Below are 126,106 nucleotides of genomic sequence, written 5' to 3' on the forward strand. Positions count from 1 at the left end.
ATAAGAGTTGTTGTTTGGACTCTGTGTCATCACATAGACTGCAGCACGCCAGGCTTCCCTGTCCTTCACTATCTCTCGGAGTTTGCTCAGACTCATGTCCATTGAGTCGGTGATGCCATCCAACCATCTCATCCTCTGCTGCCCCCTTCTCCTCTTGCCCTCAATCTTTCCCAGCATCAGGGTCTTTTCTAATGAGTTGGTTCTTCACATCAGGTGGCCAAAGTATTGGAGCTTCAGTTTTAGCATCAGTCCTTCCAATGTATATTCAGGGTTGATTTTAGGATTGACTGATTTGATCTCTTTGCAGTCCAAGGGACTCTCAAGAGTCTCCTCCAGTACCACAGTTCAAGAGCATCAGTTCTTTGGCGCTCAGCCTTCATGGTCCAACTCTCACATCTGTACATGACTACTGGAAAAACCATAGCTTTGACTAGACAGACCTTTGTTGGTAAAATGATGTCTCTGCTTTTTAATATGCTGTCCCGTTTTGTCATAGCTTTCCTTCCCAGGAAGAAGCGTCTTTTCATTTCAAGGCTGCAGTCACTGTCCACAGTGATTTTGGAGCCCAAGAAAATAAAGTCTGTCACTGTTTCTATTTTTTCCATCTATTTGCCATGAAGTGATGGGACTGGATGTGGTGATCTTAATTTTTTGAATGTTGAGTATTAAGCCAGCTTTTTCATTCTCCTCTTTTACCTTCATCACGAGGCTCTTTAGTTCCTCTTCACTTTCTGCCGTTAAGGTGATGTCATCTGCATATCTGAGGTTATTGATATTTCTCCCAGCGTTTTGATTCCAGCTTGTGCTTCATTCAGCCTGGCATTTTGCATGATGTACTCTGCATGTAAGTTAAATAAGCAGGGTGACAATATACAGCCTTGACATATTCCTTTCCCAATTTTGAACAAGTCCATTGTTTCATGTCTGGTTCTAACTGTTGCTTTTTGACCTGCATACAGGTTTCTCAGGAGGTAGATAAGGTGATCTGGTATTACCATCTCTTGAAGAATTTTCCACAGTTTGTTGTAATCCACACAGTCAAGGGTGTTGGCGTAGTCAATGAAGTAGAAGTAGATGTTTTTCTGGAACTCTCTTGCTTTTTCTATGATCCAATGGATGTTGGCAATTTGATCTCTGGTTCCTCTGCCTTTTCTAAATCCAGCTTGAACATCTGGAAGTTCTCAGTTCACATACTGTTGAAGTCTAGCTTGAAGGATTTTGAGCATTACCTTGATAGCATGTGAAATGAGCACAATTGTGCAGTAGTTTGAACCTTCTTTGGCATTGCCCTTCTTTGTGATTGGAATGAAAACTGAAATTTTCCAGTCCTGTGGCCACTGCTGAGTTTTCCAAATTTGCTGGCATATTGAGTGCAGCACTTTAGCAGCATTATCTTTTAGGATTTGAAATAGCTCAACTGGAATTCCATCACCTCCACTAGCTTTGTTCACAGTGATGCTTCCTAAGGCCCACTTGACTTCACACTCCAAAATGTCTGACTCTAGGTGAGTGACCACACCCTCATGGTAGTCTACCTGCTTATCTTTGTGCATCTTTTGAAATACATGTGAATATATTACTATTCCAAAAATTCAATGAATAATCAGAAGAATCTTATAATAGACATCATATATAGGCATATAACCAAAAAAGAATTACCATCTAGAATTTATGAAGAACTTCAACAAATCAGTATGAAGAAAGACAGTCAACCAAAGAGAAAAATGAAGACAGGATGAAAGACGATTTCTCAAAGAAGAAAGAGAAAATGCAATTTAAAGTAACAGTGAGGGGAAGAACCCAAATGTACATGGGTAGTCCTCTTGGCAGTTGGGGCTCTGAGGTTTGGATATTCAAGCTGTGCTGGCAAGCTGGGGCCCACGGCAAAGGTTTGGGCTGGCTTCTCTAAAGGGGAGCTGAGCGACTACAGCAGACTAAAGGTGGGTTCCGTGAAAATGCAAAATAAAATGGAAGCTGCATTACTGACTTTCAGAGGGATATTAATAATTCAGCTATCAAGTGTATCTGAAAGATTCATTTGAATCACAGCGGTGTCTCCCTGTGAAAAAAGTCAATGATAACTTCAGCAAGAAAAAGCCCTTCAAGAGCAAAACCTTGGACTTTAAGATGAACCAACTTCATTGCCTCCAGAGCCTCTGCTTTCTCCACCAAAGCAAAGATTTAACATTCAAAGACCATGTTCATCTCCCTGATACTTTTCCCCCCACACTGTGCTTTGAAGAAATATAGTTTTAACATTTTGTTTGTGTTATATGTCTAACCTAGAAATATAATGAATAAACTATTGAAAAACAAAATAACAAGAAAGAATTCCCTGGCAGTCCAGTGATTAGACTACGCACCCTCACTGCAGGGAGCAGGGGTTCGATCCCTGGTCTGGGAAATAAGATCCCATAAGTCACATAGCACTGCCAAAATATACTCTCTCCCACCCCCCGCAACAATAACAACAACAACAGTGGGTAACATTTCCCATCCATCATATTGGCAAAGATTAGTCTGGTAATATCAAGTCTTTCTGAGGTTATGGGACAATAGGGACCCTCTTACGTTGTATGAGAGTGTAACCTGGAAAAACCACTGTGGAAATCATTTGGCAATATCTAGTAGAGTTGACAGTATAATTCCACTTTTAAACTTATATCCAAATTCTCCCATATTTGCATAAGAAGGCATAGAAAAGCATGCTCATTGCAGCATTTTCTTATATAGAAATAAGTTGTGGTCCACTCTCCCTCGAGCTGGCCTGCTCTTCTAACAGCGTCTCCAAATCTAATAAACTTTATTTCCCTCTCATTCTGTCTCATGTCTGGAAATTCTTTCCAACCCGAACACGGACTATGACATAATTGTCCCCAAATAACTGGTCAGATATCTCAGTGTAAAGTATAAAAAAAAAAAAAAGAAGAAGTTAGAAATAACATCCATAAATGAAAGAAGGGAAAAATGATTCACAGTCTATTTATGTAATTGCAGGTTATAGAGCTGTGCTGTTCAATATGGTGGTCACGAGCCACGTGTGTCTTTTTTAACATAATTTTTATTTATTCAGTCCCTTTGGGTTGTGCTGGGTCTCCGCAGCTGTGCAGGAGCTTTCTCTAGTTGCCGCGAGCAGGGGCTCCTCTCCGTTTCGGTGTGTGGATTTCTCATTTCAGTGAATTCCCTTGTTGCGGAGCACAGGCTCTAGGGCGCTCCTGCTTCAGTAGTTGCAGCGCTCAGGCTGAGCGCGTGGGCTCAGGAGCTGTGGTGAGGGCCTTAGTTGCTCCACAGCCTGTGGGAGCTTCCCAGACCAGGGATCGAACCCATGAGCCCCACACTGCAGGAGGGGTTCAGCCACTGGACCACCAGTGAAGCCCCAAATGTGCCTATTTAAATTTACATTTATTAAAATTAATTCTAGGGGAAAAATTAATTCTAGAGGAAAATTTTTAAAAGAAATAAAATTTATTTTAGGGGAATTCCCTAGCCATCCAGTGGTTAGAACTCCATGCTTCCAGTGCAGGGGACATAGTTTAGTTCATGGTCAGGGAACTAAGATCCCACATGCTGCAAGGCGCTGCCTCCCGCCCCCCAAAACTAATTAATTCTATGTTTTAAATTTAAAATTTTAAATTAAGTTCCTCTATCAAGTTTAGCCACATTTCAAATGTTAGGTACCCACTTGTGGCTGTTGGGTACTATATTATTGGGCAGTGTGATAGAGAACATTTCATAACTGCAGAAAGTTCTACTGGACGGCACTGCTATAGAGCAGATAAAAGGAGCTATCTCATTTTCAAAGTGTTTCAAAATATACAAGTCTCAAAAAAATCTAAGTTTGATTGAAGAAACCAAGCTAGTTGCCGAAGAACACCTAGAGTATCGTCCCATTTAAATAGTTTGGAAGAAATTGATTGTACTGCCTTTAGAGACAGGAAGTGTGTGGTGAGGGATGAAGTGGCTGAAAGACTTCACAGATGCCCTTTTGCATCTTTTCAGTTTTGAAACAGGCTATTGTGTCACCAGTTCAAATAACATAAAGTTAATTCTCCTGGCCTCAATCAATTCAAGTAAAAGGCCCAAAGCAGGTAAACTTTGTTTGGACTTTGCAAAATCATACTTCTTGGTTTTTTACTGAAACCTGCCTACCAGATTATCTTTTTAAAAAAGGAACATTGTGTTTCCTCTCTGTATTATTTTACAGTTTCCACAGAAAGCAAAATTTGACTGTTTGTACCGAAACTTCTACAGCAAGATCTGGCTCACGTCTCTGATTTGTTTCATGTGGGAATGAAAGTCTTTTGAGCGAACTGAACTCTTGTAAGCTGTGTACCATGGCAGAAAAAGAAAAAGCCTTTAAGTGTGTGCAAAAAGTTCTGAGATAACTTATAAAGGAAAAGGGCAACAGACAAACACAGTGTGAACTTGAAGCTAAATTGCAATGCGTTGTCTAATAAGTCTGGCTTGAACCTATTAAAAATGCCCATGTTTTCACAGATATGTAGAAATAGTACGAAACATTCATGGGCATGATAATCATTGCATTCAAGCTAGAGGTTCCCTCTGAGGAAGGAGGAAGGGGATCAGGAAGGCATATGCAGGGGATTCCTCTGAGTCTTCAATGTTGTACTCATTAAAAAATAGAGCAAATTAATAGGGTTGGAGAAGGTGGTGGTAATTCTGTGAGGTTCGTTATGGCTATGCTCTGCAGTTCTGTATTTATTTCATCATTTTGTAAAAGAAGGAAAGAGAAGGGAGAACACTGTTGAAAGCTTTAAATATGAAGACTGAGATGTGAGAGAGAATGTGACATTTGGTTGAGGAATTAAAAAAACCTTCTGAGAATTCCAGGTGGTCCAGTGGGTAGGACTCAGTGCTCCCATTGCAAAGGGCCCAGGTTCAATCCATGGCTGGGGAGCTAAGATCCCGCATGGCTGGAGTGGCCAAAAAACTATGTAGTGGGATTCTACAGTGAGGGTGGATTTGCCCTGGAGAAGTCTGCCCAGGTGGGTGTGATGAGCTGGTACACTGGACCAGTTAAGCCATGTTGAAAGCAAAAAATATGCAGGGTCTTTTTAAAGAAAATGTAAGATCAGATATGTGAATTTTTCTTTGAAGAATGGAAGTCATTTTTAAACAGTAAGGGGTTCACTAACTAGATTTGGAAAACTTTGGAAAGCTAAGTACAGTTCTCAAAGTGAATGCATCTTGACTTTGCACATAAACTGCTCTCAAGATTCTGGCATCCAAAGGGAAGAAAATAGGAATTCTCTTAGGGCCAATAAATTTGTAAAGGCATTTTATTATGTAATTAGTTATTCCAAATGCTTACAACACATTCTTTAGATAAATTGCAATTATCACTGTGAAATTTAATGATGGTTCAAAATTTGTATCAGTTGAGATAAATAGGGCATCTGTGAGCTTACAAAGTTTTTCCCAAAGGGGCAGTTTATTCAACAATAAAAATACCAATTTGTGATTATGGTGTTAAAAGACTTATCCCATAACATTATGTTAAATCAAGTGGATTCTTAAAGTTCCTTCCCCATACTCAAACACAGAACAATGCTGTTGCTCTGACTTTCTTTTTCAAAAATTTATATTTATTTATTTTTGACTGTGCTGGGTGTTTGTTGCTGCGTGTGGGCTTTCTCTATTTGTGGCAGGCAGGCTTCTCATTGGGTAGCTTCTCTTGTTGCAGAGCAAGGACCTAGTTGCCTCCCAGCAAGCGGAATCTTCCTCAGCCAGGAATAGAACCCATGTCTCCTGCACTGGCAGGCAAATTCTTATCCACTGGACCACCAGAGAAATCCTGACTTTTTCATGTCATATTGAGCAGTTTGAACTTCATTTTATTTTTAAATTAATTTTTATTGTTGTTTTTGTTTTGTTCTGCCATACTGTGCAGCATATGGGATCTTAGTTCCCTGATCAGGGATGGAACCCTTGTCCCCCGCTTTGGGAGTTTGGAGTCTTAACCACTGGGCCACCAGGGAAGTCTTGGTATTTGCACTTTTGAAAGATCACACTGGCTGCCAAATGGAGAGTCAGAGGGAAATAGGAGAGGATGGGAGAGGCAGAGGATGGATGCAGTTGTAGTAGTCCGGGTGAGAGGTGAGAGGTCGAAGGTGAGGAAGGATGAGCAGTAGGTAGAATCTGCAGGACCGGGAGGTGGAAGAGGCGGGAGCCCGGCAGTGGTGGTGGGAAGAAGGTGGTCGGAGGGAGAGTGTTAGGTTTCTGGTGAGGCTGATGGAGTGGGAGACAGGGGCAAAATGAGTAGCAAGTCCTGGGGAGAAGGTCAAGCTGCGGTTGGACATGTCAAGGCAGGGTCATGCCTAAGGTGTGTAGGCAAAATCTATAAACAAATTGACATCTAAAATTGCTACAAAATACATGGCTTCTCAGGTGGCTCAGTGCTAAAGAATCCGCACCCCCCCCCTCCCGCCGCGCCCCTGCAAATGCAGGAGATGCAAGAGACTGTTTCAATCCCTGGGTGGGGAAAATCCCCTGGAGGAGGAAATGGCAACCCATTCCAGTATTCTTGCCTGGGAAATCCCATGCACAGAGGAGCCTGGCGGGCTACAGTCCATGGGGTCACAAAGAGACTGAGCATACACCCACAGAGTACCTAAGCCCAAGTGAAGTATAGTGACATACTGATGAAAATTTATATTAACGGGTAAAAAAATGTACTTATGTATTTTTTCATACCGTCCAACCTATACATGTGAAGATTTCTTTTGTGGTTTCCAGGCATCATCTCTTCCCATTCCTTCCAGAAATAATTGTTTCTTGGTCTGTATTGTCCAATGTGCTGTTCCTAGATAAGTTTTTTGCCCACTCTACACAGCATGTGGGATCTTAGTTCCCGGACCAAGGATCAAACCCCCCTGCATCCCTGCCATGGAAGTGCTGAGCCTTAACCACTGGATCACAAGGGAAACCCAGGCTCCTGGATAATTTTATACTTGCCACCACTGAAAGGAAATACACTATCATGGCTCTTTGGAATGTGTTTGATTTGGAACAACACAGATCTCTTTTCTTTCAGATCCCCCATACTTAATTCTGGTACATCGTTACCCAAGGTACAGTGTCATGTTTGAATCCTGGCTTCTAATGACTCTCTGAAGAGTGACTATAGGGCTTCACAGATGACAACCACGAATGAAGCCTTACTCAGAATACACAGGAAAAGTAAAGGGTCATTTGTTTTCTGGTCATGTTACGTTGATCATTTGAAATCTGATAATGTGCACATACATCAACCCATGTTTCAGCCATATATTCTCTTGGGCTGTCTAGGACATAATCACTGCCTTCTTGAAATGTGATTTTTTTTTTTTTACCTCTGCCTTTCACACACAGCCACCAGCAGGAGACAGCGAGAATATGAAGTCTGTCCATCCTTTGAGGAACTTCCCTGTAGCTTATATTGTAAAGAATCTGCTTGCAATGCAGGAGACCTGGGTTTGATCCCTGGGTTGGGAAGATCCTCCGGAGAAGGGAATGGCAACCTACTGCAATATTCTTGCCTGGAGAATCCTATGAACAGAGGAGCCTGGTGGGCTACAGTCCATGCACTCACAAAGAGGCGGACACGACTGAATGACTAAGCACAAGCCCATCCTTTGAGCTGCCTGTGTGACCAGAGACTAACCTGAAAGGTGGCCGCATCAGTTGGAGAGAAGGGCCGGCTGGCTTGCAGAGTTGAGGTTTTAAAAGTCTCAGGAGGAGGCAGGCAGAACCACCCCCAAGGGACAAGCTGGCATGAGGTGCAGACTGTAAGGCAGGTGGGTGACTTTCCTGGGTGCCAGCAGGGCCCGTGGAGCAATGCCAGCAGCCAGGGACATGCAGGGTGAAGGCCACCTGCCACCCTTTCCAGCCCCATCTCCCCAGATCGTTCTCTGCTCCAGCCCTGTTCAGTCCCGGGCACCTGGAGAGCCCGGCTGCGGCCTGCCTGGAGGGATGCAGTAACCCATGCCGATGTACATGCGGTGCTAGGGAGGTCACAGTCATGACCTTTTAGATTTGTCCTTGCCTGTCTGCTCATCTCTCTGGACAGTAAGTCCCTGACATACGAACCTTCAAGTTGTGAACTTTCTTTTTTTTTTTTTTTTTCCCATTTATTTTTATTAGTTGGAGGCTAATTACAATATTGTAGTGGTTTTTGCCATACATTGACATGAATCAGCCCTGGATTTACATGCGTTCCGCATCCCGATCCCCCCTCCCGCCTCCCTCTCCACCCCATCCCTAAGTTGTGAACTTTCAAAGACACCAAGGTGTCCCCGTATCCAGCTGTTGTACTGCACTACCCCCTGCTTTTTAAGGTACTGTACTGTAAGATTAAAACCGTTTTACTTTTTATGCTTATTTATTTTTATGTATTATTTGTGTGAAAAGTATCATAAATCTATTACAGCAGCGTACTACGTAGCTGAATGTCTTAGTTGGGTACCTAGGCTAACTTTGTTGGACTTAAACAAATTGGACTTAACAATGTGCCCTTGGAACAGAGTTCGTTTGTATGTAGGGGACTTACTGTGCTCCCCACTGGGAAAGAACTTCCGAAAAGGCAGGGACCTTGTCTGTCCTGTTCACTGCTGTGGACAGGACACCCAGCACAGCGTGGGAGGCTGGAGGAGCCCTGGGCTCCATGCTACAGCTGTCCATGATAAGCCTTTTTTACACTGAATCTGCATCTTACCAAAAAAAATGAAGCAATGAACTGATTTTTCTTTTGTATTATAACTCAGTTTTTCTAGGAGCATTAGACCCAACAAAGGAAGATGGCTCCCTACACATCCTTTAAAGGGCATGTCTTCCCTAGACTTTCAACACTGCTTTGGGGCATGTCCTGGGAGGCCTGTCCACACAGATGGACGGTGTGGTGGTTGTGAGTGAGGCCTCCTTGGCAACTGGGTCTGGAGACCAGAGGCGGTGGTCCTCCTCTCCAGAATCTATCACAAGGCCCACTGCTCTCCATAACTGTCTGTGGGGGGAGACGGCCTCCCTCCCTGTCATAGGACGAGTATCTACCTATGCCTTGGTTGTGTTATCTGGGATAGAGAAAAATCTAGGGGCAGGGGGACGCGGGATCAACCACCTCTGGCTAAGTGCTTTCAGACTCAAAGAGCTTCCTCTCGGACTCACAGAGCTAGACCCTCCTTGGGGACCTCAGCCCCTGCTCTGTACCCACATCTCCACTCCTGCAAAATCGAAGCTGCCTTTCCCCTTGACTCTTACTTATCTTGCTGCTCCCACCTGAGATGAGGACTTCCCCTGGAAATCTTTCTTCACCTCCTCACTTCTGAGCAAGGTGATCTGATTCCAGCACCTGTCTTTCTTCTACCATATGGTAGGTAACATTTTATTGTCTGTGTCTGCTTCACTCCAAAACTGGAAGCTCTGGGAGGAAAGAAATGATATTTATTTCCTTCATCAGTGTTGCCCAAGAGCCTAGCACAGCACATAACAGAGTGGGCACTTAAGAAATAATCAGCTGGGGACTTACTGGTGGTCCAGTGCCTAAGATTCCGTGTTCCCAATGCAGGGGACCAGGGCTTAATCCCTGGTCAGGAAACTAGATACCATATGCTGCCACTAAAGATCCCACCAGTGACCAGTGAAAGTCACTCAGTTGTGTCCGACTCTTTGTGACCCCATGGGCTATACAGTCCATGGAATTCTCCAGGCCAGAATACTGGAGTGGGTAGCCATTCCCTTCTCCAGGGAATCTTCCTGACCCAGGGATTGAACCCAGGTCTCCTGCGATATAATTGCAGGCGGATTCTTAACCAGCTGAGCCACAAGAGAAGCCCATGCTGCAGCAAAGACTGAAGATCCCAAGTGCTGCAATGAAGATCTAGTGCAGCCAAACAAGCATAGAAATAAATAGAAATATTTTAAAAATGATGAACTGTACTCGAAAACTGAGTGACCTTTTATAACAATTTTGAGAAATAAAATTCATCCTTTTAAAATGTATAATTCATTGGTTTTTAGGATTAATATATTCACAGAGTTGGTCAACCATCACCATTATATAATTTCGAAACAATTTTCATCATCACAAAAAGAAACCCATTAGCCAGTCACCATTCCTCCCTCCCTTGGTCCCTGGAACCACTAACCTACTTTCTGTCTCTATGGATTTTCCTCTTCTGGACATTTCATACAAATGGAATCATTCAATTTGCGACCTTTTGTTTCTGCTTCTTTCATTCAGCATGTTTTCACGGTTCATTCATGTTGTAGCATGTATGAGTACTTGATTTCTTTTTATGGCTGAAGAAAAGTCCATTTTATAGATATACCACATTTTATCTGAAGAGTGTTTAGCATTTTCGTTTGCTTGCTTCTCTATTTTGTTCGTATCTTTGGGATTTCAACTAGGCAACAACACATACAGAAAAAAGGTTGCAAGGCCGTACACAGTGGCTTCCATGGCTAGAAAAATGATTTGTTTTCCTCTAAATTTTCTTTTCTTTCTTTTCTTAAGTATAGTTGATTTAGAATGTTTTGTTAGTTACTGTTGTCGAGCAAAGTGATTCATTTATTACATATGTATTCTTTTTTTGTATATTATTTTCCATTACGGTTTCTCATAGGCTATTGAATATGGTTCCCTACACAGTAGGACCTTGTTGCTTATCTACTTTGTGTATAGTAGAGTGGATATGTTGCTTATCTACTTTGTGTATAGTAGAGTGGATATGTTGCTCCCAAATTCATAGCTTATTCTCCCCACCTTTTGCCTTTGGTAACCATAAGGTAACTTCACTGCACACCCTGCCATCTGCGAAGAGGTGTGCAAAGGGCTGGGCAGGTGGAAAAAAATCCCCTGGAGAAGCAAGCGAAAGAAGCAGGGGGAGGAGGGAATGTGCAGTTCAGGAATGTGATTTCAAAAACAAGAAATCCTCCCCAGCTTGCAGGAAGGATCTCTGAGGAGGGGGAAAGGACCTCTATGGGACTGTCCCACTCAACCTGCTCCTGCGGTACTCAGACGGGAGATACTCTAGGCTTTATCATCACACTCTAGGCTTTATCACAGGCTTTATCATCCCCCTTAGCCCCACATCAAGGCCTTGGAGAGAACTGACATCTTTATGATATCAAGTCTTTCTCTGTAAGTACATTGTGTATCTTTTTATTAATTTAGAACATCTTCCAGTAGGTTTTATCATTTTCTCCACAAAGGGTTTGCACTCCTATTGTTAAATTTATTCCTAAGTACTTTGTATTTTTGTTACTATTGCAAATGGTATATTTTTAATTAAAATTTTTATTGCAACATAACATGAAGTGCAAAGTCAAGTGCAGAGCTTGACTTTTATATATGTATATAGTCATGTAACCAGACAGTATATTTTAAAAGTTACACTTTCTGATGGTTACTGATGAGAAATGCAAAAATTTTATATATATATTTTTTCTGTATTTATTTTGAACTAGAAATCTTGCTAAACTCACTTGCCAATTCTACATGAATTTTCTTTTGGGGTTGCTACACACACATTTCATCTGCAAATACTGACAGTCTACTTTCTTTCCAATCCCTAAATATTTGCTGTCACTATTTACTAGACTAGCTAAAACTTTCATTATTGTATTGACTAGGAGTGTTGAGAGCAGGTTTCTTTGCCTTTTTTCTCATCTTAAAAGGAAGGCTTTCAACACTTTATTATTATCGTGATGTGTGCTGTTGGATTTTTGAAGATGTCCTTTATCAGGTTATGGCTTTTTCTTCTTCTTTTTCAATATCAATGGATGTTGAATATTTTGAGCAGTCTTTCTGCATCAATTAAGATAAGTAAACTTTTTCTTCCTTAATGTCCATATTTCTCCTACTCTAACATTTTGTTTTTTAACTTTGAGAAATATCTTTTGATATACATATCTTCTCAGCTTTCCTTCTCAGTCCTCTTTACCCATCCAGCAAGCGTTGGTCTTCTCTGGTTTCCTTCATCACTGCTCACTCTTCAAGCTCCTTCTCCTTGTAGGTTTCCAAGGATTTCAAAAGTTGGGGGATGATGACAGGGTTTTTAGACACTGCGTTTCCCCATAGTCTGCTCCCCTCCACAAGCACAAGTTTGAATTCAAGTTAAAGCACTGAATTACAAGATAGGTGGCTTGAATTCCAGACAATTCCAATTATCTCCAATTGCCTTTTCATACTATCCATGGGGTTCTCAAGGCACGAACAGTTAGAATTGGACATGGAACAACGGACTGGTTCCAAACTGGGAAAAGAGTACGTCACGGCTGTATATCGTCACCTTGCTTATTTAACTTATATGCAGAGTACATCATGTGAAATGCTGGACTGGAGGAAGCACAAGCTGGAATCAAGATTGCTGGGAGAAATATTATTTACCTCAGATATGCAGATGACAGCACCCTTAGGGCAGAAAGTGAAGAAGAACTAAAGAGCCTCTGGATGAAAGTGAAAGAGGAGAGTGAAAAAGCTGGCTTAAAACTCAACATTCAGAAAACTAAGATCATGGCATCTGGTCCCACCACTTGATAGAAAATAGATGGGGAAAAAATGAAAACAGTGAGAGACTTTATTTTTTGGGCTCCAAAATCACTGCAGATGGTGACTGCAGCCATGAAATTAAAAGTCGCTTGCTCCTTGGAAGAAAAGTTATGACCAACCTAGATACCATATTAAAAAGCAGAGACATTACTTTGCCAACAAAGGTCTGTCTTGTCAAAGCTATGGTTTTTCCAGTAGTCATGTATGGATGTGAGAGTTGGACCATAAAGAAAGCTGAGCACTGAAGAACTGATGCTTTTGAACTGTGGGGCTGGAGAAGATTCTTGAGGAGAGTCCTTTGGACTGCAAGGAGATCCAACCAGCCCATCCTAAAGGAAATCAGTCCTGAATATTCATTGGAAGGACTGATGCTGAAGCTGAAACTCCAATACTTTGGCCACCTGATGCGAAGAACTGACTCACTACATAGACCCTGATGCTGGGAAAGATTGAAGGCAAGAGGAGAAGGGGACAACAGAGGATGAGATGGTTGGATGGCATCACCCACTCAATGGACATGAGTTTGAGTAAACTCCCGGAGTTGGTGATGGACAGGGAAGCCGGGCGTGCTGCAGTCCATGGTGTTGCAGAGTCAGACACAACTGGGCGACTGAACCGAACTGTGTCTTCAATTATGCACCAAGACAAATCCCTTAGGAATCCGCTTTCAGTCTGGTAAATAAAATCCCTGCCCTGCCTACCCCCAGGATTGGTTGGTAACTAGGGGGCAGTAGAAACACTCTGCAGATTATTCACAGGTCAGGGGTTGTTGCTGTTACTAATACTAGTATTGTGAGATAACCGATATACCTTGCATTTTGAAGCTGGTGGAATTTAGATCCAATCACACTTCCGATCAGCAGTGTGGTTCGTTACTTGCGCACTTGTTAACTTCACCTTTCTGAACCTGTCTCCTTTTTCTGGCTTGCAGATAAGAAATGGAAAGCACTTGACACATATTAAGAGCCCAGTAAATGGAGCGATTTATCTGAAAAGCATTAAAAATATTCCATAAACGGAAGTAGTAAACCCTCTGTGCGTTCTAGCCTCGGAAACACTCAAGTCAGTTGTCCAGCACCAGTAACAGCGCCCAGGTACACACAGGAGGTAAGGCGAGGAGGTGACCGCTGCACCTCCTCCGCTGTACCTCGAATCTCCACCGTCGGGCTTCCATGGAGAGGCCAGCTGTACTCAAGGTCCTTAAATGTGGTGAGAAACGCCGAAGTGACCGGGGAAATGAGCCGAATCATTCACTCCGACAACAGCAAGCGGGATCCAGCTTCGGGGATCAGTCCTCAGCGGCTCGGGTGCGTCGCGCAACAGCCGCAACCCCACCGGTCCAGTTTGGGGCTCGCGAACGCGTTGCCTACTACCGCCGCCGCTAGGAGGCGCTCGCCCGGCTCCGCGGCCCGCACAGGTCCTTCTGCGCAGGCGCGCCTCCTCTGCGCTGGCGTCCCCGCCCCCACACGAGTTACGCTCGGGCGGCGCGTTCCCGGCCATTTCTGACGCTGCGAGCGACGGCCGGGAGCCGAGCGGAAGCGCCGCGCGCCTCCCGCTGAAGGAGGGGTGGGGTGAGGAAAAAAGTGGTGCCGGAAGTGGGGCTCAGTCGCCTGCAAGGCGGGCGGGGGGAGCAGGAAGGAGGCGGGGGCGGCTGGGCGGGGTGTGGCCTCGGGAGGCGGCGGGCGCTGCGATTGGCCCTGGATTGTGGCGACGGCGACGATTGGCCCCTGTGGGCCGAGCAAGGTGAGCCCGGGTGGCGGCCGTTGAAATTCAAAAGTGGCGGGTGTGGCGGCGCCGGGGCCCGGAGCGCGCGTACCCTGTGTCGCGAGCGCGCGAGAGAACGCGGGTCCCCGGACCCCCGGCTCGGTGTCGTCTTCAGTGCGCTTGCCCGGCGTGAGTGACCCCGAGCCGGACATGGAGCCGCAGGTGAGTGGCGGGCGGCGCGGGGACGACAGCCGGCTGCCGCACCTTTCAGCGCTGACCGGCCGGAGGCCTCGGTCCGGACGGCGGGGCCCAGATCCGCGTGCCCCGCTCCGTGGGACGGATCCGGAGTGGAGAGCGAAGGCAGGGAGCGGTCCCGGAGGGCGGGGGCACGTCGGCCTGCTTTCTCGCAGCTTCAGGGAGCCCCCGCACCCTTCCTCTCTTTCATGTATCCAGGATTTCCCGTTTCGAATCTTAAGACTTGTCTGAACAGGTTCCCTCCCGTCCATTCAGTGTGAGTTCCGAGATGGCCTGTAGCCCTGGGGAAAAGATGACTGAAGCCGAATCCCCCAATGCCTTTTCGTGTCCTCTCTCTCCTCTTTGCAGCCGCTTGCGGGCATCGGAAGGGAAGAGGGTGGAGTACTCTGAACTGAAGGACTTTGCATTATCTCTCCTTCCCTGGTTTTGCAGAGATCTCTGCTCAGTGGGACTGGTTAACTTAATGTCTCCTCTCATCAGTGCCCTGCGGCACCCCACGACCTCCTGCACCCTCCTGCGTCCAGCGGAGAGAAGTGTGTTTGTGACAGTGAGAGTGGACTGACTTCTGGTGCCAGAAAAGGGCTCCTGCCAGAATCCTCTGTTTACTTCTGTTTGGCATTCAAATTTACCCGAAGTCAACTTGCTACAAAGAGATAGTTTTGTATCCTGCCAGCCAGAGAGTGGAGCAGTGTGTTGTGACAATGAAAAAGAATAGAAGCCTTCTCATTTATTTATTCATTACATATTTACCAGGCATCTACGATGTGCTTGGGATGCAACAGAGATCCCTGTCGTCATGGAGCTGCCATTCTTTGGGGAGACAGGCAATATGTGATAAGTAAATTGTCTAATGCTGTTAATGTTTTTTTTTTTAATTATTATTATTTATTTTTTATTTATTCATTTGTTTGGCTGCACCAGGTCTCAGTTGCAGCATGTGGGATCTAGTTCCCTGACCAGGTATCGAACCTGGGCCCCCTGCATTGGGAGCTCAGAGTCTTAACCACAGGGCCATCAGGGAAGTCCCTGTTAATGTTTTAAGGGCTGTTGAGAAAAGGAAAAGTTTGAGCAGATTAAGAGGGGAAGAGAGGAGGCCAGCTGGCAAGATAGACAATTAAATTGGGTGGTCTTAGTAAGCTCCCAGTGCAGAAGGTGAGAGGTGAATAAAGACTTGGAGGAAGTGAGGGAAACAGTAAGGGGTTATTAAGATCATTCCAGGCAGAGGGAATCCCATAGCGCAAAATCTCTAGAGTTGTATAGCAAGGCCGGATTGGAATGAGCAAGACGGAACGTTGTGGTAAGGGAAGTCAGATAATGGACCTCTTGCACAGGCCACTGTGAAGACTTTGGTTTTTTCCTCTGAGTGAAATGGGGAATCACTGGATGGTTTTAAGCAAAGAGAGACAAGATCTGTCTTACATTTTAAGAGGACCATTCTAGCAGTGTTGAGATTAGCTCGTAAAGGAGCAAGGATAGAAACAAGGAGAGCTGTTAGGAACGTGGCGGGTTTTCTCAGCTTTCAACATTATTGACATTTCATTGGGGGTGGAGGGCTGTCCTGTACATTGGCTGATGTTTAGCAGCATTCCTGGCTTCTATCCATTAGGTGACAGTAGCAACCCCCACCTGACCATGCCAGTCAGTGTCTCCAGACACTCACACATCTCCTGGGGGTAAAGTCATCCCTAGCTGAGAACCAGTGGTGTGTGATAATCCAGGTAAGAGATGATGGCGATTTGAGTCATGGGAGCAGCAGGGGAAGTGGTAACAAGTGGTCTGATTCTGGATCTATTTGGAAGACAGAGTTGGCTCCATTTGCTGACATTAGACTTTGTGGTATGTAAGAGAATGAGAGGACTTTAGATGTATTTGCTTGAGCAGATGAAAGAGGGAGTTATATCAACTGAGATGGAGGAAGCTGCAGGGTTGAAAGGATTACACGTCAGGCGGTCAGAGTTTTGCATGTTTACTAGGATTCCAAGTGGTGACATTGAGAAGGCAGTTCCGGATGACTTCAGAGTCAAAGTCTGAGCTGGAGACGTAAGCTTGGGAGTTGGCAGCATATGAGTGGTGTGTAAAGCCATAGGAGTGGCCCAGAACATAGAGATTAGAAAGACCACTGTTAAAATTTGGGAAGATGAAGAGGATCTGCCAGAGAGGTAGGAAAACCAGGAGAAGATGGTCTCCCGGGAGCTAAGTGAAAAGAGTGTATTTAGAAAGAGGGAGTGATCAACACAGGGTGACTTATGGCCTTGAGAGCAGTTTTGGTGGAATGGTGGGAGTGAAAGCCTGATTGAGTTTAGGAGAGAAAGACTCTTTTTGGTTGGAAGCAATAACAGTGTGTGTTGTGTACTGGCTGGAAGGATCCAGGAGAAAGGGGAAGTGATGGTGCAGAGAAGGAAGAATTGCCTGGGTGCTGTTCTTGAGTGGGTGAGGAGTGGGAGCAGACGTGCACATGGATGACTTAGCAGCAGGGCGTCCATCTCTGAACCTGGGAAGTGGTATAGGAGGGGTTCAATGAAAATCTGCTTTTATATTATGGAAGGTGATATTATGGAAGGAGTGGAAAGTTGGGAGTTGTCCTGTCCAGCTTTATAGATGGGAGAAAATTAAATACTGTGCTCTTTGGAGTTGTCCTGAGTAAACAAACCTTTGAACACATTTTCTGAACACACACAAATTCCAAGGAGGTAAGTCTTTAGGTAATCCACTATCTTAGCATAGGGAGAACAATAGGCATTTCTGATTAAGAAATTCAATGTTTGACCTTGAAATACTGAAAAGAAAAATTTACTTTTCATACTACATTTAATTAAAAATTAAAATCAGTATTCTTTGTGCAAAATTCTGCAAGTGGCAGGAAAAAGAGAATACAGCCTCTTTTTTTTTTCCTTTTTATTTGTATATGAGCCAATAGTTTGAACGTATCACAGTTAAGTATATCCCTGCTGGTGGATGGGCTTCCCTCATAGCTCAGTTGGTAAGAATCAATAAACTAAAAATTAAAAAAAAAAAACAACAAAACAAACAAACAAGGATATCAGATTGTTTCAGAGTTTTCTCTGTGAGCATCCCTGAATCTCTTTGTATCACAAGTAGTTCAACCTTACTTTCCTGAAGTTAAACTTAGCATCTCTTAAAAATTAGCTTTCAGGTACTCTCAGATCTCTCCAAGTTACTTCTCACAACTGCATGTGAATCAACAATATTTAAAAACAAGAAGTTTAACTGAAAAACAAACACAGCTTTTCCTTCTGTGATCTTGAGAAGCTGGGCAGGCTTCTTGGAGTCAGCCAGACTCGGTCTCCTTCGTTGCCTGCCCTCTGCTCTCCCACCCCATGCTGCCTCTGCTTAGCCCTGAGACTCTTAGAATATCCCCTCTCAACTGAGTTCCTGGGGAATTAAGCTCTAATGCCCTAAGGCATCCTTTGCATCTAATGTATTAACTTCTCTCTTGAGCAGTTAGAATGGTGAGAGCTGTTTACATTCTTGGGAAAATTGAGAAGACAGTTCATTTTCTGTAGAGCTTTCTCTTGTACCCGTTTGAAAAGGCTGCCCTGGAAAGTATGCTCTGGGCAGGCAGGGACTTTACATTCGTTACTCTTGCCCCAGGGCCTAGAACAGCATCTGGTCCAGAGCATCATTCAACAAACCTAGTGGGACAGACCCATGATGAATGGATGGATGAGGGAATGATGCCATCCCTCTGCTGTGATAACCCTCACCTTCTATTTCCATTCATTCTTTGCATGGAAATGGTTCACTTAAAAAAACATGCATGGACATGGTTCACTTAAAAAAACTTTAAAAATATGCCTTAGTTCATCTTTTTTTGGTATAATTTTGTTTATTTATTTATTTTTGGCTATGCTGAGTCTTTGTTGCTGCTCGGGTTTTTCTCTAGTGTGTGGGGGCCACCCTCTAGTTGCTGTGTGGGCTTTTATTGTGGTGGCTTCCCTTGTGGAGCACAGGCTCAATAGCCGTGGCTTACGGGCTCCGTTGCTCCGCAGCATATGAGAGCCTACCAGACCAGGGATTGAGCCTGTGTCCCCCACACTGGCAGGTGGGCTCTTTACCACTGAGCCACCAGGGACGCCCCTAAACCTTTTTAATTTTTTTATTCTTTGGCTGCACTGTGCAGTATGCAGCATCATAGTTCCCTGACCAGGGATTGAACCTGAGCCCCCTCCAGTGGAAGCACGAGTCTTAACCACTGGACCACCAGGGAAGTCCACAGTTCACTTGTTCAGTACAAATTGAGTCATACTGTTCTCCTGACTTAACAACGTCAGAGGCCTCGCTTTCAGTAGACCCAGACTCCATGCTGGCGTCCCGGCTGCTGCGGTCTTTCCCTCTGCCTCTGCCCTCCTCCCCACTCTGCACATCCCTCCCCTTGCTTTCTGCCTGGAATGCTCCTCCTCGGCCCAAGCCCATCAAGCCAGCTGTTTCTCATCCTCAAGGCTCAGCCTGAAAATACTTTGTAGGATTGTGTCTACTGCTCTCCCCATCTAAACTGGATGCCCACTCCCTCCTTGGGGATCCTTTCCTGATCACACTCAGTAAGATTTAATCATCTCTTTACGTTTTACTTGCCTGCTGTCCTGTGGCCATTCTGAGGACAGGGACCATGCCTATTACTCCAAAATCCAGATCATTTCCTGGCATGTAATAGGCACTTGGTAAATACCGAATGAAGTAAACTGAAGGGCAGAGAGAAACCGGCCTTGGAATTAGTAGTTACCCATAGTGATCAGAAATTGATCTATCCATGGTACTTTCCCGAGGAGGACAGGAGAAGGGTGACCACGTGTCCTGGCTTGCATAGGAGTGACCTGGTTTTAGCATTGAGAGTCTTGTGTCCCAAGAAACCCCTCAGTCCTTGGCACACCAGGATGGTTGGTCCCCCGAGGCAGGAGTAAGCAGAGGTTGGGCGTGATCCCCAGACCCTGAGCTGGGCTGCTCGGAGGAGAGACTCTTCCTTTCCCTTACCCCCACCGCTCACCTGTCCTTGGTGCTCTCCACTGATCATGCTGCTACTCTTATCTTCCCCTTGCCAGTCCGCCTACTCCCACCTCATCATTATTATTTATATAGCCTCTTTCGTATATTGTTTCACATGCCTGGTCAGAAACTGTATCTGGCTCTCCATGCATGCAGGGCCCAAACCTAAACTCCTTAGTGCAGCATCAATGCCCTATAAGACAGTGTGGTCCAGTGGTTAAAAACACAGCCTCCAGAACCAGACTGTCTAGCTTCTAACCCCAGCTCTTTTATTCATCAACGACCTTAGCCCAGCTCTGTTACTTCCTAGCCACCAGCCACCTTCCTTCCCTCATCTGCAAAGTGGGCTGCTGTGAGGTTTAAGTCAGCTGATTCAGATAAAATGTTTGAAACTGTTCCTAGTAAATGTTACCTACTCTTTCCAGCCAGCCTTCAGCCTGGTCTCTTTTCTAAGTCACTCCCTTGTTTATGATTCTCAGCTCTCACTAAAAGAGTTCATCGGTTTCTCAGCCATGCCATGTGCAGGCCAAGCTTTTGCCTTCCAAAAGGAGGGCTCCTTCTCTGCTGATTTAGGTCCTCCCCTTAACGTTAGCTGAAGTCCAGCATGTGTCTTTCAGTCTTATCCCTTAGGGACTGTGTCATGTCCCAGCTCCCTCCATGGTTTTTGGCTGGCACCTCATCTGAGAGCCCCAGGGTGTGGCCCCAGGGCTACTGAGTTGATGCTTGTTGGAGATGGTGTTGAGAATCAGGCCTGGGGGCCATAAAGGGGAGCTCCTGGGACATTTGGACTTCAGGGTGTGTTCTGAAAGGCCTCTCTCTTTCCAGCAGAGGTCACCATTGTTGGAAGTGAAGGGCAACATAGAGCTGAAGAGACCCCTGGCCAAGGCCGCTTCCCGGCTGCCTCTCTCGGGACGCAGGCTGAAGAGGGGGCCTGACCAGATGGAGGAGGCGTTGGAGCCGGAGAAGGTGAGCTGGGTGTGGAGATCCATGGACGTGTGTCTGAAACCATCAGGGACGGAGCTGTGGAGCCCACCCCACCCTTGTCTTTCCCCAGAAAAGAACACGAGGCCTGGGCACCAGAGTGACCACCACCCACCCCAGAACAGCAGCCCTCAGCTCCGTGCCACAGACACAAGGCCAGACCGCAGGTGGGCGCCAGGGCTGGAGAGAGACCCGGTCCACAGTTCAGCTCACTTCTGTCTTTGTCTTTTCTTTTGATTGTAGCTGATTGTGAATAGGTAACATGTTTCACTGGTTTCAAAGTTCTGAAGGCACAGAAGTTTTTGTGCAGTGAGAAGTCTCCCTCCTGCTTCTGTTTCCCAGTCCCCCAGCCCCCTGCCTAGGGGCAGCTCTGAGTCCTTCCAGGGGTGTTCTGTGGGTTTACAAGCAGATATGGGCGTGCCCCCTGGTGTGTTTCACACGCACTAGCATACTTCACACACTGCCTGCCGCCCCCCCAGCTCTTTTCACTTGTCTTTGTCCAACTTGTTTCTTGGCATGTTGGTCCTAGGGAGGATATCTTTAGGAGCTGGTCAGATTTAGAGGAAGAGGAAGGTTATCTTATTTCTAATCTTCTGAAAAAGCAACTCCTCTGTCTTTGGACGCACTCCCAGCCCGAGTGCGTGCTACCCTGCGAGTCATGACTCTGCTCTTCCTCTCCTCTGTCTCCCAGCAGTGCCCAGAGCTCCCAGGAAGTCAGCACCCCGATGTTCCATGGCTGTTGCCCCAGGTAATAATAGTGTCTGAGAGCCAGGGCTGAGAAGGGGTTGGGGGTGAAGGAGGTGGGTAGAGGTGGAGGGACCCTGGTGTTATTGCCCCTGATGCCACCTTTCTGGTTCTCTAGTGCTGAAGACTCAGAAGCCAGGTCCTGTTGTTCCCGCCCAGAAGCCTGGAAGTAGGTGACAAATAAGATCTTGGGTGAGAGGCTGGGATGGGGAGAGGAGGTGGTGAGTGCCCAGAAAAATCCTTTTGGTCCTTTCCCTGCCTGAAAGAGAAGGAGACGGAGCCTCTGGTGTGGAGGCCCTAAGGCTAGGAGGGAAGAGGGAGACAGAGCTAGGGCTGCCCTGACCTTGGTCTTCTCTGTGCCCATCTTAGCAACAGCTGCGCCTCCCATGGTGGGAGGGAAGAAACCCAAACGTCCGGCCTGGGACTTAAAGGGGCAGTTATGTGACCTCAATGCAGAGCTGAAATGCTACCGTGAGAGAAAGCAGGTGCTGGACCAGGAGAACCAACAGCTGCAGGACCAGCTCCGGGAGGCCCAGCAACAGGCCTCAGCCCTGGGGGCAGAGCGCAGGACCCTGGAAGAGGAGTTGACCAGGGTGCGGGCCCAGGCTGAGCAGGGCCAGCGGGAGCTGGGGAACCTGAGTGCCCGGGTCCTGGAGCTGGAAGAGCGACTGGGCACACAGGAGGGCTTAGTGCAAGAGCTCCAGCAAGAACAGCTGAGATTACAGGAGGAGCGCAGGGGACTGGCTGCCCAGCTGGGCGAGCAGGAGGTAAGGGCTGGCTTCTCTCTAGGTGCCCCAGAAGTTGCTTTGGGCTTTGAAGTCCTGAGCGCCTTGGTCCGGCAGCACCGTCCCCCACCCTGCTCCGTGCTCGCCCCCACTCTGCACACTTCTGCTCTGTCTTGCTTCCTGCCCCACTTCACCCCATTCTGACTGTTTCCATAACCCTCCCCTCTGCCATCTGCGTCTCCTCTACTTCTCCACTTCCTTTCTTTCTGTCCATCTTCACTGATGGTCACGGATGGACCTTCACTGATAAAAGTCCCCATGCATTCTCTCCCGTCTGTCATCCATTTGGCTCCTTGGTGAGCACCAACTAGAATGAGTTACTTGTAGTCTCTCAAATGACTCGATTCTCAATTCAAGGCATTTGGCACATCCCTCTTTGTGGAATATTCTCTCTGCACCACATCCTTCCCTTGGTTCACTCCCGTGCTTTCGGGTGTCAGCCTAGATATCCTTCCTTGTGCCCTTTTTGGTGCTCCCGTGTACTCCTTATTCTAATACAATGATTAACATTCACTTATCTCTTCTTTACCAGACTCTGAAGTCCTTGGAGTCAGGGGCCAGCCCATCTCCCACCCCTAGTCCCATCACGAAACTTCTTACTCTTGGTTGTGTCTCATCATCCATGTCTGTTCTGTTCTGGACAGAGGAGGCTGCAGACCTCAGAAGCTTCTTTGTCGGACAGCCAGGCAGAGGTGGCATCTCTGCGCCAGGAGGCTGCAGCCCGGGAGGCCGTACTGGCTGAGCGGGAAGACCGTCTCCACGGGCTCGAGATGGAGCGCCGGCGGTTACACAACCAGCTGCAGGAACTCAAAGGCAACATCCGTGTGTTCTGCCGGGTCCGCCCCGTGCTTGCAGGGGAGTCCACCCCATCCCCTGGCTTCCTTCAGTTTCCCTCTGGCCCCTGTGGACCCTCTGACCCTCCAACCCGCCTCAGCCTCTCCCGGTCTGATGAGCGGCGTGGGACCCTGAGTGGGGCACCAGCTGCCCCTACCCGCCATGACTTTTCCTTTGACCGGGTGTTCCCACCAGGGAGTGGACAGGATGAAGTGTTTGAGGAGATTTCCATGCTTGTCCAGTCAGCGCTGGATGGCTATCCAGTGTGCATCTTTGCTTATGGCCAGACAGGCAGTGGCAAGACCTTCACCATGGAGGGCGGGCCTGGGGGAGACCCCCGGCTGGAGGGACTGATCCCTCGGGCCCTGCGGCACCTCTTCTCTGTGGCCCAGGAGCTCCGTGGCCAGGGCTGGACCTACAGCTTTGTGGCAAGTTACGTAGAGATCTACAACGAGACTGTCCGAGACCTGCTGGCCACTGGGGCCCGGAAGGGCCAGGGGGGTGAGTGTGAGATTCGCCGGGCAGGGCCAGGCAGCGAGGAGCTTACGGTCACCAACGCGCGCTACGTTCCGGTCTCTTGTGAGAGGGAGGTAAGCGCTGAGGGCCACTAGGCCTGGACGTGGGCTCGGAGGGCTGGGGAGCAGGCAGAGTGACGCAGGACAGAGGTGGGGGGAGCGGGCAGGGTGAGGAAGGGCGAGTGGCGACGACAGATCGGATGTTTGGCTTTGGCTGCTGGGCTGTGAGGTGGAACCAAGGCGTGGAGAGAAGTGACGCATCTCCTGAGATGTGTGCCCCTGGGTCCCACATGGCAGTCTCTGTCTCATCTCTGCCCCCTCTGCTTGTTCAGCTCACGGCATCCCTGCTGGCCTCCAGGCTTTTCCTCAGCCTGCTCATCACACCCTTGGATCAGGGCCATTGCACCTCCTCTGTCCATTGCCTGACATGGTCTTACGTTCCTTTCCTAGCAGGGCTGGATTGCCCCCAACCATCTTAAAGTTTTTAAGGTGTTGAGGCCATCCCTGACCATCTTTTTTTTTTTTTTTTTTTAACTTTTGGCTGCACTGCATGACTTATGGGATCTTAGTTCCCCAACCAGGGATTGAACCTGTGCCCTGGCAGTGAAAGCATCGAGTCCTAACCACTGGACTGTCAGGAAATTACTGCTGGTTATCCCTTCTAAAATCAGAACCCTCACCATCACACACTGCTTTTCTATTTTTATTCCTTGATAAATAAATAAAATACACAGTGTGTCTGAGATTATCAAGTCTTTTGCTGGCTAGAAAAAAGTACCAAGAAGGCAGGTGCTGGGTCTTGCTTATTGCCGTATCTGACCTGTGGGTTCTCAGGTGGCTCGGTGGGTAAAGAATCTCCCTGCAGTGCAGAAGACATAGACGAGGGTTTGATCCTTGGGTTGGGAAGATCCCCTGGAGGAGGGCACGGCAACCCACTCCAGTGTTCTTGCCTGGAGAATCCCATGGACAGAGGAGCCTGGTGGGCTACAGTCCACAGGTTGCAAAGAGTTGGACTTGACTGAAACGACTGAGCACGCAGGCATGTATGCACGCCTGACCTGGCTACGGGCTGACCACTGCCTGACTTCACCTCTTGCTGCGCCCTATCCCCAGGTGGAGGCCCTGCTCCATCTAGCCCGCCAGAACCGTGCTGTGGCCCGCACAGCCCAGAATGAGCGCTCATCGCGTAGTCACAGTGTGTTCCAGCTGCAGATCTCTGGGGAGCATGCTGGCCGAGGCCTGCAGTGTGCGGCCCCCCTCAGCCTGGTGGACTTGGCTGGTAGCGAGCGGCTCGACCCTGGTTTAGCGCTCGGCCCTGGGGAGCGGGAACGCCTTCGGGAAACGCAGGCCATTAACAGCAGCCTGTCCACGCTGGGGCTGGTCATCATGGCCTTGAGCAACAAGGTAGGAATGGGGGTGGGGGCAGGTGGGCCCTGGGAAGTGGCTGGTGCTGGCTGTCCCCAGCCCTGTCCTAATCGCCTCTCCCTCTCCACCCTGTAGGAATCCCACGTGCCTTACCGGAACAGCAAGCTCACCTACCTGCTGCAGAACTCTCTGGGCGGCAGTGCCAAGATGTGAGCAGAAGGGGTGGGCTGGGAGCCACCGTGTCAGGGTCAGGGTGGGGGCAGTGATGTAATGGAGACCTGGACACTGATTCTGGGGTTTGCCCCCTCTCCTCTGTCCACAGGCTCATGTTTGTGAACATTTCTCCCCTAGAAGAGAACGTCTCTGAGTCCCTCAACTCCCTGCGCTTCGCCTCCAAGGTGCGGTCACTAGCAGCCCCATCCCCGTCAGGCTTCCTGCTGACTGTAGGCGTCTGCACCCTGGTCCTTCAGGCCAGCGGCACGTGCATCCCAAAAGGATGTACATTTGCCAGGCAGTTAACTATTGACTTCTGGGGGTGTTTGAATTAAGTTTTTAAAACTAGGTGGTTGAAAGGTCAAAAATATGTAGAAAGCCGTAACAAGTGAGATTTAACCTCCGCCCCGCCCACCGCATTCTCTCTCCGGTCCTAGTAGTCGTTGTCATATTTTATCCTTTTACTTCTCTCAGTGTTTCTTTTTGCAAATACAAGCAATATGCATGGGATTTCCCTCTTTCTTAGAGAAGACATCTCTTCCCCTCTCTCTCATGTATTATATGTTGTCCTGCCTTTTTTTTGTTGTTATTAACAAGACAGCCTTAAGGACAGGGCGGTGGCCAGGGAAAGTGGGGGAAAAAGAAAAAAAATCAAACAGCCCCAGGATGATTCCCCACCAGCGCACAGAGATCATCCCAGTATTTTTACATTTGCCTAGGACTCCACTGTATGGATGTGCCAAAGTTTATCCACCAGTTCCCTCTACTGGACACTTGGATTCTTTCCACCCTTTTGCTATTACAAACAAGGCTATGTTGACTAACCTTGTACATATCATTTTATATTTGCTTGGTTACATCTAACTGTCCAGAGAGAGATTCTTTGAAATGGGTTTCCTGGATCAAAGATATACAGGTTTTTCAGGCTATTCCAAATAGACAGCGTGAATTCAGACTCCAGTCCCCACAAGGGTCAGCTGTGTCCAGGCTATGAATTCTCTAAGAAACTTAAGCTCCCTCTACAAGAGTTAAGTCAGGAAGTTTCTTTACATAGTGCCTTGGAGGGTAATGTATTCCTCTGATAACTCATTTTCCTGAAGATACAGCCTTGAGATGCTTTCTTGCTTTATTCAGGGTCTCAGATTACGGGTGTTCTTCTGCACTCTTGCTGCTGTGGAAGTAATCGGCCACCTTAGCGCCCTGCTGTGGTCTTCTGCTTTAATCAGGATTTCCCTTGCTACCTTACAAGTTCAATTAAAGTTCCTCATGGACTGTAGCCTACTAGGCTCCTCTGTCTATGGGATTTTCCAGGCAAGAATACTGGCGTGGGTTGCCATTTCCTTCTCCAGGAGATCTTCCCAACCCAGGGATTGAACCCGGGTCTCCCTCATTGTAGGCAGATGCTTTACCGTCTGAGCCACCAGGGAAATCAATTAAAGTTCTACCAACATCATTAATACCCAACAACGTGAACTCTTTGACATCCTCTAATACCCAGTTTATGTTAAATTTCCCCTGATTGTCTCAAATGCCTTTTATACATTAGGGTTTGTTCCATTCAGGATCAAAGCAAGGACCACCCTTTTAATTTAGTTGAAATGGTCTTTTGAGTTTCTTTTAATCTGTAATAATCTCACCCCCAGATTTATTTGTTGAAGAAGTGGAGTGATTTGTCCTATAGAACATATATTCTAGATTTTGGCGGGTTGCTTCCTCTTTCCTCCATAATTTTTGTTTTCTTGTAATTAGGTTTGGAGGCTTGATTTGAATCAGATTCAAATTTCTTGGCAAGAAAATTTAAATAGTATGATACATTTTATTGCATCATATCAGGAGGCACCTAGTATCGAGTTGTTCCATTTTTCCCCCTCCCCCTAGTTGTATCACCTTTAATGATATAAAAATTGATCACTGGACTTGGGTAATATCAGCCCGATCTATCCATTTAAAAACTCCCTTCAACTTTCTCCCCTAATGATTTTGTCAGCGATGCTATCTAGATCTATTGTTTGTTGTTGTTTAGTCACTATGTCCAACTCTGTAGTCCACCTGGCTGCTCTGTCCATGGGATTTTCCAGACAAGAATATTGAAGTGGGTTGCCATGTCCTTCTCCAGTGGTTGAACCCACCTCTCCTGCATTGGCAGGCAGTTCTTTGCCACTAAGCCACCATGGAAGCCCCAGATCTATTATTAGGGAGTTTTAAAATGGTGATTTTCTAATTTTCTCAGCTGTTCTACATTTATTAATCATAATTCTTGAGAACTCTCCTTGTCATCTGTTCTGAAATTCTGAAATTGGTTATTCTATTCTGGTTATTCTGAAATGCAGTCCATATAGGTAAGATGGGATAAATGCTAGATTCTTCATCAATTTTCACTATTGTAAGTTGGTATCTTGGCAACTTCCAAAGATGACCAGTGAGTTTTTATGCAAGAGATAACATCTTATACTTTTGGTATATATCCTTTGAAGTCATTTTTCTTTCTGATATTCAAATTGCCCGCCTTTGGCCAGTGGAAGCTCCAACTTGGCTCCTGTGCCCTTTAGACAAGTTCCCAGTAGTCCTTTCTCCGGATTCATCTTGTACATTTCCGGCCCTAGACTGAGGATCATTAATTTTCTAAGGAGCTTTGGTTCTTTTATGTTTTATGTTTATGTTGCCGTGTTATCTAGCTTATTGAGCATTAGTGGTGGGAGGGCTGTGGGATTGTCTAGAAAGAGAAGTGCCTCTCTCTGCTCCTGTGAGGAGCTTCTGTCCTTTCTCTGGCCTTTCCCCCTCTTTCACATCTAGTGTGCCCAGTGGGCGTGGGAGAACTGAGACCAGCCTGAACCTGCTTTCAGAGCCTTTATTTCAGGATTCTGAGGGCAGCCCTAATACTGAGGGTTCAGAGGTGATTTGGGGAAAACTTCGTTTGGTTGCTCTGAAAACTTTTTTTGTACTGTTTGTCTAAATCCCCTGCCCGCAGGTGAACCAGTGTGTCATTGGCACTGCCCAGGCCAACAAGAAATGAAGATGGATCTAGATTGTGTGTGTGTGTATGTGTGAGGCACACGGTGGGGGTGGGGTGGGGTGGTGGTGCTTTATTGGGAGGGGGCGCTGATACCTGGGCCTATCAAATAAAGAAGAGAATTTTTGTTGTTTTTAAATAAAGGTTTTATTAGCGGTTGCCCAATAAGGGGGATATTTGTCATATCCATGAAGATGGGAGCTGTGGCTCTTCCATTCTGCCAAACGTCAGTGTTTCACGGGGACAGGGCTTTGGCTTTTCTAACGGGTCACCCCAGAGTCAGGGTAGCCCCTCTCCCCGCTCCCGTCCCTGTCCACGTCCTGAGGTGTGCGCACCAGGTGTCCGTCACTAGTTCCTCTTCCTCCGCCACAAGCCACCCTCGCCCGGGGCAGGAACTCGGTGAGTGCGGGAAGGTGGGAGTCCGGGGCGGGACCGGCGCGCCCGCCCACAAGCTGCGGGGTCTCTCCTCCCGCTTTTTCTCTGCCTTCCCTTTCGAACCGCCGGGGCTAGCTCCGCCCGCCGCCATTGGCTGGCTCTCGGCGGCGTCACCGCCTCGGTACTAGCTCTAGTCGGTGCACCCGCCTTGCCCGCGCGGGGCGGGGCGCACGGGCTAACTCCCTCGCGCCAACCGCCGAGGGCCGCCGCCCCGTCAGAGGAGGGCTGGGTCTTCCCAGGTGCCGCGCGCGCGGGAGGGGTCGCGCGTGCGCAGAGGCGCGGCGACGGTGGGCGGGGGTGGGGGCAACTAGCTCCGGGGAGGGCGGGGCCGGGGCAAAGGCGGGAGGGGGCGGGGCCCGCGGGGCGGGGGCCATGGGACGGGTGAATGGAGGGCGGGGTCGTGAACTAGAGCGCGGGGCGGGGCCCGGAGTGACCCTGCGGGGCGGGGGGCAGTTAACGGATGTGGCGCGGGGCGGGGGCCCGGCCGGCGGCCTAGCGGGGGATTCCCTCCTGCCCCGAGGGCAGGCCTCCCTCCGGAGGAAGGGGCTGCGGGGATTCCCTCTCCCGCCGGGTCCGAGAGCCCGTCCTCCCCATCCGCGGAGACGCTCCGGCTCCCTCCACGCCCTCCAGGCCCGCTGGAGGTGAGGGAGGTGGGGTGAGGAGGTGCCCGCCCCCCCCCCGACTCCTCCTTCCCCCCGGCCCTCCCCTCCCTCCACCCTCCCCCCGAGCCGGTTTGTCCCTCCCCTCCCCTCCCCTCCTTCCCCCCGCCGCCTCCTCCTGCCGCTGCCGCTGCTTTGGCTGCTGCGTCATACGCCCCAGAGCCGCCCGGACGGAGGGGCTGGGCCTGGGGACCCCCCGGTCTCTGCCTGCACGCCCCCCCGACGCCCAGCCGTGCCCTCCCCGCGCGGGGGTTTCACCTCAGTCTCCCACGTCTGCCTCTGCCCGGCGCCCGGCGGCCCCAGCTGTCACTGGTAAGGAGGCGGCGGGAGGCGCCCGTGGGGGGGCAGGGAGCCGGGGGTCGGCGCGCAGGGCGCGGGCGGGAGAGCCGCGCCGCCCGGGCGGCGGGTCGGGCTGGGCCGACTCAAGTCCCCTCTCGGACTCGCCGTCGTGGGGAGAAGAGACCCGGACTGGGACACGCCCCCCTCCCGGGGCACTCAGGGAAGTTATCTAACCCGGGGGCAGGGAGCCCCGAATTTGAGGGTGACCTGACATAACCTAGCACCAAGATGATTGTTCTGAATGAGACACAGGGGCCCAGGAGGCAACCTTTTCCACTCTGGAAAACATCTCCAGAAAAAGCTCCCGAAACACATCTCTGGAACACAGCACCCCAATTATAATACCACTATAAACAGTGGTAGAAGGTGATACTGGAAACTGAGTGGTAACCTTTGCCTCTGCAACCGTCGTTTCTGCTAAAATCTCAAGGCCAGGATACAACATCCCAGGGGAGCTCTGGAAGCTGGGAAACTAGAGAACTAGGTTGGTGGTGTGGCGGGGACGGCTGGGAGAAGAGAGCCTGTGGTGCTCTTTTGGGAGAGCCGGAGTCAGGAAGACCGGAAGAGGTGCCCAGTGGGTTTCCTACCCAGGTGTCTCAGGGAAATGGAGGCTGGGCACACCTGCTCAAGTCTTTTGACAGAAAAACAGGCAAAGAAAATGGGGGCTAGTTCCTCAATATTCGTAACTTTCTCCTATCGTCTCATTTCTAACTAGGCCCCCCCAGGATGCAATGGCACAGCCCCCCCGGCTGAGCCGCTCTGGTGCCCCCCCACTTTGGGACCCAGCTTCCCCTGCTCCCACCTCAGGCCCTCGGCCTCGACTTTGGGAGGGTCAAGATGTGCTGGCCAGATGGACAGATGGGCTGCTATACTTGGGGACCATCAAAAAGGTGAGCCTTCTGACCTGTCACCTTTTCTCATTCCCCTTATCTAGTCTGATTCCTGTTCCATCTTCTGTGCTCGCCCATTCCAGGTGGACAGTGCTCGGGAGGTATGTCTGGTTCAGTTTGAGGATGATTCCCAGTTTCTGGTTCTATGGAAAGACATTAGCCCTGGTGAGAAGCCTGAGAGTATGGATCCCATGGAAAACAAGCCTGGCATGGGGGACAGAAAGGGGCTGGAGGACAAAGCCCTCTGACACTCTGTTCTCTCACAGCGGCCCTCCCTGGGGAGGAGCTCCTCTGCTGTGTATGTCGCTCTGAAACTGTGGTCCCTGGGAACCGGCTGGTCAGCTGTGAGAAGTGTCGCCATGGTGGGTGAGAGGGCAGGACACCTGAATGGTCCAGCTTGCCCTGGGTCTGCCAGGGTGCCTCTGACCCTTCCTTCCAGCACTGGTCCTTATACTACCTGTCCTGGTCTGAGTGCCCAAGCCACTGCTCTGGTCAGTCTCCACAAGCCTGTAACCTCACTCCCTTCCAGCACAGGAGAGGCGGCCTTGGGTTGGGATGTATGAACTCTGCAGGCAGAGGGTGTGAGTGAGCAAAAGTCTCTCAGTTGTGTCTGACTTTGCGACAACATGAGCCGTACAGTCCATGGAGTTCTCCAGGCCAGGATACTGGAGTGGGTAGTCTTTCCCTTTTCCAGGGGGTCTTCCCCAGTCAGGGATCAAACCCAGGTTTCCCACATTGCAGGCGGAATCTTTACTAGCTGAGTCACAAGGGAAGCCCAAGAATACTGGAGTGCATAGCCTCTCCCTTCTCCAGGGGATCTTCCTGACTCGGGAATCGTACCGGGGTCTCCTGCACTGCAGGTGTTCTTTACCAACTGAGCTATCAGGGAAACCCCGAATGCAGGCAGAGGGTAGTTCCAGTATGGCCTTTTCTAACCATTTGACCTTAGGCAAGTCCCTAAACCTTTAAGAATCACAGCTGCCTCACCTTTTAAAATAAAGGTAATACGCCCACCCCAGTAGGACCATGGTCAAAAACAAAATGAGATGGGGGTAAGACTCTTGTCCCAATGCCTAGTGCACACAGGTATGCAATGCAATAAGTGGTCTACTATCAATATTCTCATTATTCAGCTTATCACCAGGACTGCCACGTTCCAAGGGCCCCAGCCCCCGGAGAGGGAGAGGGCACATCCTGGGTCTGCCGCCAGTGCGTCTTTGCCATCGCCACCAAGGTAAGGGCCCCTCCCTGTGGGCCCTCCCACCCCCAGCCTCTCCTGAGCCCTTCCTTCCCCCACCCCTGAGGCCACCTGTCTGTTCCACCCACAGAGGGGGGGTGCGCTGAAGAAGGGCCCCTACGCCCGGGCCATGCTGGGCATGAAGCTCTCCCTGCCGTATGGACTGAAGGGGTTGGACTGGGACGCTGGGCATCTGAGCAACCGGCAGCAGAGCTACTGTTACTGTGGTGGCCCTGGGGAGTGAGTAGTGAGGGGCAGGGGTTAGGGAACAAGTGACGGGGGTGGGAACAAAGGAGAATGGCAGGGTGGCGGGGTGCTGAAGGGACAGGAGAGTGGTGAGCAGGGTTTGGGGCAGTTAAGGAGGATGTGTCTGGGGGTCACTGGTCCCGTTTCCCTTCAGGTGGAACCTGAAGATGCTGCAGTGCCGGAGCTGCCTGCAGTGGTTCCACGAGGCCTGCACCCAGTGTCTGAGCAAGCCCCTCCTTTACGGGGACAGGTGAGCCTGGGCAGACCCTCCAGGAACTCTGCCCCCCCCATCCCAGACCAGGTGTCTTCCTGACCCCTGAAACCTTGCTTACTGGTTAGCGCCATCCTTGCTCGGAACACCCCCCCTCCCCCATGGGCAGGTGTAGTTTCCTGTAAAAGGTGTATTCTGTTCCTCTTGCCTATGTCCAGGTTCTATGAGTTTGAGTGCTGTGTGTGTCGAGGGGGCCCTGAGAAGGTCCGGAGGCTACAGCTTCGCTGGTGAGCTGGATATGGGGCACGACCTCAGCATCACTCCTCTCTCCGCACCCCCAGTTTTTCACTTTGCAGGCCCCTGCCCCCTACTTGGGGGATACCCCTGCCTGCCCCCCGGCTTTTGTAATGCTTCCACTGCCTTGACAAGTCAGTGTTTCTCCAGGGTGGATGTGGCGCATCTTGTCCTCTACCACCTCAGTGTTTGCTGTAAGAAAAAATACTTTGATTTTGACCGTGAGATCCTCCCCTTCACCTCTGAGAATTGGGACAGTTTGCTCCTTGGAGAGGTAAGGGGTGGTGAACCTCTGGGGGTCAGGGTGGACCAGGGAGATGTGGAAAAATGGGGGAAGGGATCACTGCTCTCCTGACCCCATTTCCTGTCCCCTCCCCCAGCTCTCAGAAACCCCCAAGGGAGAACGGTCTTCCAAGCTCCTCTCTGCTCTTAACAGCCACAAGGACCGGTGAGTCCGAGGGAGGCTCAGGAGATGGAGACGTGGCTACGCAGCCTGAGAGGGAGGGGCTGCAGCCCATCTGGAAGATCCCCTCTGAAAAGGACTGACAGCATAGGAGGGTCCCTTTTCTCCAGCACTGACCCTGTATCATTTCTCTCCTCATCCCAGTTTCATTTCAGGGAGGGAGATTAAGAAGAGGAAATGCTTGTTTGGTCTCCATGCTCGGATCCCTCCCCCTGTGGAGCCCCCTCCTGGAGACGGAGCCCCCACCAGGTCACTGGTCCAGGGGGGATGGGGAAGTTCTCAGGGTGTATGTATGGAAACAGGGAGGTCTTTGGGGTGTCCGGGAGGGGGCTGGGGGGATAAGGAGGCCTCTTACAGCTTCCCTTCAGGGCAGGGCCCTGGGGGAGGGGTCTCACGTCCCCTGGGGAAGCGCCGGAGGCCGGAGCCAGAGCCCCTGAGGAGGAGGCAGAAGGGGAAAATGGAGGAGCTGGGGCCACCCTCAGCAGTGCGCAACCAGCCCGAGCCCCAGGAGCAGAGGGAGCGGGCTCGTCTGCAGAGGGCACTGCAGGTACAGGGGCAGGGGCAGCCGTGGGCACATGGTGGTGTGGGAAGGAGTCAAGGATGCGCTCTCAGTCCTCTGCTCCTTCTAGGCCTCAGCGTCTCCACCACCCTCCAGCCCTAACCAGAGCTACCAGGGCAGCAGCGGCTACAACTTCCGGCCCACAGACGCCCGCTGCCTGCCCAGGTCAGTGCGCCGCCTCCCTCCAACCAGACACACTCCCTCGGAACCTCTCTTCCAATTGCTTGCAATCTTCTGGATTTCCTCAGCCAAAATTCTTTTCTCTCTCCCCTTTGGCTGCCCACTTCTCTCCCTAGAGACTTCGAGAACCAGTGTCTGCTCCCCAGTATATAGGGATGGGTTCCTTGAGGATAGTGTTTGCACTCTGCCCTTCCCAAGGGGAGAGGGTCCTATTCCCCTGCTTTGGGTCCTGACTTTCTTCCTTTCCAACCCCAGCAGTCCCATCCGGATGTTCGCTTCCTTCCACCCCTCTGCCAGCACTGCAGGGACCTCTGGGGATGGTGAACCCCCAGACAGGTGAGATTCTATTCCTTTACCTGTGATACCTCTGTACTCTTAATTTCCTTGGTCTTGTAAACCTTTTTGTTGTTGTTGTTCCTCTGATCCCCACACGGCCTCCATTTCTGGTCAGTCTTTTTCTCCATCTGGACTGACAGTTGCTTTCTCTCCCTAGGTCACCCCTGGAACTTCACATTGGTTTCCCCACAGACCTCCCTAAAAGTGCCCCCCACTCGATGACTGCCTCATCTTCCTCAGTCCCAGCCCCCTCCCCAGGTGTTCCCAGACGCTCAGCACCCCCTTCTCCCCTGTGCCGTAGTTTGTCTCCTGGGGCCGGGGGTGGAGTCCGAGGTGGGGTCGGCTACCTGTCCCGAGGGGACCCCGTCCGGGTCCTTGCTCGCAGAGTGCGGCCTGATGGCTCTGTGCAGTACCTGGTTGAGTGGGGAGGTGGGGGCATCTTCTGAACAGCCTGCCTCTGCCCAACTGCCCACTGACACACACCGGCACTTTCATACCCTGACCTCTGACCTCACCTACAGCTGGGATGTACCTGGGGCACTAGGGGGGTACTTCCCGCCACTCTCCAGGCTGGAATCCAGGTTGGGGGTTGGGGAAGAGGCTTGCTCTCCTCTACTCCCTTCACGGTTCCTGACCCTTCCCCCCAACCATTCCCTCATTTCCTTTGATGTTATTTTGTTACAGCTTTTTAAATATTTTTTAAAATTATTTAACCCCTGGGGATGGAGACTGAGGAGGGGAGGAGAACAGATCCTGGGCTCTGTATCATTGAAATAAAGATAAATAAACAAACTTAGCAGCCCCGAGTCATTCTAAAAAATGAGAAGAAAGGGACTAGAAGCACTTCTGATCTTCCCAACCAAATTCACTTTTTGACAAGGAAAATGGAAGAACTAAAAATGGGATTTATTAAGAGTCCAGTCATCACAAGGTAGCATTGAAATTTATGAGGGAAACCCTGGCAGAAACGAAGGTTCATCCCAGTGGCGCTGCGCTGGAGTCAGGAACTGACTCTGTAACCTGGCGCACCCACTGCAGGTATGGGGAGTTCCCCTGCTCCACAGGCAATGCAATCACCTCGGCCACTTCATAAGGGTGCACAGACCTGTGGGAACAATGGGGGATCAGACTTACCCAAAGGAGTTCATCCCCTCAGACTGCCCAGGAAGGCTCACCCCACAGGATACACCCTCACCTCTACCCATGTCAAAGTTCTCACCGAACAAAATCTGTCAGAGCTGGAACCAAGGAACTTTGGGTTTTGATCATCTGAGGGGTGAAGACAAACATGGCTGAATCGAGGGGGTGAAGTTGATTTCAGGATCTCGGATGAGGGATAGGGGTCAAAGTAAATGGTCAGGGAATTAAGTTTTTGTCGGGTAGGAAACATTTCTCACCATCAGCACTTCACTGTCCTCTTCAATCTTTCCTTTCCACTCATAGCTGAAAAGGTCAGGGAGAGAGTGTTGTGTGAACAAAGATTTCCCTCAAGGTAAAAGACTGCCAGTCAGCCCTTTGAGTTAGGTTAACCCCCCAAACCCTAATTAACTCACATGGATGTAATCTGAGGGACGAGGTTGACGCAGGCTGCTAGGCGCTTCTCCACCACAGCCCTGAAGATGAAAAGAGCACCATTTAAAGGCCCCATGACCCGGATTTTTGCACTGGCAGCCCAGAGACAGTCGGAAGCAGCGGGAGATGCTACCCCAACTCTCCCTTCATAAGCACTTTTCCTCGCTTCACACTTAAGTCCCCACCTGGCGATCTCCTTGGCGACCTTCTCGTTGGGGCAGGTGACAAAGGCCGCAGAGACCGAGCCGGGGACATAGGCGGAGCCCGAGGCCGACGAGGGCTGGGTCGGGGGACTTCCTGAAGCCATGGACAGCAGGGCTCGGGGTAGCAACAGAAGGCGGGAGGCTACAGGCAGCAGTGTCGGCATCCAAAGAAGCGACAGGAGCAGAGCGGCCTGAGAGCAGGAGGTGAATTCGGTGTCTCATAAATACCCCAAGAAATTGCACCCCGGGAACACTTCGCTTGGATAGACACTCAGGCCCTCCCTCTTCTGCATCCCGAAGGAAAACATTCCTGAAACCAAGAGAAGCTTGGAAAATTTAAGGCAAAGACTCGGTTTTCACTCTCTCCTCGGAGGCCAACCTCTGGGTTTTGGGGTACGGGTCATGGGCGAAGCTTCGAGGACCGGAAGGGGCGGGGCCGGTCACTCACCCCTCCGCCGAGCAGGAATGCGGGAGCCCGACCCCGCCTCATGCAGCCTATGCTGGTAGAGGAGGGTTGAATATCAGAGACCACACGTTACGCGGAGAAAGAACCCCAAAGCCAGGAAGAGCGGCCTCTTACCTGGGCAGCAGCCACGTGATAAGAAAACAGCGCAGACCACGTGACAGTAGAAGCCGGACTACCCTAACCTCCAGAGCCGGCCAATCCTTGCCCCCACGTGGCCCGATTTGTCCCGCCTCCGGGGGCGGGAGGGGCGAAGAAGGATCCAACCAATCAACACCCGGCTCTGCAGACGTGCACGGAAGTGGAGCGCCCGTTTCCGTGTAAACCGGAAACGGCCAATTGCTGGCTGAGGAGAGCCGCAGCGGCGTTCCACTGTCACGTGAGGGGGCGGGTCTCCTCAGGCCGTGGTACCTCAATGAACTACGCGAAGAGACCAATCGTGGGGCAGCCCCGCAGGCCACATGATGAGAGCCCAGGCGCTGGGAAAGGGGGGCTGGAGACCCCGCAGAGTCGATGCGTCAGGTTGTGGAGTGGGGGCTCATCCTTAAACCCCGGAATGTGCCTAGTAGCAGCCCCTATACTGTTCCTGAGGTCTTAAGGAGTGACAGGGTCTTAGGAGATTGAACCTCGGGGAGTGAGGGGGAGGTGAAGAGAGCGCCCCCTGCCATTTTGATTAGGACTGACAGATTCTTGAGTTGGGGAATGCTCAAGTATAATCTGAGAAACCAACTGTCTCTGGTTATAGGGGGAAGTGATTAGGCAGGCAGGGTATGGCAAGACCACGGCTAGGTGGAAAGATGTATTTTAAAAGAACGGAGTAAGACCCTGTAAGTGGGATAAACTGATTAAAATGGGGGCGCCTCAGCCTTAACCGAAGCCCCAAAACTGCATACAGACTTGTGAATCGATAGAGGTCGTGGGGGAGAGGAGGACCGCAGGTTGGGGGTATGAAGAAGACACCAGGAAGTAGTGATGGATCTTTTGTCCCTTACCCCCTTCCTATTTCACTCTCTGGGTCAGGTCTACCTCTCAGCCTTGGGTCTCCTTCCCTTAACCCATCCCCCTAGGAGCCAGGACCTGCCCTACATAACTTCCCTGGGGCCCAAGCACATCCTGTGACCCAAAAATGGAGGGGCCAATGAGAGGAGAAATAGGTGGGAGGAGGCAGGGAGAAAAAGGCTCTGCCACTTTCCCTACCCAGTATTCCCCCTCCATCCTGGGTCTGGGGTCTCTGGTCTGCTGGGTAGGTATAACTGGGCCTTTCCCAGGCTGAGTTCTCTCATACCTACCACTCTGGGGTTGGAGGTCTCCCTGAGATCTCTGTCTTTGGAGTTTGTCTCTGAGGGATCTCTATGGGGTCTTTTGGTATTTGTGTCTTTTTTAGGACTGAGTGTCCTTGTTTTTTGTTTGGGGGGGGGAGGTTTCTGGGTCTGCAGTCACCCTCTCTGAGGTATTAAAAATTCTTTTTTTATGTATTTGGGATCCCTGAGTTCATCTCTGGGCTAGCAGGGTGTCTCTTCTGCCCCTCACCCCCCCCCCCCCCCCCCAACCAAGGTCTGGAGTTCCTTTGTCTTTGAGTTATCAGCCTCTGAATCTGCAGTTTCTTTTCTCTGAGATCTAAGTCTGGGGTCTCTGATATCTCTCAGTGGGTCTGAGTTCTCAAAGACCTAATTTCAGGTCTGGATTCTTTATGAATCTGGTCTCATCTTTTCCTTTGAGTCTAGGTCTTAGATCTCAGTCCCTGAAATTACTGTTTAAGTCTGGTGTCTTAAGATTTCTGTGGCTATGAAGAACCTTTTTGAGACTGAATGCTCAGATTTTGACCTTTGACCCATCTTGGGAGGGTGGTCTGGGGTCTGTTTTCTGAGATTGGGGCCTCTTTTCCTCTAGACTTAGGGTTTGCGCCTCAGATTATCCCCTGCGCCACCCCCCCCCCCCCCCCCCGCCCACCTCCGGGTGGCAAGGTATCTTTGTGGGTCTGGAGACTCCCGAAATCAGGGTCTGGGGGCTGCATCTTTAGAACCGCTCTCTTTCTTGAGTCTCTTTCTCTCTGTTTTGAGTCGGGGTCTCTGCCTCCCTGGTTCTCACTGAGTAGGGGTGGGGGCTGCAGGGACTCTCTCTCCTCCTCCTCCTGCTCTCCTCTCGCTCGCTCCCCCGCCCCCCTCTCTCTCTCTCTCTCTCCCGGCTGCCGCTGCTGTCGTTGGCTCCTCTTCTCCTCCTCCTCCTCTCTCTCCTCCTCTCTGCCTCTCTCCGCTCCTCTCTCCTCCTCTCTCCTCCTCCTCCTCCACCTCCTCCTCCTTCTCCCCCTCTCTCTCCCCCTCTTTCTCTCTTCTCTTTCTCCCCCGGCCCCCCCCCGCCCCCTCCCCCCCAGGCCTGATGAGCAGGTCTCGCGCCTCCATCCATCGGGGGAGCATCCCCGCGATGTCCTATGCCCCCTTCAGAGGTACGGTGGTGAGGGGAGGGGGAGCACCAGTTGGGGGGGAGAAGGGGGGAGGGGCGGGGTGGGGGGGGTGGGCAGAGCTGGGGCCAGGGAGGGGAGCAGCTGAAATGGAAGGAGAGAGGAAGGCAGGGATGGGAGCAGTGGGGAAGGAGGTACTGGAGGATAGGTGTAAATAAGGACCGGAGGGGCCAAGAAACAGGCCTTGAAGGGGGCTGAAGGGAAAACGATGGAGGGGAAAGAGATCGCCAGAGAAGGTGGGAAGATAGAAGGGTAGGGTTGGGGGAAGAGCTGCAGAAATAATTTGGAGGTGGGAGCTGAGAGATGAGGAAAATATCAAGAAAATAGAAGGACAGAGTCTTAGGAGAGGGACTAGGAGGGGAAAATGAAGAAAATTAAAACATAAGGGTGAAAAAAGCAGCCAAGAAGATGGGGGGTAGGATCTGGTGGGGTCTCAGAGTATGGTAGGGGGTAGAAAAAGACAGGAGATGGAAGGAGAGGAGAAGGGGCCAGATGGAGAGAGAGGGAGGCAGTGGTGGTGGGGGGGGGGGGAGGAATGAAGGGTCCAGATGGAGGGAAGAGAGGAGAGAGGATGGGGAATGGGTTTGGGGGAGGAGGGATCAGGGCAGGGGGAGGGCCAAATTAGGTATGTGTTTTTTGGGGGGGAGGGGGGCAATACAAGTAAAACTGAGTGCTGGGAGTAGGGGGCAGATGAAGACCCTGCCCCAGATTCAGGCCCTCATTAAGGCCCTTGAGCATTGAAACGTAATCCCTGGGGTCTTATCCACTTCCTTCACTTCACCACTTTCACCCCCTCCCCCACCTCCAGTCCTTATTTCCATTCCCCCTCCCTCCTCTGGTGTCCATCACCTATATCTTTCCCCACATATGGTGTCCGTTCCTTATATGCGTCCCCCTTCTGTCCTTCCCCTCTATCAGTCCCTTCTCTCTCTCCCTCTCTTCTGCCTGGTAGTCCTTTATATCTCTACCACCTCTTCACCCCCTCCTTCTTGACCCCCTTGTCCTAGTGTCCCTGTTCTGTCCCCTTCATTTTCTTGGGCCCTTTTGGTGTATTCCCTTGTCCCTAAAGATTTACCATCATCTCTGACTCTTACTCTCTTAGATCCATTTCTGTTATTTCTTCTCTACCCCATCCGTTCTTCCCCACCCCATTCCCTATCTTATCACCACAAGTCTGTGCCTACTTACTTTCCACTAAGACCCCACCTCTTATCACCCATCCCTCTTCTCGTCTCCTCTCGTTCCTGGGCTGTTGGAGATTTGGGGAGCAAAGACACCAGTTTTGACGGTTGGAACAGGACCTACAAGAGATCCCCATCTGAGCCCCATGGAATTGTTTATCCTAGTAAATCTTTCCCCTTTCTTAACTGTGTCCCTTTGTCTCTTGCATCTGCCTCCCAGAATCATCCTAAGTCCAGGCAATGTTTGTGTATGTGTGTATTTCCAGAGTTGCTCCTAAGTGAAGTTCCCCGTGTCCTTCCCCACTCCCAGGGGGAGGGTGTCCCCTGAAGTATAACTGTCCTCCCTGTGGTTGCTGTCTGACCCAGTCCCTCCTATAATGATGATGTAAATCAACAGATGTCCCCTCTGGGTGTCCTCAGGGTCTGACTGCAGTGGGCATGTTTCCTGCAGTATCTGCAGTCTCAGAGCCTAGGTTTTGGTGATCTCTTTATCTTTGGTGTCTCTGAGGTGGCACTGACACAGAGTTTCAAGAGTATTGGGGTTTTTAGATGCCTGTGTTCAGGGAGTTCACCTCTGTCTCTGACCTGCAGATTGGGTAAATTTGAACCATGTTTACAGACAGAAAGGGGCTAGATTTTTTAACACTCTGCTACTCATAGCTTTTAGTTGGAATGAAGTTCACCGGCCAGTTCTTTTCCTGCAATATTCCCATGATTAATTATACTGGAAAGGTAACGGGATTTGATCTTTTTTCCTCTAAACTCTCTGTCACCCTCATTCCTTAAGCTTATTTTCTATCACGTTGATATCATCAATTTTATTTCTCTCTGACTTCTATAGGGCTTGCCCACTATGTCCCTGTGATGGTGTGTAGCATTGGGGTTTAAAGGAGAGGCACTTTGCATGCACATGGGTGTGGAAAAACAGCAAAGTCAGGGGAGGGGCGACCCTTAGTCTACTACTTTTGGAAGTTTTGTCCCCATCCCCAGCCTCTATATCACAAGCTTGGATCTTTCATTCTTCCCTCCCCTCTTCCTTCCTCAGACTTCACACGGTTCCTACTTGAGGAGTTGGCTTCCATCCTATCCATGGAGACTGGGGAGGTGGGGTAGGGGACAGTATTGAATCTTTGACATCTGGGCATGGAGTAGGGGAAGAGATCAACTCAGTATTCAAGCAAACAAGGGCATATTTCCTGCCTCCTCAGTCCCCAACCGCTCCACAGCCAGATACCAACAAGACCCATCCTTCCTCTACCACCAGCAGAACCAGCTCTTTCCCTGAAGGATAAGCAGGGTTGGACTGGGGAGGAGGGAGTGAAGGAAAGAGGAGAGGCAGGAGAGGAGGTCCTCATGGGATTCTGACCCTGGGAACAAGTAAGCTCCTCACTCCCTCTCTTTTCTAGATATTTAGCTTTTAGTCTCATGACCCAAATGTTCCTACATCCCCATCCTTCTTCCCACAGCTCTGTAGGCTTCCTTACTCTCTTGCAGGTGGGTGGGGTCACCTTCCAAATCCTTGTCTTCTGCAGCTATCTGGTTGCCCTCCCTTTTCCCAGACACTTGCCACCAACCTCCCTGTATTTTTCTTCTGCCAGTTTTGTTGGACCCTCAGCCTTTTGATTTTTCAGAAGTGAATGGAGAGCTCCTTCCCCTTTCTCTGCCTCCAAACTTGTACTCTCTCTGTCAGGATATCATTCCCCTCTGAACCACTCCTCTGTATTTCTTCTGCCAAGTCTACTGAGCCCCTCAGCTCCCACCGCCCCAGCCAGAGAAGCTTATCTTCTGTTCCTCTAAAGTTTCCAGGGGCCTCACCCCCTTCTATGATCTCCTCAAGGTGGGTGGGGGCCCCTTGTCCCCCTTTATGGATTCTTCTTCTATCCCCTGAATGCATAGAGCTTCCCTTACAGTTTCTGTGTATCTCTGCCCCCTAGATGTACGGGGACCCCCTATGCACCGAACCCAATACGTTCACTCCCCATATGATCGTCCTGGTTGGAACCCTCGGTTCTGCATCATCTCGGGGAACCAGCTTCTCATGCTGGATGAGGACGAGGTGAGCAGGGTGGGAAGGCTGGGAAGGCACCTCTGGGTAGCATGTGAAAATGTGAGAGAAGGATGGGAGAATCCTCATTTGCAAAGGGATGTGAGGCACAGAGATGGCAAAGGGAAAGACACTGGCAAGTGGTGGGAGGAGGGTGGCCTTGAGACTTGGGTTGAGATGTCAGAAGGGGCAGGGGTTCTCTCCCCTTGGCCAGAGGGGTCTTTGAGGGCCATGTGCAGTGATGAGGAGGAGTCATGGTTCTAAAGATTTGGGGGTGCCTTCTGTTTTCACCCTGCTCCTATTGTGGGATAGGTTAGGCTAGGAAAGGGAAACAAAAGGGCTTGGAGGAGGGTGAAGACACAGGGATCACTTTGGAGGGAACATCTCCCTCTCCTCTCCCCATACTGAGCAAGCCTCAATCACTGACCACTCCCCATCCTTTCCCTGGCATGGGGCAGAGTGCATGGACTCAGAGTGGGGTCTCTGAGGGAACTAGGAAGGGCCTGCAGGGTACAAGGAGAGATAATAGAGAGCAGTAGGTCTGGGCCTGGAAGGTGGTGAAGACAGGGAAGCCTGAGATGAGGGTTTAGAGAGATGCTGAGAGGGCTTTCACCAGGGACACAGGGAAGGAATATGAGGGAAGAGACACCTAGGGGGGTGAGGGGAACTGGGAATATGGGAAGTTGTCTAAAGGAGTCAGAGTGGGATAGAGGCAAGGACCAGCCGAAGTGGAAGATGTGAAATGAACCGAGCATCCTCGTGGAGGGAGGCAGCCATGCAGTGTGATTAGAGAGCCAGGGGGTGTGGGCTCTGATCCTGGAGCTGGGTCAGCAGTAGAGCATCCATCAGAGGAAACAGAAGATGTGACTATGAAGAAAGGATCCCCAGAGGTGTGGTTCAGGTGGTGGGGGGTGATTTAGGTAAGCTTTAGGGAGTGATAGGATAACCTGCAAGACCAGAGAGGTGGTAAGAGATACGTCCCAAAAACTGTCAGGAAGGGTGTAGTGAGGCAGGGTTAGAGTTGGAGTTGAGGTTAACCAGAGTTTCGAGGAATCTGGGGGGCAAGTGAGTGTGGAGATGCCTGGGTAGAGAGCTTCCCAGGCACAGAGTCAAGTTGAAGCTTTGTCCAGGGAGAACATGGTGACTCAAGGGAAGGATGGTTTGGGGAGTTCAAGTGTTAGGCACTGGGGGCCAATTTGAATGGTCATTAGTCGTGGCCAAGCATTTGGGGTCTGTAGGATGAATGGGGGAAACTGGAGACTGAGTGAGAATGAAGAGGTTGGACGGTGGGTGGGAGAATGAAGGAATGAAAGAGATGGGGACAGACAGGTCCAGAGGACCGGTGGCTAGAAACTGAGGTAGGAAGGGTGTGGAGGGGGTCCTGAAATGGCAGAGTGCAGGGCCACAGGGAACTGGAATTGGCTGGGCTGTGGAGCCCAGGCTGGGACTAGTGGAGTGGGTGGTTCTTGAAGGGGTGGAGATTGGCGGGGTGGAGATGGGAAGGTTAGGAAGGAGGTGGCCAGGAAGAAATGGGGATGAGGCTTAGGGAGAGGTAATGGCTAAAGGGAGGTGAGCCAGGCTGAAGGGGGGGCCATGAAAGGTGCTGGGGGAGGTGACCAGGCCCTCTAGGGGGTGGGGAGGTTGGGTCCCATTCTGGCCGCAAGCCTGACCGTGGGAGGGAGACAAGCTGTGGATCCAGATTATAAATGCAGCTTCTGCTACCCCCGTGACAGCCACGGAGGGAGGGAAGGGGGTGAGGGCGGTGGGAGGTTGGGAGGAAAACAGGGAGAAGGGAGGAACTGAAGGTCAAGGGGAAAGTGGATTTGGGGAGCAGCAGAGACCAGAGTGGTTCCGGGGGTTCCCTGGAGGGTGTGTCAGAAGACATGGTGGAAGAAAGGAGGGTGGGACGGGAGGGGATGAGGGAGCAGACTCGGAGAGAGAAGGCAATGAGAAATCCACTCACCCCGAGACACTTAAAAAGAGTACGGAGGGGGCAGGGGCAGGTGGTCAGGCTGGTGGGAAGGGAGGCTCATCCTCCTCGGGTGGGGAAGAGAAAGAAGAAGGATGGCCTGGGCCCAAGAGGTCTGACGCGCCCCCCCCCCCCCCCCCCCCCCCGCATCCCCTAGATACACCCCCTTCTGATCCGGGACCGGAGGAGCGAGTCCAGTCGCAACAAACTGCTGAGACGCACGGTCTCCGTGCCGGTGGAGGGGCGGCCCCACGGCGAGCATGGTACGGCGGCCGAGCAGGCTCTCGTGCCCCGGACAGGCGCGGGGAGGGGGCTGCGGGGGCCTCGGTGCAGGGGAGGGGGCGTCCGGGGCCGGGAGGGGGCGGAGACGAAGTCTCGCACCGAGTGGGAGCCCGGGCGGAGCCGGCGCCCTCCTCTGGGGTCTGAGCGGGACGCAGGCTGTGGGTGAGAGGCCTCAGCGTTCCTCGCTGTTTCGCTCTCTTTTTCCTCTCCAGCAGCGAAGTTTGACTGTATCCCCGGTGCTTGTAAAAATAGTCTCCTTAGATCTTTCGCTTCCTGTCCGAGTGTGGCTGCCCCTGCCCCTCCCCGGCCTGGGTCTGGGATCTTGGAGAGAATGACCTAGTTCCCGCCCTGCCCCCAGACCTCTGCCCCACCCCCCACTCTCCTGATTCTTCTCCCAGACCTTCTGGCCTGTGGACCCTCCCTCTTGCCCCCCTTTTCCTTTTCTCATCAGCTGTTTTTATTTTCTGCAATTCTGTCACCCTCTTGCGCTTTCCTCCCCAATATCTCTTATTTTCTCTATCGCTCTTGGGTCATCTGCCTCTCCCCTCTGCTCTCGGTGGAACTCCGTCAGACCCCCATCTCATCTCCTTTCTGTCTGTCTGTGGAGCTATGTGCTCAGTCTGTCTCTCCAACTCTCCCTCTCTCCATCTGTCTCTTCCCCTCCCTCCCTCTTTCTGCCCCCCCTCCACCCCCCTCTTTAGTCATTTAAAAAAAGATTTTTGTCTTCCTGAGAAGTTCGCTTAAAAGGTTTCCATGGGAACAGTGAGGGGAGATGAAGGCAGAGAACCGAGATCTGCAGCCAAGGTGCAGAGAGACACCCTCAGCCCCCAGAAACCCCCTTGTCACTGCCCCCTACGCTGTGTCCCCCTTCCAGGACCAAGGGTCCAGGTCCTTCATCCCCTCAACCCCTAGTGACCCCCTTATTTTACCAACACCCCCCCTCCCCTCAGGGATCCAGGCTTCCAGTTTCTCTTCCTTAGAGCCAGTGGCCTGTCTCCATCCCTTGGCTCCCTTCAGCCCTCTCTGATAGGCTCAAGCCTTACTGCTCTTGGGGGCCAACTCTGGGACCCTGAGTGGATCACTGGCCAGGGGTGTGTGTCATTGTCATGGAAACTTCTGACCATGGGGGTGTGTGGGTAGCACATTTCTGTGAGGCAAAGCCAGGTGGAGCTGCTGGTGGTGGTGGAATGTGTATAGAGAATGTGTGTGATGTCTGTCACATCTGTGTGTGTGTGAGAGTCAGTCATGTCCATGCCTGGGAAAGGTTTGTGTCCATGTATGCATACCTGTGTGTCCAGGCCGGAATGGTCACATGCTCATGGGGCATGTTTATTATATATCTGGTGGTGGGCCTCTCTGCCCACATATTCCCCTTCTATCTTCCTACTGTCACTCCTCAGGGTCTGGGGTCTCTCGTGTGGGTCTCCTGTGTGTTAGGGAGGAGGGCACTCATGTATGTTTGGAATTGGGGATGGTGTGTGGAGGTGTTTGTGTCGGAAGTTCAGTCGGGGCTGGGAGGGGGTCCAGGGGTATATATATTTGGGGGGAGTGTTTAGTGAAAGAGTTGATGGCTGGTGAACGTTTGGGGTTCTCAGAGGGACGTAGAATGTGTAAAGGGAGTGGAGAATGTGCAAGGAACCTAGAAGTTTAGGGACCCTTGGAGGCCTGGGTCCGAGAAGGTCTGTGCAGAAGCTGTGGACTCTCGAGCCCAGGAGAGGTCGCCGGACCTTCAAGGGGCATCGGCATTCAGGGCTCCTCCTCTCCTGGGTGGAGCCGCCGCCCCTCATTCCCTCCGTGGTTTCGATGGGGGGTCCAGCTCAGGAGGGAATGGTGGGAGGCCCGGTTGGCTTTGGGGGTCCCTTCGCCCCCCTCCCGCATCTCTCTCGCGCTGTCTCCGGGCGACGGGGCTCGTGACAGAGGCGGCCACGGCAGCAGCGGTCGCCTAGCAACGGCGGCGGGGCCCGGGCAACGGCGGCAGCGGCGGGAGCGGCGGCGGAGGGAGCCGTTCCCGCGGCCGTCACCGCGCGGCCGTCCCGGCCGTCCCGGGCCCCGCCGCCGCCCCCACCGCGCCGGGTGGCGCGAGCCGGGCCGCGCCGCCCCCTCTCCCGCCGCACCTGCCCCTCCCCCGTCGGGGACACCCCCGACCCCCCCGGGGGGCGGTGCGAGGTAAGGGCGGGGCCGGGCGGATGAGGAGCGCGTGGGGGGCGCCACGCTCGTGGGGGGCGCCGCGCTCGTGGGGGCGCGCGTGTGCGTGGGTGCGGGGAGGGGGTGGGGAGGCCGCGGTGGCGGCGGCGGCGGCAGCTGCTCCCTCCGCATGTTCTCGCTGCATCTTCCGAGTGGGGGGAGTTATGGTAACTGGCGGGGGGCAGCGGAGGTGGGGGGTCGGAGACTGGCCTTGTGGGGCCAGTCTCCGGAGCGCGCGGGGGCGGCCGGTGTAGGGTGGTCTTGGAGCCCCTCGGTGGAGGCGGCAGCCCTAGTGTCCGCGTGTGGTCGGTGTCCAGGCTTGTGTCCCCTGTGTTAGTGCCATGTGCACACGGGGGCCCGTTCCTCGCGTACACATGTGCAGCCAGCCTTTTGCAGCCTGTTCTGCCCTCGCCTGCCTCGGCTTGCTTCCTACCTAGGGCTCTGCTGGGCTGGCCGCGGCTTGGGGGCAGCTCTTGGCCGCACTGGTCCCTGTCACCTCTGACCCTGAGAATGCACGTCCCTGGCTGGGGCTCACTTTCTGTCAGTCTCCTGTGTGTGGAGATGTGTGGCTGCAGGAGAAGGATTTCTGTGTCCCTGGTGGCAGGTGTGTGTCTTTGCATGTGTGTTCCGTCACTGGCCTGGGTATCTGTGTCAGTCCCAGCATGAGTGTCCAGGGCGTGTCTGGATGTGGGTGGTATGCAAGTGGGGAGAAGAGAGTAAGTGTGTGTGAGTGTGTTCTTTGGAATCCTGCCATGTATGAAACACCTTTGGGCTAGCAGGTGTGAGCCCCTGCTCTGTTAGGGAGTGGGGACAGGAAAGCTAGCTGAAAAGGGAAAGAGTGGGGTAAAGAGGAAAAGTGGGGAGTTGGGGGAGAGGAGGACTGAGCAGGGCTTGGTGAGGGGAGAGGCAGGAGAGGGAATGGCTGAAGAGGGCTTGGGCAGGTGGGACTTCGTGGAGTCAGGTTGAGAAGAGAGAGGAGGTGGGGAACTGGCTGGAGCTGATGGAGAAGGGAGGCTGGAAATGGGGAGGCAGCGCAGGGGCAAGAGAGAGTCAGGCCTTCCGTGAAGTGATCACTGAGAGGAGAGCGGCAGCCGGGCTTGTGGCTTGTGTAGGCCGTGTAGGATCGGGCTTGGCTGGCTCAGGAGAGGCCATCCTAGAGGCTGGCTCCCAGTGAGGCCTGGCGCAGCAGGACCTGCTGATAGAGGTACCCATTCCCAGCCCAGAGTTTTGCCCCCCCCCCCCCCCCCCCCCCCCGCCCATTCCTCTGCTCTCTCTCCAGCTCTGTTCCTCTACCTGCTTTGGCAGCCTTCCTCTGGGGCTCCCCTTGAAAGCTGCCAGCGGGGTGTGACAGGGAAGAAAGGCCAAAGGGAAGGTTCGTGGTTTGGGGGATTGGAGGGAAGGGGGAGATTCTGTGGTTGATGGCAAGATTAGAGAGGTTGGAGAGGTGGGAGTGCAAGCCCTTGCTGTGTGTGTGAGTGAGTGCAATTGTGTGTGTATACAGGGTGTGTACATGTGTGGGTGTGTGCACAATGCCTGTGTTACGGGTCTGTGTAGGTGGCTGTTATGCGTGTGCATGCGTGTATACATCGTGCAGGGATGGGACATAGAGGCCCAGGATCTTGGTGTGTGCTTATCAGGTTTGCTCTCTGCGTGGACATGGGCCTATGGCCTGTGTTCTGTACATGTCACTGCATGCAGCACTATTAACAGGATATCCTGTGTTTCTGTCACTCTGCCCCCTTTCCTCTGTGTTTCTGCTCTTTTTTTTCATTGTGGCATTGAGGGTCTTTGTAAGCATATGCGTATGTGATCTCTATGTACCTCTGACTTAAATATGAGTTTGTGCCTCTTAGTACTTGGTTATATGTGTAAGATTATATTACTTCCAAGAATCAAGCAGACCAATTAGCAAATCCATTCTCCTTCTGTTAATTCTTTAGTTCTAAAGCAGAATTTTAGTGGATTTGGAGTTAGAGTTTCTGCCTTTATTACAGGATCTTTTATATGAACATAATGACTGAACTGCATTCTTTGGCATGAGAATGAGGCAAGCAGACCTGAGAAAAGCAAAGACTTAGGAAGGAAATATCCTGAACCCTTAGAAGCACTGTTGAGGGTGTAACAGAAGGGTAGTTAATGCATTAGTTCCTTGGTTTTTCTTTATTCTGGTAGCAACCAGGGACTCCTGTGTTGGAGTCAGGAAAGGGCTGGGGAAGAAGGGGTTGTCCTGAGATAGAGTGGTTGTGGTTGTACTTTTCCTGTGAATGAAGGATGCTTGTGCTTTGGGGGTATGGGGGTACCTTGATGCGGTCAGAATCATGGTTTACTCAAGCATGTGTCCCGGAGGTTAAAGTGGCCTCCCCTGTGTGGGGGCCCTGTGTGGTCTCTGTGTTAATGTGCTGCCCACATGACTGCCCAAGGGACTTGGGCCCCAGGTCCACACCAGCAGCTCTCATGGGTGTCAGGGTCAAGTATGCACTCCCCTGCTGCAGTGCTCACATATGTCTAAGCATGTGTCCAGCGGGGTATGTGGGCCCCAGGGCCTCAGGATGCGGACCTGTGGCACCCCCAACTCACCATTCTCTGCATGTCTCCTAAGCACCTGGGTTCCTCTTTATCGTCCGTGCTGTGGTTATCATGTATATATGTCCCCTCCCCACACAGCTCCATGTATGTTTCTGTGCTCTACACATGTGTTGCTGAGGGACTGACAAGGGTTTCCATGTCATGGGATCCACATTTTTGTGTGTAGATCTCCTAACACCCGGGTTTTAGAGGCATAGGGAAGCTGGGCAATTTGCAGGCGATTTGCAGTTCAGGAAGCTGACAGTGAAGCTGTAGCTGTGGCCCTCCCTTGTTCTGGACACTAGAGGGTTAACAGGCGGCTCTTCCGGTCCCCCCCCCACCAGCCTGTAGCTTCTTGTTGCTGTGGAGATGGTAGCCCCGCCCCTGATGCAGCACCTGCCCCCCCATTGGCTGCAGTGGTGACTGTGGGGCTGAGGGGGGAGCCCAGGCCTGGGCAGCCATTCTGGAGCTGGAGCCCGAGCTTGGCATCCCCCCACTTTCATTCTCCTCTAGCTCCTCAGCCCCTCTCAATTCCCTGGCAGCAGAGCCTCAGCTTCCCTCCTCCGAGCTGCCACCCCTCCAGACTCAGAGCCGTCCGAGCTTCCTCCGCGTTCACCTCCCCTCCTCCTCGCCCTGCCCTCACTTGGGAGTCCCCCGAGTGCCCACTGCCCATTCTCCCTGCTCCCCTGCGTTCTTCCCATTACCCTTCCCCCTTCCCTTCTGACTCCCTGCCTCTGCAGTGCACGTGGAGCGGGCCCCTTCTCCCCTCCCCCTGCCCTTTGCTGTCCCCAGGCTTCTTCCGCTTCCACTCCGCACAGGTCCCTTCCAGGACCTCCCCCTCCAGGCCAGGGAGGGGGTCATGGGAGGCAGTCCTGGCCCTCCAGACAGACTGGGGTCGGGGGTAAGATGTGCCCAGCTGAAAGACGAAAGTCTGCCTGCCTCCGGCCCATGACCTTTAACCCGACTTCCCCCCCAGCTGACCCCTTCCTGGGGGTGTGGGCACCAAGAACCTAGGATCCGTGGCTCTTTGGTGTCCTTTATTCCTGGAGTTTTACTGACGCTGTCAGCCATGCCCCTTTGCTGACTGCCAGCCCCAACCCCAGTCATGGGCCTGAGGCCCCCCACCCCGTCCCCCTCTGGGGGCTCCGGCTCAGGTTCCTTGCCCCCTCCTTCCCGCCGCCAGCCTCTCAGCCGCCGCTGCTCTTCCTGCTGCTTCCCGGGGGGTAGGTGAGGCTGGAGCTGAGGGGCCGAGGGAGGGGGCAGATGTGCTGGGGCCAGGGTGGACCCGGGGCTACGGTGACCCCCTCCCACATCCCTGCCGGCCCTCTCCTCCCCTCCAGAATACCACTTGGGTCGCTCGAGGAGGAAGAGTGTCCCAGGGGGGAAGCAGTACAGCATGGAGGCCGCCCCCGCCGCACCCTTCCGGCCCTCGGTGAGTGAAGGCCCTGCCAGATGTTGGTCAGCTGGTCCCCTCCCTGCCAGTCCCAGCTGGAGCCCCTGGATTATGAGAAAGGGGGCAGGAGAGAGAGAGTCTGTGCGTGTGTCCCCCCACTTCTTTGGTTTCCCCCTTCCTAGCTCTGCCCCCCCTGCTTCTCAGACCAGCCCTCCCACCTTCTCTAGGCTGGTGTGTGTGTGTGTTTGTGTGTGCACTCGCACCCGTGGGAGCACAGGAAGACAAACTGTAGCAGGGCTCCTGTCCCCTTTTTCTCACCCTGGAGACTTCCCTTTCCCCCAATCCCGGCTTCATCCAGAGGTTCCTTACCAGCTGAGCAGTGAGCAAGTGGAACCGACACTACCCCAACCCACCCCTATCCCCATTTCCCCCCACCCAGCAAGGCTTCCTGAGCCGGAGGCTAAAAAGCTCCATCAAACGCACGAAGTCACAACCCAAACTTGATCGGACCAGCAGCTTCCGCCAGATCCTGCCTCGCTTCCGAAGTGCTGACCATGACCGGTATGGGGTCTGAAGTGGGCTGGACCAGGGTGGGATGATTTGGATGCAGAGTAGGGGGCTCTGGAGTGCCCAGTGCCCATTCTGTGGGGGCTATCAGAGTGCAGAGCTTGATGGCCTCTGATTGAAAGGTGTTATGGGGCAGGGGCCAGAATGGAGAAGCAGCAGGAGGTGGGGAGAGGGGGGAGGACGAGGAGCGAGGAGCGGGGCAGGAAAGGAAGGGGATGAAGGTGAAGCCAAGGAGGGCCTCTTCTGGCCGGGGAAGGATGGGCTCCAGGCTGGGGTGGACAGAGCTGCCCCGAAGGACAGAGATGGAGTGACAGCCAGGGAGAGGATGGGGAGGGAGGGACCGGGTGCAGGGTCCCAGGGACGGGGGCGGGGCGGGGTGGCAGGTGCGCGGGGAGCATGCGGAGGAGGGCAGGCAGCACAGGTGTGCGGGTCCACAGCCGGGGAGGGCAGGCTGGAGGGTTCATCATGGACTGAGCCTGAGGAGGAAGGCCGCAGACAGACCGGAAGGCACCGTCTCCAGGGCTGGGCTAGAAGGAACCTCGCTTGCTTCTGGGGTCTGCTTCTTGGGGTCCCTCCTTGGGTTTCCCCCTCCCCCGGGGCTCCTCCCAGGGAGAAACCTGTCCTTCCTTCCCCCTGTCTGGCCACCCCGGGGCAGGGCAGGTAGGGAGTTGGGCTAGGTGAGTCACACCTTCCCCTCCCCCTCCGTGTCCCTGGAGCTGGATCTGGGGCCGGCAGGGGGTGAGGGCCTGGTATTCCTGGCCGCGGGGGCGGGGGGCCGGGGGAGCGTCGCGCTGACGGCAGTGGAGCCCAGGATGACGGGGCTGCTATAAATAGCTCCAGGAGGCTCCCACACCCGGCTCCCCCTCCCTTCCCCGCGGCTCTCCACTCCTCATCCCTCGCTGGCTCCCGTGTCCCTCTGCTCTTCTGAGGGGTGCTCCCAAATTCACCCCTGCTTGCCCTCTGTGCTCTCAGCCAGCCTCCAGGGCCCCTCCTCACCTTCTGCCACCCTGTCTCTCTGCTCTTACCTTTCCCTCTTCCTCTTGTCCTTTCCCTATCTCTTCCTCCCTAGTCCTCCTTTCCAGACCCATGCTCCTGTTCTGTTTTCTGCCCACAGCCTCCTCGTATCTCTTACTATCTTCCCTCACTCATTCCCTCAATTTTGCTAAAATGTGTTCTCTTACCTCGTTCATTCTTGGATTTATTAAATGCTTTTTAGGTAGTACCTATGTGGCAGGCCCAGACCAACATCTTTGTACTTTTAATTCTTGACTCCCAAGAATCAAGACTCCCACAGCTGTGAGTTTTTTTTAGGGGGAGTGATCACCTAGAAGTCCCATCTAGAACTGTCCAAAGCCCACCTGTTTCCTTTTTTCCCTGCCATGGGTCATTTCTGGCTTGAGATATTTCTAGGTGTCCCCAGTATTCAAAACCCCTTAGGTGGTGGACTGAGGGGAGGGGCTTTCTCTCACACCCCTTATGTCCTTCCCTGGTACAGGCTGGGTTTCTCTCTGTCTGTGTTCGTGTGGGAAGTGGGTGTAGAAGCACTTTCCCCAGGTCTCTGTCCATCCCAGAGCCCGCTTGGTGATGCAGCCCTCTAGGTTTGTAAGCAGGCTGGGTCCTGATCCCCCCTCCTGGACCACCCTCCCACCAGGGCCCGGCTGATGCAGAGCTTTAAGGAGTCGCACTCTCACGAGTCCCTGCTAAGTCCTAGTAGCGCGGCCGAGGCCTTGGAGCTCAACTTGGATGAAGACTCCATTATCAAGCCAGTGCACAGCTCCATCCTGGGCCAGGAGTTCTGTTTTGAGGTACTGGGTGTGTGGTGCTGGGGCGGGACCAAGGATGGGGGTCCAGGAGGGGCAGGGAGAGAGGCTTGGAGAAGGTGGCAGAGGTGGGATGTCAGGGAAACAGAAACCTCTGGGGCTGGGAGGAAGGAGGAATGGGCTGGGAGGAAGGAGGAATAGGCCAGGAGGAAGAGATGGTAGGGTGATCCCAGCCCTAGGGAATCCTCTCCCTTCTAGAGCCCCCTCTGACCATGCACCCCTGTTCAGGTAACGACGTCATCAGGAACAAAATGCTTTGCCTGTCGTTCTGCCGCCGAAAGGGACAAATGGATCGAGAACCTGCAGCGGGCGGTGAAACCCAACAAGGTACTGCGCGTCTGGGGGCTCCAGACGGCAAGGGCGGGCCAGTGTCCAGGGGGCCGGGGGCAGGGGCGGCATGGGGCAGGGGGGAGGCGGAGGAGTAGGAGGAGACCCCCTGTTTCTTTTTGTTTTCTTCTGCTGTATGATGTTTCCTTTCCATAGAAATCATAGACTGAGAGCTGACAGGGCTCTGGAATTTTCCTCCAGTGCCTCTTCCCCACAAGCAGGGATGTCCCCCTAATACCCTGACACGTGGGCACCCAGCCCCCGCTCGCAGTGTTTCCGTAGGACACTTAGATTGGTCAGTAGCTGAATCTCGAGACCATGGTTTCTTCTCTGTACAACTGGTAGGAATGGGGTTGAAGTAGAATATCTCTAAGGTCCCTCTGGCTCAAAAATTCTGTGAGTCTATGTTCTTCTCAAGAGAAATGCTCCCAGTTCTGTCTGCTATTCTCTGTGTCCCAGCTTCCAGTGAGCTCCTCTGGGGAGACCCTTGTTTGTCAATGTCCTTCTTAAAAACTAGACCCAAGATGCTGCCATCTTCCTCCTTCAGAGTCCGGATACCAGGCTCTTTTCACACTGAAACCACTGGTCATTGTCAGCCTCCAGGCCCTTTTTGCATTAACTGTAGATTCTCACCTTTTGCATTTATGCCTTTTTTTTTTTCAGTTAACTTCTGATTGTCTTTGAAAAACTCCTCCGTTTTCCTGTTCAAATTTCACCTTAATATTTTGGGTTTATTATTATAACTTTTAAAATCTTTCCCCAATACAAATTCTATCAACTGATGTATGAGCTCAGTCTATATCAATTTTGTCTGGCTGTTGTAATAAACTACCACTAACTAGGCTATTTAAAATAACAGAAGCTTATTTTCTGGTAGTCAGGAGACTGGAAGTCAAAAATCAAGGTGTCGGCAGGGCCTTGCTCCTCTGGAAGCTCTAGGAAGAATCCTCCCCTTCCCCTTCATACTGTCTGGGGGTTGCCAGCAATCTTCAGCATCCCTTAACTTATAGCTCCATCTGCAAAATTTTTACTTCCATCTTCATGGGCTTATCTCCTTTCCATGTGTGTCTGGTCTCAAAATTTCCCTCTCCACATAGACCCCAGTCATGGGATTTAGGTTCCACCCTAATCCAGTATTAACCACATGTCAATGTGATTTTATCTGCAAGGACTGTATTTCCAAAATAGGTCACATTCCCAGGTTCCAAGTAGACCGAATCTGAGGGAAACAGGGTTCCGTTCCACACACACCTTCTCAACCCTGGGATCGCTGGTCTCAGAGACTGGGTTTTTGACTCTCTGTCTTCTTTTGGTGTCTCTGGCTCTCTGGCCCTTCCCCTTCACCCACCCTACCCTGCCAGGACAACAGCCGCCGGGTGGACAACGTATTGAAGCTGTGGATCATAGAGGCCCGGGAGCTGCCCCCCAAGAAGCGGTACTACTGTGAGCTCTGCCTGGATGACATGCTGTATGCACGCACCACCTCTAAGCCCCGCTCGGCCTCGGGGGACACTGTTTTCTGGGGTGAGCACTTCGAGTTCAACAACCTGCCAGCCGTCCGGGCCTTGCGGCTGCACCTATACCGTGATTCAGACAAAAAGCGCAAGAAGGACAAGGCAGGCTATGTCGGCCTGGTGACTGTGCCTGTGGCCACCCTGGCCGGGCGCCACTTCACAGAGCAGTGGTACCCTGTGACCCTGCCGACGGGCAGCGGGGGCTCTGGGGGTATGGGGGGCTCGGGTGGGGGAGGGGGCTCTGGGGGCGGCTCAGGGGGCAAGGGCAAAGGAGGTTGCCCAGCGGTGCGGCTGAAAGCTCGTTACCAAACGATGAGCATCCTGCCCATGGAGCTATATAAGGAGTTCGCCGAGTATGTCACCAACCATTATCGGATGCTCTGTGCGGTGTTAGAGCCCGCCCTGAACGTCAAGGGCAAGGAGGAGGTCGCCAGTGCCCTGGTTCACATCCTGCAGAGCACGGGCAAGGCCAAGGTGAGTGCTGGGCCCTCGGGACGAGGCGGCCTGGGCATGGGTACCCGCTGGCGGGGACAGTAAGGGCATGTGTGTCTTCGTGAGCTTGGGGTGAACAGAGGCTGATCCCTGGCTCTTCCTGGGCTCCAGGACTTCCTTTCAGACATGGCCATGTCCGAGGTGGACCGCTTCATGGAACGAGAACACCTCATATTCCGCGAGAACACGCTCGCCACTAAAGCCATAGAAGAGTACATGAGACTGATTGGTCAGAAATACCTCAAGGATGCCATCGGTACGGCCCCCCTGCAGGCCTTCTCCCCAAACCTACAGACACCCGGCCCAGCCCTAAACACAGCTCCTGCAGACCCCAAGTCCACGTTGCCTCAGCTCCATGCTTCCAGACCCAGAGTCCCCAGCCTCCAGCCTGATTCTGAGATTCCCCAAACCCTGGTTGTCCCTGCCCTTTGAAAGTGTGACTGACCCTCACTGTGCCTCCAACCCCACAGGGGAATTCATCCGTGCTCTGTATGAATCTGAGGAAAACTGTGAGGTGGACCCCATCAAGTGCACAGCATCCAGTTTGGCTGAGCACCAGGCCAACCTGCGGATGTGCTGTGAGTTGGCCCTGTGCAAGGTGGTCAACTCCCATTGGTGAGACTGGGAACGCTGGGTTGGGAGGCCAGGGTTGGGGGAGTCGTGTGTTCATCTGTTCATCCATCTGTCCATCTTCAAAGAGACCCGAGAACCAGTTGTAGGCAAAGTGTTGTGCTCAGTGCTATAGAGCAGGCAGAGAGCTGTGAGACTTGGCCCCTGCCCTCAGAGGACCTGCGCCAGAGGGGTTGGGATATTAGATACGCAGAAAGCCAAGGAACAGTGTAGTATGTGTTAAGTTCCAAGGAAGGGACCCTCCATCCCGTCTCCACACATAAGATCAGAGAAGGCAGAGCTTGGAGATGAGCAGAGAAGGCTTCATGGGAGAGGTGCTCCTGGACTGGGCTTAGAAGATTGGGCCGGGTTCTGATCTGTAGAACATGGTGGATTGAGAAGCTGCCTCGGGAGAAGGCTGTGGAGCAGACCCATGTGTGAGGGCGAGAGGTCCTGGGACAGCAGGCAGAAGTGGTTTAGTGGGGCATGTGGCTCACCTCAGTGGAGAACGGAGGGCCACGTGGCCGGACAGGGTGCAGAGAGTTAGCGTGTGAAGGCCTCACTGCCCGGTAAGGGAGCCTGGAGGTCTCAGTAGGTCAGGGGACGCCTGTGATGGTGTGGGCGCCGTGCAGTATCGTGACCGTGATGGTTAGTCCTTCAGTAGAGGTGGGTGCAGAGGCGGCTGGATAGGGAGATGAAGTCCAGGCTAGTTGGGGGCTGTTGTTAATGTGTTAGGTATGGAAATCAGATCCTGAGTTAGGATCTGGCAGGAAAAATAGAAAGGGGCCGCTGTAAGGACCCTCTGTGGAGAGGATCAGCGGGCATCCTCAGCTAATTGGAAAGGAAGGGCCATGTCTGTGGGGGTCCTGAGGCCGTGAGGCTGGTGGCTGGGCGACCAGTGGCCTCACTGACAGAATCAGGGAGTCAAGAGTGGTGGACTCAGTGGCGGTTGGAGGTGTGGGGGTGACGTTCAGCTCTGCTTTCCAGGGTTCGAAGTTTAAGGTGTCAATGGGACATTGCAGAGGAGGACCTGGGAGGTGGGGGAAGTGAACTCAGCTGTTCCAGGGATTGGGACCATGCCTGGGGTGCCTCCATCCCCATTTCCCTGGAATCCAGAAGAGTTGGGGGGTCCGAGCTCCCTGTACCTCAAGTGACCCTCCATCTCTCTCCCATCTCTGTCTCTCCCGGTGTCTGTTTCTCTTCTCCTGCTCTCCTCGTCTCTCTGGCACACGCGCTGTCTCTCTCCCGTGTGTTCCTGTCCCCCACCTCCTCTCCCTCCGGTCCTCTCTCCGCCGTCTGTCCCCTGCCGCAGCCCTCTTCCTCCTCAGCCCCCCATCTTCCTCCTGCGCGCCCTCCCTCACGCCCTGTCACTTTCACCTCTGTCTCTGCACCCTCACCTCCTACCACCCCCCTCAGCATGTTCCCTGGAAGCTGAGGGTCTCTGGGGCTCAGTCCCGGTCTCTCTCTCTCTCTCTCTTTCTCTCTGTCTCCCCGCCCCTCCCCGCCAGCGTGTTCCCGAGGGAGCTAAAGGAGGTGTTTGCGTCCTGGCGACTGCGCTGTGCAGAGCGGGGCCGGGAGGACATCGCAGACCGGCTGATCAGCGCCTCGCTCTTTCTGCGCTTCCTCTGCCCGGCCATCATGTCACCCAGCCTCTTCGGGCTCATGCAGGAGTACCCAGATGAGCAAACCTCGAGAACCCTCACGCTCATCGCCAAGGTCATCCAGAACCTGGCCAACTTTTCCAAGTGAGGGAAGCCTCAGGCTGGGGGTTGGGTGGGGCTGGCAGGAACGGTCTCCTGAGTCCCTAGAGTCAGGCGTGGGTTGGGGCCTTCTGGGTGTGACCTGTGCCTTCTGGATGCTTTGGCCAGGTTTACCTCAAAGGAGGACTTTCTGGGCTTCATGAACGAGTTTCTGGAGCTGGAGTGGGGTTCCATGCAGCAGTTCCTGTACGAGATCTCCAACCTGGACACGCTGACTAACAGCAGTAGCTTTGAGGGTTACATCGACCTGGGCCGAGAGCTCTCCACGCTGCACGCCCTGCTGTGGGAGGTGCTGCCCCAGCTCAGCAAGGTCAGCACGGGCCCCTTGGCTGGTCTTTAGGTCTCCAGAGGGTCCTGTGACCCAGAGACCATCCCCTGAGCAGATTCTGCCACCCTTCTGATCACGTCACTGCCACTTCCCGGGCTCAGACACCTTTCCCCTTCTGAACTCTGAGGCCCCCGGGTAACAGCCCCCAGGTAAAGCTGGGCTCTTAGCCCCCAGGTAACAGCCTTCCCCTTCCAGGAAGCCCTCCTGAAGCTGGGCCCGCTGCCCCGGCTCCTCAATGACATCAGCACGGCTCTGAGGAACCCCAACATCCAAAGGCAGCCAAGTCGTCAGAGCGAGCGGCCCCGGCCTCAGCCCATGGTGCTGCGGGGCCCTTCGGCCGAGATGCAGGGCTACATGATGCGGGACCTCAATAGGTGAGCCCCGGGAGCCCCCGGCTGTGCCCTAGGAGCCCGCACATCTGTCCCGGATACACTCCTGGGTCCGTGAGCCTCTCTCGAGGACTTCGAAGAAAGGAAAGAGAAGCGTTTTCTTAGAGAAAACTGTAAGGAGACAGGTTCAGTCAGTGGTTAGGCTGAGAGCCTTTAAAAGTCAGAGGAACCAAGCAACGCAGAGCGCCCCCCTGCCAAAAACATCCCTTCAGCTCCATGTGCTGTGAGCCTGGGATCCCTCGGCCTGCCCAGGCCTGCCGCAGGTGGGAGCTCAGCCAGTACGCTGGGACCAGCCACCTGTGTCAGGACGTTTGGATGGCTCTGTCCCAGTCCCCGCTGGGACCCCGCAGAGCCTGCCAGCTCTGGCCCCCCCTGCAGGGCCTCCCCTGCGCCGCCGGGCGCTGCCCACCCTGCCCCTCCTCTCCATGACACCATTCCCATCTGCCACCCCGCCCGCCTCCACATGTCCGACCTCCGCCCCTCTCTCCTTCTCTGCCTGTGCTCGCCCCTCTTGCATCTCTCTCCAGCTCCATCGACCTTCAGTCCTTCATGGCTCGAGGCCTCAACAGGTGAGGGGCTCTGCGCTCCCCCGCCCTCTTCTCTCCCAGCCTTCTCCATGCACCCTCATTTCCCCCACGTCTGCCCCGACCTGCCCTCACCCCTCCTCCTGCTGCCCCATCTGCCCCCGCTGCCCGGAGGCCCATCCTGTCCTGTTTCTCTCGCACCCCTCGCACCCCGCCGCCGCCGTCTCTCCCTGCCCTGTGGCCCCCTCTTCACCCCAGGCCTTTGCTGATGACAGAGGCTCACCTGCCGGCGGCCCGCTCTGACCTCCCACTCGTGTGCCCCCTTCCCTTCCTGCAGCTCCATGGACATGGCTCGCCTCCCCTCCCCAACCAAGGAGAAGCCCCCGCCACCACCGCCTGGTGGGGGGAAAGACCTGTTCTATGTCAGCCGCCCACCCCTGGCCCGGTCCTCCCCCGCCTACTGCACCAGCAGCTCGGACATCACAGAGCCGGAGCAGAAGATGCTGAGTGTCAACAAGAGTGTCTCCATGCTGGACCTGCAGGGCGACGGGCCCGGCGGCCGCCTCAACAGCAGCAGCGTGTCCAACCTGGCGGCTGTCGGGGACCTGCTGCACTCGAGTCAGGCCTCCCTGACCGCGGCCTTGGGGCTGCGGCCTGCGCCTGCTGGCCGCCTCTCCCAGGGGAGCGGCTCATCCATCACAGCGGCCGGCATGCGCCTTAGCCAGATGGGCGTCACCACAGACGGTGTCCCTGCCCAGCAACTACGCATCCCCCTCTCCTTCCAGAATCCTCTCTTCCACATGGCTGCTGATGGGCCAGGGCCCCCAGGGGGCCACGCAGCAGGCAGCGGCCACGGCCCACCCTCCTCCCATCACCACCACCACCACCACCACCACCACCGAGGCGGAGAGCCCCCAGGGGACACCTTCGCCCCATTCCACGGCTACAGCAAGAGCGAGGACCTCTCCTCAGGGGTCCCTAAGCCCCCTGCTGCTTCCATCCTTCACAGCCACAGCTACAGCGATGAGTTTGGACCCTCTGGCACCGACTTCACTCGTCGGCAGCTCTCACTCCAGGACAACCTGCAGCACATGCTGTCCCCTCCCCAGATCACCATTGGTCCCCAGAGGCCTGTCCCCTCAGGCCCTGCAGGCGGGAGCGGCGGTGGGGGCAGTGGCGGGGGCGGCGGGGGTCAACCGCCCCCATTGCAGAGGGGCAAATCTCAGCAGTTGACAGTCAGCGCTGCCCAGAAACCTCGGCCGTCCAGCGGGAATCTGCTGCAGTCGCCGGAGCCGAGTTATGGCCCTGCCCGCCCACGGCAGCAGAGCCTCAGCAAGGAGGGCAGCATCGGGGGCAGCGGGGGCAGCGGTGGCGGCGGCGGGGGCGGGGGGCTCAAGCCCTCCATCACCAAGCAGGTAGGACGGGTGGGAGGGCTGAAGGGGCGGCGAGCGGGAGGGGAAAAGGAGACGGGTGGAGGGGAGCAGAAAAGTCTGTGGTCTGAAGTCACAGTTTTCTCATCTTTCATTCATTAAACAAAGTACACAGAGGGCCTACTTTGCTCCACGTGCTGTTTTGGGCACTGTGCGCTTGTCAGTTAACAGACAGGCCTTCCTGCCCTCTTGGGGCTCCCAGGGGAAATGTGATGAGAACAGCATTCACGAGGGGATCTGCGGGGGGGACTCCCATCTCCTTGGGCCATTTTCCCTGCCTCTGAAGGCACCCACCTTCTTCACCTTCCCTCTCCCCTCCTGCCCCAGCATTCCCAGACGCCATCCACACTGAACCCCACAATGCCGGCCTCTGAGCGGACGGTGGCCTGGGTCTCCAACATGCCTCACTTGTCGGCTGACATTGAGAGCGCCCACATCGAGCGGGAAGAGTACAAACTCAAGGAGTACTCCAAGTCTATGGATGAGAGCCGGCTGGACAGGGTACGAGGGGCCCTCCCCGCCCTGAGCCCTGTCATTACCTTTACCCACAGGGCGGGCTTCTAGTCCCTTCCAAGGGCAACACCTGGGGCCAAGTAGTTATGAGAAGAAAGGACAAAGACCCGATCCCTTCTGAGAAGCCCTCAGTCTCTCAGGGGAGGCCAGATACAATCAGTCTATTGAAAAGCCCCTTTCAGCTCTGTTTTGTGGGTTCCACACATGGTAGATTGTCGGGGGAAGCATGCTGTGTATTAGACCACCTCCGTGTTCCTCCCCAGGGAGAGCATAAGCCCTGGCTCCTGTGGCTTCTCAGGAGGACAGTTACTGCACCAGCAGTGGGAGCTGATCCATTGGGCAAGGGCAGGGCAATTATACCACGAGCCACGCACGGCATCCCCAGTCACTGTCCCACAGGCACCGGTGACAGAGGGGTAGCGGTCACAGGTCTCGTGTGTGAAAATGGGGTGTATTGGCGCACATGGGGAAGACCATCCAGACTTTGAGCTGCTGGTGGCCCCCAGCAAAAGTCAGCTGAAGCTCTGGCCCTTACTCACTTAGCAGAAAGCTGCTTGGGAGCCATTGCTACAAGGACCCTGAAGAAGAGGGTGACTGCAGGGTTAGATTATACATACAGGATACATAATTCCAACTGGGGGAGCAGAGAGGTTTTTGGGGAGAAGTAGTCTCTGAGCAAAGAAAAATGTTGGGATTGATGTAGATAGACTTGAGCTAAGAGAATATCTTTAGACCTTATTATAAATTATTTCCAGCACTATTTAACAAACCAAGGATAAAATGTCTGTGTCCATGAGTCTGTCTAGGCTCTTGTGTAGGGTCTCCTGTGTCCAGGTGCAGGCATCAGGTCATGTGTATACCTCTAGGTTGGGGGAGTCCACGGTCTTGTTACATCTTGAGGGAGCCTCAGCCCCATGGGAGGGGTTTCTTAAAAGTTTGTGTGTGTGAGAGAGAGAGAGAGGGAGATCAAGAGGCCAGGGAAAGGCTGGAGGAGACTGGTGAGGATGCCTCAGTGCACGGTGCTGTGCTTAGCAGGCAAGGTAGAGGCTGGGTGGACAGTCAGGCCCAGCCCCCCTCACAGTGCGGGGTCGTGTGCCCGGCGGGCAGGTGAAGGAGTATGAGGAGGAGATCCACTCGCTGAAGGAGCGTCTGCACATGTCCAACCGGAAGCTGGAGGAGTATGAGCGGAGATTGCTGTCCCAGGAAGAGCAGACCAGCAAAATCCTGATGCAGTATCAGGCCCGGCTGGAGCAGAGTGAGAAGAGGCTACGGCAGCAGCAGGTGGAGAAGGACTCCCAGATCAAGAGCATCATCGGCAGGTGAGGAGCGGCCCGGGCAGGGCTGGTGAGGAAGAGCCTGAGGCTGAAGAGGGTCAGTGAGCCCCCCCCAGTTCAGGACACCCGGAGGAGAGCCCACCACCCTCCCAGGGATGCCACCTCCTCCACCGTCACCAGATGGAGAGGAGGCTCGTGCTTAGCGCAGTAAATGTCCTTTTAGTAAACCTTGACCTCTTTGCTAGCAATGTCTGAAGCCCTCAGAAATGCACCTGTTACTGTCCAGCCATCTCTGTGTGTCTGGACTGGCCTAGGCTGGGGCTCCCCACTGCTTATTCTCAGGCCAGCCTATGATGCTCACCCCAAATCTGAGCAGGGGTCCCTTAGCCACAGTAGCCCCTGATCTTCCCATCCTGGGCCGCCCTCCTCTGCAGCTGTGGAAAGGTGTTCCGTCAGAAAGTGAATGATGCGCGTTCTACCTTGTGCTCTGCCAAGCCCTGAGCTCCAAAGGAAGCGTCTCAACAAGGGGGTCAGTTAGCTTGAGAACTGGATAGGACCCCACACCCCACTCCAACCAGAGCCAGCTCCATTTCCATCCATTTTCAGTGTATTTTTGAGTAAGATTAATTGGAAAAGCTTGACTTGAAACTTTTGAAAACCACTGCTGTGATATCCTTTATGAGAAATCACCTTGAGAGCCTTCTATAAGGGTAGAGAGAAGCTGGGAATGATGTTTATAGAGACCCCTCTTGGGCCAGGGGTGTCCAGGGGCTGCCGTGGAGACAGTCTCAGTTCCGTGAGGTGGCGTAGGGGATAGAGAAGCCAGATCTTCAGCTGCAGTGTCTGCGGAAGGGCCTGCTCATGGATAGAGTGTTGAGTGCTATGTGCCTGGTGGGTGGGGTCCCCGGGGCACAGAGACCTGTCTTTGGCAGGGAGATGCAAGCATTCCTGAAAGCGGGTGAATGACGGGCAGTCTCTGGGGGCCCTGAGGTCGGAGCAATGGAGGGATTCTGAATGCGAGCGAGAAAAGTGCCGAAGCTTCTTGAGAGAGTGGCAGGGTTCCCAGGGTCGGGATCTCCCCGGGCAGGCTCCCCTCCCGTGCCCGCCACTAACCCCACTGAAGCCCGTCCCTTCAGGCTGATGCTGGTGGAGGAGGAGCTGCGCCGGGACCACCCCACCATGGCTGAGCCGCTGCCCGAACCCAAGAAGAGGCTGCTCGACGCTCAGGTGGAAATTACAATGTCATTTATCTTCTCCGTGTCCCATCCCCATCCATCCCACTGTCCTTCGTGCGGTCACTGCGCCAGCCACCCCGGCCCCATTGCCGCCGTCTCTCCCGTCGTCCTCCGTCCAACGGCCGCTCCCGGCCGTCCCCCGCGACCCCATCTTCATCCAGTCGTCTGTGCCTTCGTCACTTCCAGCAGTGTCAGCCTCCACTCCCCTCCCCCTTCCCCATGCCTCCCCACCCTGCCTCCCCTGCTCGGCAGCATTTCAGGACCTTCAGCCAGAACCTCAGCCTCTCTGCTCCCAGACCCAAGTCTTGGCCCCAGACTGGCGCGGTCTCCCCGAGCGCCTCTCAGGCCAGGGGGCCAGAGGCAGTGCTTCACCAGCGCAGAGCCCCCGGCGGGTGCCCAGCAGGTGCCCTGGGGCCATAGGGGTGATCGTCATCACTGCTTCCTGGGCCCCTCAAGTTCTCCTTGTTTTCTGACGGCTCGCCAGGCCTCTTCCCAGCTTCCGGGATCCTGAAGCCCACCCCCCCACCCCCCGGCCCCACACTCTAAGCACCCTCTCCTGCCAGTGTTTAAAGCCCAGCCCACCTTCTTCAGCCCTGTTCCCCCTCTGGTCCTCACACCTGCCTGACCACCCTAGCTCCCAGCCGGGCCGCCCTCTCTCTCCAGCCAGCTTTTAGGACTTCCCTCCCTCCCCCAACCCCTTGTTTCCCTACCCCCAGTTCGGCTCACTTGCCCACCCATGCTTTCCTCTCCTCTGCTCTGACCTCCAGGCTCCCCCCACCCAGAACCACCAAGGCTCCTGACCCCATGACCCCACTCTCTCCCCCTGCAGCTCCTCATCAGGTAATTCTCCTGGTTCCGCTTTGACCACGGGCGGAGGACACAGGGGGAGGTGACTCCGGACCACTGCAGGTTGGTCGTGAAGCCCACTCCCTCTGACTCTCCAGAGCCCCTCCCCGGCTCACGGCTGCCCCCCACACCTGAGGACCTCCCCAGACCCTCCGGACACCTGTACAGACCCATCTCCCCAGGCACTGCCCCAGAGCACTTCCCTGCCGCCTCCCAGAACCGTGCAGGGACAGCTGCTCCCTACCAAGCGCTGTACCCTAGACACCTGCACACCCCTAGGTCACAGCGCCCTCCCCACACAACCTCCCCGCACCTCCCCCGACCCTGCCTCCTCGTCTAATCTCTCCAGTGTATGTCTGTCACCCCCCATTTCACCAAAGCGTCCTTGGGGGTTGGGACGTTGGGGGTAGGGTTTGTTAAGGAGGGTGGTGACACTGGGTTGGGGGCGCTGGCTAAAGGGGCTATGCTGGCTGCAGCAGGTAGGCTGGGGTTTCCTCTTCCTTGTCCCTTCTCCTGGTTCTGTGGAGAGCCCTCCTTCCTTCCACCCCTCACCTGTTTCTCTTCCTCCTTCCCTACACCTGTGAGGTAGACAGCATCTGAGGCTCCTATTTGACCCTGCTGGGTGGGAGTTAAGAGTGTGTAGTTAATGCAGGGAGACTTTGGGGGTCTTGGAAAGGGTGCCATTCAGATGTCAAGACAGTTTAGGGTGAGTGGAGCAAGGAGAAGGATCGAGAAAGGAAACCCTGATGGATGTTAGGACGTGGACCGGCCCACGTGGTGTGGGAGTTGGCAGTGGCAGGAGATGTCTTCCTAGATAAGATCATGGGCTGGTAGCCGTGTTGCTTTCTGGCAGAGGTGCTAGGTTGGGGGCTGCTAATGCCATTCACTCCCCGTCTCCTGCTACCCAGTGGCCTTGCCGGACACAGAATCCTACCTGAAAAGCCAGCAAGTGGGAACCTGTCAACCAGTGACATCACTTCTGAGAGGCTTTATTTTCTGCAGGATGGATCTGCAGTGGGCAGTGGCTCCTCACACTGTAATTTTAACTCTCTGCCTGCCCAGCCTCTCTGTCAAAGTAGTTAGTGAGCTGAAAACAGATGCTGCCAGGCACCAGGGGACCTCACCATTTAAAGGACTCCTGTGGTGAATTCTTTTGTAAAATGAATAATGGCACCCTAATTTATCTCCTTTCTAAATTTGGGTCCCTGGGGGTGTCGGGGGCACGCCTGTGTGCCGCTGCCAGCAGACAAGCAGAGGGAAGGGAGTCTGAGGTCTCCTTCCCCTGCTCTCCCGCCACACTCAGGATGCCCTGCTGCACGTGACTTCCTCTTGTTGACTCCTGTAAAGTGTGGGAGATACTCAGTAGCTAAGAGGGCAGCTTTGCTTAAATCTTGGGTTTGGGTGACCTTCTGAGAGGTGAGGAGAACTGATTCAGGAGCCTCTGCCTGGAATGTTGTTATGTCTTTAGCGATTCGGTCAGACACGGCTCAGTTGCTAGGCTTCAATGCCCTATATCTCAGGAAATAATTTGGACAGTTTTTCTAAATCCCTTTCAGGTATTGGTCCCTCTGTAACTCAACCATTAATGTAAAAATTAATTTTATGTCTGTATTTTTAAAAGCCAAATGAGCGACCTGAAGCATAGAATACATGGTGTTCTTCTCCGCTCCCAGCAGAGGAACAGAAGCCAGAGCTGAGGGGAGGAGACAGGAGTTGGTCCAGGAAGGGTAGAAAGGGGTAGAATAGTACCAGGGGTGGGAGTCCCCCTCACCCTCTAACTGGGAGCCCAGGGTGAGGGAACGAAAGGAACATGGGGGTGGAGAGGAAAGAAGTCCTTCTGCTTCCTGGGGACGCAGAGCTTGGGGCATGCTGTGTCTCTGCAGGAGCTCCTGGTCCTTCCTTTCTGACATCAGCATGAGAGGCAGCCCTCCCACAGTATTTTTTCCTTCCCACATTACTTCCCTGACTCCTGTTCCTTTCCCCCAGTACAGTTAAACCTCTCTAATGTAGAGTGTTGTATTTGAGATGGCCACTCTGAATAAGGGACAAAACTGAATGACAGTATCTGTTTAATGAAATGCATATCTTCAGAATATATACAGTAAGTAGAACTCCATGAACGAGGCTTTTCCACTCGAGGCCCTCAGGGAGCATGTGTTAATGAGTGGATAGGATTGAAAAGCCTGTTTTCTGGTATAGGTTAAATATTCCCTCCCACAGATGTGTTTCTACTATTAATTTGCTTAGCACATTCTTTCTTCACAGATAAAGGAAAACTCAAGCCCAGTTTTTGTTCAAATTATGAAAAAATTCCAATCCATGGGGGGTTGGATTAATGAGGTTTTGCTGTACTGCCTTTCCTTGTTCCCTCTGCACTAAGTTCCCACCTCAAGTTGGTGGTGGCCTGGGAGGGGGCCCTGGGCAGTGGAAGATGCCAGGGTTAGCTTGAGAGTGAGATAGGAAACTGACCTCTTTTGAAATGGGTTCCTGGTGTGACTCCTGGGGTTGAAGGCCCCAGTTAGGAGTCAGGGTAAGAGTCTCTTCTCCCTGATTGCAGAAGATGTACCTTCTACTGCAGGTGAGAACAAACGAGGAGGATGTGGGTGGGAGGGGTGTCCTGGGGGAAGGGGGTGGGATAGTTGGTGGAGTGGGCCAGCTCTGGGGGAGGCCACTGCTTGGGGGCTGGCAGCCAGGCCCCCGCGAAGCGTCTCAATAAGTCCGCGCTCTCCTCTTTGGTATCTTGCAGGAGAGGCAGCTTCCCCCCTTGGGTCCAACAAACCCGCGTGTGACGCTGGCCCCACCTTGGAACGGCCTGGCCCCCCCAGCCCCACCTCCCCCACCCCGGCTGCAGATCACTGAGAACGGCGAGTTCCGAAACACCGCAGACCACTAGCCCACCCAGCATCTCAGACCTCCTCCTCCTCCCTGTGCACCCCACCCTGGAACGGCACTGACCACCAGGACTGGACGTCGCCGAGGGACAGTGGGATCGCCTCCCTGAACGCCTCCTTGCGGGGCACCAGTCCCCCACCCCCACTGCACCATTTCTGGGAGGGAGAGTGGGGAGCCTCAGCTGCCCCCTTGTCCTTCCCGCTGGGGTGCTGTCCCCTGTGACCCCCAGGACCCTTGCCCCAGGACACAGACCCCTTCACTCCGGGGTGCTATCCCCATCCTCTGCCTCATCGTTCCCCTGAGCACTGGGGGACAGACCCTCACCCCCACCCTGGGGGTGTGGCACCTCCAAACTTTCAACTTCAGGGTGATTTTTTTAGCAGTAACCAGAGCTGACAATCTAACTCCCCTCCACCGCCCCATTTTGGCCTCCCCTGTCCCCCTTGTTATGGGGAGGGGACCCCGGGTGAGGGGGTCCTATTACCCCTTGATTTCTCAGGAGCGTCTGGGGGGGCTCAGCACGCACAAACTCCTTCTCCTCCTACCACTCTCAAATACTCTCCCTCCCCACCCAGAACCCAGATGGGGTGGAGGGGCCACCGGGGCAGGGAGGGGGCGGCAAGGGGGAATGGGAGTTGTCTCCCTTTCTTCCATACCTGATCTGCTCTTGGCTGGTCCCAGAGCGGGGTGAGGGGGCTCAGGCCCCCCCCTCCCCCAGTGTGTTGGGTGGGGCGGAACTGAGGTTCAGGGGAGGGGTTAGGGTTTAGCAGGGGGGTGTATGTTGGGGAGGACAGACTAGCTGATCTGCCCTACCCTGACACACACAGCCCCCCTGCCCCCCCCCTCTTGGTCTCTACTCCCAGGGGGAGGGGGGAACTTACTCTAGGAAAAGCCATGTCTCTCTCCCCCAGGGCAGGGGGACCTGTGTTGGAGGAGGGGTGTTGGGGGCCCCCTTCCATGACTCTGTCCCCTGGGGGAGGTAGGACAGGGCTGGGCTTCCCTCTCATCCTCCCCCCCCCCCCCCCCCCCGCCCCAATCTCCCTCCACATCTCTCCCTCCCGCCAGCTCCACAATTTTTCGGTGTTTCTCTGTACATAGCTCTCTGGCGGGATAGGGGAGGTAGGATGGATGGGGTTTGGGGTGGGTCGGTCATAGGAGGAGAGAAGGCCCTCCTTGGCACCCCCTCGTCCCTGACTGCTGTCCTCTACCCAGCCTTGCCCCCTCATCCCTTCTTGCGTTTGGTATTGAGACTTCTCGGACTCCACCCTTCTTTCTTTTGTATGGACAGTTCCCTTTCAGTCCCATCCCCTACACACAGACACCCAGCCGGGGCCAAATTTATACTTATATAAAAGTTGTAAATATGTGAAATTTTATCCCTGTGCCCTTCCTTGCTTTCCCAACCTCAGACCCTCCCCCTGAACCCCCTTTCCTCTTCTCTTCTTTGGCTGTTGTAATTATCTGGGATTTGTACTGTACATATCTGGGGTGTGTGTGTGTGGGCTGGGGGCAACCCCTCTGTACAGCGCTTCCTGGCCCCCTCCCCCCCACGATTCCGTCCCCCACCCCATAAGGGTAGGGAGATGTTCTTCCTACCTGTTTTATTTTGTTTTCTCGTTCTCCCTCCCCACCCCTCCCCACCCCACCCCCAGCCTACTCTCTCCCCCACCACTGCCCCTTTTCTTCCACTCCCAGCCCCATTTCCTTTTTTTCTGGAGTGTGTGGTGAAACAGAAAAATCATGTTTAATAAACGGAGATTGTTCTTTTATCGCGGTGCTGACTTTCCTAGTCTCAGACCTCCAGGAGGATTAGCATGGTGACAGGAACTGCTTTTTGAGAGAAAGCTGACAGCTTGGGAGAAATTCTGTATCCTTGTGTGATGCCATAGTCTTGGCCCTAGAATATCGATGTCCCAACCAGCGAAACTGTTTTAGAGTAGGAGTCTTGCACAGGCCAAATTTACCCCATATGTCTCACCACTGCGCCACTTAACCCCGAGTAGAGAGGTTAAGGAACAGCAGCATTATCTGATAAAAAGTTACAAGTGTACATCTACATGTCCCTTAAAAATAATTACCTACAAATGAAGATTATTTAATTGTTGGTTAAAGTGCTCCTGTGCGGAACGGAGGAAAGAACTGGGTGCCTCAGCCTTGTGGAGTCGGCCCCAGCATTTGCCGCCTCGGCCTCCCCTGAGGAAAGGATGGGAACTCCCACCTCGCTGGTGGCAGGTCGGGGGAGGGAGCGTGGGATGCGAACAATACCTAGCCCATACGCTAGATGCCCTCTTAATCTCCACCTATCGGGGGCAGGCTCTACATTTAATAACTGGCATAGCTCACTGGTCGCGCCCTCGGCACCGGGTGCACCTTCTCATCCCTTCTGCGGCCCGGGCCGGGTCTACTGCCTCCCGCCAGCACAGCCTTCTCCCCGGCGCGACCAATCGGCGTGAGGCTTGTAGGTCGGCGCCCTCCGATTGGCTGCCTCCATGGCCCCGCCCAACTCCTAGAGGTCCGCTTCCGGCGGGGAGGAGGCGGCTTCCGGCCGAGGCGGCGCGGTTGCTGCAGAGGCGCTCTGGATGCCAGACCGCGTGTGTACCCGTGGGGGCGTGGCGGCAGGAAGGGCCAAGCGGCTGGCGCTCGCGGTCCCCAGGTGCCTGCCAGGGAGTTGGACTCTGCGGGCACGTGAGTTGGGGAGCGGAACGGCGGGGTCCGGCTCGCGGCTAAAGGACCTTCTCCTCGCCACAGGCCCTGCAAGTTCAAGCCCCGGTTGGTGTTTTGTTGTGGTTTGTTTTCGTTTTCTCGGCGGGGTGTGTTTGGGACTGTTCTGCCCGAACCACCGGCGACCGAAAAGTTCCCACACGTTGGGGTGCAGTGGAGGCGGACGTTATTTGGGGAGATACGATTGCCCTCATCCCGAGCATCTGTGACCCCCTATTTCCTCCACAGCCCTCGTCGCGCAGGGGCTCTCCCCCGCCCCCTCACCTCCTGTACCCGACCCTCTGGGATCTCTTTCTTCCCCAGGAGGCCATGGATACCTCGACGCCTTTGCCTTCCGTAGCCCCCTCCCCAGCCTGCAACCCAGCCCCACGGACGATCCAGATCGAGTTTCCTCAGCACAGCTCGTTGCTGCTGGAGGCCCTGAACCGCCACAGGCTGGAGGGAAAGTTCTGTGATGTCTCTCTCCTGGTGCAGGGCCGCGAACTGAGGGCCCACAAAGCAGTGTTGGCCGCCGCTTCTCCTTACTTCCACGACAAACTACTTCTGGGGGATGCACCGCGTCTCACCCTTCCCAGCGTTATCGAAGCCGATGCCTTCGAGGGGCTGCTCCAGCTCATTTATTCGGGGCACCTCCGTCTGCCCCTGGATGCTCTCCCTGCGCACCTCCTTGTGGCCAGTGGCCTGCAGATGTGGCAAGTGGTAGATCAGTGCTCAGAGATCCTTAGAGAACTGGAAAACGTAGGTGGTGGGATTTCATCCCGAGGAGCTTCCCCTTTCCACACACTTCTTTCCACCACAGGAGGCTGGTGCATCCGCTCTTCCCCTTGCCAGACCCCGGCACAGTCTTTTGCTTCTACCCAGAGCCCGATTGGAGGGGAGGGGAGTGAACTGGGAGATATGTTACAGCTTCAGGTTGAAGAGGAAGAGGAGGAAGAAGATGAGGAGGACCAAGGGTCAGCAGCACCCTCTCAGACTCCTCAGTCTCAGAAAGGGTATGGGAGTTTTCCTTGCCCTCCTGCATCCCACCCCCTGCCCACATCCACTACTCCTTGCAGGTTTCCAGAGGGCGAGAATGCCCCACCTGAGTCTCCTGCTCCTCATACTGCATTGCCCCCCAAAATCTTCTACATCAAGCAGGAACCCTTTGAGTCCAAGGAGGAGGTAGCAGGAGGCGGAAGTCAGTCTGTAGGAGTGAAGGAGGAGACCAAAGTGTTTCCAGGAGGGAACACTGAAGAGAATGGAGAACTAGGGTTCCTACTGCCCTCAGGAGCAGGGACAGCATCTGGAGAAGGTGGTCCATCCTGGAAACCAGTGGATCTTCATGGGAATGAAATCCTGTCAGGGGGTGGGGGACCTGGGGGAGCAGGGCAGGCTGTGCATGGACCTGTGAAGCTAGGTGGCGCACCCCCTGCAGATGGAAAACGCTTTGGTTGTTTGTGTGGGAAACGCTTTGCAGTGAAGCCAAAGCGTGACCGGCACATCATGCTGACCTTCAGCCTTCGACCCTTTGGCTGTGGCATCTGCAACAAGCGTTTCAAGCTGAAGCACCATCTGACAGAGCATATGAAGACGCATGCTGGAACCCTACATGCCTGTCCTCACTGTGGTCGCCGGTTCAGAGTCCATGCCTGTTTCCTTCGCCATCAGGACCTCTGCAAGGGTCAGGGCTGGGCCACTGCTCACTGGACTTACAAGTGATTGCTGAGGCCATATGCTAAATTTCAGGACAAGGGAGCCACTGCTGCTCCCTTGTGCTACCCCTCACTACCACAGTACCCTAATCTTGTATCTTGTTGGTGTTGGTGGTTTTTTTCTTGGCCATACTTCGTAGCATGCCACTAGGGATTGAACCTGCACCCCTGCAGTGGATAGTGCAGAGTCCTAACCCCTGGACCAGCAGCAACGTCCTTGTATCTTGTTCATTATTCCAGAAGGGTAGATATATTATGAATCTCTTCTTGAGTGTGGGCCTCAACCTGACAGATTTGAAAACTTGATTTCTCATCTCCAGGTTTTTGCTAACTATCCTACAGGAAACTTGTTTACAGTCCGTAAATATACTGATCAGTTGCCTGTAATAGATCTTTTCATACAGGAAACTGGATTAAATTTCAGATTAGAAGTTTTATTTGATGAGAGAGGAGTTAGAGCAAGAAGAATTATGATAAATGTTTAATTCAGTCTCTACGAGAAGTTAAGGGAGCTGGTCTCCATCTAGAGATGTGTTTGATTCAGAGTTCCAGTAATCCAGAGACTAAGCTCTAAGCTTTACTTTTCCCTCATCGTTGCTGAAATTTTACGAGTAAAGGTCTTCTATACTTTTCCTTTGTTATGATTTTCTGGAAACCCTTTAGTCTGTAAATTACTTTCTCACCCGTAGGTACTTTTTCAACCCCTTTATTTTGTATGTTGTAGTTGAGCACTTTAACAAATTGAGGATTCCGTGAGTCACTTAGAACCCTCTTTAATAGAGGTGTTCCCTCCACAGTCTGTGCCTCTTGTCTACCTTTGACCACCACTGATCACTCATATTGATCACAGGGACTGAAATGTGATCAGTGAACTCAGGAGATGGCCACTGACCTAAAATGCACTCAGGGTAGTGCCACTGCTCTGAACAAGTGGCCGAGGTTAGAGGGACTCAGGGCTGAGGTGGCACATGCTGAAAACTAGAGAAATAACTGCACAGTGGGACCATACCTCCTCCCTTTCCATCCTCACCCACATTACAGCCCCTTGGTCCACACACAGGAGGGTAGATGTTGGAATGGGGAGATTGTCGTAGTTTTTTTTATTTCTTCAAATAAACTTTGCCATGAAATCTAAGCTAACTATGAACTGAATTGAGTCATTTATATGGGAGAGATCATGTGAAGAGTTGCAAAGACCTGGATGTATTCCTTATACAGCTGGGTTATATTAGTGAGGGAAGAATCAGATAGTTTCACGCTGATGCAGAGAACACAGTCCTGGACATTGGTGGACCAGATTCTCAGTCCTCACCTGCCTCTGAATAATTTCTAATAAGTTACCTTATTTTTCAGAGTTTTAATTTTTTTTTTCTTTCTTTTGAGGGGTGGGGTGTTATGTACCTTCTGACTGGTTCTTTGTTTTCTCTTTTTTTAGGGGTTGTTCACATGATTTTATAATGTTACCTCCTGACTTCATGTATTACGTATATTGTTTGGTTTGTTCAACACTTACTGGAAAGCACTACTCAAACCTGACTTACACTCTTAACCGTGAAGAGTTTGCAGCTACTACCAAAGCTAGATATAATGACAATGTGGTATAGTAAGTCCCTGATGGGGGACAGTACAAGCTACTGTAGTGGCACAAAGGAAGCTGAGTAAAGACCTATTATAGGTCACCAGAGGTTTCACAAAGACCTCCTCCGTTGCCAGAGTGTGGCAGTGGGGATAGGTGACTGAATTGATCTGGAAATGGTGAGCATGAGAACTGTAGAGTCAAGACTGACAGCCTTTGCCAAAGCAGGTACCTCAGAAGTTATTAGGTATGGAGCCTAAAGGGGCTAAAACTATGACTGTGGCTGAGAAGGTGAGTTCTAGCTGGGATCTGTCAGTCTTTCTAAAGAACCATCCCCACTATAAGGACTGTGACCACACTGGATACAGGGTTAGGGATGGAGGCTGCCACCCTTGGATCTACTGCATGCCACCCACCTGTCATTCTTTTGGTGCACATTCTGTAAGTGATTGTATCTATTGGCCAGGATCCTTGGATTGCAAGTAATGGAAGCTGGCTCTGACTAACCCTTATCAAAGCAGGAATCTGAAGGATGTGGGGTGGCTCCTGGAACAGAAGGAAGGGCTAAAAGACCAGCTTTTAGAAGGATAAGACCTGGGTCAGCTCCAGGGGTTCAGGGAGCAGAAACGGGGGATTTCTTCAGGTCATATGTTTTGGGAAGACCCAGTTAGTCTTATGTCTTGTGTCACTCATCTTAAGATAAAATTTCCCAGGAGTGGGCTCTGGGCCTCAGGTCCATCCTCTGGCCAGAGTACCGTGGCCATATATTTCATTGAGGCAACAAATCCTGGAATCCTCAAGGGTAAATTGAAGTTCTGGGACAGAAGAGTGGGGAAGGGGGCCCACCCAAGAACAGAGGCCCACCCATACAGTCTCCACATGTTGCCCATCTCGGGATCTGTAAAGCCTTAGGTATACCTGGCACTTAATAGATGTCTAGACATACAGCAGAATTGCCTCCTCCCTCTCCTTATTCCCCACAGCTCTTTATTACTTCCTATGAAGCCCATTAAAACTCCCATGTTAGAAGTTTTTTTTTTTAATCAAGTTATTAGAATTATAGAGAAATCAAGTTCCATGATGAAAGATTTTGGTTTAAACGAACTTAAATGTGCACTTCTCTGCCTCTGTCTTTTCCTTTTTATAGTGGAGGAAATGTCCCTTTTACTGTCCATGGCTAGGCCCCTTCCCAGAGCCTTTGCTCTTTTAATTATCCTCTCTGTCGTATGTCTTCACTCTCTGTCTCTCTAGTTTCTCATTAACAGTTAATATGTTCATGGGATTGTGAGAACTAATACATGTAAAATGCTTAAAACACTGCCTTGTACTCAGTAAACTCAATAAACGTCAGCTGTTATTACAGAGTGAGAGCATCAGTTCCCCACACTCGGGGATCGGTTCTCTCAGGGAGCATTCACATCCATAAAGGGAAAGTGTTTCCAACTAAAAGGGAAATGAGGCATACAGCACTCAGTAAGGATTAGATGTTATTGTTTTAATTACTGCCTTTCTCATAAATGCTAGTTTTTCAGGGCTCTTTTCCCCTGTCTTCTAACTTGATACACTCCTGGATTATTTTTATCCATTTTTCTGAGTTAAAGCATTTAAATACTGGTGACCCTTAGTTTTATATATCCAGTTTTCCTAACCCCCAAACTACTTAGATTCTTCCCCCTTTCCTTCCTTCAACAATAAGCGTCTGCTGATGAAGAAAGCAGAAAGTATCATAAGGACTTGGGCCTGGATTTTTGCTTTAAGAGACAGATGTTTAAATCATTGTTTATGTATTTCATAGATAAAAGGGAGAGGAAATACAACAGGCAATAAGATGGAGAGTAACAGGAAAGGAAGGCATACTGTACATATTTATCTAATATCCAAAGGAAAAGAAAGACCCAGACTGTTGTCCTAATGGTCCGGGAGCGAGTGATGAGAATGAAGACAGAACACGAAATCTGGTGCAAGGGGTCCGGGACCTGCGGCCTCTATTGGACTGAGGTGCAGAGTCCACTCTGAGTCCAGCTTTTATTTGTAACTGCAGACTACAAGATCTTCTCAGATCTTATCTTTCTCAAGACACATGCCATATCAGTCACATACTCCTAAGCATCATGGACTACACTGACACAGTCCAGATCTCCTTGTGTTTACCCCAGGCCATTCCCTTCTGGGCTGGTCTTGGGAACAATTAGCAAGTGCATAGGCAGCGTTTATGCCTGATGCCGACTAGGCGTTCCAAGTCCATGCTTTCATGATCTCAGTCATAATCCCTTCTGGGTCTGACCCTGGGGTTTGTAACAAGGCTATAATTCTAAGAAGGACATGAGAAGTAATCATCAATATAGTTTCTTAATACATGCTGTTTTTCCAGGTATTATTTCTGTGAAATTTCTCAAGGCTGTGAAAGTACATTGTTAGGAATTCCCACTACACCAGACAGGCAAACAGGGCAAGGAAAGTGGTTCCAGTTAAGTGTTCAGCAGATGTAAAGGCCAAGGAAGAGAGAGGAGGTGTATTTGATGAGAGTGGGAACCTGGAGAGGAATGAGAGTTTGTCTTAGTCCATTCTGGCATCTATAACAGTACCACTGATGGGGTGGCTTATAAACAAAAGAATTATTTCTCACACTTGGAGGCTGGAGTCTCAGATCAAGTGCCAGAAGATTTGGTGTCATGAGGACCTGCTTCCTGACTCATATATCTTTTATCTTCACCCAGTGGAAAGAGAAAGAGAGCTCTCTGAAGTCTCTTTTTTATAAGGGCACATATCCCATTCATGAGGTCTTCACCTTCATGACCTAATCTCACCAATGCCTAGCCTTCTAATAACACCACTTTGGGGATTAGATTTTAACATGAATTTTGGAGGGCATAAACAATCAGTTCATTGCAGATGTGATTAAAGAGGTGGACTGGACTATATGAAGCCTTGATTGTGATAAGGAATTTGGATTTGATCCTAAATGCATTGAGAAGACAATAAAGAATTTAAAGTAGGGGAATAATGATCTTTTCACATTTTAAAGAGGTTCTTGGGCTTCCCTGGTGGCTCAGATGGTAAAGAATCTGGCTGCAATGCAAGAAACTCAGGTTCGATCCCTGGGTTAGGAAGATCACCTGGAGAAGGGAATGAGGACCCACTCTAGTATTCTTGCCTGGAGAATTCCATGGACAGAGAAGCCTTGTGGGCTGCAGTCCATGGGGTTGCAAAGAGTTGGACATGAGTGAGCGACTTAACACTTTGACTGGACTTCCCTGGTGGTCCAGTGGTAAAGAATCCATCTGCCAATGCAGTGGACATGGCTTCCATCCCTGGTCCAGGAAGATCCCACAGGCCTTGGTGTAGCTAAGCCTGTGTGCTGCAACTACTGAGCCTGCACTTTAGAGCCCGTGCTCGGCAGCAAGAGAAAACCGTGTACCTCAGAGAAAGCCAGAGTGCAACAACGAAGACTCAATGAAGCCAAAAATAAATTGTATATAGAGGGCAAGAGCAGGAGTAGGGAGACCAATTAGACTATTTCATTAGTGCAGACAAGAAGTGAGTAAAAGCAGATATGGAGAGAAGGAGATGGATTAAAGTTATTATTTTTCAAGGTAGGACTGACCCACAACATTTTAACATCTCAATATAGAGATTGTGGGAAAGTAAAATACCAAGGATGATTTCTAGAGTTTTGGCTTGAGTTAGAGGCCATTTAATGAGTGGGAGACAGGAATAGAACTTGGGAGTGATCACAAGCAGCTGGATGTATTGACAAGTGTTCTTCTAGACCAGGGGGTGGCAAGCTTATTCTATAATGGATAGCATAGTAAATATCAGGCTTTACATGCCAAGAAGCAAAATCAAGGATATATAGGTACATAAAAAATTAAGGAAAACAAATCCCCACAATTTCCTTGTATTTATTAACAAATTTCAAAATAATTGAGTACAAATTTTTGTTGTACAAGTCAGCTGCCTAATTGGGGATCAAAAGTTACTGTTTCCTAGGACTTCCCCGGGGTGATCCAGTGGTTAAAACTGTGCTTCCAGTGCAGAGGACATGGATTCAACCCCCGATTGGGGAACTAAGGTCCCATGTGCTGCATGGTGCAGCTAAAAAAATTACAAGCAGTGTTTCCTATCATTATAATCAACTGCAAATGTTCATCTGTTAGTGCTGATCTGTAATGAGATTTTTTATATTTGATCTTTGAAAATGTCTTCACACAGGTAATACTGCCAGAACTGGTATCAGTCTATAAAAGCATGTGATTTTAATTGAGCATATTCATCACTTGAAAGGCATTCATAGAGTTCTATCATTTATATTCTTGATACTTGCCTTTTATCATCTCATTACATTATCAATTCAGTTAAGTTTAGTCGCTCAAGTCCTGTCCGACTGCCCCCCAATGGACTGCAGCACAACAGTCTTCCCTGTCCATGACTAACTGCCGGAACTTACTCATACTCATGTCCATCGAGTCAGTGATGCCATCCAACCATCTCTTCCTCTGTTGTCTCTTCTCCTGCCTTCAATCTTTCCCAGCATCAGGGTCTTTTCCAGTAAGTCAGTTCTTCGCATCAGGTGGCCAAAGTATTGGAGTTTCAGCTTCAGTATCAGTTCTTCCAATGAATATTCAGGACTGATTTCCTTTAGGATTGACTGGTTGGATCTTCTTGCAGTCCAAGAGACTTAAGAGTCTTCTCCAACAGCACAGCTCAAAAGCATCAATTCTTCGTCGCTCAGCCTTCTTCATGGTCCAACTCTCACATCCATACATGACTACTGGAAAAACCATCACTTTGACTATATGGACCTTGTCGGCAAAGTAATGTCTGTTTTTTAATATGCTGTCTAGGTTTGTCATAGCTTTTCTTCCAAGGAGCAAGTGTCTTTTAATTTGGTGGCTGCAGTCACTGTCTGGAGTGATTTTCAAGCTCAAGAAAATAAAGTCTGTCACTGTTTCCATTGTTTCCCTGTATATTAAGTGATGGAACTAGATGCCATGATCTTAGTTTTTTGAATGTTGAGTTTTAAGCCAGCTGTTTTACTCTCCTCTTTCACTTTCAACAAGAGGCTCTTTAGTTCCTGTTTGCTTTCTGCCATAAGGGTGGTGTCATCTACATATCTGAGGTTATTGATATTTCTCCCAGCAATCTTGATTCAATCTTGATCCCAGCTTGTGCTTTATCCAGTCTGCCATTTCGTATGATGTACTCTGCATGTAAGTTAAATAAGCAAGATTACAATATACAGCCTTGACATACTCCTTTCCCAATTTGGAACCAGTCTGTTGTTCCATGTCCAGTTCTAACTGTTGCTTCCTGACCTACCTGCAGATTTCTCAGGAGGCAGGTAAAGTGGTCTGGTATTCCCAGAATGGCTTAAATTGTAAGTTTTGTTAGGTATATTAGCCACAATAAAAAGTAAATGAACCCTTAGTGAGCTAATGGATCTCGACATTGAGCATCAGTGGTGGCTAATACCATAAAAAAAGAAACAACCGGACAACAAAAATATGTTGCTTTTTTAAAAAAAATTTATCTATTTTAGTTGGAGGCTAATTACTTTACAATATTGTAGTGATTTTGCCATACATTGACATGAATCAGCCATGGGTTTACATGTGTTTCCCATCCTGAACCCACCTCCCTCCCCATCCCATCCCTCTGGGTCATCCCAGTGCACCAGCCCTGAGCACCCTGTCTCATGCATCGAACCTAGACTGACGATCTGTTTCATATATGATAGTATACATGTTTTAATGCTATTCTCTCAGATCATCCCACTCTCGCCTTCTCCCACAGAGTCCAAAATACTGTTCTATACATCTGTGTCTCTTTTGCTGTCTCACCTATAGGGTTAGCATTACCATCTTTCTAAATTCCATATGTATATGTAATATGTTGCTTTTGGAGAACACTACCACCACCTATTAGTCTAACTGAAAGTATGGAACCTGAATGTGATCAAACCTCAAGAAAAAACTACCAATTCACAGATGATGCAGAAGGCAGAGGAACATGTTAAGCCATACCACAGTGATGCAGTCAGCAAAATTAAGACTGTACGAGACTCTGGGGATTAGACAACCAGTTTTCCTAAAAACTTGCAAGGGGAAAAAAGGGATGGAAGGAAACCTGCAGTTTAAAAGATTTTAAAAGACTAAGTAATCGTAATGTGTGGGCCTTGTTTGGATCATAGTTTTTTATTTCTAAGATTTAAAAAAAATATTATAATTATCTCATAAGTGAGACAACTGACTAGACGTTTGAAGATACCAGGAATTATTGTTAAAAATTTAGTCGTGATAATGGTATTGTGAGTTAAGTTTAAAAAAAGAGAGAGCTCTTTCTTCGGTTATTTACAGATAAATGCATGTATCCATAGATGTATACTGAATAAAAATGCCAAATACACATATGCATTCTAGAGAATTGTACTAATTATAATTTTTGTATATATAGTCACTTTTTTAAAAGATTGAGAAATAAATTTGGAAATAGTTAATGCACATTAAGAGCATCTAATCAATCACCAACTTGATGGACATGAGTTTGAACAAGCTCTGGGAGATGGTGATGGGCAGGGAAGCCTGGCGTGCTGTAGTCCACGGGGTCGCAAAGAGTTGGACACGACTGAGGGACTGAACTGAACTGAGTCAAGCACATTCTGGTTGGTGTTCTGGTCAAAGTTAGTAAACCTTTCTACTTGACTCTTAAAATAATTCATTGCTCTCTGTATTGATTTGGAGTGATCTCCAGCATATATTGCTGAGTGTAAAAAGCGAAGTGCAGGACAATATATTAATACATAACATGCTATGTTTTGTGTGAGAGACAGTAAAGGTAGAGAGGAAATAAGAAAGGTATAATATTTGCTTATATTTGCAAAAATAAGCACTCCTAGGATAAACAAGAAAACAATAAAAATGGGAAAAGAAGTTGAGATAAGGACAGAAATGACCATATGTGCTTTAAGACTCCTATAGGTGTACTTTGGGGGTTTTTTGCTTTTGTTTTGCTGTATGGGGTCTTAGTTGTGGCATTCAGGCTCTTTCTTTTGTTTTTTTAGCTTTGGCATGCAGGATCTAGTTCCCTGACCAGGGATCGAACCTGGGCCCCTTGCTTTGGGAACATGGAGTCTACTGGACCACAGTCTTAACCACTGGACCACCAGGGAAGTGCCTGTGTGTTTTTGAATTACGTAATTTAATTACCTAATCAAAAAATAAAAATTTTTAAATTCTTTCAATTTGAGAACAAATGAACTGAACCATATCAACTTGGCAATATAATCACAAAGAGAGTTAGTTCTGAAGACTTTCCATCCTTAAGGGGATGTACTCTCTTAAGGACAGAAAAATCCCTAACTAAAAGTTTAAACTTTTAAGCCCTTAAATGTGAAATTCTCTTAAACTTTAAACTTGTTTCTGAAATTATGTTGTTTGAAGTATTATCAATACAGCAATTTAAAAAATAAAGTATTTTCCAATAAATAGGTCAAAAGACGTGGTTATATTAAAAGTGGGAGCAGTCAGTGTTTTTAGTTGTTTATTTTTGGCTATGATGGGTCTTCATTGCTATGCGAGGCTTTGAGCAGGGGCTATTCTTCCTTGCAGTGTGCAGGATTCTTAATTGCTATAGCTTCTTATTGCAGAGCACAGGCTCTAAGCACACGATAGTTGTGGAAATTGGGCTTTGTTGCCCTGCAGCATGTGAAAGTTTCAGGGATCAAACCCATGTCACCTGCATTGGCAGGTGCATTCTTAATCCCTGGACCACCAGGAAAACCCCTGAGGAATCAATGTTTTTAGTATAAGGAAAAGATATACAATTATATAACCAAGGAAACCCACTAACAACATACTAATGTTTAAGGTGAAAAATCAGGATGACCTTATGAGTTTTCCAGTATATATTTTCTGGTCTTGTCCATTGAAGTGGACTAGAAACAATGAGCAAATAGTGCCTACTAAAATAAAGCATGGCTTCTTGAAGAAATTGCTGATTCCACATCTAGAAGTAGGCATTTTTCAAAGTGTACCTGGGACACATTTTTGTGTTAGGAAGCAAGAAAACTTTAGAAGATAAAAGTTTGTCATGTCAAAAGAACCCAGGAGCCTACATGAAAAGGTACCCACTGAACAAAGTTATCACAATCTCAGTAACTAAAAGAATAATGATCAAATTGAACACACTGGTTGAATGAAATTCATTGTTTTATGATGATACTCAAAATGAGAATAAATCAAGAACTCTCACTCATTGCCATTTGGGGTAACTTTTAAAACATTTGCTTTGAAAATTGGTAATTAAAGGGAAAATTGTTGTTATTGTTTAGTTGGTAAGTCATGTCTGACTGTTTGCAACCCCATCGACTGTAGCCCACCAGGCTCCTTTGTCCATGGGATTTCCCAGGCAGGAATATTGGAGTGGGTTGCCATTTCCTTCTCTGGGGATCTTCCCAACCCAGGGGTCAAACCTGTATCTTTTGGTTGGCAGGTGGATTATTTACCTCTGAGACACGTAGGAAGTCCAAAGGGAGACTACTAAGCATTATTTTGCTCTTCCAGTAAAAGTTTATTTTAGGAAAACCACATAGTTCCAGTTAATGAAGAAAACCTTCACAGAATTCTTGTAAACAGTGTGAAGGAAACAATTAGAAAAACATAATTTAACAAACTCCAATGAAATTCAGGCAAGGATTATCAACTGGTATTAAAACCAGATGATTGATTGTTGTAAACACTCATATAGAGCCAGAGTAACACCACAGAGATAACTTTCCAATCTCAAGAGGGAAAGCATTAACTGTATATCAAATGATCAATCTTAGTATCACCAGTGGCTGACCTTGTGTCTCTAATGGACTGCAATATTCACAACAATGTAATAACAATATGATTTTATTCTTTTTAATATCTCGTATTCTAGTTCAGGCATTCCTCAGAGGATTTAATCCATTCCTAAAAACATGTTAGATAGTGAATTTTTAGGCAGGGGTGTCTGTATATCATTGTTATAAATAGAAAAAATATATATATTCCCAGCACACCTAGAAGCCCCAACAAATTTCTTTCAGTGCTTGAAACACTCTAATACATATATGTATATAACAATCAACCAGGTTTTCTGCTTAAGATAAAGCCTTTAAAACACCAGCTGTCTAATTGTTCAATACTTAATTAACTCATTAATGACTTTGTGCAGTAACCTTTATGGTATAAATCATATTTTTCTTTTAACTGTAACAAATGTGTACAGTAATGTAAATGAACAGTGAAATAATAAGTTAAAGACATATGACCATGCTGCAAGGCAGGTGAGATCTTAGTTCCCTAACCAGGGATTGAATCCATGCACCCTGCCTTGGAAGTGTAGAGTCTTAACCACTGGACTTCCAGGGAAGTTCTGAAAACTGGATACCTTGATAATTATGGATAACAACAACAACAAAAAAAACCAGAAAATGAAAATTACTCTCTAGGTCTTTTCAGGTGGGCTCTGGGTTGAGAAAACTTCAGTGTTTAACCAGGCCATTTACAACTCTTTCTTAGTCTTTACTTTCAGCATCTGAGACAGACGCCTTGTAAGTGATACCTGCCCTCTTCAAGATTTGCCTGCAATTTCCTACATGACTTCTAGGCTAAAACTTTGGATCTTTTATTATGGCCCAACTGGGGAAACACTGACTCTGCTTTGGAAGAAAAGAAATTTTTCACCAGAGTAGTTGCAGAACCTGGCTAATATGTACCAGTAGGAATTGGGAGACTATACCAAGGGAAGGGGATCTTGAGGGTGCTGAAACAAGAAGATTGGAATAGAAGACTGGATAAGGAAGCATATGTTAATAAAAAGACACTCTCTGGTGACTTAGGATTTAATATCCTGGCAAAGATGCCTGGAACTAATCCTAGTCCACCACTGAGAAAGCTCCTTGAAGCTTGGGAAGGCAACATCCCATAGTGAGAGAGGAGGAGATGCTAGAACTTCCTTGGAAAAGTTAAAATGTAGACATGCTAGAATAAATTTGCTTTACTGTCAAAGAACATAGGACTTCCCTGGCAGTCTACTGGTTAAGATTTTGGGCTTCCAGTGCAGGGGGAGGGTTTGATCCCTGGTCAGGGAACTTTGATCCTGCATGCCATGGAGCATGGTCAAAAATAACTAAAACAAAAAAGCACTGCTTTATCAGCAATCAGAAATGGAAATTCAAGAACTTGTCAGTTGAATGTGTTCCCTGGAGGCCAGAAGCCACTCCCTTCAATAAAGCAATAAGAAATCTGCTGGAGATGAGCACTGACATTGTTGAGATTATCAGTAGTAGCTGTTCTTTGAAAGCTAGGATTCATCCCAGAGGAGGCTGATGTGGAACTGGAATCCCCAGTGTCAATAGAGAGATACAATTTTGAAAGAGTGGAGGCCCTGACTTAATTGTCAGGGGCAAGGCAGACGTAATTACCATAACAGGCAGCAAAGCCTGAATGGAAGCTAGAGGGAAGAGGCAAATAGAGGTCTGTGTCAGGGTATTCCTGCTGCAAGGTAGATAGCCAGGTAGGACATTACGCAACCTCCATAGCCAAAACAGAAAGATCAAGAGTGAATGAGCCAAAAGCTGATGTTTGCTGCTGAAGAGAAGAATCATGATCCCTCACTCAACTGACAGATCAGAGCCAGTTCTCAGACCCAGAGAAGACTGAATTATCTTGAGGAAAAACTCTATGACAACATACTAGAAGTTCCTCTAATCCTAATGGGACCTGTTGTAATTTATTAAAGGAACTGTACATAGGAAAAAGGAGGAACAGCAAGATCTTTTAAGAGATGTGGGTTTTAGAATCTGAACTGACAGTGGTATTAGGATACCAAAGCAACATCATGGCACCCCTAGTAAGTGGTATAGGGAAGCTGAGAAATAAATGGAGTCCTGGCCTAAGTATTTCTCACAGTAGGTCTCATGAGTCTATGCAAAAATCCTCTGATGATATCAGTAATTCCCAAAAGCATAGTTTGAAAGTATCTATTTGGACTCTGGTAGAACCCTCCTAGGAGTTCCCTGATCTATGGAGTAAGAGCCATAATGGTAGGAAAAGACAAGTAAAAGCTCCCAAAACAGTGTCATCTACCCCTACCAAGCCAAGATCAATTAGAAGTAGTTTTGCATCCTAAGTGGAATGGCAGAGATTAATATCATCCTCAAATACTTAAAGAATGTGGTGGTTATATGGTTATATTTCCTTTTATTTTTTTCACTACCATGGTTCATATTCATTGGAAGGACTGATGCTGAAGCTGAAACTTCAATACTTTGGCCACCTGATGCAAAGAAATGACTAATTGGAAAAGACCCTGATGCTGAGAAAGATTGAAGGCAGGAGGAGAAGGGGATGACAGGATGGTTGGATGGCATCACTAACTCAATGGATATGAGTTTGAGCAAGCTCCGGGAGTTGGTGATGGACAGGGAAGCCTGGTGTGCTGCAGTCCATGGTGTCACAAAGAGCTGGACACGACTGAGCAACTGAATTGTAACTTTAGTGGCTCCTGTAAAAACCAGATTGATTATGGTGGATGGTGGTGGACTATTTGATAATCCAGCATAGCCTCTGGCTCTTGGTATATCGCCTTTATTTTTTAAGTATTTTAATTTATGACTGCTGGGTCTGGCTGTGCTGTTGCTGCGCGATCTTTTCTCTAGTTGCAGAAAGCAGGGGCTATTCTCTAGTTGTGGTGCATGGGCTTCTTACTGAAGTGATTTCTCTCGTTGCAGAGTGCAGGCTCTAGGGTGGAAGGGCTTCAGCAGTTGCAGCATGTGAGCTCAGTAGTTGTGGCCACCGGACGCTAGAGCACAGGCTTAACAGTTGCGGTGCACAGGCTTAGTTGCTCTGAGGCATGTGGGGTTCTTCCCAGATCAGGGATTGAACCTGTGTCTCCTGCACTGGCAGGCAGATTCTTCACCACTAAGCCACCAGGGAAGCCCCAGTATGTGGCTTTTGATCTGATAAGTGTGTTCTTTTCTATCTCTGTCAGAAACGAAGATCAGAAACCATTCACATAGAATAGACATTGGTGTCCAGTCATGCTCCTTCCCAGGACTACTCTCTTGCACCCTGTCTTGCTCTCTCTTTCACAATATAGGCTAACATGACCTTGATCATCTGGATATTCTCCAGAATATTATACTGATCCTCTATATTGAAAACATCTTACACCAGGGAGTAAGAAGTACCCTGGATGCTGCTATAAGATACAAGTATACCAGAAGTGAAGAGATAAACTAAATACAGATTCAAGGGTATCTCATATTGGTGCACAATTAGGAGTCCAATAATTTTGGACATGATAAACGTTATTGCTGATGTGGAGAAAGCTTTAGTGGTCTCAAAAGATCAAACCAGCTATAGCATTCTCTTAAACCAAAGCCTAATCCTCAACAAAGCCCTAACTCTCTTCAGTTCTATGAAAGCTGAGAAAGGTGAGGAAGCTGAAATTTGAAGCCAGCAGAGGTTGGTTCATGAGGTTTCAGAAAAGAAGCCATCTGCATGACGTAGAAGTGCCAGGTGAGCCAGCAAGTGCTGATGCAGAAGCTGAAGGAAGATCTACACAAGATCTAGCTAATTCACAGAATTGGCTGTGCTAAACAACACATTTTCAGTGCAGGCCAACAGCCTTACACCAGAAGAAGATGCCATCTAGGACTTTTATAGCTGGAGAGAAGTCAGTGCCTGGCTTCAAAGTTTCAAAGGACAGGGTGACTCTTGTTAGGGGCTGGTGCAACTGGTGACTTTAATTTGAAGCCAGTGCTCATTTGACCTTCTAAAAACCATAAGGCCCTTAAGTATTGTGCTAAATTTATTCTGCCTGTGCTCTATGAATGGAATAGCAAAGCCTGGGTGACAGCACTTTTGTTTACAACTCAGTAAAGACAAATACTCTATGATCTCACTTAAATGTGGAATCTGAAAAATAAAACTAGTGACTATAATAAAGATACAAACTCACAGGTACAAAGACAAACTAGTGGTTACCAGTGACGAGAGGGAAGGGGGAAGGGTCAAGATAAGGATAGGGGATTAAGTGGTACAAAGTACTCTGTATAAAATAAATAAGCTAAAAGGATATATTATACAACACAAGGAATATAGCCAATGGATCATAAAGAAAGCTGAGCGCCAAAGAATTGATGCTTTTGAACTGTGGTGTTGGAGAAGATTCTTGAGAGTCCCTTGGACTGCAAGGAGATCAAACCAGTCAATCCTAAAGGAAATCAGTCCTGAACAATCATTGGAAGGACAGATGCTGAAGCTTTGATACTTTGGCCATCTGATGCAAAGAAATGGCTCCTTGGAAGAGACCCTGATGCTGGGAAAGATTGAAGGCAGGAGGAGAAGGGAACAACAGAGGATGAGATGGCTGATGGCATCACTGGCTTGATGGACATGAGTTTGAGCAAGCTCCAGGACTTGATGATGGACAAGCGTCTTTCAATTTTCATGGCTGCAGTCACTGTCTGCAGTGATTTTGGAGCCAAAGAAAATAAAATCTGTCACTGCTTCCACTTTTCCCCCTTCTATTTGCCATGACATGATGAGACCAACCAGATGCCACGATCTTAGTTTTTTGAATGTTGAGTTTCAAGCCACTTTTTTCACTCTCCTTTTTCACACTCATCAAGAGGCTCTTTAGTTCCTCTTCACTTTCTGCCATTAGAGTGGTATCATCTGCATATCTGTGATTGTTGATATTTCTCTCTGCAATCTTGATTCCAGCTGTGATTCGTCCAGCCTGGCATTTCACGTGATGTACTCTACATATAAGTTAAATAAGCAGGGTGATAATAATATACAGTCTATACTCCTTCCCCAATTTGGAACCAGTCAGATGTTCCATGTCTGGTTCTAATTATGGCTTCTTGACCCACATACAGTTTCTCAGAAGACAGGTAAGGTGGTCTGGTATTCCCATCTCTTTAAGATTTTTCCAGTTTGTTGCAGTCCTTATAGTCAATGGCTTTAGCATAGTCAATGAAGCAGAAATAAGTGTTTTTCTGGAACTCCCTTGCTTTCTCCATGGTCCAGCAAATGTTGGCAATTTGATCTCTGGTTTCTCTGCCTCTTTGAAACTCAGTTTGCACACCTGGGAGTTCTCAGTTCAAGTAACGCTGAAGCCTAGCTGGAAGGATGTTGAGTATAACCTTGCTGGCATGTGAAATGAGTGCAAGTGTACTATAGTCTGAACATTCTTTGGCATTGTCCTTCTTTGGGATTCGAATGAAAATTGATGTTTTCTAGTCTTGTGGCCACTGCTGACATTTCCAAATTTGCTGATATATTGAGTGCAGCGCTTTAACAACATTAGGATTTTAAATAGCTCAAATGGAATTTCATCACCTCTGCTAGCTTTGTTCATAGTCATGCTTCCCTGGTGGCTCGGATGGTAAAGTGTCTGCCCACAATGCCGGAGACCTGGGTTCGATCTCCGGGTCGGAAAGATCCCCTGGAGAAGGAAATGGCAACCCACTCCAGTACTCTTGCCTAGAAAATTCCATGGATGGAGGATCCAGGTGGGCTACAGTCCATGGGGTTGCAAAGAGTCGGACACGACTGAGCGACTTTTCACTTTCACTTTTCACATGCTTCCTAAGGCCCATTTGACTTCACACTCTAGGATGTCCAGCTCTAGTTGAGTGACCACTCCATCATGGTTATCCCAGTCATTAAGAACTTTTTTGTACAGTTCTACTGTGTATTCTGGCTACCTCTTCTTAATCTCTTCTGCTTCTCTTAGGTCCTTACCATTTCTGTCCTTTATCATGCCCATCCTTGCATGAAATGTTCCCTTGCTGTCTCTAATTTTCTTGAAGAGATCTCTAGCCTTTACCATTCTATTGTTTTTCTCTGTTTCTTTGCATTGTTCCTTTAGGAAGGCCTATCTCTCTGCTATTCTCTGGAACTTTGCCTTCAATTGGGTATATCTTTCTGTTTCTCCTTTGCCTTTTGTTTTTCTTCATTCTTAACTATTTGTAAAGCCTCCTCAGACAATCACTTTGCCTTACATTTCTTTTCGTATGGGACGGTTTAGGTCACTCCTCCTGTACACTGCTGGGAACCTCTCTCCATAGTTCTTCAGGCACTCTGTCTACCAGATCTAATCTCTTGAATCTATTCATCACCTCCACTGTATCTGAGGTATTTGAGGTCATATCTGAATGGCCTAATGGTTTTCCCTACTTTCTTCAATTTAAGCCTGAATTTTTCAGTAAGGAGCTCATGATCTGAGCCATAGTCAGCTCCTGGTCTTGTTTTTGCTGGCTGTACAGAGCTTCTCCATCTTTGGCTGCAAAGAACGTAATCAATCTGATTCTGGTATTAACCTGGTGATGTCCATGTGTAGAGTCATCTCTTGGGTGGTTGGAAAGTTGTTTGCTATGACTATCGTGTTCTCATGATAAAACCCTGTTAGCAGGAGTTCCCTGGTGGTTCAGTGGCTAAGACTCCAGGTTCCCAATTCAGGGGGCCTGGGTTTAATCCTTGGTCAGGAAACTAGATCCCACATAGCAACTAAGATCTAGTGCAGCCAAATAAATTTTAAAAGAACAAAACTCTGTTAGCCTTTTCCCTGCTTCATTTTGTACTCCAAGGCCAAACTTGCCTGTTATTCCAGGTATGTCTTGACTTCCTACTTTTGCATTCCAGTCCCCTGTGATGAAAAGCATATCTTTAATGTATAGCATATAGCTCTATATTTAAAAATCATTAAGTACAACAATCCTTGGAAAATGGAACATTATATTTATTGCAATTAGTTGTATATCTGGATTTGTTACTATCTTATAATGATTATTTTATATTGTGATTTTCCTAAATTGCTACTTTCTGTTTTCCTGCTTGCATTTGAAATCATTGTATTTTCTCTTTTTCCTTTATTACTTCTCTAATGGTTTGGAAGTTACACTTCCTATTTCTTCCGTTTTTTTAGTAAGTTCTTTTCTATTTTAATGTGCATACTTGACAGTCTAAAGGTTATTTATTACCTTTTTCCTTAACAGTAAAGGAGCCTCTGATTGCTACTACACTGACCCTCTCCCTTCCATATGGTACATTAATATGTCCAGCATTCAGATATGGCTTATTTTTAGATCCTCCATATTGATGCTATTGTTGTTGCTTTATGCAGTCGATAGCTGTTTTTATGTAAAGTCCTTATTTGTAAGCTCTTCTGTCTTGCATTTCAGTGTTCTGCTTCCTTCATCCTGAAATACATCCCTTAGGAATCTTGCACTGAGACTGCGTAAGTGATAAACACAGAGTTTTTCTCAGAGTGACTTTATTTCACCCTCCCTTAAAAAATTAATTTACCATGAAATCTAAGATACAAATGAACTTATTTACAAAACAGAGTCACCAATATAGAAAACAAGCTTGTGGTTACCAGAGGCAAAGAGCAAGGGGAAGGATGAAAGGCGTTTGGGATTGACAGACACACACAGTCGTGTAACATAAGCAACAAGGTCCCACTGCACAGCACGGGAAATGATATTCAACCTTATAATAATCTATAATGGAGAAAAATACTAAAAAACATATGTTATAACTGAATCACTTTGCTGTTCACCTGGAATATTGTAAATCAACTATACTTCAATAAAAAATTAACTTACTTTATATTTTAAAAATCCGTAATTTAGATGTCTTGATATTCTAATTCTAAATGTTTGTATCTACATTTTAAAAACAACTTTTGCTTACATAGCCAAATTAATGTTAACATGTCTAACAAAATAAACAGTGATTTCTTAGTATCACCTAATATCCATTCCATAGTCTGATTTTCTCAATTGTCCCAATAATATCTGGTTTTCCAATCAGATCCAATTGAGAACCACATACTGCATTGGTTTCTTTATTGTATCTCTTAAGCCCCTTTTAATTTTGAACTGTTCCTTTTTTCATGACACTGATTAACTGAATTGACAAGGCTGGTTTTCCTGTGAAATAGCCCGCTTTCTGGGTCTGATTGCTTCCATAAAGTGTTCTTTAGCATGTTTCTCTTTCCCCTAGATTGCCTTTATACTGCAAGTTAGATCCAAGGGCTTGTTTAGATTTAAATCAAACTGAATTGACTAGATCACATTACAGGTGATGCAATATTCCTATCAGAAGACAATAATATCTTAACTTTTCCATCTGTTATGTAAGTATTCCTGTACATAGTTATATGCTAAGATTGTGTTCTTTGTTAATAATTTACTTTAGACTTTTTCTAGACTGATCTTCTGTGTGATAGATTTCAGTCAGGATACATTACAATAAACAAGAGACTGGGAAGAGGGTTGGAAAAATGTATCCTAAAGATGGCGGGCGTATACATTTAACTTCTAACTAGCATCAGTTGGGACCACTTGGAACAGGCTTCTGCACATGTAGGAGGAATTTTCTGTGATGCACATCTGACTGGGTAGGAGGATATTGCATCTTCAGCTTCATCAAATTACGCTGATACCAAGTCACTCTCCACCAGCCCATTTACTCCTCTACCACCAGCATCTAGACACTTGTTTTCCTCAGTGCTTGGTATGTGCGGATTTTTTAAAATTTTGCCAATATCATTATGTAAAATAACATCTCATTGTGATTTTTTTTAAGTTGTTACACATATCATGGCATTTTGCCCCTAAATTCTTGAGTATTTATCTTATAAAAATAGCATTTCCTACTTAACCACAATTTCCTTATCACTAATTAAATAATAATTCTTTACACCATCTAATAAATCTATATTCATCTTTCTCCAGCTGTCTAAAAAGACCAGTAAGGATTTAGGTAAACCTGAACAGGAGTTGACTATATACTGGGGGTTTGTTCAAGTCTCCTTTATTCTCGGATGGTAGTTTACCTGGGTGTAATGGTGTAAGTTGCCAGATATTTCCTCCAAGACCTAGGAAGATAGTAGTGGTCTGTCTTCTTGTTTCTATAGTTGCTGTTGAGAAATTTGCTATTTGTCCTGGATTCATTGCTTGTGGAACACACGTTTTCTTTCTTGTTTCTTTTAAAATATCCCCCCATCCCCCGTCTTTGAGTTCTTTAGTTTCTTTCTGATGTATCTGGGTGAGGATTTAGTATATCTTGAGACTTATTTCCTGAGACTGAGAGAGAATTCTTGTCCAAAATCAATTCTGGATGATGATCAATCATGATCTGTTCTCATCTCATTATCTGTTTTAAGAGCCTAAAATAGTGCTGGCACGTATTAGGTGCTTATAAATAGTTATTGAATGCATTTGTAAATAAATGAGCATTTTTCTCCACTCCCGCTCATTCTCTCTATTCTCTCCTGCTCAAAATTTTTTCAGTATTTGTTAGAACATTTCATTCTATCCACCATGCCTCTTCCTCTCCTTTACTCATTTTTCATCTCTTTATCTTTCTTGTCTACATTTTAGACACTTTTGTCAGATTTATCTTCTAGTACCCAATTCTAACCTTAGCTACTTCTAACCTGTTTAACCCATCCATTGAGTTTATATTTATATATTGAATTATAATAGTTATTTGTAATCATTGATACCTAGTTAATCTTTTTATAACATTCTGTTTATTTCATGCGTTTGATTTCTCTGTTTTATGACTAATCGTTTTTATCATACTTACAACTTGAATCTTGTAACTCTGTTGTCTGTGCTTTGAGAATCTAATCCTGCTGTTGTGTAGGCAAACTCTTATTCACTGTGGATTGTTTCCTTGTGGGTTTTCTAATTTTGGATTGTGAGCTTATGTTGATGACCTTGAAACAGACCTTCATGGGCTATTGTGAAGATTGGATAAATTAACTAATATGATGGTATGTCTCAAGTGCAGGTGAAAATGAAATCATGTTGAAAAGAATAGATTGAAGGGCCAGAATGATCCACCATGTCATGCTGTGTAAAATAAACAAACAAAATAAAAAACCCACTAGAGTGACATGCTTAAGCCTTCAAACCCTGACAAGAATCACACAAGGGAATAATATCAAAAACTCTCTCCCAGACACCACGCGCTTTACTCACATTAGCTTTACTCTTTATAACAACTGCAAGGATGGTGATATTCCGTTTTATGGAACAGAAACAGCAACAGGGTCATTAATTTATAGCTAATTGGGGAACCCCAGTTAACACCCAGGTGGGAATGATTGTAAAGTTCATGCTCTTTTAAATTCACTCCATTATTTCTCAAAACAATTTTTAGGGAAAAAAATAGTCATTTGTACTACATATGTATTCAGGCCAGTTACCCCCATGGATCATTAAATGTGTTAAATAATTAATGAAAAGGGGAAAAGAATGCATAAAACTAGAAAAGAATTGCATTTTAAGTAGAAAAAATTTAGTTTGCGTTTTTCCAATTTGGGATTTCATTTATGTACAAAAAAGTCAATCAACAAGAAGCTTACCTATGAGAAATACCTACAGCTCCCAGAATCCAATAAAAAGATATCTGAGATGAGCATTCCAAAACCAACAAAGCAAAAAAGTGTAAATTTAATTCCTGAATAAGGAATTTCCAAGATAGCTCAACATATATAATTTTACATCAACTAGCCAGGCAGCATTAAAGCCAATAGGTGCCAACATATTTCAGTGTTTGTTACCCAGCCCCTGACAGGCTGATGGGATGTGCCCACTAGGAACATTAGGTTCTGGGTCTGTGCATCTTGTCTGTCAAGCTCTTTCCAGGATCATCTTCCAAAGAAGAGCCAGGATGTTCAGGAATTACCAACTGTTTTAAATATTGTCAACATAAATTGCACCTAGCATTTGGAGTTAGGCAATTTGATTTTAATAAGGTAGACTCAATTCACTATTTAATATATGTTTATTTAAGGTACTAGTCTTGGTCTGTTGATTTAATCAACAATCCACCAACTGATTATTTGTCACCAGTTGGTACTTGCCATTTGATATAAACTTGCCATTTGATATAGGGACTTCTCTGGTGGTCCAGTGGTTAAGATTCTGTGTTTCCACTGTAGGGGGCACAGGTTCAATCCCTGGTTTAGGAACTAAGATCCAATATGCTGTGCAACCAAAAAAAAGTTTAAAAAATTTTAATATGTAATCTTCACATCTCAGATTTGGCTGTAGGTTACATTTTATTATAAGTACTTTAAAATATTTATTGCTGTTAAATAATTAACTAAATAATTAAAGTTAATCATTAACTTTGCAAATGTATACACAGAAGAATGGAAAGATGATTTTATTAATGTATTTAGCAAAAACAGATGATGCAAATAAGTGGAGTCCTGGGAGGTTAACTCTGTGGAACTAATTGGTCAGATTTCCATTTTGGCTATGAGTTTATTTTTGCCAGACTCTAAGAAGATCAACCACCATTCCAAAAAACATACTGAGATCATAAAAGTATTTTATTTTTCTAAAACAGCCATGCCATATAATCTGGATTATTTTTTCTATAACATTTGTGTACTGACTTTAACAAAACAAATTAGATGATTTTAATACTATGACAGCAATACAAATAAAATATTTTTAAAATTGAATTTTGTAGTCATCTCAATTAAAAACATCACCTTAGCTTCCTATTTAGTCAGAATCCCTTAAAGATAAGCCTTCTTTGGACTTTCCTGGTGGTCCAGTGCTTAAGACTGCATTTCTAAGGCAAGGGGTATGGGTTTGATCCCTGGTCTGTGAACTGAGCTCCCACATGCCATGTGGCATGGCAAAAAAAAAAAAAAAAAAAGCCTCTTCCTTTTTCAATTTCTACAGGCTATAGTATGAATTATTTCAAATGAAAACCTGCTTTCCACATCTGCCTTAATAAAGCCACCGCCAGTTGCATGAGGGCCACGTCCCAGCTGCTTGCAGCCCGTGTGAGGCTGGGATGGTGGCCCTCAAAGTCATTTCCAGTGGCCCGTGCAAGGGTTTCTCTTGAGCTCTGACCCCAGGGTCAGGACTGTTAGGTGACAGGGCATATATGTGCCACTGCCCAAAGTATTCCAGGTGCCTCTCCAGAAGATAATTTTCTATTCATATCCGCAAGCACTGGCCAAGGATCTCAGTTCCCCGAATCCTAGCCAGTGTTGAATATTTCCTTCCCGTCTGACTTCTGTCTTTCTGATTGGTATAGTGGTTATCTCACTGGAATGATTTCTCATTTCACTTACCGCATTTATCACTTCTAGAAGTCCCACTTGGTTCTTTTTCAAACCCGCCATATTGCTTTTTCTAGTTTTCTATTTCTCACAGGTGTGTTCAACCTGTTTCTTTAAGATCATACACTTCATTATTTTATAGTCTGTATAAGATAGTTTTAATGTCTAAAGTCTTTGCATGGGGCTGCCCCTAGGCTACAGGACACCTTTAAGCAAATTAGAAAAAGTGGCCCTTTAAGCATGTGTCCTCATAGCTCAGATGGTAAAGAATCTGCCTGCATTGCAGGAGACCCTGGGTCAATTCCTGGGTTGGGAAGATCCCCTGAAGAAGGAAATGACTACCCACTCCACTATTCTTGCCTGGAGAATTCCATGGACAGAGGAGCCTGGCAGGCTAGAGTCCGTGGGGTTGCAAAGAGTCGGACACGACTGAGTGACTAACACTTGCACTTTTCTTCAAGCACACTTTGCTCTGCCAGGCAGGACTTTCCTGCACTCTGGCACACACATGCACCTACACTGTCACCCCCTCACCAGTCCCTGGGCTCTGGACACAGTTGCTGACGGCCAAGTGATCTGTGCAACCTGTGCCCCGACGTGTCAGGTTTGGAGTCTAGCAGAATTTGGGCTTCTAGGGCAACAGGCTGGAGCCTGATTTCCTTGTGCCCTAAGTTATTTTTGACTATATGCTAGTCATTATATTGGAAAAATTGTTTGTAGGGATAATTTGAGCACCAGAATGAATGTAATTTCCTCCATAGAGAACTTGTTTTGCTTCTTCCAGGAGCCTGGGTACTTTGTCAATACTGAGCCACACAAAGTCAAGGCTTGGGGAACCCAGGTAAACAGAACCAGGCTGTCTTTCTGGCAGGTTGGTCCACTTCTAAATAGTTTACCCTCATCCTGCCTTATTGGGGGAAAAGGTCTCCTGTGTGACTTCCCACCAGGCAGGCCCTGGGCTGTGATGGAGACCCACTCTTCTCGATGTCATCAGAAGGGAAGGTCAGCCCTCCCCCTGGTGGACAAAGGCCCATCCTTAGCAGGACAGCAGCCTCTGGGCTCCTCCCACCTTGGTATTGGTGACCTACAGATTGATGCTGTCTGCCTTGTCAGTTCTTTACAGAGGATGTTTTCAACTTCTTATTCAGCTTACTTAGTTGTTTTCAGCAGGAGGATGGCTGGAGAGTGTTATCCTGCTATTACCAGAAAGGGAAGTCCTGTTGCTCTAATTTGCATTTTTTTGATTAGTGGTGGATCCCAGCATCTCTTCTGAAGCTGGTAGCAGTTCAAGTTTCCTCTTCTGTGAAATGCCCTCTTTTCTCTCGGCCTCCTGCACATGTTCCTTAAATACTCTAGGTATTCATTCCATGCTCATTTAATATATGTTTTTCTAGTCTGCCCTCCATCTAGTCAGTACCTTGATGGTGTCCTTCACTAAACAAAATCTTGGATTTTGATATGGACAAATTTTCTGTACTGTCCGCCTCTAGAATTGTGTTGGTCTCATCCTACATGGCTGTTTAGACCAAGCCGGTTCTTCCAGCCTCCTTTGACCTGCACCATGTAGAGGGGCGCTGCCTTCCCTGTAGTGTTGACCAAGCTGAGTCTGCAGTGTCAGCAACCTCACCGCATGCTGCTTCATTTGTTGGCTTCCCATAAGCCCCCCATGTCCCTCACATGTGTTGCTGTTAAACCAGATCCTGGGTTTAGGAAGTTAAGTTTTAGACTTTCAGGCAGGATACAGATCTCTATTATTTTTCATCCTGATTCAGCCCACCATTCCAGGCTGCTGAGTTATTTTTGGACCCTGATTCTGTCATCCGGTGCTTTGGCTGTCCCAGTTTTGTGCCACCTGAAACTTTGATAAATATGTCATCCATTCCCACGTCCAAGTAACTGGTGAGAATGTAGAACATGAGAGGATTCGGGCCAGAGCCCTGGACCATGTCCCTGGAGTTCTCTTTCAGGCAGCTATTGATCAACTGATGGTCACATTCCACCAAGAATGACTGAGAAACATCTAAATGCCTGAGCCTGCTCTTTAAAAAAGAGTGGATATATGTATATGTATAACTACACTTTGCTGTCCAGCAGAAACCTACACAACATTGTAAATCAACTATATTTTAAAAATTATTATAAACAAATGAATGCCTGAGCCTGGGCTAAGCCCTGAGAATACAGAGGTGGCAAATGAAATAAGTTCTCCACTCTCAGAGAGTTCACATTCTGGTGGAGGAGACAGATGCATTTAAATATGGTATAAATTCTGGGCTTCCCTGGTGGCTCAGTGGTAAAGAATCCGCCTGCCAATGCAGAAGACAGGTTCGATCCCTAGTCTGGGAAGATCCCACATGCTGCAGAATAGCTAAGCCCATGGGCCACAACTATTGAGCCTGTGCTCTGGAGCCCAGGAGCCACAACTGCTGGCCCACAGTTACTGAAGCCCGTGTGCCTAGAGCCCGTGCTCCGCAACAAGAGAGGCCACCGGAATGAGAAGCCCACACATCACAAGAAAGAGTAACCCTCCACTTGCCACAACTAGAGAAAAGCCCATGTAACGACGAAGACCCAGCACAGCCAAAAATAAATACATAAATAAAACTTGTTTTAAAAATTATAAATGCTAACACACTTGTTTGGTATTGTTGATTTTACATAGAACTCCCTTCAAGGACTATCTCTTTTGAGCCCTGTTTGGGATAGGCAGTCAACTGGGAATACATTTATTTACGTATTAAAAGATTTTATTTTTTAATTTTTTGTTTTATTTTTAAATATAATTTTATGTATGTATTTCTGGCTGTTCGGGGTCTTCGCTGCTGCACAGACTTTTCTCTGGGTGCAGTGAGTGGGGGCTACTTGCTAGTTCCGGTGCCCGGGCCTCTCACTGCAGTGGCTTCTCTTGTTGCGGAGCCCGGCTCTGGGGTGTGCAGGCTGCAGCAGTTGCAGCTCCCAGGCTCTAGAGCACAGGCTAAGTAGGTGTGGTCCACGGGCTTAGTTGCTCTGCGGCATGTGGAATCTTCCTAGATCAGGGATCCAACCTGTGTCTCCTGCAGGCAGATTCTCCACCGCTGAGCCTCCAGAAAAGCCTGATTTTATTTATTTTTTAAGAATATATTTATTTACTTGGCTGCGCCGGGTCTTCATTGCAGCATTCAGGATCTTTTAGTTGCGGCATGGGGGGGTCTAGTTCCCCGATTCAGGGTCAAACCCAGGGCCCCTCCATTAGGAGCATAGAGTCTTAGCGACTAGACCCCCAGGAGAATCCAACCATCCCACATTTCTCATGTTCTCCTGAGGGCTGTTAGGATATTAGTCCAACGCTCTGCTGAAGTTTAGGTGTCTACAGTAACAGCAGAAGTATTTCCACCAGGACAGAGACCTGTTCCTTGTGAATGTATGCAGTGCCCCTTTATAAATGCTTATTAATGATTTGTTCATAATCCACTGCCAGTTTCGTTGGTGGCAATTCCTCCAAGATCTGTGAGGCAGTTCTCTCACTCTGCTGGGATGTAATTCATCAGGGTCAGGAGATTCAAGAAGACTTATAGTCCTCACTATGTATCTGAGGAGGTATCTGAAGTATTTACCCTTCAGACCAGCAATTGGTAGCCTGGCAAAGCCCTCTTCAGAGTCCAATCCAGCCCCGCTGCTGCTGGGAGGCAGTTGGAGGTGGGGTATGAAATTCATTAAGCAGGTTGGAACCAGTGTTTCCTTTTACATAAAATGGAAAGGATAGGAAGAATCAGCACTGTAACATGTTCTATAAAATTTCCTCAGTTATATGTATGTGCTCTGGATCTAAAATACATCTCTTACTGAAGGTCATCCCCAAAAGTTTAAAAGTTACTGGCATAGTGATTAAGTCGGTCCTCTCAAGTCAACCAGGCGACTCTGGGCAAATTACTCAACCTAACAGAATTTCCTCATCGATCAAACAAGATTGGGGCACCCATCTCCTTGGGTTGTTATGAAGATTAAAATGACACAAGAAGTGAAAACTGCTTAGTTAAGAACCCGGATTGGAATGTGTACAGAAGATGCTTTAAAGACAAGCGCGCCTGACCTTGTTCATTTCTCATTCCCAGCGCTGTTAATTTCACTTCCTACTTTCTATTTTCGGCAGTCTGGAGAAGAAAGTCTGTGACTTTCTAGCAATCCTGGATTTTATGGATATTATCTCATCTCAGAAGGTTTCAAGGCTCATAAACCTGCTTCTTCCGCGGCTCGAGGCTGGCGCCGCCTGCACTTTAGGGGCGGTCCGGCGCGCCCTGGCCCACCATCTGCAGTTGCAGATCGGCCTTCCGGGGCCTCTCTGGTTACGTGGGTAGGGGTGATGATGAATGCTTTGTTTCAAACCTAGGTTTTCTCCTTGCTTTCCCTCTGAGGGAAGCCCTTCCTCCCATCCTTGTAAGCTTTCTCCCGACTACTCGGATTCAAGGTGCTTCTTTCTCCTCCCAGCATCCCAGCTCCCTGGTGGGGGCGTGGCGGGCTCAGGCGCGCTCAGCCCATCGCCCCCGCTTGATTCAGGCGCCGCCCTCACTGTTAGGGGCCGGGGGCGCTGGAGGACGCCCAGCGGTAACCCCTCTCCCGGCCCGGCCGGGCAGGACGGTCTGACTACCGAGCCCACCTCCTCCCAGGAGCAGGCACCTGGTTGGTGCTTTATGGCCCACGTGAAAGCTCCGCTTGCCTGGCTCATTCAGCCCCTCCTTCAATCAGGGACTTCACATGAAGTGCTGAGGATACGAGATGACTAAGAATGGATCCCCGCTTTCAAAAAACTGTCTTTAATGCCACCCCTCAAAATATTTAAGCAGCTGGTGTGGTGGATACGGGCTTCTCAGCCTGCCAATGCAGGAGACGTGGGTTCTGTCCCTGGGTTGGGAAGATCCCTTGGAGAAGGGAATGGCTACTCACTCCAGCACTCCTGCCTGGAGAGTTCCATGGACAGAAGAGCCTAGTGGGCTACAGTCCATGGGGTGGCAAAGACCGAGCGACTAACACACATGATAAACCATAACGGAAAAGAATATTTTTTAAAAGAATGTATAGGAACTTCTTTGCTGGTCCCATGGCTAAGACTTCTCGTTCCTAATGTAGAGGCCTGGGTTCCATCCCTGGTCAGGGAACTGGACCCCACATACCATAACAAAAGGTTCTGCATGCCACTAGGAAGCCCCAACACAGCAAATAAATAAACATTAAAAAATAATAAGAATGTTTTTAAAAAAGAATGTATATATAACTGAATCACTTTGCTATACAGCAGTAATTAACACATTATAAATCAAATATATTTCAATTAAAAATTTTAAAAATCAAATATGTCAGCGTTTATAAAGGAATAGAATCAGGATCCAAGAAATTTAAGGGGCAAAGTTTGATTTTTAGAAGGACTGGTCCCGTTTCAAGGGTTTTGCTCTTAAATTGTATACAAAACAGGAACCACCCTCATTTTTATTTTTAGATAACATATTTGGTACCATGTGTTGAGAGGGTCACAGGATTCTGGGGCATCACTTGGAGGCCATGCTAAATGCAGCATCATACCAACAAAATCCTGCATTATAAAGAAGTCCACTCCACTTCTGGAGACAGGTCCCTAAAAGTGACTGTGGGACTTTCTCCTCTCTCCACAACTAGCAAAGGATCATCACTTAGAAAAAACTTTGCAATTGGTGTGTCAGTCGGCAATGAAATGTATACTTCTCAAATATTCCAAGGCTATACACCTTCTTAAAAAAATGCAATAATAAAAGTTTTAATTCAACAGGTATTGTAAGGTTTTTTAGTTTTTGCTAAATGATAGATGTGCTTTTGTATCTCATGATTTTACTTTGTATTTCCTTGATTACTAAAGAGTTCAGCATCTTTCTTTTTTTTTATGATTATTGGCCACTTTTTTTATATATATAAAGGTCTGATCAAGTCTTTTTAGGGCTTTCCAGGTGGCACTATTGGCACTTCATGGCAAATAGATGGGGAAACAATGGAAACAGTGACAGATTTTATATTCTTGGGCTCCAAAATCACTGTGGATGGTGACTGCAGCCAGGAAATTAAAAGACACTTGCTCCTTGGAAGAAAAGCTATGACAAACCTGGACAGCATATTAAAAAGCAGAGACATTACTTTCCAACAAAATTCCGCCTAGTCAAAGCTATGGTTTTTCCAGTAGTCATGTATGGTTGTGCTAGTTGGACTATAAAGAAGGCTGAGCTCCGAAGAATTGATGCTTTTAACTGTGGTTTTGGAGAAGACTCTTGAGAGTCCCTAGGACTGCAAGGAGATCCAAACAGTCAATCCTAAAGACAATCAGTCCTGAATATTCATTGGAAGAACTGATGCTGAAACTCTAATACTTTGGCCACCTGATTTGAAGAACTAACTCCTTGGAAAAGACCCTGATGCTGGGAAGGAATGGGGGCAGGAGGAGAAGAGGGCAACAGAGGGGGAGATGGTTGGATGGCATCTCTGACTCGATGGACATGGGTTTGAGCAAACTCAGGGAGATGGGGAAGGACAGGGAGGCCTGGCATGCTGCAGTCCATGGGTCTCAAAGAGTCGGACATGACTGAGCTACTGAACAACAACAAGGTGGCACTAGCAGTAAGGGAGTTTTCCCTGGTATTTCAGCTGGTAAGGAATCTGCCTGCAATGCAGGAGACCTGGGTTTGATCCCTGGGTCTGGAAGATCCCCTGGAGAAGGAAATGACAATCCACCCCTGTATTCTTGTCTGGGAAATCCCATCAACAGAGGAGTCTGGTGGGCTACAGTCCATGGGGTTGCACAAGAGTCAGACGTGACTTAGTGACTTAACAACAATAACAACAATTTATTTACTCTTTAACTTATTGGAGCTCTTTACATATTCTGGATTCCCATTCTTTATTACATGAATTGCAGTTGTCTTTTCTCATTTGTGGCTTCTCTTTTCATTTTCTTTTTGGTTTCATATAGAAATGTTTTACTTTAACATAGTTTAATTTGTGAATTTTTCCCTTTATGGTTTATACTTTTATGTGAATTTTTAGATGAATCCTTCCTAGATCATAAGCATATTCTCCTGTATTGTCTTCTAAAACCCTTATAGGTTTGCTTCTCTTCCTTGGATTAAAATCCTTAGATTTTTAGTCTCCCTGGAATTAATTCTGAGTTTGGTGTGGGGTAGGGATTCATTTTAAGTTATTTTTATGTGAATGCCATTCATCCCTGCACTATTTACCAAAACATTCACCTTTTCTCAATTTCTCTGCAATACCACATCTTATATCAGGCGTTCATATGCGTGGATTTGTTTCTATGGCCATTTGTCTCTGTACCAGTTCAACATTGTCTGCATTTTGTAGCTTCATGAAAGGTCTTGATATCTGATAGGCCAACTCTCCTCTTATTGTTTTTCTTCTCAAACGACATGGTTAGAGCTAGGCTTTGATCTTTATAAAATAGCTATTGAATTAGATACTTATCTAATAAAAATAGATATTTTTCTACAAGCTTTCATTAGCCAAAAATAGTTTATACATTTTAAAAAAATCTGTGCTTTGCCAATCATGTGGACTTCGTGTGTCACATTCAATTCCAAAAGAAATTGATGTTCATTATGGGAAGATCAGCTGAGCAGAGACCTCATGCTCTGCTCAAACATTAGAGTTGAGTGCCCGGCCTATCTTATCCTCAGTAAGTGTATATAACAGGAGGTTGACTTTAAAAATAGTTGCAACCTGAATGTTGAGAGTTACATTTTATTCAGTGGGGATTTTTAGGACTTCAAGCCCAGGAGACAGCATTTCAAGTAACCCTGAGAGATCTGCTCCCAGGAGACTAGGGGAGGAATCAGGTTACATAGAAGTTTGTTACAAAGGGCAGGTAGTCTGAACATCAAAAGCATTTTTATGAATTAAAGAAAACCAGATATCTCAAGTTAAGGAATTTAATACTTTTCTGTATATGGGAAGATGCAAAAGTCTGGGCTCACTGAAATTGTTCCTTTCACGTGCATCTCAGCTATCTGGGGCCAGTATCCTGTGATTTTTCACATCCTAAGTTCCTCGGTGCTCACCGTAGGGAGTGGCTGCAGCTGATGGCTGCTAGATCATGCAGGTATTCTTCTCCTTCCTGAGTGCCCTGGAGGGCTGGAATCGCTGATGATTGTGACATCCCTGCTTACTGCTATGGCAGGAAATATTCCATTTCTTAATAAGTAGAAGTGTTTGCATCCATCTTGTGGCTTAAAGTGTATCTGAAGGTGGGAGGGTGGAAGGAGGTCACGGGGCTGGTGCTGGTACTGGAGGTGCCATACCACCAGCTCCTGCACATTTCTTCAGCTCAGGCTGGCTGAAAGGGACAGAAGAGAAAGGTGAGGGGAGGGGGGACTCAAAGGACACCCTTCAGTTTGGCATCCCTCAGTCTGGGAATGAGGACAGAGAAGGGGAAGAGCTGGGAGATGGCAAGCGATGGCTGGGGATGGTAGAAACTGGCAAGGTAAACCTATGGCGGGAAGGTGGCATGCAGTCCATCATCAGAGAGTTCAAAAGGGGGCCAGACACCCTCTGTCTGCATCTCCCCACCCCCACCCAGTGCTGTGCAGGGGCCAGAGCTCACAGGACAGCTCCTGCAGCTAGCAGGTGGCAGTGGTTCTCCTAGACATCACCTAGCTACTGCTCAGAACAAAGATGCAGAAGACAGCCGTTTGTTTCTCCCTTCCTTTCTTCTCCAAATTGTACCATCAGCTGTGTTAGGATGGTGACCGATCCTTGCCATCATGGAGTTACCGCCATAGCCTGATGATGGGCCCCAAACAAGTGAATTGAAAGAACAAGGTATCCAACTTATTTGTGGGTGTGCCTCAGAAAATCTTTTTGAAAAAATTACATTTCAGTTAACTTGAAATACATCCTCCCCCACAAGCCATTTTCCTCCAGGTGCTATCCCTTTCCAGTGAGTCATTTCATCCTGGCATCACCATCTTTGTCTGCACATCACAACCTGGCCTACTCTGGCCACGGCCCCTTCCTAAGACCTGCTGTTCTCTTCTGTTCAAGGCTGAGAGTCACGCTACCATTCCCCAAAGACCACCACTGTCTGAGTCCCTGTCTAAGCAATCCTGTGCAAAAGAGCCAGGGTGCGCTTTTACCACTGGAGATCTGGACACTGGCCTGAATGCCAAACCTAGCATAGGTGTCCTGCAGGTGAGACCATCTCTTTCTCCTGGAAGCTGGGGAAGTGGGTGTAGTCTGGGAGGACAAGTCTCTGTGGCTGCAGGAGGACTTGCAATCTATTTTATGGACGACTGCCTCAGTACCAAAGGCAGTGCAGTCTCTGCAAGTCTTCAGCATAGCCTTTAGGGCTTCCCGAGGTACTTATAGGAGCTCCGGCACATTATACCTTTGTTCTCTTCTAGCTCCTGCCCACTTGCCCTGGTAATGCTGTCTGCCCACCCCCAGCCAAGCTCATGTGGCTTCCAGGCGTCTAGAGACCTGACGCCCACTGCAGTGGCTGATTCCAGAAAGGCCACGGCTGTGCAACAGGAATACCGTGCTACAACTGCCTCCCCGCCGCCTCCTTCTCCTCCTTCTGAGAACGTGTGTGTGTGTGGGTGCCGCATCCGACACAGAGAGGTGGGTGAGACAGGATCCTTGCTTTCATCAGGCAGGCGTGACTCAGTCTTAGCCTCTAGCTCTACACACGCTCGCCGTCTGCACTCCCTCTGCCCCCGTTCTCTCTGGAACAGCTCACATGCTTCACTACCATCCTTGCACTGACACAACCTGTAGTGAGTGGGTTGAATGGTGCCCTGCAAAAGATGCCTCCACATCCCAACCCCAGAAACCTATGAATGTTAACTGATTTGGGGGGAAAAAGGTGTTTGCAGATATAATTAAGAATCTTGAGATTGTCCTGGATTATTGGGTGACCTCTGAATCCAATGGTGAGTGTTCCGAGAGACACGTGAGAGACACAGGCAGAAGAAAGGGCCTTGTTGGGACTTCCCTGGGGGTCCAGTGGTTAAGAATCCCCCTGCCAGTGCAGGGGACACAGGTTCCATCCCTGGTCTGGGTAGATCTCATGTGCCACAGGGCAACTAAGCCTGCGCCCCACAACTACTGAGCCTGAGTATGCTAGAGCCCGTGCTCTGTAACTAAAGAGGAGCCCCTGCTCACCCCAACTAGAGAAAGCCGGTGCACAGTAACAAAGACCCAGCGCAGCCAAAAATAAATTAGAAAAAAGAGAAAGAATAGACAGCCTTGTGAAGGAGGAGGAGGAGAATGAAGCTTTACAGCTGCAAACCCAGGAACATCTGGAGCCTCCAGGTGCTGAAGGAGGCAGAGTGAGATCCCCTGGAGCCTCGGCAGGAGCCAGCCCTGGGGGCATCTTGGTCTTGGGCACCCGGCCTCCGGAATGGTGAAGATAAATTCCTGTTGTTTTAAGACACCAGCTGGTAGCGATCTGTCACGGTGGCCCCAGGGAATTAATATACTACCCTTCGACAAACCCGGTGTCCCAGTCCACGTCCTGCCCTGAGCCATCCACGGCAGCACTTGGGGGTGAGCGTCCCAGCCTTCAGACGCTCCCTTCACTCTGCTTCCCGACTCCACAGGACACTTTCACCATCTTTCATACTGGATCCCTCATTTCCTCATCCTGACTTCTAAATGTTGGAGGCCCCCAGCTCAGCTTTCATGCATCCCCTCGGTGAGAGACTTTCCTAGTGGTCCAGTGGCTAAGACTCTGCACTCCCAATGTAGGAGGCCAGGGTGTGATGCTTGGTTGTGGAATTAGATCCCACATGCTGCAACAAAGATCCGGCACAGCCAAATAAATAGTGTAAATAATTTTTTAAAAATCCCCTTGGTGGGGGAAAAAAAATCCCCTTGGTGAACATACCCAGTCCATGACTCTAAACCATCTGCATGATGACTCTTCCAAACTTACCTTGGCAGGAACTTGGCACAAAATAACTACTTGGGGAAAAAAAAAAAAAACAAAACTACTTGGGGCTCAGAAACTACTTGGAGCGAGTTCCCTGGTGGCTTAGTGGTTAGGATTCTGGGCTTTCACTACCATTGTTCAGGTTCAATCCCTGGTCGGGGAACTAAGACTTTACAAGACTACACATTGCAGCCAAAAAAAAAAAAAAAAAATCCAAAAAAGAAACAAAACTGAAAAAAAAAAAGAAAAATCCTTGAAGAGTGGGTCTTTTCACATAAATCGCCATTTTTATGTGTTTACCACATTCATTCACTTTGAAAGCACTTTTAAATATCCTGTCTTGCTCTTCTCTGACAAGCCCTTGGGCACCAGCCCTTCAGCGATTTTATGGTAGAACCCAGGTGGTGGGATTGTCCACATGTGGCCTGCTGACCCTGAACACCCTTTAATAAGGTTCTGCTCCACTGATCAGGCTCTTCTAGGACTTCTCTGCCAAAGGAACCAGTCGAGCATGACTCCACCTTTGGATCATTAAGGCTTCTAAGAGGGCTCCTCTACAACACGGGTTGGCAAAGTATGACCTGGGGGCCATCTGGCTGGCTGCCTGTTTCTGTAGTTTTCCTGGAAGGCAGCCACACTCATCTGTGTACTGACCGTCTGGCGGCTTCCACGCTCCAATGGCAGAGCCCACAGGCCTAGCATGCTCGCTCGCCGGCCCTTTACTGACCTCGCTGGCCTGCTCTGGGACAGGTGAGCCACAGTGAAGGCTTTCCACTCCTTGGTCTGTCTGTCCTTCCGTCTCCAACATCGGTTTTTGGCTAGAGGAAGGTTCAACATTCTTCCATTTCCCTGCTCATCACCCTCGTGGGATTTGAACTCATGGGAGACATGAATCCTGTCGTGTCAGTGAAGGTCTCCATGATTACTGATGACCTTTCCTCCCTCCTCCCTCCTGGCCGATGCCTCTCCCCAGAGTGGAGTCTTTGATAATCCATCAGGTGGGTGTCCATCCACGTCTGCTCTCCCAGGATTCTCTCCTGGTGAACTCTTTGATGGGCTCCGAGAGTCCAGTTTTGGCCAAGGGCTTTTCTACACCATTCTTAAGACTTCCTTATAGTATAAATTCTCTGATGGGCAATGCCATGGTGTCAATTCCCAAAGGGCTTTCCCTTCTCACCATGTGTGCAAGGCTTTCCTCAGAGTGAGAACTCAAAAAAAGCAAGCATTGGGAGCTTTTGCACTCATGGGGCTTCTCTCCTGTGAACTCTGCAGTGACCAGAGGTTAATATGATATACATGACAGCTCTTCCACACTTGTGATATGCACATGGCCTACTTGGGATGTGAACATGGGTGTGTGATGAGGTGTGATCTCTCTCTGAAATCTCTCCTACACACTTTATGTTCTATTCAGCTTCTCTCTCGTGTGGACTGTTTGACCAACAATTAGAGTGACCTCCTGAGGAAAGGCCCTCCTGGAAGATATATTCCTTCCCAGAAGGCTGAGCAATGAAGAACTGATGCTTTCGAACTGTGGTGCTGGTGAAGACTCTTGAGAGTTCCTTAGAGCAAACCAGTCAATCCTAAAGGAAATTAACCTTGAATCTTCATCAGAAGGACTGATGCTGAAGCTGAAGCTCCAATACTTTGACCACCTGATGCGAAGAGTCGACTCACTGGAAAAGACTCTGATGCTGGGAAAGATTGAAGGCAGGAGGAGAGGGGGATGACAGAGGATGAGATGGTTGGATGGCATCATTGACTCAATGGATACAAATTTGAACAAACTCTGGGAGACAGTGAAGGACAGGTAAGCCTGGCGAGCTGTAGTCCATGCAGTCACAAAGAGTCGGACACAACTATAATCCTGTGTGCTCATTGATGAGAAGGGCCTCATGTCTCAGAAGGTTCTTCCACACTTGTGACACCTGTAAGCTTTCTCTATTGTGAAGCAATAGAGATGGGCAGCTTGAGTGGTGGCTTCTGATGCTTTCTCCACACCCTCAGCACTCAGACTTGTCCCCACGCGGTGTAGGTTGTGGACCAGGGCTAAGGTTCTGGCACATTACTCCCACTCTCAGGCCTTCACTCTGCCGGGGACAATCACAGCACTAGCCTGGAAGCATTCCCCACACTGGCTGTAGGTGTGGGGTTTCCCTCTGGCGTGAGCACCCGGATTGTGAGAACACATGTCTGTTTCTCAGCACTTTCTCAGGACTCTTTGCCAGTGGAAGTCCTCCGGGCTGTAGGAACGGGTGCAAGCAAACCTCTCTACAGTGAAGCTCCTCTGCAAGGCAATGAGTGGTGACTTCCTAGTGGAACCCTTACTGTACACACTGTACTTGCAGAATTCTTTCTTCTAAGACCTTCTGTGGTTTTTTGGGATCCATGAGATTCTACAAAATTAGCCCTCTGGGGCCTAGCTTCTATGGGTCCTCCCAACGCCTTCCCTCCAGACCTCGTGTCCTCAGAAACCCCTGCCTGATTAAGCTGACTCCTGGTCTGCTCTCACCATCTGACAAATAACACGTGACTTGATCCTGATCCTGAGCAAAAATCAACCTGCGGAGAACAGAATAATCAAGTACAACCAAGAGAAAATGACAGCTTCAGCACATATCTTCACAACCCTGACTAGTAAGGAGAGGGAATGGGGCCAAAACGGAAACCTTCAACCTCCAGACAGAGTGTAGTGGTGCTATGTGAAGAATAAGAGGGAGGAGACAAAATGTTTATGTCTGATGAGCAAGAAGAACTCTGCTACAAAAAGCTGGGGCTCACGTCTAGGAAGACTCTTCCACAGAGAGGGCCACAGTCAGGTCTGTGCAGTTAGCAAATGTGCCAGCAAAGGAAAGTCAAGGCAAAAATTCTGTTTTCCTTCTCTATTCTCAACACTTCTGGTCACCAGGTGTGTGGGTGGGGGGAGGGGGAGGATTGGGTGGAGTGGGGTGTTCCTACGCCAAGCAGTTCTCACCCCACAATTTATCTCAGTTCTGACACTACCTCTACTTGGGACAGGTCAAGGGCTCTGTCCCAGAAGACCTCCTCCTCTTCCGACACCAATCTCAAGTCCAGGCTGTCTGCCATCAGTGCTTCTGATTGAATAGCTATAAACCTGAGCTTCCTGCGAACCCCTCCTCAGGTTGGGTTAATTTGCTAGAGCAGCTCTTGGAACTCAGAAAAACAGTAAAGGGCATTAAAAGATCAGAGACAAGATACATAGGCAGAGCGCAGGCGCTTCTACCCCGCGTAGACCTTGGCCGAGCCGCCCTCCTGGCACGTGGGTGCATTCTTGTTCACCAGCCCCAAAGAGTGCATCACATCTCATTGTCCAAGAATTTTTAATGTAGCCTAAGATCCAGCACCACACCCTTCTCAGAGGTGTGACCTAATCACTTGGTCTTTTTGGGGTCTAGCCTCATCCCGAGGCCATCTAGGGGCCCCACCCTAAGTCACCTCATTAGCGTAAACTCCAGTGTGCTCAAAGGGGGCTCCTTCAAGCTCACAAAAGATACTCCTATCAGTCAGGAGATTCCAAGACTTGGCGATTTCTCCGCTAGGAACCGGGCACAGAAGCCAAATATATCCTAACCACAGGAAGGAATGCAGACCTTGGTTGGGCGGCATGGCAAGGTTTTGGAAGGAAACCTCAGAAACAAGGTTTCCCAGACCCAAGTGCTGGGGTGGCAGCTGCCACGACCAGAGGGAAGGTGGGTACTTCGGGGTCACGACTGGCAGAGGCTGGAGCAAATTTTGGGTGAAGAAAAAAAAGCAGTCCCTCTGCTTTGTACACTGACCAACTCCCATGACCAGGGAGGGGTCACACGCACAAAGCAGGAATCGTTATGGGGGTGGGGGTGGGGGAAGGAGCGTGCACAGGCCCACAGTTCCGAACCTGCACCCAGACCCACCTCAGAAGTCAAAGTCTAAGGGTGACAACATATCCGACCTCCCTCAAGTGGGAGATTGAGTCAGGTAGACGCCACTCTTTAAGGATTTTAAAATCTACCCGTATATGCCCTAACCAGCCTAACTTGGGCTGCTAAACAAGTAAACAAAGGTATCACAAAGGATAAACTCCATTGGTCAAATAGATACAGCATATCTATAGTGAAATACCACGCGTTATGAAGAGAATAAAGTAGATCTCTATAGAAAGACTTGGAAATGTTTTCATGATGCAGACAGTTGCTGTTAAGTAGAAATAAAAGGTTCAACTTGGTCCTTCTACAAAATATATATTCATACATAAAATCTGGATGAATTTATTCTAAACTCTTGAAAAAAACGATTGAGAGGAGTATTCGCTTTCAACATTTTTTTTTTTTTTTAAACACAAAGAACCTGTATTATTTTCATGAATATTCTCTGGTGGTCCAGTAGGTAGAACTTGGCATTTTCCCTGCTGAGGGCTCAGGTTCAATCCCTGGTTGAGGAACTAAGATCCCACAAGCCACATAGCTTGGCAAAATTAAAAAAAAGAAAAGAAAAGAAGAACCTGTATTACTTTTATTAAAAAAAAGTTTTCTTTCAAATATTTTTATTGTAGTAAAATAAAAACATTGGGATTTCCCTGCTGGTCCAGTGGCTAAGACTCTGAGCTCCCAGCACGGAGGGCCCAGGGTACGGTCCCTGGTCAGGAAACTAGATCCCACATGCCGTAACAAATGACTCAGAGCAGCCAAATAAATAATAAATATTTTTGAAGATGTTTAAAAATATAACATGAAATATACTTACGTTTTACATGGCAGCAAAGATTGATTTCTCACTCATGTCACGGGAGGGCTGTAACTGGCTATGGCTTTGCTCCACGGCATCCACGCCAAGAGAACAATCCCAAAGAAGGCTTTCTCATGGTTGAACCCAACCAGTGATCACTCTTTTTTAAAAAGTTGTGGCAAAATGTATTTACCATTTTAATGATGTTTAAGTGTACAGTTCAGTGGCATCAGGTGCATTTGCACTGCTATAGAACCATCATCACCATCCAGTCTCTAGAGAATTTTCTTCATCTTCCCAAACTGAAATGCCTTACTCATTAAGCAATAATTCCTCATCCCTTTTTCTTCTTGAAACTGGTTGGGTGTCATTTTGGAGGGCTCTGAAGAGCTCCAGTACCATAGTCCTTTAAGTCTCAGTGCAGAAAAGAATTAGATGAGCGGCAGAGTAGTAGATAAGAAGTGATTTATTAGAACAGGACACTGGTGAGTCTTACAAGCTGGCTGGTAGAACTTACTGGGCTACAGTTTTTTTTTTTTTTTTTGCAAAGTAGAAAAGGATAGGTTTATTGCTATGCCAGGCAAAGTGGGATGGTCTACAGTTTTATAATCAAAAGAAAAGTGGGGCGGAGGAGAAGCCCTTTGTCTTTCTCAAGTAGACATCATGCTTCCATCATCAGTTCCTCCTCCAGGTTGGGCAGGGAAATTTTCTTGTCCCTACATGGTCAAGCTAGATCCACAAATTATTGTTTTTTTAATGTATGCAGGGAGGGTGTCCTGGGATCACTGACTTTCTGAGCTCACTGGGCAGCGTGTGGGTCTCATACCACCAAGGTGTTATTGTTTGGGTGCATATCTCATGCTTCTGTCACATGGTTTTGTTGCTAAGCAAGCCTGTATGGTTTTGTGGTTAAGCAAACCTGATTTCTTGAGTAATCATTAACTTACAGGGGTCTCCCATATTTTTTCTACTTATAATTCCTTAGTGGGATTAACTATTTAATCTTAATCACCTATCTGTCCCTATCATTCTGAGTCCCTGGTAACCACCATTCTGTTGCAGGAAGGGGGACCCCTTGCAGGGCCTGAAACTGGGCTCTCATGTAACACTCGGAAATGAATTGTCCGAGGAGACACATGAGCTGACAGAGCCAGAGACTTTATTGGGGAGGGGTGCCTGGGCGGGGAGCAGTGGGGTGAGGGGGCCCAGGAGGACTGCTGTGCCGCCGGCTGGCAGTCTCCGGTTTTATGATGGTGGGATTAGCTTCCGGGTTGTCCTTAGTCAATCATTCTGACTCAGAGTCCTTCCTGGTGGTGTAGGCCTTGTTCAGCCAAGATGGATGCCAGCGACAAGGATTCGGGGAGGTGGTCGGACATATGGTGTCTCCTTTAGACTTTTCCAGAACTCTCCCAGCTGGTGGTGGCTTATTTCTTCCGTGTTCTTTACCAGGATCTCCTGTTGTAAAGGAACTCATGCAAATGGTTACTAGGGTGCCTGGTTAGGGTGGGTGGGTGGAAGCCAGTGTGTTTCCCCTAACAATTCTATGTTCTGTCTCAAAAAATTTGACTCCTCTAGGTACCTCATATAAGTGGAATCAAATAGGATTTGTCCTTTTGTGATTGTCTTATTTCAAGAGCATAATGTCCCTCAAGGTTCATCCATGTTGTAGCATGTATCACAATCTCCTTCATTTTTAAGCCCAAATAGCATTCCGCTTTTTTTGTTTGTTTGTTTATACATATATATGTCACACTGTTTATCCAGTCATCTATTGACTACCCGAGTTGCTTTCACCTTTGGCTATTGTTACAATGGTGCTATGAACATGGGTGTGCGATTATCTACTGGAACCCCTGTTTTCAGTTCTTTTGGGTATCTACCAAGAAGTAGAGTTGCTGGATCATATGGTCGTTCTATCTTTAATTTTTTAGAAGAACTGCCATGCCATTTTCCACAGCAGCTGCACTCGCACTGCACAGGGTTCCAATTTCTCCACAGCCTCGCCACCACTGGTTATTTTCTGTTTTTTCCATAATAGTCATCCTAATGGGTATGAAGTGGTGTCTCATTGTGGTTTTGATTTGCATTCCCCTAATGATTAGTGATGTTTAGCTTCTTTTCATGTGCTTATTAGTTATTTGCATATCTTCTTTTGGAGAAATGTCTATTGGAGTCCTTTACCCATTTTTTTTTAAATGGAGCTTTTTTGTTGTTGAATTGTAGGAGTACTTTATATGTTCTGGATATCTTTCAATTTTTAAAAACTTCTAAAAAAGATTTTTGCATGGAAAATTTAACTGCAGCAGTGAGCATTCTGCCATTCTTATATCATTTACCAGGTCTTTCTTCTTTTTTTTTTTTTGGCATGTGGGATCTTCATTCCCTAACCAGAGACTGAACCTGTGCCTCCTGCTTTGGAAGTGCAGAGCCTCAACCATTGGACCTCTGGGGTGGTCCCATCTACCAGATCTTGATGACCGAGAATATCTCAAAAAGATTTCTTACAGCTGGATCAGGATCTTGGAGATTTTTTTGTTGTTGTTGTTCTTTATATTGGCATAGTGATAAATCTACAAGGTATTAGATCTTCGTATCTGGAGTTAAAACAGCATCACAGGAAATTCCCTGGTGGTCCAGTGGTTAAGACTCCATGCTTCCACTGTCGGGGGCACATGTTCAATCCCTGGTCAGGGAACTAAAATCCTGCAAGCTCTAAGGTGTGGTGAAAAAAAAAAAGAATAAATAAAGCATCCAGGTGAGTTTTAAAAAAATAACATTACAGGCTGAATGTAAAAGGAAAGCATATAAGCAAAATCAAGCAGGAGAGCTGGTCTCTCTTAGCTCATCTTGGCCCCTCCTAAAGGCCACTTTTTTCACAAATCAGAATAGGAAACTATAGCAAAGAGACTTTGTAGCCAGGGAGAAAGCCAAGGTCCATCACTTCATAATATTACAGTTATTTTGGTTTCATGGAAAACATCCTTGGGAAAATATTTCTATAGTGGAAACTCAGTGGAAATCGCACTTTCTACCAAAAATGAACTGCAACTATTAATGGGACAGTTTTTTTTTAAGTTTCCAATGTGATCTGAGTCACCTACTAATACCACTCTCTCCTTTCACACTAACAGAAACACATTGCACTCAGGGTGAGCAAGTGCTCACCTAAAAAGACCACATCGGGGACTTTCCTGGCGGTCCGGTGGTTAGGACTCCACCTGCCAATGCAGCGGACCCGGGTTTGCGCGTGCACCACAGCGATTGAAACCTGCGTGCGTGGGAGCCCGAGCTCCGCAGAGCCACCGCAGCGAGAGGCCCTCACACCGCAACCGGAGAGGAGCCCCTGCTCGCAGCGACAGAGACCCAGCACAGCCAAAACCAAGTAAGCAAGTAAATAAATAATTTTTAAAATAAAAAGACCACATCTCCCAGTCTCTCCCATATCAGAGCTGGTTCCAGGGTACGGTTCTGGCCATGAAATGAAAGCAGGAGTCACGGGATACAACTTGCAGAAAGCTCTTCAAAGCCTTTGAAATGTGATACTTTGTTAGAAATACAGAATCCTAGGGAAAATGCCAGCTCTTCACCTGGAAACTACTTATGTAGAAGGAAGACAAACCCCTGTGTACTAGTCAACAAAGGTATGGATGAGGAGACCCTGACATCCATGGTCTTTGATGTAGCTTGGAAGGCTGCAGTGTAGACAGTCTTATCCAAACAGGTTTTAACAGGCTACCACCTGGCTTGCTGACTCTGCTTATTAAGGTCAAAGCCCCCTTTCTGAATTCAGTGGTATAGTTTGATTTTCCACATACTTTCTTAGAGGGAAAAGATGTGTGACCAACTTGCAGAAATAGTCTTGTTTGCTTGCCAGATATATTTCTCATTGTAAATCTGCAAGTTGGTTAACTATAACAGCTTGGAAGTTACATAAATGTCCAACAATAGGGAATCAGTTAAGAACAAAATTCATTATAGTGCATATATATAAGGCGATGCAGGCATTAAAAAACATGACGTAAAAGAGTAGATACTGCCATGGGAAAATGTTCACAAATGAGGATGTTTAGAAAATCAGGTTATAAAACAGATGTACCAAATGATCCCAGCTATGTTTAAAAATATATATACTCAGGGAAGAAAAAAACCTGGTAGAACCTTACGAACATGGGGTTATGTCTCAAGGTGCAGTTAGAGATGATTTGTGTTATTTTATAAATTTATGTCTTTGTTTTTGTGTATTTTCCACATTTTCTGTCATGAACAAGAATTACTTCTACAATCGGAAGAGAAGCAATGATGTTTTTAAAAATTATCACTTGGATGACCTTAGGCAAGATAATCAACCTCTCTGTGCTGATTACTTTAACTGTAAAATAGGGGTAAAAGCACCTCCCCCTTAAGGTTACCCAGACAGGTAAATGCTTCACTTAGAGCAGCCCCGGGCAGGTGGGCGTTGCTCAGCGATGGTTAGTGGGTAGCGCTGAAATGAAAATAGCATAGTTTTGCGGATACGCCAGTCTGTCTCACCTGGGGGGACCCTGCTTGTCAAATCAGGCCGAGAGACCAGCAGGCTTCTCCCTCCTGTGAACAACAGGTAACAGACAGAAAAAGAAGCTTAGAGTTGAGTTGACAAATTCTCAGTTCTTTAGGCTGTAAAGGTGAATGTGAGTGAAGCAGCTGGAATTGGACAAATAGACAGGGGGTTATGGCTCCCTGGAGATGGGGGCCTGCCCAGAAGTACCTCAATTCAGTTTACTTATTGACTGATTGATTGATGTATAGTTAATTTACAATGGTGTGTTATAATTCAACTCATTTTGCTTCTTCATTTCTGTAAATTAGTTCATTTACTGTCTGCGCTGGGTCACTGCCGCTGCTTGCAGGCTTTCTCTAGCTGCAGTGAGCTGGGTCTACTCTTGGTTGTAGTGCTCAGGTTTCCCATCTCAGTGGTTTCTCTTGTGGAGCATGGGCTTTAGGGCACAGGGGCTTCAGTGGTTTTGGAGGATGGGCTTAGCCCTGCGGCATGTGGGATCCTGCTGGACCAGGAATCGAACCTGGGTCCCCTGCATTGGCAGGCATATTCTTTACCAAAACTGTCTACTTAGGTGGCAGGAAGAGTTCTCTTCAAAACACTGGGTCTTAAGTAAATGACGCAGAAGACCTATTTCAAGGGGCTGCACACAAGTTTGGGATCTCCCTCTCTGGACATCCTGGACAGAAAGCAAAGGCAGCAGAGATGAGCTGATCTCTGACTCTCAGTCCCTTGGTCCCTCCTGAGATTCCTGACCCCATACCAGCCTGGGGCAGGGCAGGAGAGGGTCTGAGCAGAAGATCTACATGGACTCAGTGGGTCACGGGCCACCCCATGAACCAGCCTCTGCTCCCCTTTCCTCACTAGACCCCAGGAGTTACGGGTCAGCCACTGGCTCAAAACTCACTGGTACAGCGGTGACAGAAGAGGTCATGATTACAGACTTAAAGAGCTTATGAATGGCTGGGATCAGCTGGGACTTAAGTTGGTTTTTTTTGGCAATTTTATTTATTTATTTATTTATTTTATTAGTTGGAGGCTAATTACTTCACAACACTTCAGTGGGTTTTGTCATACATTGATATGAATCAGCCATAGATTTACACGTATTCCCCGTACCGATCCCCCCTCCCACCTCCCTCTCCACCCGATTCCTCTGGGTCTTCCCAGTGCACCAGGCCCGAGCACTTGTCTCATGCATCCCACCTGGGCCGGTGATCTGTTTCACTATAGATAATATACATGCTGTTCTTTCGAAACATCCCACCCTCACCTTCTCCCACAGAGTTCAAAAGTCTGTTCTGTACTTCTGTGTCTCTTTTTCTGTTTTGCATATAGGGTTATCATTACCATCTTTCTAAATTCCATATATATGTGTTAGTATGCTGGAATGTTCTTTATCTTTCTGGCTTACTTCACTCTGTATAATGGGCTCCAGTTTCATCCATCTCATTAGAACTGATTCAAATGTATTCTTTTTAATGGCTGAGTAATATTCCATGGTGTATATGTACCACAGCTTCCTTATCCATTCGTCTGCTGATGGGCATCTAGGTTGCTTCCATGTCCTGGCTATTATAAACAGTGCTGCGATGAACATTGGGGTGCACGTGTCTCTTTCAGATCTGGTTTCCTCAGTGTGTATGCCCAGAAGTGGGATTGCTGGGTCATATGGCAGTTCTATTTCCAGTTTTTTAAGAAATCTCCACACTGTTTTCCATAGTGGCTGTACTAGTTTGCATTCCCACCAACAGTGTAAGAGGGTTCCCTTTTCTCCACACCCTCTCCAGCATTTGTTGCTTGTAGACTTTTGGATAGCAGCCATCCTGACTGGCGTGTAATGGTACCTCATTGGGACTTAAGTTTGATGTGTGTTCTACCTAACAAGAATCCTCCACATTTGACAGATGGAAAACAGGATTCCATTACATCCCCAAGTTCCGTTTGATAATTATCCTATTCAGCCCTTTTCCTTTCTTGGTTGTGAAGTTTGAGCTTCTCAGATTTGCCTTCCTTTTCCCTCCCCCTGTCCTAACTACCAGAACTACCAGAATTTCAGGGGCTTCCCTGGTGGCTCAGAGGTTAAAGCGTCTGCCTCCAATGTGGGAAACCTGGGTTCGATCCCTGGGTCGGGAAGATCCCCTGGAGAAGGAAATGGCAACCCACTCCAGTATTCTTGCCTGGAGAATCCCATGGACGGAAGAGCTTGTTAGGCTACAGGCCACGGGGTTGCAAAGAGTCGGACACGACTGAGCGACCTCACTTCACTTCACTTCACCAGAATTCCAAGTCTGACTTTGCTGGTGAAAAAATCTCGGTAAGGAGAAAAAAAGTTTCTCTGTTCTCTTATAGCTGCTGAAAAGCAAATACTATTCAGTTCTATAAAGCTGCTCTTGCCAAGGTTATTGTTAAGTAGTCTTTCAAGACCCCTGGACTTCAGAATTTGTTACTATTAATATATCCTGGGAAAGTGATCTTTAACTTTTAAAGGCTCTGATTCTGATTGGTTACTTAATAATTTGTAGTCCTGGAGGCACTAGTTAAACAGATATATAAGGTTTTCTGAAAGGTGTGATTTTCATTCTTAAGCCTGGAAAAGATCAGTGTTGGCAACCTCCTCTACTCATAAGACCATGGAGACAAAAATTAATAGAACAATGACTTTATTGGATTTAGTTGTTAAACAAAAGCCTAACCACTTTTTAAAAAACATTTGGTTTTATTTATTTATTTGGCTGCTCCAGGTCTTAGTTGCGGCACACAGGATCTTTGATCTTCCAGCTGTGGCACGTGGAATGTTTAGTTGCAGCATGCAAACTCTTAGTTGGGGCTTCTGGGATCTAGTTCCCTGGCCAGGGATCGAACCCAGGCCCCCTGCACTGGGAGTGGGAGTCTTAGCCCCTGGGCCACCAGGGAAGTCCCAAAAGTCTAATCAATGTAAATCTAATGTTTAGGTTAACCTTATCAGCAATAAAGCTACAGCTGTTAATTGTCTGGTGGTTGGAGGTTTCCTTTCACCTTTAGGAAACCTGTGGAGAGGGTGAACCCAAGTTGTCTCCCTTGCACAGGAGCACATTGGTCCTACACTACGGCCAGGGCCAATTCCTCAGCAACCAGGAGTGCCTTAAACAGGCAAGGGCTCTTGGTCCTCCACGAAGCCAGGGAAGGTTTCCATCTTCAAAGGCCAAAACAGCCTTTCCTATTGAGAGAACTTTCCTGTCCCCTTCCCATTCCCCTGGAAACAGGATTTCAGTTACTGTTCAGAGATTGATGTCAGGCTGCGGCAGTGAGAGCGGCAAATCCTAATCACGAGATCACAAGGGACCAGTGGCCAGTGACAAGACCATGACCCATCAACCGTGTAGAAGTGAATTTTCATAGAGGTGGAAAGTACGGGTAGATAGACACATAGGTCGGCTAAGAGAGAAAGAGAGATGCCCTCGTGGTTGTTTGAACCACTTCTGTAGGGTGTTTCTTCCAGGTTTCTTCTGGTCAATCATCTTGCTTTGCCTGGTTCTGAGTCCATATTTGGTATATCTCAGGGCCTTCCATATGTGCAAACACATCAGCCCAGGTGGGTTCCAGCGGAGAGGCCTAGGAGTAGGCTGACATCACTTACTATAAGGTGACGCTCTCCCTTTTTGACCGTCAAGGAGCCTTTCTGCGCATGTGTAGTCAGGAAGGTTTCCTTGACGTCAAGAAGGAGGACTATGTGGCCTTTCATCTCTTAACTGGGCAGGGCTGAGCTCTTCTCTCGCTCGGGCTATTTTGAAGTATCTGTTCACAAACTGTGGCTGCCTAGCCTGGGGTCCACCTATCTTCTGCCTCAGCTTCCCAAAGAGGACGGAAGGGAGGAGTGTTAGAGGTCCTGTCACCATCACTCAGACACCTTTTCTCAGTCCAGGGTCAGAACAGAGACCACTGGGTTCAGAACCAGCAGATTATTTGCACATGGAGGTTCTGAGAATGTGGGGATTCTCCATCCAAGACCCATTCTCAACTCTGCTTCCATTTCCAAAGGAAAATGACGATGCAACTTCTAAACAGAGCACACAAAAACTGTAAATGCTACACTCTGCTCACTTAGAAATCCTAAGTCCACTGGGTCCTGATGAAGGTATTGAGAGACCCCACCTTGAGCCTTTCTTCATAGGAACCGTGAACCAGAGTGAGACCTGAGAGAGAAAGGCTGGATAATCACTGGCAATTGTAAAATCAGCCAGAAGGATCCTATGTTCTTAGAACAAGCTTATATTCTTAACAATGGAACTCAATGCTTTGGAATTACTTGCTATAATCAGTATGAGTTGAAGGCAGGGCAGGTCAGTGGCCCCAAGACCTTCCTGCACTCACCCATCTGGCTCAGGTTCTTTGTCCAGCCCAGACACACAAGGCCTCCCCTTTTTCCAAATGGCTTAACACTTCAGGTTTATAAACTGCAAACCCTATTTGTGAGCAAGGAAAAGGGTCAGTATGTCAAGAAATCAGGGTATCAGGGCAACTCTGCTGGGGAGCCCCCTGATCCCAGGGCCCCAATTAAGAAGACTGTCCTCCTCTTTGTCCCTGCCACTGGCTCCTTCCTGCAGGCTCTAGATACTCATTTCCTTCCTTCTGTCCTTTCTCCCCAGGACAAGCTGAAGACTTTCCAGATTTTGGGTTTTCTGCAGTCTACTCTCACCTAAAAAATCTTCTTAGATAAAAATCTTCTGCTGGTCACTATGGAAATACAATGGGTAGGTAAAGTCTTATCTATATGGTTGACCCTTGAACATGGCGTTAGGGGCACCAATTCTCTGAGAGTCAAAAATCCCCTATAACTGTACAGTGAGGCCACACTACCCATGGTTCCACATCTCATCTGTGTATTCAACAAACCACAGATCAAGTAGTACTGCAAGAGGTATTTAGGGAAAGAACTGGCTTATTAATGAATCTGTTCAAAGCCATGTTGTTCAAAGGTCTACGGTGTTTCTGGTTTTCACTTACTTATTTATTTGGCTGCCCAGGTTCTTAGTTGTGGCATGCCGGATCTAGTTTCCTGATCAGAGATCGAACCCAGGCCCCCTGCACTGGGAGCTCAGAGTCTTAGCCACTGGACAACCAGGGAAGTCCCCAGTTTTCCTTTTTTAGATGCTATTCTGGGAATCTCTTATCACCCCATATCAAGGGTAGAGTTCAACCCCACTCTATTGTTAACTACTCTCTCCAACTCTTGGCGTGGGAACTCATAATAAGAGGGGCTGGCAAAGGAGTCTTCCCCCGTAATGTCCCCCCTTCAATCTAATCTAATTAAATCATTCTGTTACATGATTACAGTAACAAAAGGCACTAAGGATTCATTTTGTTTTTCTTTTTTTTGGCTATGCCACACAGCTTGCAGGATCTGAGTTCCCTGACCAGTGATCGAAACTGTGCCCCCTGCAGTGGAAGCACAGAGTCCTAAACAGTGAACTGCCAAGGAATTCCCAGCATACATTTATTATATTTTGGGACTTTGGAGAAATATGCTGTCTCTGGGGGGTCAGAATATACTGAGGCCGGGAAAGCAGAGGTCCTGGTGAGCACATCTTTTTTGCATGACTGTGTGCAAACGTGTTTAGTAGCTCAGTTATATCCAATTCTTTTCAACTCTAAGGACTGTAACCCACCAGGCTCCTCTGTCCATGGGATTCTCCAGGCAAGAATACTGGAGTGGACTGCCATACCCTCCTTCAGGGGATCTTCCCCCAGGGATCGAACCTGCGTCTCCTGCATTGCAGGTGGATTCTTTACCCGCTGAGTCACCTGGGAAGCCCTTTGTGTGCTTGGGATGACAGGAACCACGACAGCAGTGGACAGCCACCCTAGAAACCCACCAGTTGGTCCCAGGCCTGGGATCCTGTTTATAAAGAACTGCAGGTATAAGAAAGGCAGTAACTGAGAATGCTTAAAAGCTGCACACTTTTAATAAATAAGAATCTGGAGACATGAGTTGAGGAGTAGAAATATCAGGGCCAAGGAGCCCCTCAATGGTTTCTGTCTTTCCTGGGGGATCAAGAAATGTATGGCTTCAGCCAGCAGCACTCTCACCAGGGGAAGTGCGTGTGCGTGCTCAGTTGTGAAGCCGGTTGCCACTTCCTGCTTCAGGGGATCTTCCCGACCCAGTGGTCAAACCCTCCTCTCTCACATTGGCAGGTAGATTCTTCTCACTGAGCCACCAGAGAAGTCCTTATACCAATAAGTGAAAGTCAAAGTCACTCAGTTGTGACATTCTGAAGTGAGTGGGTAGCCATTCCCTTCTCCAGGGGATCTTCCTTGACTCAGGGATCGAACCCTGGTCTCCTGTATTGCATGCAGATTCTTTACTTTCTGAGCCGCCAGGGAAGTCAGTAAGGGATACTGGCAAATTCCAAGCCTTTTGCCTGACATGAAAACAAATAATGCAGAAAAGAAGTACAAACAGAAAAAACAAATGCAGACCAAAAAAAAAAAAAATTAGAAACTTAAACTCAGAGGTCTACTTGGACAAATTCTGGAAGCTTTCCAGTCCCTAAAACATTTCATAGCACAGGAGAGGGGGAAGGCAGAAGGAAGATCCATTTGAAAAAAAGCACAGTTAAGCCTTCCAGTTAGACCAATTGTGGGTTAGAAGAAAGTCCTTACTCAGTGTGATAACAATTCCAAAATTCTTGGGCATCAAGTCTATGTAGAGGGCCTCTTGAGGGGAGTCCAGATGCTTCCACTCTTTGTATCTGAAGCCCATGGCCACATCATCCAAGGTCAGGCTCCTGGAACTGGAGGTTTGTCCAGTATGGCCCAGGGTCATCCCATCACCTGCTTCGCCAAGGATCAGCAGGGTTGGAAACTTGAGAAGTGGGAGATGGACAGAGGCCACTGAAGGGGCAGAACCCCGGCGACCCCAAGCCTGGGGGCTCGGGACCCACACCCACTGTCACTTGGGGCGCAGGCAGCTTTGGGAGGCAAGGTCAAGGTGGGCAGAGAGGGGTAGAACGCAGCCAGTCTGTCCTCTGCACGGATTACATCAATGCCTTTCCAGCTGTCAAACATGGTGTCTCCAGCCAACCACCTCGGGCTCTGCCCCCAGCCGACTTCTGGTCCCCTCCGGGGTGTGTTGAAGACCCTGAGTGTCTGTGGGCAGCGTGGGATGCGTGGGTACCATGGGTCCAGGCCTTAACCCGAAACGTGCTGCCCGGACGCTGCTGCAAGGCTTGGCCTAGTCACGTTTTAAGTAAGTCATCTTTCAAAATACTTTTACCCAGTGTAATTCCTACTGGACACCTAAAAAATAATAATAAGTAGAAACAAAAACAGCAATGATATCCCTAACATACGGAAATAATGTATGTTATCTTAGTGAATTTTACTCTGAATTTTACTCTGATGATATTCTACGCATAGTTTGATGTTTTTGTGTTTTTGTCGTCTCCAGTTTTCCTGCTTAATTCTTTCACGGGAGCACTCCTTCTCCACACCCCGTACTGTGACCCAAGTAATAACTGCCCATTTACTGGATCGTCATCCTTTATTTACTCATTCTATGTCAGATCACCTGGATTGATCTGGGAGTGCCAGCCTTCTTTAGAGTGGTGGCACCGAGTTTGTTTACTTGTCCTCTGGGAGGTGCTCAAGCTCGTTATTGTGTTTTCTCCATAAAGTTCTTGAGATGGTGCTGGTTCTTACTCGGCCTCTCTCTACTCAAAGGTAGACCTTCTTATTATCTAGCTTTCCAGAAGAGTTTAACTTTTCTAAAGCAATTTGTTAGTTTTGGACATGTGGATCCTTTAAGTTTTGAATTTGAGTCATGTTGGCTGCTAGAAAGCTTAAAGCAAGTCTTCTGGATCAAGGATATACGACTTTAGCTCATGCATTTTTTTGTATTGCTAGTGGTAGTCTTAGCCCCTCTCCCACTTTGCGGATTTTGTTTATCCTTTTGCCATACTTCTTGTTTGTTTTAAGTGGGTTTTTTGTTTTTTTTTTTTCATTTCTAAACTTATTTTTGGCTGTGCTGGGTCTTCGTTGCTCCCTACAGGCTTTCTCTCGTTGCAGCAGGCAGGGGCTGCTCTTCCTTGCAGTGCGCACGCTTATAGCCGTGGCTTCTCTTGCCGTGGAGCAGAGGGTCTGGGTGTATGGGCTTCAGTAGTTGATGTATGTGGGCTCAGTATTTCCGGCTCCCAGGCTCCAGAGCACAGGCTCAACAGCTGTGGCCTACGGGCTTAGTTACCCAACCAGGGATCCCGTCTCCTGCATTGGCAGTTGGATTCTTCACCACTGAGCCACCGGGAAAGCCCTTAAGTATATTTTACCTTTTTCTTTGGTTTAGGCCGCTGTGCGCCCTTTTGAAACAAGGTAGTATATAAAGGGGAGAAGGGAACGGCAACCCACTCCAGTGTTCTTGCCTGGAGAATCCTGTGGACAGAGGAGCCTGGTGGGCTGCTGTCCACGGGGTCGCATAGAGTCGGACATGACTGAAGTGACTTAGCAGCAGCAGCAGTATATAAAGGAATAGATAAAAATGCTCAACAATTCCCTAGTGTTGAAATAGACAGTTCTAATATTAAACTCCTTGAAATTATGTCACAGATGAACATTTTTGACCATAAAGAGCTTTTTCTGATAAGGTTTTTCTGTAAGCCTAACTCTTAGAAGCTGCTGCATCAAGATAAAGGATATTCAATGAGTATTTCTTTTTTTTTTAACTGAAATTTTAAAACTATGTATTTATTTATTCCTTTATTTTTGGCAGTGCTGGTCTTCGTTGCTGACACAGTCTTTCTTTAGTTGTGCTAAGCAGGGCCTACTCTCTAGTTGCAGTTTGTGGGCTTATTACTGCAGTGGCTTCTCCTGTTGGGGAGTATGCACTCCAGGTGCCGGGCTTCAGTGGTGGCAGCTCCTGGGCCCTAGAACACAGGCTCAGTAGGTGTGGCACCCGGGCTCAGCTGCCATGTGGCATGTGAGATCTTTCTGGACCAGGGATGGAACCCATGTCCCCGGCATTGGCCGGTGGATTCTTAACCACTGGACCCCAAGGGAAGTCCTCAGTGAATATTTCTTGGGGCTTGTGGATGCTGCCGGATAGAGAGATGATGAAGGTGAGGGGGAGATGGAACATTTTTTTGAGAGTTTATTCCACGTCAGGTACTTGCCAAACTCCTCACGTTAGTCCTGCTCTCAAAATGCATGAATGTGCATCCTCATAAAAGTTACATAACCATAAAGGACAGGGCCCAGTGAAAGAGTTCCCAGGAATAAGGGCTGTCACAGATCAGGGAAGGGCAATACTTCGAGATGAAGGTAGTCAGTGCTGCAGAGGCTGGTATCCTAGGGACACATCTGAGAGCAGAAAAGACTGTTTGTAGTTGCTTCTGTTTAAATTAATTTTCAATTAATTAAAGTTGCAAATTTACAAACAAATTTTCTTAAGTTTAACTTACCTAACTTTGATATTCTATTTAGAGATATTATAATTTTTGTGTAAAAATTAGAGCAAGAGCTTGTTCCTTGATTAATGTTCAATTAGTCAGTGGATTTGACATATTAGATTTGCTTGAACATTATTCATGCCATTTACAAAGTTAGTTAATTAGGTTCTCTTAAATATTTAAACTACATTTACAAATTTAATATACTTGCTTTTTTTCAAGCACTTCAAATGCCTCATAGGACAGATTTACAAGTCAAGCAAGAAAAAAATCTTCTTAATCATGTAATAATCCCCCCAAACCTATTAATTCAAGAGTCTACATGTGGAAAATCAAGTTATCGTTAAGATTTCAATGTTGTTTACAAATGTAATCAAATTATCTAATAACGTTCAGCTTCAAATCCCAAGTCTAAGATAAAGTTTTGTTGTTGTTCAGGTGCTAAGTCATGTCCACTCCAAGCTCCTCTGTCCTCTGCCGTCTCCTGGAGTTTGCTCAAATTCATGTTCATTGAGTCAGTGGATGCTATCTAACCATCTCATTCTCTGCCACGCCCTTCTCCTTTTGCCTTCAATCTTTCCCAGCATCAGGGGCTTTTCCAATGAGTCACTGGCTTTTCAAATCAGGTGGCCAAAGTATTAGAGCTTCAGCTTCAGCATCAGCCCTTTCAGTGAAAATTCAGGGTTGATTTCCTTTAGCATTGACTACTTTGATCTCCTTGCAGTCCAAGGGACTCTCAAGAGTCCTCTCCAGCACCATAGTTTGAAAGCATTAATTCTTTGGCACTCAGCCTTCTTTATGGTCCAATTCTCACATCCAAACAAGACTACTGGAAAAACCATAGCTTTGACTATATGGACTCTTGACAGCAAAGTGATGTCTCTGGTTTTTAATACACTGCCTAGATTTGTCATAGCTTTCCTTCCAAGGAGCAAGTGTCTTAATTTAATGGCTGCAGTCACTGTAATCAGTGGTTTTGGAACTCAAGAAAATAAAATTTATCACTGCTTTCACTTTTTCCCCTTTTATTTGCCATAAAGTGATGGGACTGGATGCCATGATCTTAGTTTTATCATACTGAGTTTCAAGCCATTTTATTCACTTTCTTCTTTCACCATCATCAAGAGGCTCTTTAGTTACTCTTCACTTTTTATCATTAGAGTGGTATCATCTACATATCTGAGGTTGTTGATATTTCCCCCAGCAATATTTATTCCAGCTTGTGATTCATCCAGCCCAACATTTAACATGATGTCAGTTCAGTTCAGTTCAGTTCAGTCTCTCAGTCATGTCTGACTCTTTGCAACCCCATAGGCAGCACGCCAGGCCTCCCTGTCCATCACCAACTCCCGGAGTCTACTCAAACTCATGTCCATTGAGTCAGTGATGCCATCCAACCATCTCATCCTCTGTCATCCCCTTCTGCTCCTGCCTTCAATCTTTCCCAGCATCAGGGTCTTTTCAAATGAGTCAGTTCTTCGAGTCAGGTGGCCAAAGTATTGGAGTTTCAGCATCAGTCCTTCCAATGAATATTCAGAACAGATTTCCTTTAGGATGGACTAATTTGATCTCCTTGCAGTCCAAAGGACTCTCAAGAGTCTTCTTCTCCAACACCACAGTTCAAAAGCATCAATTCTTCAGCACTCAGCTTTCTTTATAGTCGAACTCTCACATTCATACATGACTACTGGAAAAACCATAACCTTGACTAGATGGACCTTTGTTGGCAAAGTCATGTCTTTGCCTTTTAATATGCTGTCTAGGTTGGTCATAACTTTTCTTCCAAGGAGCAAGCATCTTTTAATTTCATGGCTGCAGTCACCATCTGCAGTGATTTTGGAGCCCAAAAAATTAAGTCTGACACTGTTTCCCCATCTATTTGCCATGAAGTGAAGGGACTGGATGCTATGATCTTTGTTTTTTGAATGTTGAGTTTTAAGCCAGCTTTTTCACTCTCCTCTTTCACTTTCATCAAGAGGCTCTTTAGTTCTTCACTTTCTGCCATAAGGGTGGTGTCATCTGCATATCTGAGATTATTGATATTTCTCCCAGCAATCTTGATTCCAGCTTGTGCTTCTTCCAGCCCAGCGTTTCTCATGATGTACTCTGCATATAAGTTAAATAAGCAGGGTGACAATATACAGCCTTGACAAACTCCTTTTCCTATTTGGAACCAGTCTGTTGGTCCATGTCCAGTTCTAACTGTTGCTTCCTGACCTGCATACAGGTTTCTCAGGAGGCAGGTCAGGTGGTCTGGTATTCCCATCTCTTTCAGAATTTTCCACAATTTGTGGTGATCCACACAGCCAAAGGCTTTAGCATAATCAATAAGACAGAAATAGATGTTTTTCTGGAACTCTCTTGCTTTTTCGATGACCCAGCGGATGTTGGCAATTTGATCTCTGGTTCCTCTGCCTTTTCTAAATCCAGCTTGAGCATCTGGAAGCTCACGGTTCACGCGTTGCTGAGGCCTGGCCTGGAGAATTGTGAGCATCACTTTACTAGCATCTGCTGCTGCTGCTGCTGCTAAGTCGCGTCAGTCGTGTCCGACTCTGTGCGACCCCACAGACGGCAGCCCACCCGGCTCCCCCGTCCCTGGGATTCTCCAGGCAAGAACACTGGAGTGGGCTGCCATTTCCTTCTCCAGCGCATGCAAGTGAAAAGTGAAAGTGAAGTCGCTCAGTCGTGTCTGACTCTTAGCGACCCCATGGACTGCAGCCCACCAGGCT

At 48.8% G+C, this 126,106-nt stretch overlaps 5 protein-coding genes across 23 annotated transcripts; 4 read left to right on the top strand and 1 right to left on the bottom strand.

Moving 5' to 3' along the window:
* Positions 1 to 14,081: 14,081 nt before the first annotated feature.
* Positions 14,082 to 28,001, top strand: KIFC1 (kinesin family member C1). Of its 6 annotated transcripts, none has more exons than XM_065912992.1 (11): positions 14,082 to 14,115; positions 20,333 to 20,470; positions 20,559 to 20,652; positions 21,177 to 21,233; positions 21,348 to 21,398; positions 21,599 to 21,996; positions 22,659 to 23,438; positions 24,477 to 24,767; positions 24,864 to 24,937; positions 25,051 to 25,126; positions 27,910 to 28,001. In XM_065912992.1, the coding sequence occupies exons 2-11, from the start codon at positions 20,444 to 20,446 to the stop codon at positions 27,952 to 27,954; spliced, it is 1,893 nt and encodes a 630-aa protein (XP_065769064.1). In that variant the 5' UTR covers positions 14,082 to 14,115; positions 20,333 to 20,443; the 3' UTR covers positions 27,955 to 28,001. The 6 variants fall into 6 exon arrangements, with proteins under 6 accessions (XP_065769064.1, XP_065769059.1, XP_065769060.1 ...); XM_065912987.1 differs by lacking the exon at positions 14,082 to 14,115 and adding an exon at positions 14,306 to 14,470 and having other exon boundaries at positions 20,330 to 20,470; XM_065912988.1 differs by lacking the exon at positions 14,082 to 14,115 and adding an exon at positions 14,306 to 14,470 and having other exon boundaries at positions 20,330 to 20,470; positions 21,180 to 21,233.
* Positions 28,002 to 29,130: 1,129 nt separating this feature from the next.
* Positions 29,131 to 34,592, top strand: PHF1 (PHD finger protein 1). 6 transcript variants are annotated; one of them, XM_065913006.1, is made up of 15 exons: positions 29,134 to 29,357; positions 30,100 to 30,274; positions 30,358 to 30,439; positions 30,541 to 30,636; positions 31,408 to 31,508; positions 31,603 to 31,751; positions 31,912 to 32,007; positions 32,187 to 32,255; positions 32,413 to 32,536; positions 32,643 to 32,710; positions 32,870 to 32,974; positions 33,083 to 33,272; positions 33,355 to 33,449; positions 33,723 to 33,800; positions 33,958 to 34,592. In XM_065913006.1, exons 2-15 carry the CDS (start codon positions 30,116 to 30,118, stop codon positions 34,244 to 34,246), a joined length of 1,701 nt encoding a protein of 566 aa, XP_065769078.1. In that variant the 5' UTR covers positions 29,134 to 29,357; positions 30,100 to 30,115; the 3' UTR covers positions 34,247 to 34,592. The 6 variants fall into 6 exon arrangements, 4 of the variants coding, with proteins under 4 accessions (XP_065769080.1, XP_065769079.1, XP_065769078.1 ...); XM_065913005.1 differs by having other exon boundaries at positions 29,136 to 29,357; positions 33,720 to 33,800; XM_065913008.1 differs by lacking the exon at positions 33,083 to 33,272 and having other exon boundaries at positions 29,131 to 29,357; positions 33,958 to 34,173.
* Positions 34,593 to 34,685: 93 nt separating this feature from the next.
* Positions 34,686 to 36,268, bottom strand: CUTA (cutA divalent cation tolerance homolog). Of its 2 annotated transcripts, XM_065912528.1 has the most exons (7): positions 36,156 to 36,244; positions 36,024 to 36,075; positions 35,558 to 35,766; positions 35,354 to 35,413; positions 35,198 to 35,243; positions 35,020 to 35,069; positions 34,686 to 34,905 (listed from the first exon to the last, which is right to left on the bottom strand). In XM_065912528.1, the coding sequence occupies exons 2-7, from the start codon at positions 36,063 to 36,065 to the stop codon at positions 34,776 to 34,778; spliced, it is 537 nt and encodes a 178-aa protein (XP_065768600.1). In that variant the 5' UTR covers positions 36,066 to 36,075; positions 36,156 to 36,244; the 3' UTR covers positions 34,686 to 34,775. The 2 variants fall into 2 exon arrangements, with proteins under 2 accessions (XP_065768600.1, XP_065768601.1); XM_065912529.1 differs by lacking the exon at positions 36,024 to 36,075 and having other exon boundaries at positions 36,156 to 36,268.
* Positions 36,269 to 38,414: 2,146 nt separating this feature from the next.
* Positions 38,415 to 68,291, top strand: SYNGAP1 (synaptic Ras GTPase activating protein 1). Of its 7 annotated transcripts, none has more exons than XR_010660050.1 (20): positions 38,415 to 38,481; positions 41,612 to 41,733; positions 43,848 to 43,953; positions 50,062 to 50,153; positions 50,554 to 50,675; positions 52,333 to 52,486; positions 52,730 to 52,828; positions 54,190 to 54,816; positions 54,946 to 55,090; positions 55,305 to 55,449; positions 56,952 to 57,188; positions 57,312 to 57,513; positions 57,727 to 57,905; positions 58,448 to 58,489; positions 58,782 to 59,859; positions 60,202 to 60,375; positions 61,495 to 61,706; positions 62,798 to 62,888; positions 63,664 to 63,805; positions 66,489 to 66,615. XR_010660050.1 is itself a non-coding variant. In XM_065912599.1 (19 exons), exons 1-19 carry the CDS (start codon positions 38,415 to 38,417, stop codon positions 66,633 to 66,635), a joined length of 4,041 nt encoding a protein of 1,346 aa, XP_065768671.1. In that variant the 3' UTR covers positions 66,636 to 68,291. The 7 variants fall into 7 exon arrangements, 5 of the variants coding, with proteins under 5 accessions (XP_065768671.1, XP_065768672.1, XP_065768673.1 ...); XR_010660051.1 differs by having other exon boundaries at positions 63,726 to 63,805; XM_065912599.1 differs by lacking the exon at positions 63,664 to 63,805 and having other exon boundaries at positions 66,489 to 68,291.
* An 882-nt stretch (positions 68,292 to 69,173) lies between these two features.
* Positions 69,174 to 72,213, top strand: ZBTB9 (zinc finger and BTB domain containing 9). Of its 2 annotated transcripts, none has more exons than XM_065912437.1 (2): positions 69,174 to 69,319; positions 69,659 to 72,213. In XM_065912437.1, exon 2 carries the CDS (start codon positions 69,665 to 69,667, stop codon positions 71,051 to 71,053), a length of 1,389 nt encoding a protein of 462 aa, XP_065768509.1. In that variant the 5' UTR covers positions 69,174 to 69,319; positions 69,659 to 69,664; the 3' UTR covers positions 71,054 to 72,213. The 2 variants fall into 2 exon arrangements, with proteins under 2 accessions (XP_065768509.1, XP_065768508.1); XM_065912436.1 differs by having other exon boundaries at positions 69,174 to 69,403; positions 69,659 to 72,212.
* The last annotated feature ends 53,893 nt before the right edge of the window (positions 72,214 to 126,106 follow it).

The sequence above is a fragment of the Muntiacus reevesi genome, chromosome 20 (genome assembly GCF_963930625.1).
Source record: "Muntiacus reevesi chromosome 20, mMunRee1.1, whole genome shotgun sequence".
NCBI lineage: Eukaryota > Metazoa > Chordata > Mammalia > Artiodactyla > Cervidae > Muntiacus > Muntiacus reevesi.

Excerpts from the sequence above, each read along its gene's own strand:
- KIFC1 (XM_065912987.1), top strand. Across the intron at positions 24,938-25,050 it reads CTGGGCGGCAGTGCCAAGAT|GCTCATGTTTGTGAACATTT; the intron begins GTGAGCAGAAGG and ends CTCTGTCCACAG. Across the intron at positions 25,127-27,909 it reads CCCTGCGCTTCGCCTCCAAG|GTGAACCAGTGTGTCATTGG; the intron begins GTGCGGTCACTA and ends CCCTGCCCGCAG.
- PHF1 (XM_065913005.1), top strand. The coding sequence starts at position 30,116 with ATGGCACAGCCCCCCCGGCTGAGCCGCTCTGGTGCCCCCCCACTTTGG. Across the intron at positions 32,975-33,082 it reads GGAGACGGAGCCCCCACCAG|CTTCCCTTCAGGGCAGGGCC; the intron begins GTCACTGGTCCA and ends GGCCTCTTACAG. Across the intron at positions 33,273-33,354 it reads GTCTGCAGAGGGCACTGCAG|GCCTCAGCGTCTCCACCACC; the intron begins GTACAGGGGCAG and ends TGCTCCTTCTAG.
- CUTA (XM_065912528.1), bottom strand. The coding sequence starts at position 36,065 with ATGAGGCGGGGTCGGGCTCCCGCATTCCTGCTCGGCGGAGGG. Across the intron at positions 35,414-35,557 it reads GTCGCCAAGGAGATCGCCAG|GGCTGTGGTGGAGAAGCGCC; the intron begins GTGGGGACTTAA and ends TTTCATCTTCAG. Across the intron at positions 34,906-35,019 it reads GCTCTGACAGATTTTGTTCG|GTCTGTGCACCCTTATGAAG; the intron begins GTGAGAACTTTG and ends TTGTTCCCACAG.
- SYNGAP1 (XM_065912597.1), top strand. The coding sequence starts at position 38,415 with ATGAGCAGGTCTCGCGCCTCCATCCATCGGGGGAGCATCCCCGCGATG. Across the intron at positions 43,954-50,061 it reads GCGGCCCCACGGCGAGCATG|AATACCACTTGGGTCGCTCG; the intron begins GTACGGCGGCCG and ends CCTCCCCTCCAG. Across the intron at positions 52,829-54,189 it reads GGGCGGTGAAACCCAACAAG|GACAACAGCCGCCGGGTGGA; the intron begins GTACTGCGCGTC and ends CTACCCTGCCAG.
- ZBTB9 (XM_065912437.1), top strand. The coding sequence starts at position 69,665 with ATGGATACCTCGACGCCTTTGCCTTCCGTAGCCCCCTCCCCAGCCTGC.